The following is a 125,060-nucleotide window of genomic DNA, read 5'->3' on the forward strand; positions in this document are numbered from 1 at the left end:
TCCAGCTTTTAGTGGTGGCCTTCTTTTATTGTGTCTTTAAAGTAGAGATTTACAATGAGGAGCTCAATTTGAGTTTCCTGAAATAGATAATGTTTGGTAGGGTGGTTCTTGGATCCCCCAAGCCACTGGAGTGAACAAACTCTTTTCCTTACCAAGTCTTGACCTCTCTGGTCTTTAATGGGAGGAGCCCAATGTGGTACTCAATTCCTGACAGATCCTCTCAGGGATTGCTTGAACCCCACAAGCTTTTTGTCTACTTGATGCTACCTAAGGTCAGCTCGGCTCTTTGTTTTCTGCTTCTTGCTTCACTGTCTTTTCTTTGCTCTCGCCCTCTCTGTCTTCATTCTCCTTTCTTCCCTTTTATTTTTTTCTCTCTGTCTGTTCATGGCTTAAAGCCAATTTGTCTTTGACTATTCACTTCCTCTTCCATCCCTTTGGTTCGCCTACTACTGTTCAATTGGAGTTCCCTACCTCTGTGTCATGGACAATGTGTCACAGGGAGGTGGCCAGTTGTCCTCTCTCAAAATGTTCCAACTCTTCCTTAATGGTTCGGTTTTTCAGTTACATTGTGGAATGACTCATCTGTCGACTCAACTGTCAAATCGAACCTCAAACTTTTATATGTCGCAGCTCCATTCCCCTGTTAAATCTGATTCCTCCATCAGGCGCTATCTCCGCCGTCAGATCTGGAGCCCCCAAATCCTACAGTGTTTGTTCATTTTGCGCGGTTGACTTGATCAACTGTTAGCACGTGATGAGAGGTGGTTTTTTCTCTCATCCACCGAACACGCATCGTGCACAGAATGGAATCACTCGTTTTCTGCCAAATCTGCTTATGCCCCAATGTGCCTCCCATATATTGCCAGTTTCAGAGCGCGGGACCTGCCTTTCGCCTTACCGCTTTCCCCACGGTTTCCTGGCTTCCCATGCAATCGAGCACTTCAAGGCTTTTCCTTCTCGAGGGGTTTTGCACAGCAATGCGCGATTAGTGCTTAGCGCTAATCGCGCATCAGAAATGGCCTCTATTTCCCAATTCGAGCTTCCTAACTACCCGTTTTGCCTCCTGCACGGTCTCCATGGGCCTCGGTTAGCACGCTTTGACCAAGGTCCTCGTCATTCCTTGTTGGCTGCAAATTGACACTGTCCAGAGGTCTTCCTGGTCGCTCTTTGCATAAATTTTGAAGTCTTTCATGTTTTGATACAATCATGGCACTTTGATAGTCTTCATGGATCCAATTCTGATCACTAATCAATTTTCCTCTACTAGAGTCCTCAAATTGACTCAATTGTTGTGGATTACCCTCTTTGCGATCCATTTACAACTTCACTTTGTTTTGGGTTTGTCTGAGTTTCGTTTTGGGTGTTTATGCATAAAGTAGAGTATGCTGTCATGGTCCTTTAAGATAGTTCGATATCACATTAGCTTTTTGTTTTCTAGTTTTTATAGATACTAATACTATATAGATTGCCATCCTTGGAATTAGTTTACTAGATAATACCTATTTTTAACAGAAACACTCTGGCACATTTCCAATAAATTTTGATTTTAAACTTCTCATGGAAAAAAGTCTTTTGCACTACCACTAGTCTAATTTCCCTAGTGTTAGACCACAAAATTGCAGTAATTCTCTTGATATGTAATTTTAAAAAATAACAATAGAACAACTTAGATTACAAAAAAAATTAGCAGCCAATAGAAATCAAGTCCCAACACCCACCCAAGCCCCTAAATTCAATTTTGAAGGTGCTTCCAAAAACAATCTTTGTCCTGTGGGGTAAGGAGAATTCAGAGGTTATCAAAAAAATGTTATAAGAATAACATATAAATTCATAAAACAATCCAATAAGTCTTAGTAGTTTACATCACTAAAGTGCTAAAACATGGATTTAAGAAATTCATTTATGAATGAAACTCAAAAGTAGTATATGATAAGCTCAACGGCAAATCTCATCATCACTAATGGGAGATGCCCAATCAATCAACTTGGACTAGGAAAGCTACAAAAGGTTTAGAATATTTTAGGTTTTAACGTGTGAGAAGGATAGCAAATCAGGTGGCAGATTGGCTCGTGAGTTGCAAACAAAGCAATCATGACAATGGAAGTTCATTAGACTTGTTATAAGTCAATACCCTCCTCTCTAGAATCTCATCATCAATAATGGAAGATGCCCAATCAATCACCTTGGAATAGGAAAGCTACAAAAGGTTTAGAATGTTGTAGGTTTGAACGTGTTAGAAGGACAACAAATCAGGTGGCAGATTGGCTCGTGAGTTAAAAACAAAGAAATCATGACAATGGAAGTTCATTAGACTTGTTATAAGTCAATACCCTCTTCTCTAGAGACTTGTCCAAAAAGTTAAAGTAATATAGCGTGATCATGTTCCAATGAATACATATTTCAGCACACAACACCTCCTCAGGTCAACACCATTGCTTCAATAAAAAGTTAACATGTTTACCTTCCAACATAGTAAGGAGTCAAGATTTCTAGAGTTCATATATGTCTTGTTTAAAACTTCTATTGTGAACAAGACTGTAACATTGTCATAAATTTATAGGTATTGTAATGTATCACCATTTCTACTAAGCAGTACCGATGTCATACATAAAGTTGGACCATAAATAGTGGTGAGCTTGAGGTGACATACACAGAATAATACCACGTACATATAACTGTGATGGAACCGAGAAAGATCACTGCTCATGATTCTATTTTTTTTTTTTTTACTTTTATGATAGCTTCATATCTTATAAACTTCCAAGAGGACCACTTCTTCTTGAGAGATGACTTCAGTAGAATTCCTATTTTTCTACTTGATGCCTGGTATAGAAGATTTTAGGGAGACCAATTCTCCTCAAACCGAGAGAGGATTATCTTTCAAATGCTTCCATTGCTTGTGACCAAATATTTATTGAGGTCTATTTCTGGGATCACAATGAACCTATTGTAAATCAACATCTCTACATGTTGACTCACCTGATATAAGCAATTTGAATTGTGAATATGTGTGTGTGTGTGTGTGTGTGTGTGATTAGGTCGCTGTAGGAAGTGCAAGATTCATACTATCAGCATATATTCTTATCACTGCATTAGTCTCCATATATCTTACTACCCTCATCTAGGAAAGCCATTGACATTAGAATTTATGAGGTTAAAATAGATTATTGCCCAAAATTTAAGTCACTATTATGAGTTTTGTTGAGTGTTACTGTCCATATGACATATACATGGCTAATACCTTATTCATTGTGTCATGGCTAATATAGGATGACCAAGAGTTTCCATTAACAGAGTCTAGAGTGTAGGTTTGGAGGATACATACAAGACTTATATAAGACATACCTTAGAAAAATATGAGCCTTAAAGAATCACATCTGTGTTTGAATAAACTTCTTGAGAAGGTGCATATAGAGGTGATATGTAGTCATTATGAGCTACTGCCACACCATTATAGATCCATTTTGATGAGCCATATACCATATAAGAATGAATATGCTGAAGATATCATGGACATAGGTATAATGAGGCATAGCTAATACATTGATGCCAAATATAGTGATGCATGTAGCTTTCTTTTGAGGAAATAAACTATTGCCTGAAGTGAACCCATAATTTCGAAGTTTAAGTGTGAATGCCAATTCCTCTCTCAGGTCCATTACCACAATTCAATAATGACATTTTAATGTTCACCTTCAATCAAATTCTTATATACTTTTCCCTCAAAACCACACATTCAGGGAGCTATCCATTCACTTGTGTGGAAACAAAAGCAATTTAACTTCAGGCTTTGCTAGATTGTCTCTAGATTTTTAGGTTCGTCTAATAAGTGGTCAACATCATACCAAAGGACTGATCACAAATACACTATACCCTTGAGTAGGTCTAGAATAAATGTGGCCCTTTCAATCATATACGAGCAAAACAGTGGATTGCACCAACATAAATACACCATTAGAAGGTTCTATTACATCTAATGTGTCATTATATAGGGCTACTAATTTTTTGTTACAAATCTAGGCTTATTTTCAACAACATCTATCTTTAGTTTAGTTGTGATCTATCTTTAGTATCAAATAACTTATATAGTTCTTTGTAAACAAAATTTCAAAGGAGCTTGGAACATATCAAATGGACAAAAGAAATTGGATGAAATTGAAAAATAGGTATTGTTTGTGTATTTGATTATTCATTGTGATATGCGAAAAATGTATCAGTGGTAACTTGTGCTCAATAAAATTTATATGACTTGAAACTGGTTATGTCTAGAACACTAAAATAATATAGAGATGGGGTTGAGGAATTCTTAAAGTTTGTCAAGGAGCATTCAAGGAATAAGATGTCCACAAAATGTCCATGTAATAAATGTGGCATAGTGAAAGTACAAACATTTGATAAAGTACGAGAGCACTTGATTTGTGGTGGTATAATAGAACAATATAACATTTGGTATTTGCATGGAGAGAGCATTCCCAGTCAGGTATCTTTAAAACAAATTGAATTGATCTAGTTTCAACCTTATATGTTTTACAATAAAGATATCACTTATTTTTATATGTGCAAACTCCATTTTTTTTCTTTGTCTCCTTTAGGTTCCATCTATTATTGATAAGGAAAGGCAACATTCTGAAAATGAGCCACATGAAGTGCTCGAGCATATTTCATCTCAAGTGGTAAGCCATTTAATATTAGTTAAGGGCCCTATTTGACTAGGTTGACCAAATGCTATTGATTTTAATTTTCATAAAACAGCATAAAATTATTAACATAAATTTTAATTTTCTTATTAATAGGGCTATGAAAATGTTGTGGAACATGATCATGATAATCAGGTTGATGAGCATGAAACATTGTTTAAGAACGATAGTGAACCTCTAAATGATGATGATGATGTAACCATTATCGGTGATCAAATTCTTGAAATGGTGAATGATGTCAACAATTTCTTAATCAAAAAATCAATGAGAGTTGTGATAATGAGGGGTTGGCATCAACAAATGTACTAAATGAACTTAATGAATATAAGAAGCTTATTGAAGATGCCAAGGGGCCATTGTACCCAGGTTATGTTGACTTCACAAAACTATTAGCCACTGTAGAATTCTACAATCTAAAAGTGAAGAGTGGATGGTCCGATACAATTTTTGACCAAATGTTAAAATTGCAAAAAGATTTGCTTGCTAAAGATAACACACTTCCATATTTTTCATATGCTACAAAAAAGTTGATAAAATCATTGGGATTAAACTATGATATGATACATGCATGTCCAAATGATTGCATTTTATATCGAGGAAGTCATGAAAGTAAATATCAATGCCCAACATGTGGAAAATCTTGATGGAAGGTGGATGCTCAATCTCAAAAGGTGTGGAAAGGTGTTCCAGCCAAGGTGTTAAGATATTTTCCCATAGTACCAAGCCTAAAAAGAATGTATAGGTATGATCCTAAACACTTTAATTTTATTCAAGTTTTCCCCTTCTTGTATTATCTTTACCATTTGTCATAGTGTTATTATATGATAATATATTATATAAATGAAAAAATTATTTTTCATTATAGCTCTGCAGGCATGTCACAAAAATGAGGTGGCATCATGAGATTGCAAGCAATGATGGTCAAATGTGCCACCCCGTTGATAGCCCATCATGGAAAACTATTGATGAAAAATGGCCTAGTTTTTCTATCGAACCTCACAATGTATGACTTGCAATGGTAGTAGATGGATTTAATCCTTTTGGAGACTTGAGCAACACATACAGTGTTTGGCTTGTAGTGTTAGTTACATACAACCTTCCACCATGGTTGTGCACAAAAAGGAATTTTTGTATGCTAACATTGTTAATACATGGTCCCAAGCAACCAAGTAATGACATTGATGTGTATTTGGAACCCTTAGTAGATGAGCTAAAGGAATTATGGGACCAAGGGGTATGGACATATGATTCTTATAGTAAGACATGCTTTAACATGAAGGAAATCCTTATGTGGGTGATCCATGATTTTCCTGCTTATGGGAATATGGCTAGTTGCACAACAAAAGGCTATAATGCATCTCCCATATGTGGGAGGAACACAAAATCAAAGTACCTCAGTTGTAGCAAGAAATGTGTGTACATGGGACATAGGATATTTCTTCCCCAACATCATAAGTTTCGCTCACAAAAGACATCGTTTAATGGGAAGGAGGAGCATCGTTATGCGCCTCCAATTGTAAAAGTATCAAATATTTTGAAGTAAACAAAAGGAAAGGAAGCAAATTTGGGGGAGATTGAATCAAATAAAAGGAAAAGAAACAATAAAACAGGTGAAAAGACTAATTTTGTGGTGTGGAAGAAACAATCAATTCTATGCAATCTACCACATATTGGGAGGTACGTAGACCCATCAACCATGCCTAATTATTGGACACAACCTGCTTAGTTGACCTCATTGTGATTAGATGTCTTTGTTGAATTTATTGTTTATATATTTGTCCATATTAAATATTGCTATGATATTCTTGATGTGTTGGAATGCAGAAAATCCTAATACGCCACAATTTATATGTAATGAATGTGGAGAAGAATGTGTGTGAAAGCATTTTTGGAACTCTTTTGGATATAAAAGGGAAGTCCAAAGATGGAAAAAAATCACATGATGACTTGCAAAAAATGGGTTTGAGGAAATCACTATGGCCAGAAGTTAAAGGACAAAAAATATTCCTTCCACCTGCACCACATACTCTTTCAAAGAAAGTGAAACAAACCCTATGTCATGTTCTTTTCATGTTAAAGGTGCTAGATGGTTACATCTCTAATCCAAAAAATCATATATCTATGGAATATCTTAAGTTCCATGGTATGAAAGCACATGATTTCCATGTTCTAATGCAACAACTCATCCTAGTGGCTTGGCATCATGAGTTGCCAATTGTTGTCCGAAAGACGCTTTGTAAGATTTGTTACTTTTATAGGCAAATCTCTGCAAAATCAGCTTCAATAGAGTCTTGACAAGTTGGAAAATGATATTGTGGAGACATTGTGATTTCTTGAAAAGTATTTTACTCCTTGATTCTTCGATATAATGTTGCATTTGAATGTACATTTGGTATGTGAGCTTCGATATTATGGCCCGATTGCATATAGATGGATGTACCCCTTTGAGAGGTACGTGAAACTTTCCTTTTTATCAAGCACAACAAGAAGATGATTTTTTTTGAAATCTTTTCACATTACTTAATTCTCTTTTGTTCATTTTGTAGGAACATGAAATTATATAAGAGTTATGTTAAGAACAAAAATAGGCCTAAAGGATGCATTGCTGAAAGTTATACTGTGGAGGAATCAATAAATTTTTTTGGAGGATACTTGAAAGGTATGGAAGCTATTGGATCCACAAATGGTTGAGATGAAGGGTGGGATGAGGAAGTTGAAGAAATTATCCTTGATGGAAAGCCATTATCTGCTCCAATTCCTTCATAACTAGATGAAATTAGTTGGGAACAAGCCCATAGGTGGGTTCTATTTCACACGAACAAAGTTGATCCATGGATAGAGTAAGTAACATATTTGGCCTGTAATTTTTTGTTTGTTTGTTTATGGTTTAACAAAACATAGATCCATGGATAGATTAACATATTTGACCTTTAAAAATATTTTATTCATTTTTTATCAAAACACATTAACCACCATATCTATCATCCATAATTTTTGAATTATGATGCAAAAAATGGAGATTTCTAAGTCAATTTCCTAAACGAAAAAAGTTGAAGCTATATTGCAGAAACTCCATACATGTAATTTTAATAGTTGGTTAAAACAATAGGATATTATCTATATTATAAGTGTACTTAAAAATCAGTATATGAGAATATTGTCATGTAGGAAATTAAATATTTTTTCAAAGGTTGAATGTATGAATTCTAACTACATTTAAAAATCTAAAACTATACAGGTGGAAGGAGATGGAAAGGTGTCTCATACACTTAAATGACTAGCGTGTGGCCCCAAGAAATTCATGAATAAGTACAAGGGATTCCTAATCAATAGTTATAGATTCCATACAAAAATAATGGAGAATGGGAGAACCACCCAAAATAGTGGCATGTGTATGGAAGATCAAATAATGATGAGGTCAAGTTCCAAAGGTGCAAACCCTGTACTTCAAAACACAACATTTTATGGAGTGCTAGAAGAAATAATTACGTTGGACTATTTTTGTATGGAGTCCACATTGTTCAAATGTAATTGGATTGATGTATACAATAAGAGAGGGATCAAAACTGATGATTTGGATTTTACAATGGTGAATATGAGAAATGTTGAAGTCATAATCATTGGCAAGATGATTCATTTATTCTAGCATTGCAAGCTAAACAAGTATTCTATGTACAAGATCCAGTTGAGACTGATTGGTATGTAGTGTTAACGTTTCCTCCAAAAGGATTGAGAAATAATACATCATATGAACCCGAGTATGAAAAGTTGTCATAGGTTGTAGAGTATCAAGAAAAAATGTGTAAGTGAAGAACATATTGATGATTTCGATGTCAACGTTGACATGAACGTGGATTATGTCCGTTCAAATTGTGAAGGAATATGGTTGAATATTAAGAAATAGAAGATATCAATTTTTCTATTCTATTTCGAGAACTTCAAAATTGATATTTGGTTATGAAGAGAGATTCCTTTGTTTCTTATCTATAAAATGTTTTAGACCCATTTAGTAGATCTATTTTTAGTACCTGCTTATAATAGATACTATTGTTATTGAATTTAGGCTTCTATGATCCATATCAATTCTTTGAAGATTCTTCGGCGAAAATCACATAGAGAAACTTTTGTCGACACATTTTGAACCTACCAGTGTGGTTCATTGTCAGGACAAGTTGAATGAATAGATCTCGCTTTGCACATTAAATAAAAAATGCAGAATATCCCATGACCCAATTTTCCAGACAAGTTAACGGCTAAAATGATAACAACTAGATTTGATCAGGAAGTGGCTAGTTTGACTATCATAAGGGGTAAAAACTCTATATATTTAATGTAAGTGGACCATTATAAATATATATTAGAGTTAATATATTATCATAAATTAAATTATTTTCAAAAATGTTAAAAATAGAGAGATCTATAAATAGTTAATTAAATTTTAATATAAGTTAAAGGGACATATATAGATATATACTAAAATAAATTAACTTAAAATTGTTAGAATAAGTAAAACACAAAAAATACATTAATTTAAAATTGTTAGATATCCAAGTTCTTATATAAATATTAGTTAGTTATAAAAATAGAGAAATAGTTAATTATATTTTAATTAAAATATAAGTTAAAGGAATTAAAATAAAATTAATTTTATATTCATAGTCAAAGAGTTTTTAGAATTATAAGTGTTAGAAAATTATTAGAAATTAATTAATAATCTATTTAAATAGTATATTAGTTTTTAAATAATTATAAAATAGATTAATTTAAATTAATTTCATAAATTAATTATAAAATAAATTATGTTTAAATTAATCATCAAAGAGGTTTTTTAATGTTAGAAAAATATTTTAATAATTTTTTTTTATAAATTAAAATACAATTAATTTTATATCCATAGTCAAATAATTTTATTTATTTATTTATTTATTTTTATTTTTTTATTTTTTAGAAATATAAATATCAAGCGTTAAAAATATTACAATATTAGAAATTAATTAATAGTCAATTTAAATAGTATATTAATTAATTATAAAATAGATTAATTTTAATTTAATTATATTAATTAATTATAAAATAAATTAAGTTTAAATTAATCATCAAAGAGTTTTTAAATGAATAAAATACTAGAGAATTCAAGTGTTAGAAAAATATTACCATATTAAAAATTAATTAAAAGCTTATAGAAGGGAGGGGGAGAAAAGGAAGAGAACTACTAGGAGGAGAGGTCTAGGACCTAACAACTACTGATCTTCCAGCCATCCCCTCTATTGATATTGTTTGACCTTTTTTCAATCTCAAGGGCTTCCCTAAACTTCCGATGATGGAATTGCGACACTATAGTAATCACACTAGCTTCCTCAATGCAGACATGATGATTGGTTTTCTCCACATGCTCTGCTAAAGCGGAAGACTTGGTTCTCATATGCTTAAGGTCAGCTGCGTGCTCACTAATCCTTTGATTAATGGAGTGACTAGTCTCACCAATATAGGGGGTCCCACATGAACAGGGAATAATATAAACCCCTTTCATGTCTTTGGGGTCAATAGGATCCTTCACGGATCTGAGGGACTTATGAATGGTGTCAAATTGACCACATAAAAAATTGATATGTGCGAAGTTTCTGTAACTTTTATATTTTTATATTTTTTAAGATTGAAATGAGAATTTAATATATTATTATTGGACCAAAGCCCTAAAATTTACTCATTTAAAAGAACCCAAAAAATACAAATTTCTTGGCCTTATTTTGTGATTGTTGGTTGTAAGACAAACAATGCAACTGTGGGTTGTAAAACAGACTATGGAGATAGAGGAGTGAAATTACTGGGAGAGAAAAAAGGATCATAAAGAATCTGAGCATATTACTATTAGACGAGGATGTAACAAGTGCATTGGACAGACAATTGGAGGATTCCTTATCTTAAGCACAGTTAAGCTAATCATTCTGCATTTTCCTCCATGCAGGTTGGCAAAAACAAGGATGAACATTTACAAAAATGTAAGTGTCATTCTGTTGTGGTCACCAACACCCCCCCTCTTTGTTTGATATTAGTAATAACATCAAGCAAAGGGGGACCCTTAACCAAAAAATCCAAAAAATATTTTTGTTTGAAAAATCTTTTGTATTAACTCCCTAAGAGCTATATCGCGCCGCAAAGGAAAAAGAGGCGCTCTCCCAAAGCGCATAAATACACTGAAAGGGAGCGACGCGAGAACTCATCGCACCGCGTGCATTAAAAGCGCTCAAAAGGGGAAAACCTAAAGAACCGCTGACGACCGATATGCGACGTCGCACGTCGCAATGTCGCATAAGCAGCACAAAGTGAAAAAGCGAAAACCTTGCAATCTTGCGATATGCGATTTGCGACCATGCAAAGTTACGACCTGCGATCTACTGTTTGTGACGAATGAGACCATCAATTTCTGCGATACCATTTACATCACAATCTTCGATGCTGCGATGCAAATCGCAGAAGCCATTCGTCGCAGACATTCCTCGGCATGATCTATGAGCCCAAAATTAGGCGCGCACCTTATGGGAAATTAATGATTGTACGCCTGTGTATCCAAAGATGATTAGGTTGCATTTTTCGAAGAGTCAAGTCATAATGGGCGACATGATTATGCATTCATTATGAACTTAATTGCTTTCATGTCAATCTTTTCTTCTGTCTCTTTTCATTTACGTGAACTATAAGTCAGCAACTAACATAAATCTATATGCAGGAAACATCTAAGGAAAAGCGCCAGAGCTAGAAGAACAGAGAGGAGATGACTTCGCAGATGGATACCGCATACAGCAGGGATGCGGATTCTAGAGTATCACTCAACAAATGCTGATGGAAATAGGCTATCTAGGACTCAGAGTCAAAGACGCACAAAAGCAAAGCGTTTATGAAAGATCCTGAGTCCCAAATTGGGTAAAGCAAAAAGAAAAACGCTTAAGGGGAAAGACGTCTCAGAAAAGCCTGGAACAAAGAATGGAAACAAGTTTCAATTGAGAAAATCGTTCAGGCAACAAATTCCCCAGCTCATTGAGTCATTCGCACGGCCGGAAACCGAAATAGCAACAACACAATCAGTTCGAAAGAAATCTGAGTTGTACTAAGTATACACGCCGTGAAGACACTCCTCCAGAAGAACACTTTCAAAAATATCTTCTAGTTCATTAGAAAGAGGTGCCAGCTCTTGTTATTTCTAATTTTCAAGCTTGAACAAAAGGAAAGGACAAGCAGCCGACTCTTTCACGACAAACAACGCATCGCTTACAGCACTAACGAGCAGATACAGAAATGGTTAGAAATTAGATTCAGTTTTTAGAAATAAATTTGTTTTAGTAAAAGGGTAGTCATTTGAAGCTGTTCCCTAAATTTGTGTAATTTAAATTAGCCGGTTAGTAGTATTTAACCCTTCTCGTTGCATTGGAGAAGTGTCCGGAAATTTGTCAAAAAACTTGTCCTGAGAACATGCACTTTTGCACCCTCGGAGGGGGTTTTTGATGAATGGACGGATCGAGATTTATTTATGTTTGCATTTTAATACCTGCTACTGATGTTGCACTTCTGTACTCTTAGTAGGCATTAGAAGTAAGTAGAAATAGATCGTTATTGCTTAAGGTCTGTGAGTATAAAATCAGTCATAAATGGTACTTTTATCTCTTGACGAATTTCTGCTCACATTCTTAGAGTAATATACAACTGATGTTGTTTATATGTTAATGTATGAATGAGTAGACTACCATTTGGCACTTTTGTACGGTGGAGTCATTGATTTGTGCTTAATACATGAATAACTGATTATGCGATATGCTGTTCACAACCGTTTTGCTTAACTTTTTATGCAGAATGGTTCATCTTAATTGATTTATATTCTCATAATAGCCGAATAATCTTCATTACCAGTTATTGTGTGAAATATTTCTATATCGCATAATGGAAAAAGTTCTATCCCGGGTTAGCGTAGATTAGATGTGTTGTTCTTGATAGATTAAAGTAGCATAAAATTTAGTCTCAGAGTTTAGAATTAAATTAGCTTAGAAATAATTCCAGATTTTCATTATCATATTCTACACACACACACACATCACCAAAATCTACACACACACACCCCTTAGATCGGGAAGCTGGTCCCGTTATCCCCAGTCGGACCCGCTATACCAAACGGGCACGAAGCCGCCAACCAGGTTCCCGACCGGGTGGGTATCCCCCTTGTTGTTGACCCGATTTCAGGGCCCTCAACATATTTGGTGCTAGAAGGAGGGCCCGAACTATGAATGGCACCTAAAGCAATATCTAAATACCATTCTGAGAGTAATACACCCTCATCAACTCCCTCGACTTCTCCAACACGGTTAAACTCGGAATTTGAAGTCGCTCGAGTATCTACCACTGCTACATATTCGAATATATCAGACCAATCTATCATTGAACCCCCTGAAATTCAAACTTTGATTCATAAACTCCAGGGATTCTCTATTTTTAACCAGAGGTCTGATAAATCCAAAAGCAGCGTGACTTCGCAGTAAAATCGTGCTCATCCCCTTACCAGATTAAAGAGTGAAAAATTTGGCATACAACCAAGTGAACTCCCTCTCCCTACCAGGAAAAGAGCAAGGAAAACGCCACCAGAGTCTGACAGTAAGACTCCTTCATCCACTTCGTCCATATCAACTCCCTCACCACGAAGTCAACCACCCACTCTTTCATTCCAACTCACTCACCCATCTTATACAAACCTTCCTCTTCAAACATCAAAGATCTTAATATCTTCATCTTCTCAGCATCAGGGATCATCTTCTGCACTTCCATTAACTAGCAGCTCAACGATGGCCCAGTCTCCATGGAACAATCCTGGGGCGGTTTTAATGCCTCCACCCCTGAGCCCTATACCGGCCCATCCTGAGAAATGGTTGCCTAAATTCAATCCAGAAGCAGGCATGCTAGCCGAGGAACATATCAATAATTTCATGCTTTCTGTTAATCTCAACGGAGTCACTAACGAAGACGCTGTTGTCCGGCTTTTCCCTTATACAATGCAAGGAACAGCCGGGTCATGGTACTTTTCGTTACCTTCCCGATCCATCACAAGCTGGGACATTTTTCAAAGTCAGTTCCTCACCAAGTTTGGTGATGACAGATCCATGGTGACATTGATCAATGACCTATCTAATCTTAAGGCTGAGGCTAGAGAACCCATTAAATATTTTAACTTACGGTTCAATAAGATCCTCAACAAAATCCCCGCTGCTTCACAACCCAGCGAGGAAGTAAGATGTGAATGGTACATCACGGCTTTACCTCCAAACTTGGCTATCTTCGTAGATAGGGAAAACAAGACCACCTTAGTCGACAACTTGACAGAAGCGTTAGCAGTGGAAAAACGCGTGGTAGCCCTGGAAAAGAGATCTGCTATAGAAGAACGCAAATCTAAGAAGATCTCTTTCAAAGAAGGCACCAAGAAGAAGCAAACGAAAGACCCTTTCGACTTGGAAGGATTAAAAAAAGTGTTGAAAGCCATGTCCAATGAGATGATTGATATTAAGAAACAAGTAGCAGAGACTTCTTCGAAAAAGCCCTTTAGGACTTTTAAAAGAAATCCTCCCATGGAGGTAAAACCACCTAGTGTTGTCTCAAACGTTGAATCTGAAGAAGACGAAGAAGAAGAGAATACCATTGAAGGGCAGACCGACGAGGAAGAGGTCGTAGAACTACAAGGAATGTGGGACTTCATCCTCCCACAAGAAGAGGATCAAGAAGCATTTCCTGTTAGCACGAGAAGCAAAAATCAACTTGATCCTCCCCTAACTACCCCAAAACAAAAGGGTGCAAACCCTGCAACAAAAGAAAAGGTCGCAACAAAAAAGACAACTGCTAAAGCGACTCAGCTTAGCCCAGTCCAATCTGATCAAACGCCTCCATCAAGAACACTAATAGTGTCGGATGAAATGGAATATAACATCATTGATGACATGAAGAAGACTAGAGCTAATATCACTCTGTATGAATTGAGTAAATTGAAACACCAGCAGAAAATAATGATGAAAGAATTACATGTTGTGCCTACTACATCTTTACCTACAGCTGTAGCTTCCCACAATCTGGGAAGACCTCCAACCAACACGATCAATAAAATTTATCCAAATGACATCGCCTTGATTGGAGGAAGATCGAGATCCCATACTCCTCCTTTTCTTCTCACATATGAAATCTTCAATAAAAACGTGCACAATTGCTTGGTCGATTCTGGTGCTTCAACGAATATTTTACCCAGGTCAATATGTGCCAAATTGAATGTGCAACCTCAAAAATCCGCGGTACGTATAGTTCAACTTGATCGATCGCAAGTCGAAGTGATTGGTGAACTCAATCAGGTGACCATAAGATTGTCATCTAACCCAAAAGTGTGTCAGGTTATCGACATTCTAGTAGCTGATATCCCTGAGTTCTATGGTTTGATTCTTAGCAGGGATTGGTCGGAGAAACTCCACGGATATTTTTCAACCGATTGGTCGCACATGTGGTTACCATACAATGGTAAACCAAATCAGATAAAGGTTGAACGAGAGTTGCACCAAAAATACATAGTGACAGAACTGGAAGGAGAAAATGAAGCCATAACATACAATAGCAGCATTGTAGGCAATTACGCAATAGATTCTTTCCTAGGTAATTTCAATGCTCATATTTCACCATACTTAGAGAATTCAGTTTTATCCCAAGTTGAAAATTTCTCCCAAACTGATCACTCAAAATGTTTTAGTTTTTTAGATAATTCTGTAAATACATCTTTATTTTGGAAATTATATTTTGACGGATCTAAATCCAATGAGGGAGCAGGAGCAGGATGTGTTCTGATTAACCCAGACGGGAACAAGATTATGCTCACATGCAGACTTGAGTTCAATTGCACGAACAACACAGCGGAGTACGAAGCCTTGGTTCAAGGCCTATACAAAGCAATCGAATTAAACGTTAAGTATCTTCAAGTCTTTGGAGATTCGGAGATCGTCGTAAAACAGGTACGTAACACCATACATTGCCTGTCAAGTCATTTAAAGCATTATCAATCATTAGTTCAAGATCTCACTGCACATTTCGTAGCATTCAACATCTCGTCAATTCCAAGAATTCAAAACGCGAGCGCAGACCTGTTAGCCAACGTAGCCTCTAGACTTATCCCTTCTGAAGATTTTAGTCCTGATAGGTTTTCAATAGAATTAATCTTTAGACCATCCATCCCTGACAATATCACCAATTGGAGAGTGTTCAACGACGATCCTGACATCGTAATTTTCCTTACTTCTGAAGGATCCTACTCAAATCAGATAATCGACGAAGACCATCATGATCACCAAATACAACAAAATGGCTCTGACAATGTTATACCAAAATCAGTGGTCAAGTTAGAAGATTTATATGATTTGAAAAGTCGGTTTAAAAGGTCCGCCAATGCTAAACTTTGCAGTTCTACCCTGAACTATGAATTAGTAAACCTAGGGACCGATCAGAAGCCACAAAACGTTAACCTAGGTCACAGCCTAGCCGCTGAAGAGAAATCAGCATATATCCGTCTTCTGAGACAATACAAAAACGTTTTTGCCTGGAATTACGATGAGCTAAAGACATACAACACTTCTATCATCCAACATGTTATCCCTATGATTGACAATGAAAAACCTGTCCAGCAGAAGCTCAGAAAAATACACCCTAACCTAGAAAATCAGATAAAAATTGAGCTTAATAAGTTGTTGAGAGCCAGAATAATCTTCCCTGTAAGGCATTCCAAATGGGTATCCAATATGGTGCCCGTTAGGAAGAAAAACGGAGACATTAGAATCTGTATCGATTTCCGAAATCTCAACAAAGCCTGTCAGAAAGATAACTTTCCCCTCCCACCTATGGAGCAAATATTACAGGCAGTAGCAGGCTCAGAATTAATGTCATTCCTGGATGGATTTTCAGGATACAATCAAGTACTGGTGCATCCCGATGATCAGTTAAAGACTACGTTCCGAACCAAATGGGGCACTTATGCATATCGGAAGATGCCATTTGGTCTGATCAATGTCGAAGCTACCTTTCAGAGAGCCATGGACATCGCGTTTAAAGGGTTGGTCAATAAATCAGTAGTGATTTACCTGGATGATATAACAGTGTACACCAAAAAACGAAACAACCATCTCAAAGATTTGAAGCAAATCTTTCAAAGATGCTTGATGTATGGGATTTCGCTCAACCCAAAGAAATCTTTCTTTGCATTAAGCGAAGGGAAATTGCTCGGATTCATAGTGTCGAAATCTGGTATTCACATAGAACCCGACAGAATCAAGGAAATTTCCGAAATATCCATACCCCATAACAAGAAAGCCATGCAATCCTTCCTTGGACAGATCAATTTTGTCAAAAGATTTGTCCCGGATTTTTCACGTATTATTTCTCCCTTACAACATATGATAAAAAAGAATTCAAATTTCAAATGGGGTCTAGATGAGCACGAAGCATTCAACTTAATCAAACAAGCTATCATCAATGCTCCATCTTTTGCCACCCCAAATTTTTTGGAATCTTTTATCTTGTACACTTTTGCCTCAGAGAAATCCTATGACGCGATTTTGACCCAAGAAAATCAAGAGAAAGCGGAAGCTCCAATCACATTCTTTAGCTCGAAGTTACAAGGTGCTGAAATTAGTTACTCAGACGTAGAGAAACAAGCATATGCTATTTTCAAAGTGATCAAATATTTCAGACCTTTCTTGCTTAAAGCCCACACTAAAGTCGTAGTACAGTTTCCGGCGGTAAGAAACCTTTTGGTGCAGAAAGACGTGGGCGAAAAGAGAGCTAATTGGATTACTGCTTTACAAGAATATGATCTTGAGATCAAACCAGCAAACATCGTAAGAGGTCAAGGCTTCTGCAAGATGTTAGCCGGAGCATCGCAAATCCCGGAGAACTCATCTGAAGAGGTACAAGCGTATGAGGTAAGCCTAAACGATGCAGAATCATCATATGCTGACACCATTTATTTTCTTAAGAACGGGTATGCTCCATCACGTCTGGATCATACCAAGAAAAGAGCTCTGAGATTAAAAGCTAAACAATACCAGCTCATAAATGATGTCTTGTTTAAAAGGAATTATGATTCTGTGCTTCTTAGGTGTCTTGAGAAAACTGAAGCTGAAAAGGTTTTGCAGGAACTCCACGATGGACCAGCGGGTGGACACTATGCCGGAGATGCGACTGCACATAAAATCTTGCGTGCAGGATATTATTGGCCCACGCTGTTCAAAGACTCATACAATCACGTAAGGAAATGCCAAGTCTGCCAGACTGCTGCAGGAAAACAAAGGAAACCGTCCATGCCGCTACAACCAGTCATCATCGACCAACCATTCAGTCAATGGGGCTTGGACATAATAGGTGAGATCGTTCCTCACTCTTCTAAGCAGCATAAGTATATCCTTACGGCAACTGATTATTTTACCAAATGGGTAGAAGCAGTTCGTCTCAAGATAGTTCATTCTGAAAATATTATTGAATTCATAGATCAATTTATCATCACTAGGTTTGGATTGCCAACAGCATTAATGTTTGATAACGCTTCATATTTCTCTGGAAATACTATGACTGAGTTTGCGCTTAAAAGAGGGTTCAAACTGAAATATTCTGCAAACTACTATCTGCAAGGTAATGGATTGGCTGAGTCAACAAACAAGAACCTAATCAGAATTATCAAAAGAACAGTCGACCAAAACCAAAAGAATTGGCACAAAGCACTGGTAAATGCTTTATGGGCTAATAGAATCACAAAGAAAGCTTCAATCGGCACTTCTCCCTTTAATTTAGTTTATGGGAGAGAAGTGGTTCTTCCGACTCACCTAGTCATTCCCTCTTTGTCTTTAGTGCAATATATCGACAAGGTATCTACTTCCTCTTTACAATTAAGACAAATGGAAATAATCAAACTAGAAGAACAAAGAGAACAAGCTAGGAAAACCCATGCTCATCACCAAGCGCTAATAAAATCTTCTTTTGACTCAAGCATCCTAACCAGAAAAAACTTTCAGATGGGTGATTTAGTTTTGAAATGGGATAAGGCTCATGAAGAAAAGGGCAAACATACAAAATTTCAAAAGCTGTGGCTTGGCCCTTTTCAGATTGTAGAAGTCGTAGGCCTGTCTACATTCGTGTTGCAGGATCTAGCAGGAAGGAGAGATTATTTACCTGTCAATGGACTGATTCTTAAATTATACTTTTCATAGAAGAGAATTCTTCTAAATTTTGTAGGATAGATTTAGTTTTTAGTTTTTATTTTGTTTTGTTTTTCTCTTTTTATGAATAAAACCCGTTGTAAATGATCATTTAAAAAGGATTCATGAAAGAGCACGCCAATTCTCTATCAGATTTTGATTTCGCTTGTACAAATAGCAAATTTTTTTGAAAATCTGAATTTTATTATTGACAAATAGAGTTAACTTCACTTTGATTACGATACTCATTTCGACCTCTAAAAAACATTGACAAAAGCAACCTTTGGTAAAAGAATTGTTTTGTATCAGCACCATGAAAGGTATCATCAATAATAAAATAAGCATTCTCTGCAAAACTGTTGTTTTCAAAAACTCTATTATTGTCATCCAGAGCTTTCCTAAGGAAAAACAATGACTTCCTCCCTGCTAAAAGGAAATTACAACATTCAGAGAAACAATCCAAGGAAAACACTATATCTCAAAGAATAAGAGGTCTCATCATGAGCCGGCTTATCATGATCATAGATATTATAACTTGCTGACTTTGCCAATACTGTCTATCAAAACAGGGCAACGACTTAATATTGTTGCAATCAAAAGACAAGAGGTCTCATGACGAGCCAGCTTGTTCAGCAAAAGTGTAAATCAAGTGAATGACTGTGTCATAATTTGGCCACCAAACCAAGACATTGTTCTTTAGAGAATTTAAAAAGGAAAAGTGTGTCAAAAAGGATTTTTCTCTGGAATGTTGCGAGTAACCTCAAACAGGAAAAAGGATCATTGTTGGATAACATGGTAACCCTATCGAGGCTATGGACGCTTACAGGCAGCAGAGGCTCTACCTACGACAAATGAGCATACTTTTAAGCCAGTACGTAGAGAAGACCTTATTTTATCTTTAATCAAGACCAAGTAAAGTCTGATGCGAGTGCAAGAAAAAACCTGAGGAAGCAAGCAATTGGGATATAAAAAGGGTTGAGACAAAATATCATTGACAAGGTGAGGGGTAATCTACTCTATCTGTCCATAACAAAATTTAGACATATAAAAATTTTTTGCTGTCTCGGAAGTGAACGGTCAATAGAAATGCAGAGATAACTGGTTCTTCACAGTGAATCGCCATTGTTGTGGTCACCAACACCCCCCCTCTTTGTTTGATATTAGTAATAACATCAAGCAAAGGGGGACCCTTAACCAAAAAATCGAAAAAATATTTTTGTTTGAAAAATCTTTTGTATTAACTCCCTAAGAGTTATATCGCGTCGCAAAGGAAAAAGAGGCACTCTCCCAAAGCGCATAAATACACTGAAAGGGAGCGACGCGAGAACTCATCGCATCGCGTGCATTAAAAGTGCTCAAAAGGGGAAAACCTAAAGAACCGCCGACGGCCGATATGTGACGTCGCACGTCGCAATGTTGCATAAGCAGCACAAAGTGACAAAGCGAAAACCTTGCGATCTTGCGATATGCGATTTGCGACCATGCAAAGCTGCGACCTGCGATCTATGGTTTGCAACGAATGAGACCATCAATTGCTGCGATACCATTTACATCACAATCTTCGATACTGCGATGCAAATTGCAAAAGCCATTCGTCGCAGGCATTCCTCGGCATGATCTGTGAGCCCAAAATTAGGCGCGCACCTTACGGGAAATTAATGATTGTACGCCTGTGTATCCAAAGATGATTAGGTTGCGTTTTTCGAAGAGTCAAGTCATAATGGGTGACATGATTATGCATTCGTTATGAACTTAATTGCTTTCATGTCAATCTTTTCTTCTGTCTCTTTTCATTTACGTGAACTATAAGTCAGCAACTGACATAAATCTATATGCAGGAAACATCTAAGGAAAAGCGCCAGAGCTAGAAGAACAGAGAGGAGATGACTTCGCAGATGGATACCGCATACAGCAGGGCCGCGGATTCCAGAGTATCACTCAACAAATGCTGATGGAAATAGGCTATCTAGGACTTAGAATCAAAGACGCACAAAAGCAAAGCGTTTATGAAAGATCCTGAGTCCCAAATTGGGTAAAGAAAAAAGAAAAACGCTTAAGGGGAAAGACGTCTCAGAAAAGCCTGGAACAAAGAATGGAAACAAGTTTCAATTGAGAAAATCGTTCAGGCAACAAAGTCCCTAGCTCATTGAGTCATTCGCACGGCCAGAAACCGAAATAGCAACAGCATAATCAGTTCGAAAGAAATCTGAGTTGTACTAAGTATACACGCCGTGAAGACACTCCTCCAGAAGAATGCTTTCAAAAATATCTTCTAGTTCATTAGAAAGAGGTGCCAGCTCTTGTTATTTCTAATTTTCAAGCTTGAACAAAAGGAAAGGACAAGCAGTCGACTCTTTCATGGCAAACAACGCATCGCTTACAGCACTAAGGAGTAGATACAGAAATGGCTAGAAATTAGATTCAGTTTTTAGAAATAAATTTGTTTTAGTAAAAGGGCGGTCATTTCAAGCCGTTCCCTAAATTTGTGTAATTAAAATTAGCTGGTTAGTAGTATTTAACCCTTCTCGTTGCATTGGAGAAGGGTCCGGAAATTTGTCAAAAAACTTGTCCTCAGAACATGCACTTTTGCACCCTCGGAGGGGGTTTTTGATGAATGGACAGATCGAGATTTATTTATGTTTGCATTTTAATACCTGCTACTGATGTTGCACTTCTGTACTCTTAGTAGGCATTAGAAGTAAGTAGAAATAGATCGTTATTGCTTAAGGTCTGTGAGTATAAAATCAGTCATAAATGGTACTTTTATCTCTTGACGAATTTCTGCTCACATTCTTAGAGTAATATACAGCTGATGTTGTTTATATGTTAATGTATGAATGAGTAGACTACCATTTGGCACTTTTGTATGGTGGAGTCATTGATTTGTGCTTAATACATGAATAACTGATTATGCGATATGCTGTTCACAACCGTTTTGCTTAACTTTTTATGCAGAATGGTTCATCTTAATTGATTTATATTCTCATAATAGCTGAATAATCTTCATTACCAGTTATTGTGTGAAATCTTTCTAGATCGCATAATGGAAAAAGTTCTATCCCGGGTTAGCGTAGATTAGATGTGTTGTTCTTGATAGATTAAAGTAGCATAAAATTCAGTCTCAGAGTTTAGAATTAAATTAGCTTAGAAATAATTCCAGATTTTCATTATCATATTCTACACACACACACATCACCAAAGTCTACACACACACACCCCTTAGATCGGGAAGCTGGTCCCGTTATCCCCAGTCGGACCCGCTACACCAAACGGGCATGGAGCTGCCAACCAGGTTCCCGACCGGGTGGGTATCCCCCTTGTTGTTGACCCGATTTCAGGGCCCTCAACACATTCTCATTCCTCAATTTCTCTACCAACAGTGTTGTAGGATAATATCTTCCTTCAATCTTAATATTTCTTATTTTATTTCTTAAAAGGTTCTATCTTTAAGGGACTGCATAATCTAATAATTCTATGTTTTCTTGCTAGTCCTTGAGATAACACTTACTGGTATTTCACCTCCATTCTTGGTGTTTACTAGAGATTTAAAATATTACATTGCCATTCTGATATACTAGTGATTTACATTTGTAGTTATGATCTTCTTGTGCTTCTTTACGTATTGTCCATCCATGTAGCGATTTTTTTGCTCCCACTGATAAATTGCTTCTTCCAACAGTGAAATATATATATATATATATATATATATATTTATATATTTATATATATATCATTGTAAACTTGCCAGTCGAGTATAATTGTTTATTACCTTGGAAACTATGTAGGTGGTTGGTAAGGACGGTGGATTTCTTTCAAAAGGTAAATTAGAAAGTGGTGCAAGCTGGACAGTGGAATTAGGTCTTCAAACTATGGGGTGCCCTATCATAGTGGAGAATATGAGTCAGCCCCGAGAATTTCTTATAGAGGTTAGTTAATTTCTTAGATTAACAAGGTTTTTATATTGCATTCAATAACTCATTTTTGTTATTTTGAGACATGGTTTAATGTTTTCATGTTATCTTCTGTTGGTTTTCACCAATATTGTAGATGCTTTGTGAGGAGCGAGGGCTCTTCCTTGAAATAGCTGACATCATTTGAGGCTTGGGGCTTATGATTTTAAAGGGATTCATTGAAGCTCACAGTGACAAGATCTCGGCTTGCTTTGTTGTTTAGGTAATGCCATGATTGCAAACAAGATAATTAACTCTTAGACCTCTAATTCCATGTAAAGGTTCCTCTTTTATTTTTGTTTGCTTGCTTTCATATCATATAATTCTCCATGCTTTCAAAAAGCCTAGATAGCCAAAACCAAGAGAAACCCTAGCTCCACCAAAGATACTCCAACAATCAATCTTTCTAAATATCTTTTTGAAATATCTTTGGTGGAGGTAAGATTCTATTGGTTTTCTCTATCTAGGGTTTTGGAGAACTTAGAGCATTATATGATGACTTGTGACTGTGTTCATGGATTTTAGTTCTTACATAGACATATGAAGTTCTCAACTGTCCAAAATTATGTTATTTCAGATTTGACTTCCAGCGTATCACTGCCATAATTTGTGTTATTTCAAAGATTTGACTTCCAGTTTTTCATAAATACAATGTCCTCAAAACGATAGCTGAACAGTTCCATATTCATAGTTTAGATCATATTCCAAGAATACATATACATTTGTTGTACGGATCAACAATTGTCTCAGGAACAAAAATCACATCACAAGCGGAAATTGAACTTGGTTGGGGAGGATATTAATTTATCCTCTGAAGTTCCTGAGTTCTTTTTGCTGTCAAATCAAATCAGAACTAGATAAAAACTGGATAAAAAAACTGGTTGACCAAAAAATACATAAATTATTCAAATTTAGGAAAAAAACATATATATTAATGTGCATCCATATGAATCACAACCATTATACAAAAAAAAAATCCATTAAACTTGAGTTTTCCTGGAAACAAATTTGTAGGTTTCCCAACATGAAATTCCTAAAGAATATGTTGTCTTGAAGCCAAGCGTGCACCATATCATAGTTAAAATCTAAAGTCTTTGGCACCCTTGAACCTGCCACTAGTCTGAGAATCCTATACCATACTAAGAGCATATTTGTGCTAGGAGAGTTCAACATGCATTGCCAACCACATTTTTTCTTAAGGGTGAAAGTGGTTATGTGCCACATAACTTTAATTGAAGGACAAACATCTATATCATAAAACAAAGGCAAGCTTGAAATGCTTGTTCTATAGCTAGAATTATTGTTATGACAATGTTCACAACTTTTAAGTACTTCCTTGGACTTCAAAAGGATGTAAAGGTGATTTAGTGGGTGAGAATGTTCAATGATGGGTATTATTGTGAGATAATTTTTGCCCAGCATGCTCCTACTAAATTGAAAATGTGTTTTCTCTGTTTATTGTTTGGGCCAAATATTATAGCAGCAGCACTAGTGCATTAACTATGCTAAAAGGTGACCAAAAAATACATAAAGTATTCAAATTTAGGAAGAAAACATATATATTAATGTGCATCCATATGAATCGCAACCATTATACAAAAAAAATTCCATTTAACTTAGGTTTTCTTGGAGATAGATTTGGAGGTTTCCCAACATGGAATTCCTAAAGAATATGTTGTCTTGAAGCCAAGTGTGCACCATATCATAGTTAAAATATAAATTCTTTGGCACTCTTAAACCTGACACTAGTCTGAGAATCCTATACCATACTAAGAGCATATTTGTGCTAAGAGAGTTCAACATGCATTTACAACCACAATTTTTCTTAAGGAGTGGTTCTGTGCCACAAAACTCTGTTTGAAGGAAAAATATCCATATCATAAAACAGAGGCAAGCTTGAAATGCTTGTTCTATAGCTAGAAGTATTGTTATGACATTGTTGACAAATTTTAAGTACTTTGTTGAAGGACTTCAAAAGGATGTAAAAGTGATTTAGTGGGTCATAATGTTCAATGATGGGTATTATTATGAGATTATTTGCCCAACATGCTCCTACTAAGTTGAAAATGGGTTTTTTTCTATTTATTGTTTGGCCCAAATATTGTAACAGCAGCACTAGTGCATTAACTATGCTAAAAGGTCACTTTCTTGTTAATTTGACAATGAATATCTCTTTTACAAAGAAATATTTCTTAGCTCTGTTTACGTTAGTGGTTTGATAAGAAAATTTCTATAGTCTCTTCATTTAATTTCTTAAAGTTTTTACATTTATGCTTTTTGACAAAAAAAGGGCTAACATTTTACCCTCGCTAAGTAAGGATTGTTTAAATAACCCTCTAGATTGGTTCCTTTATGTTCCATCTAAGCTTGGAAAAGTTTCAAGAATTTACATTGAACAATGTAAGAATCTAGTCTTCTCCAAAAACAATCAAGCCAACTCTTTCATTTTGCAAATTACTTACTAGTTCTAGATATACTCTTTGAAATTTCTATGTTTAAGGTGTTGGATTTAGGTAAGTGATGCAAAATGCACACCTACAATTCTATTATTCACCTATTAGACCCGTGCAAATTATAGGCATACTTGGAAGGGTTGGACATGACTGTTCCAACCATACTCTTATTGGTTTGCAATGCATATATTCAGAACACATACCTACAATACTATTGTTCACCTATTCAGCTAGTGCATATTGTGGGCAAACTGCTAAATGTTGGACTTTGCTATCTCAAGTTCACACACCAGCGCTAAAGATGCAACATATTGTGTGCATCCTTAGATATGTTTGAGATTGCAAGCTAATTGTTTAAATAAATGCATGTATAAAACTTCTATGTTAGCCTAATAACCATCAATATTTTTCTAGCATTTTGGGATGAATTCACAATAGTATGCTAAAAAGTGTCATTTTAATGTCTGGAAATTAGGATATATAAATGTTAGATATATACTCTACATCTTTGGGTTATCTCCTTTTCAAATTTGAGCTTTTTTAGGCTACATGTTAATTGTTTGAACTTTGAACTTTGAAGAAATTCCTGAATGGACTTTGTAAATACTCAAATGAATGGACTTCATAAGGGAGTGGTACCATAAATTGTTTTATTTCAAATATTTGACTTCCATATTTCACAAAATACAATGTCCTCAATAAATACTTATATGTATAGATACTTATGTCTAGGATTATATATGTGTTGGAGCGGTTCCTTTATGTTTTACTATAATCCTAATGCTGACAAGCTTTAGCTAAATTTTTTCATCAATTGTTCATAAAATATGCAAAAGATTTGATTGTCAAAATGTGGCAAAAACTACATTTCTCGTGATCTATTTTTTTATTGTTCATGACAAGGTAATCATGTTGTAGGAATTAGGTATCCTATAGTCTGTTTCAATTTGTGGATATTTTTTTCCTCCCATTTTTTTACAGGGACGTAGATTTAATTTTCATGTGATGGCCTTTTCATGTATCTTATCTAGCCCCAGATGTTGGTAATGGAGCAGATCTTGAGTAGTCATGGACACAGACTGTCAGAGGTTATTGTTACAATACCACTTCCACCTGGTATCAGAAATTTTTTAATGGTAAGTGACATAAGGAAGAGCTATTTAACGATAGGTTTGAAATGGAAACCTCATGTCTTACTTCTAAGTCATTTATTTGCATTTCTTAGTTGTAATTCATCTGTTTTTGAGCATACCAAATCAATTATTTCACTAATCCAATATGCATGGCTTTTATTTCTCACCCGATGTTAGTTACTTTACATGGTTGATATAACATTCTATTCTAGGCGACTTTTATTTTAAGTCAAAGATTTTATTGATTAAAAGGATGTTCATATTTTGATTGGTTTACTTGGAGCTTGATTTAAAAAAGTTTTGTAAATTCCACGTGGATGTTACTTTTTCAGGGTGAGCTCTTTGCACCAGTAAGGTTAGATGAGTCCTAGAACATAAGTATACAACAAGCACATCTTTGGCCTTTGTTATGTATCGATTATTGTTTATATCATTGATGGATGGTTATTGATGATGTAAAACAGAGGATGGGAAGGTCGTGCCAACTCACTTGAAAAAACAAAATAAAATGGAGTGTTATAATTGTGTTTTAAAGGGTGGGCCATAAATCAGTACTTAAAAGGTAGAACTTGAGAATGGCAAGCCATTTGATCTGGATCTAGAGACACAACAAACTGTGGAAAAAAATTATGGTATTGATGAGTCTTCCTGGCAAATAAACTCTAACTATTAGACCATTGCCCAAATTTCAGTTATCTGCAATGGAAATAGTGACTCTAGCTTTATTTTTATGAATAATGACTTTGGCCATTGTCCTATTCATTTCGTATGAATGATTTTGATTTTCAAACTCCAACTAATTTGTTGTTAAATGAATTAAAGCTTTGATGACAAACTTATAGTTTTCAAAGCTTTTTTCTAAATCTATTTTCTTAAGAAAATTTATCTTTTTTACTTTAGGTACTATAGATTGCTATTGTGTGACATATGCTAGGATATAATTCCCTGGATAAATAAACAGAAGTGTTGTACAACATAGTCCTTTTTAAATCTAAAGAAACAATATTTCCAAATACAAAGTTTATTAATTAAGAACATCTTTTATATTTCTTTGCTAAGTTATGATTATATTTCAGTAGGGGATTTTGTGTATGTTGATATTGTGTTGTCTTTTTGGTTAACAATGGTTAAAAAAAAAAGTGTTCTTGAGCAGCAGGCACACCTTATTCTACTATCGACAGGAAACTCCATGGTTTTCAAGCATGGCAACAAAAACGCAGATGTCAGTGGGATATCCAAAGTCTGTGTTGGATGAATTTAATACTAGTGATGATTTTGATTCCTTGTCAGATAAATAATGTCATGAGTCAAATTCAAATAAATAGAAGCAGCTCAAGAATGAAGGTGAAGCTATTTCTTTCTTTCCAAGTCAATTTCTTTTATTTATTGGCTGCTGTCATGTTTTTAGTGCAAACTTGTGAAATTCCAAATTGCATGTTGTTTTGTGTAAAGGGGAAACATATATATATATATATATATATATATATATATATATATATATATATATATATATATATATATATATATATATATATATATATATAATTTTTATCATATGTCGTTGATGGTTTTCGGAGATCTGTATTACATTTGCAAAGAAGTTTAGATATCATTTAGATATCTAAACACCAAACAACAACATGGAGATTTTTCTTTCACTCAACCTATAACATATTGCATCTATATTCATCAATGTTCTTCTTCCATATGCTATCAACTTATGACATTTCCTTTGCAATATTTGTTGCATTTGCTAGGTATAGGTCATTTATAGATTATAAATGTCTTCAAAGTTTCACTTATAATTCAGTATTCAACTAAACATATTGATTCTCTTATACATAATTATTTTTCCCTCCACCCACTTTTCATAACTTCCGTAACCATTAGGTAGGGACTTGCAGCTTCAATGTTGCTTTGCTTGTTTAGTAAAATATTGTCGAGACTTTAAGTTATTGAAAGTTGTAGAATTTACAATTTAAGAAGTTTCAAGGTATAATTTTTAAAAGTATAATTCTTTAAAGGGTGCTAGCTTAATGGAAGAGCACCTACTTTACAAGAAGGAGGTTGGTGGTTCGATTCCATCATGCCCTGCCATCCATATGGAATCGCGATGATAAATTTTCGGTGACGGAGGCTATTTTGACCATCACCAATGAGCTTTGGTGACATATTTCAACCCGCACCAAAATATGAAATGGTGTCGGTCAATGAACACCACCATATATATGCATCAATAGTGATGACCCTCAAAGGTGCGTAACCATAAATCGTTGTTGTTGATATGAAATGGTGACGGTTGTTGTCCGTCATTATAGTCATTATTCGTGATGGACCTTGAATGTCACCACAACACCTATACTTTTGGCAATGCGGCTTTTGGTGACGATCAATAAACGTCATCATATATATGAGCCAATAGTGACAGTCATGAAAGATCCATCACAATAAATTGTTGTTGTTAATATGAAATGGTGACGATCATTATTTGTCATTATAATCAATATTCGTGACGAACCTTGAATGTCACCATAACACCTATAATTTTGGCAATGCCACCTTTGGTGACGCTTAGTTTTTGGTGACGGAGGCTATGGTCCATCACCATTGCTCATATGAAATGATGATGGTCGCTATCGGTAATTATAAATCATTATTGGTGACGAACTTTGAATGTCACTACAACACCTATACTTTTGGCAATGCTACCTTTTGTGACGTTCAATTTTTGGTGACAGAGGCTATGCTCTATCACCATTTCTCATATGAAATGGTGATGGTTGCTCTCCGTCATTATAAATCATTGTTGGTGACAGACTTTGAATGTCACTACAACACCTTTACTTTTGGCGATGCCACCTTTGGTGACGTTCAATTTTTGGTGACGAAGGCTCTTTTGGTTGTCACCAATGAGCTTACGGTGACATTTTTTCCCCTCACCAATGTCCTTTTTTCTTATAGTTCCAAATAGATTTAAGGTCAAGAATGCGAAGTTGGAGGTCCCCCAATTCAAATTTCAAAAAGTTCTAGAACCTTCTTAGCAATTATGGCCTGGAGAAATTGTGAGACATGGGTCTCAAAGTGCCACCTATAAATCCAAGATAGTAACTATTGTGTAAACAACGAGAGATGCTTTTGTTTTTGGGTACGTTATGAACAAAAACCTCCTCCCATTTTCAGAAATACTTTCCCATTTGTTTAGGATCCAAGCTTGAAGTTGGTGACATAGAAATGCAACAAATCCTGGTAGAAGCACAACAAATATTTGACTTGAAATTTTGATGATTTGAATGAGGGATAAATATAGGAATGTATCATTAGATAGAGTTCATTAAATTACATTTTATTTCAGGGAGAAAACATGGAGGTCCTCTCCACCCTCATATGAGAGTGTGAGTATGATGAAAGGAAAAACTAAACTATCATATAACCATTTTAGTAAGGTGAGTGAATGCTTCAGGAAGTGAGGAGGGGAGGTCAAGCTGGTCAAGGATTGATTCTTCTAATTTTCACAAGTATAAGGGTGTTGATGCTTTCTTATTTGGTGTAACATTTGAAGTGTGGAGGGGGGGAGGGGGTGAATAATTGAGGAGAACCTTACCTTATAACTAAGGTAATTCCATTACTTATTCATAATACTTATAAATCATTGGACTAACAACCCATTTATCTCAAGGTATGTTTGTGACTTATATGATCTCTATATATGTAATCATGATTTTATGTAATATCCTCTATAAGGACTCTAAAATTTTCATAGCCATTTACCACAAATCTAGGATCAACACCCATTGACCTTAAGGAGCTTAGTTAAATCTGACCTCACCAAATCATCTTATTCTCATGTGCATGTAGAGGTAAAGTATGTCTCTCAAATGCAACAAGAAACAATGAAGCCTTATTTTCCATTCCATAGGCACGACGAATGATAACTAACCTTTCAAGAAAGAGAGGGCTTACTTTATTGCTTGTCGTTTATGCTTGGTTTTGATTCATTTTCGCAATAAAGCTACTTGTTACTCTTTTGGTCTGTTTGTTATTTTCTTTTTTGCATTATTGTGTTAGAGTGATAATGAACAATTCAAGTGTTAATGACAAAAGGAAAGCATAAATTTAATGATTTATCACTTTTATTCATGATATTATGATACTCTAATTATTCAATGCACATTATTACAAGATAATGGCCATCATCTAGAAAGAAAGAAAAGCGCATGCCAATTCAAGAAGTTGAAATGACAGATCCTACACGATTCCTCCCACTTGACATGGTCAATCAAGAGAATAGAGGTGTGTCTTATGCCTTTGGTCCTCCAAATTTCTCTCAAAATAAACAAAAATTTTGCATATTCCTGTAATGGGTTGTGATGACTATGAGGTTCCTTAAACTCAGTGCCCTTTAAACCTCAAATGGTGGAATAGAAGGTGTTGCAATAGGAGGTAAACTCCATTCCCCTACACCTTCGTCAAGACCTCTAGATACACTTACAATCTATACCTCTCCTTCAACTCAACATGAAATTTTGTTTTTTTCCACTTCCCTTACATACCCTCCCCTCAAGGGCACCCTCATAGTACGAGCTTGTGGTTGAAATATTATGACAACAAATTGGTCACACCATATATATATAGGGTTTCAAGGGAGGGGTATTGGAAAATAAGCATCTTATCCCCTATAGCCTTAAAGACCTTGTCAACACTTAAACGAAATGACATATTGGTAACTAGACCTAAAGATAGATCTCAACGTTCAAGGCCAAACCCAAATAGAAAGAATCACACCATGGATTAAGCACTGACATTGAGTTTTGGTAAAATAAAGGACCCACTTTCAAGATCGTGACCTCATTTTTAGCATTCTCAAATGGAATGTTTAAAACCCACATTAGAAAGGGGAGATTTTCACCTTATCATTTGCAACCTTTTCCAAGACGAATATATCTAATGGCTTAGATTGGATATGTTAGATCTTGGATTTCTAGAGTTCCCAATCAATGTTTTTGAGGCCAACTCCCTAGCTCCAACTAAAATTTAGTCCTATTGAAGAGGAAACTTGAAAAATCCTGCTAATAAGAGACATTTTTCCTTCCTTTTGATTGATTTACAACAAACTTCAATGCCTCTCCTTTTTTCTATTCCACTTCCATCCTCCAATGAAAAAATCATTAACCATATACCATAAATTTTTTATATAGGTAAATATTGCAGCCATTTTCCTCAACTTATGAGTACCTTTACACCTAAACCCATGCAAGTGGACCTATCTCCATGGTGCAACCCATTACACTCTAATATGGTTGTAATTGTCTCCTCAAAAACCTTGCAAGTCTTGCCTCCCTATCGAATTAATGAAGGTCGTTACAGAATATCGAATTAATTAAGTTAGTTGCAAGGATGAGAGCGGGTAAAAAATTATTGTTATTTTTATTTGGGGATGGCGTGAATGGTACATGGTTGAATTATGGAGCCTTAATTTGAAATTGTTCATTAACTTTTGATTTTGTAGGTGTCAGTCAAATATTATTTTTATTTTTATTTGGGGATGGCATGAAAGTTACAGGGTTGAATTCTAGCACCTTCAATTGAAATCGGCCATTAACTTGCGATTCTGCATGTCAAATATTATTGTTATTTTTCTTTTGGGATGGCATGAAAGTTACATGGTTGAATTCTGATGCCTTCAATTGAAATCAATAATTAACTTGCGATTCTACATCTGCACAATGTCTCACTATGAGGTAGATTTTTTCTTCATTTTTTCCCTTTCCTTCAAGTTTTCTGTTGGGTATGGTCGTTGAAGGGTAGGTTGCAATATATTATAAGTTTTTGTTGATATTTATTTTATTTACAGAGGTTAAATCTCTAAGGAGGTTCAAAGGTCGAGTCTTTGCGCTTCCTTTCCTTATTTTTCATTTCACAAGGAAGAGATTGAACAAACCCCAGAGAACATGATACTGTTGGCAATCCTTGCTTTTGTTTCTTGAGTAGATGAAGTTTGGCCTTTACGATATTTCAATTTCTACATGCAGTTTGCATCTGTGCATTTGTTGCTAGATTATTTCCATTTAACCCCGTAGAAAACATGGGTAGTTGCACTTTTCTATGAGATCTTAAATCTCAAGACCTCTCATTCAACCTAATCTAATCATGATGTGTTTGTAATTTTATAGCAACAAATCCATAGTAGAAAAAAATTATTTGAGCATATGGAGAAACATTGGTCAAGTCAAGGGATTTGAGGGTGATTAGGGGTATTCAACAAGTCAAATAAGCCTATGTGTTACACATAGGTTTAAGCAGGTTTTGAATTTACGATCACTTTTGACGAAATAGACATTTGATTGCATTTCTATAGCGCAAACAAAAATCGTAGCTACATGGAGACTCAAATAGAAGTTTGTTGATTTCATGGGGAACTATTCTGGAGCATCCTTTCAACAAAAAAAACAACAAAGGCCTCCACCTTAGCAACAGTCTAGGACTTCTAGTCTACAAACCTCTCTTTCCCTTGTATCATCTAAAGCCTATCGATCAGCAAACCTACAAGGGCCTATTTCCTATCCTGACAAAATGCGTGAGTCTCCCTCAGAGAGTGAGCTCACTGGAAACATGGGCAACTGAGAAGACATGGCCTATTGAAATCCTATATGCAGAAGAAATCATTGTGGTTCACACAGAGCCAAAGGAATGGGATTTATTCAGAGATCAGAATGTGGACATTCAACTAGATGAGTGGCTATCTCACTCTGCTTTCCTGTCCTATGCTGATTTGTAAGGTGGAAAATTAGGCTTCCATGGGAAGTGCGACAAAGTTGTTAGTGCATATGATGTGTTTGTCAAAATGTATTAGTGAGACGTGGTGCCCTGGATTGTGGCGAGTGTAGTAGGGCAGGAAGAATATCAACAAAGTGTTTGTCGAATGCTGTGAACGAGATGTTCTCATGGGGTATGGAAATACTATGGCTTATCGGGCCATAAGAGAAAAAATATGGCCAACTGAGTAGACATGATTGAATGACAAGAGCGGATAGCAATACATATAGTACTCAATTCATATCTAATCTTGCTTCGAGATGTAGCAAGGAGAGGGCTTGATGTAATGGCAAAGAGAATGTGTGAACAACCAAAGGAATTTCTGGAAGATTTGAAATCAGGGCTTTGGGTGATCCTTGAAGGCACAGAAGGTCTTCAACATAAGGACTAATTTACCCTTTTGGAAACTCTTGTATAGGAATCACGTAATTAATGACATATAACTACCACTCAGATTGGTTTGACATAGGTCATAAGCTTTCCTTCGACTATTGCTCTTAGATTGAGACTGGGCCCAGAGAAGGATCTCCATATTGATCTCGAATTGCTGCTAGCCCAAATGAAATCTAGTTTGACTGTCCCGATGAGTGATTTCATCACATGAAACTCGCGAATGAGGCATTTTTATCAGATTTTTTCAACCATTATCTCAAAATATCTCAAAGCTTTCATGTCCATCATTGGAAGTCAGGCATAGTTGGGTTGGACTGACTATTTTGGTGCTCGATTCGATGCTCAGCTTAGCTACTTGTCTTATAGATTGGTTTTATAAATACTTCTCATTCTCAGAATCAAAACTTTAGACTCCCCCACCCCCCTTTACTTCCACTTTCAAATTGCTTGCTGGACAACTTGCTTATATCTAGCATCCATGTGGGGATGTTTCAAAAATTATAGTAAATATATGTAACACCATCAGGTGTTTGAGACTTATGGACTCCCACCCACCTGGGTTAATGTCTAGGGCACACAAAGTTAAGATAGAAGTATTAATTACTATAAAAACAAGGATTCAAGCCTTTTTGCATCTAGATATCAGTGTCACTCAAACGGTCCTCATTAAGATCTTTCCCACAAACGATGTAGAACTATAGCATGCTAGAGTCAACTTCCTACGAATGATTGTAGCTGTGAAATTTGTAGCACGAAGAGTAGATTACGTAGCCTTTGCATGTGTGTTATTCTTAGTAAATTTTACTTTGAAGTGAATACTTGCTAATGGGTGGGTTGTGATACTTGTTCTCACTTGACACACACAAATTCTACAATCTATGTCAAAAAAATAATCATGGGTACTAGTCTTAAGGGTGGGAAAATGTCATCTAAAATTATTTTCAAGTGTAGGACCTTTAAGAGGATATCAGAACTATTAGGGTGGGTGAAGGATGTGTTTCAACATTGTGCTCTGATTGGGACAGGGAAGCTCTCATGAAGGAATTTGATTGTGTTCAGAGGATACTTCATGAAAGTGAGGACTCCAGGGGAACAAAACTATTTTGTAAGTCTAAGGAATTAATATTGGAAAGTCTGAAGACTAGAGCTGTTGATGAGGCTACAATTTACAAAGTGACGCAACATATATTTGAAGGTTTAGTTTTTCCTAACACATGGCAATTTTTTTGTTATATAAATTCTTTTGATGCACATTATTCAATTAGTAATATTACTTTTCCATCTAAATTATATATTTTCTTTCCTTGGATTTTGGTTGTGTCATGCTTATAAATGCATGTAACAAGTCTTAGGCATCTTGGACCAACCACAGGAGTTACAAAAATATTGTTTAGAACTGTCAATTGAATCTGCTACTTGTTTGTGTGGTTATAAGATAAGGTGGGTTAAACCTTGTAGTAAAACACCACCTTTTGAACTTAAATGCTAAATAAAACATTTATTTTAAAAGAAATTTCGCTTCACAATGATATTTATATTTTTTTAAGCTTGTACTTTTACAAGCATGGGGTTAATTTCTTTTGTCACTTCCTTCCTTCCGAATATCCATTCATGCCTTTTGTAGGTTTGTAATAGATGCTAAGGATTTTATGCAGTAGGCTCTTGGATACAGTGTGTGGAGACTACAACATGATGATCCCCAATTACTACTATCCTTCCTTAAAATTCTCCCTTTTCCGTTGTGAAAACTTTTGCTCTATTTTAAACTCTTGGGATTTCATTTATGCAAAGAAAGAAAATTGAACTGTGACTGTCTTCCCATTCCACTTAAAATGATATTTCCCATTACACTATTTTGGTTTTCCAAATAGTGGTGGAGAATATTACAAATACACTGACAAACATAAAATTTCTCCATTAGAAAATAAATGTTTGGCACCAAACCTTTCCAACATAAAAATAAAGTAGTAGAAATCTTTCTTTTCATGTATTTCAATTGAAAGCATACCAGGTAATGAAGATTGGAATTGATAAGATGGTAGGTGTACATTCTCAAAAAATCCATCAATTCGATGGTGCTTTCCATGACCTTTCATAGAATATAAAATAATTTTTTCTTCTTTACACCATTCCCTGAGAATTCTAAATTTAAGAGAAAGAATTTTCTCTCTGAAGTTTAAAAAATGCTTCCATTCGACAATATTTTCCTCCATTTGATTTCTATATCTTTCATGTACCACAACCTTTTGTTTTCATAGTGACATCTGTGAAGCTTCAGAAGAAAATAACGAAGTGCCACCAACGTAATTTGTAGACAAAGGCATTGAGTTAAACATTATTGAAATTCCCACTTTAGAACTCAATTGAAAAGTTTCCCTAAAGTTATTTTTTATAATAGAATGTGAATTTGAATCTTCGGCTATTACTCATTGGATTTCCATAGCCACATCTTATAAATTTTTAGCCATGTTGTTAACACCATAATCCTCTATTTCAGTAATTTGTCTTCCAATAGTCTAGATGCAGTTTTGTTATCTTCTATTCCTTTTCTCTGGCATTGAAATGACAACTTTATAAAGCATTGATTTCTAACCCCTGCTTCAGTTGAATTTGATGCCAATGAAGGTATCCTTATTTATATAACCTAAATAAGATGGTTTAATACTTCTAATTAAATCCTTCATAATTATTTTTTCATCTGTTTCTTTGAATGCCTCCTGTGAGAAATATATAGAAATATCAACACAACTAGAATGACGATTCTTTGTTTGAATTTTAGAATTGAAACATCCAAGTTCCTTCTCCACCCTATTAAACTCACACTCAACTCTCTCGATTTTTTGTAATACTCCATTTTTAAATTCAAACTACCACTCAGATGGATATTATATCTTAAAAGTGTCACTAGTCTTTGAATTTACTAGTGAAAAATGATTACTATCCAAATATTGAGCATTCAAATGAGCTTCTTCATTAGGAATCCGAGAAACACAAACTAGAAAAGTACCCTCTTCCAGTAAACTAATTTTTCCATGTTTAGAAGTGCTTAGAATATTATATCACAACTTCTCACAATCATCCAACTTAAAAATTCCACCTCTGAAGGAATATTCATGTTCATTTGCACTTTGTAAAACAATTCTAAAATCATATATGTGAAGAATAAATTAACATTTCACATTTTGGTTTTCTAGCTAAGAATCATGCCACATCCTTAATCATCATATTAAATGTAATATATTGATAAACAAGAAATAGGACAAATAGCATATATTAATTGGAATAATTGTAGCCAAGGTGAAACACATTTTATGGACTTTAAATGGAATCCAAAATATGAGTAAAGAAGAGAAACTCATTTGTAAAGGGCTAACAAATAAGAAAACTGCACTCCTAGGAAATAAGTGGTGATATTGGCATAGCCCCAAGGGTAGGTTCAAGTGCTATTGCAGTTAGACGTGGGTCCTTCCAGAGTTTGGAGGTTAGGGGTTCAACTCTCAATTACCCAAGGGTTAAGCACCATAATAAGTGCCAATGGTTTACCCCATTACATTCCATTGTAAACTTTATGGAGATAGACTAATTATTAAGATGATGGAGAAAGAGACCCAACTTATCCCAACCATGAGGCCAGATGGCACAGGTGTCACCCACAAATCTCTTCCAAATATCTGGTTTGTATTGAGCCGAGCAGAAAGCTTTGGATTCAAAGTTCGCCATGAACAGATTAGCTTCAACAGGGGAAAGAGGGGAGCCCGTGGAAACACCACAGGTTTTTTCATAGAGTTCCTCTCATCACCCTTGAATCCCTTGACTCGACCAAAGTTTCTCTAGATGCTCAAAACATATATTTTCCACTATGGATTTGTTGCATTAAAATTACAAACGCATCATGGTTAGGTTAGGTTGAACCCTAACATAATGAGAGTTCTTGAGATATAAGATCTCATAGGAAACTGAAACTACCCATTTGGTCTATAGGATTTGTTAGAGTCGGTCTGGTCAGCCCTCTGTCGGAGATCAAAACTCTTTGTGCATTTCAATTTTAGGTGTCTTGCTCCATTCACTCAGGTGCATTTCGCTAGGGGCATGCCATGATCTGACGGAGAAAGTTATGCTAATCATTTTCCCTCATGTCTGGCTCCTAGTGGCTCAGGTCTTTTGTCAACAATCACCAAAGTCCATGACAGTCAAGGTCTGGTCCTTTATAGGACATGTTGGACACAGATTGTCATTGATGTCAATATGGCAATATTCAAGAGGAGGAGACAGAGCCATCAGAGGAGCAAACAGAGCCAAGAGGAGCAAGAGGAGCCACATAGGAGAAGACCAAGCCATGTTGGGAATTTTTCTGACCGTACCCAGCTTTGACTTCGATCCAACGGTGAAAAATATTCATATTAATCCAACGATCATCGCTCGCCCAAATAGAACGAATGTTACGTCCCGATAGAAAGTAGTTTTGTGAAAAGTACAGTTGACGCATGGCAAAATTTTATTGCATCGGGTGAGATTTACGGAATACCACTTTCACAGCAAAAGCGGTCCGATGAGCTTGGTGGTTTTCTTCAGATGTTTTTGTAAAAATAAAATAAAAAAAATGTGTAGGTGAAATTAATATTTCAACAAGCCAGAGGAGCCACACTGGAGCAAGACGAGCTACAAGAGGAGCCATCAAAGGAGCAAATGTAGGAAACAAAGCCATATATGCCTATCGGGAGCCTATCGGGAGCATACACAGCTATCGGGAGCCTATCGAGAGCATACACATCCATCGGGAGCAGAACTCACATAGATATATCCAGTTATGTTATTGGGCCTGTAAAACCCACGTGTACATAAGCTTTAACAGTATCGGCGGATTTGAAACCTTATTCACGGAATTGTTGAAGCTATATCGGGTCCGGCACACAATGTCGCATCGGAACTTCGAGAGCGGCGATACATTGTCAAGTGGGTCATTGCGATTGCCGATAGCGATATCGCATCGGACCTCCGCCAAGGGCAGTCCCTGATTGCGATAAGCATACGGACCCGACGGGCATATAAAACATGGTCCAATGCAATATCACATCCGCAAGTGGATCGGCCCATCGGCCATCGGCCATTGGCGATTGGCGATTGCGATTACAAGGTAGACCCAATACAGGTTTAAATGCAGGTGAATTAAAATTTGAAATCTGCCTTTAGCACTTTTTCGCTTGCTTTTTCATATATTTCCTATGTAACTCAAAAATGTTGTGCACTGGGTTCTGAGGCAAAAATATTGTAAGGAACAATCCCGATAGTGCGGGAGACCGAATCATGGCGATTATGATTGGGATAAGATGTGGCTGTCTGTTAAATGAAGCGGCTCCAGTGTATGCCTGCGCTCATGAGTAAAACAGGAGTGTTGTTACAATTTTGATATATGTATCCTGTGAATATTGGAACGGTTGGATAGACAGAGGGAACTGAAGTCCGGGAAGTCGAAGAAGCAATCAAGAGAGGAGGTAACTGACAGGGTAAGCAAGCGTTGAGGAAGCTGAAGAGCCTGTGAAGAAAGGAAGCCAAAGAGCCAATGAGAAAGAGGAAATGAATGGACAAAGGCATGGAATGTATAAAAGCAGCAGAAACAGAGAACTGATGTGGTTATTGGTGTATGGTATAACCTAATCATGAGATAGTGGAAGCAGTAGAGGCAAAGGGGGTAGCAGAAGCAGCAGAAGCTGAAAAGAGTGCAGCAACATAGTAGTGTATACAAAAGTTGGGTTGGAGCCCAAGAGGTTGGAGCCTCAAAATTGAACAGGATTGAAGTCCTTGGGAGTTGGTGCTCCTAAGTCCAAGATCGGTGTCTTGGCAAAACAGAGTTGGTGCTCTGGAGGTTGGAGCCTCACTGAAGTCCAAGTTGGAGCTTGGCAACTACTCACAGTCAGAGATACTTATATTGTATTTATTTCATTGCACTGTCTTGCGTTTTAATAAAAACATTTATTCCAGCTGTTGATTTCTGTGTTCAGTATATACATATACATATCTATATATGCTTTTGGCAATCACTGGAACGAAAAATAATAAATACTGATTCACCCCCCCACCTCAGTATTCCTAACAATTGGTATCAGAGTAGGCTTCTTCATACTAGTCTAACAACTTGAAGAAGGATCCACAGCCATGATGAGAAATCATGAAGCATCAGGAAAACCTCCTTTATTCGATGGCACTAACTTTGGTTTCTGGAAGAAAAGAATGAATTACTACTTAATGTCCCTTGGACCTGAAGTCTGGCATTTTTGTCAAACTGAATACCAAGCGACTTCCACTCTTCCAACAGACCAAGATGAGAGGAAAGCCTACATCGCAAATGCAAAGGCCATGAACTCTATCACTAGTGGAATCATTGATTTTGAGTTTACAAATATCATGCACTGTACCTCCGCCAAAGAAATGTGGGAGAAGCTAGTTGGCTTGTACGATGGTGACTCAAAAGTCAAAAAGGAAAAGCTTCAAACTCATAGAAGAAAATTTGAAAGTTTGAAGATGGAAGATGAAGAAGATATTGTAGCATACCTCCTTCAGGTAGCTGAAGTAGTAAATTTCCTAAAAGGATTGGACAAAAAGGTGGAAGAAAGTACCATTGTTCAAAAGGTATTAAGGTCTCTTCCAGACAGATTTGACTCCAAAATAAGTGCTATAGAAGAAGAAAAGGATCTAGATACCCTCAAAATGGATGAACTCCATGGAATTCTCACTGCCTATGAAATGAGGAAAGGTGGCCCTAGCTCCAAAGAAGCAGCATTCAAGGCCTCAAAGTCAAAGGAAGGGAAAGAAAGGAATGACTATAGTGATGAGTCAGATGTGGAATATGAATTCGCTCAATATGTACAAAAGCTGAAGAGAGGATCTAAGTTTAAAGGCAAGTATCCTCTTATCTATTTTAAATGTGGTAAAATAGGTCATTATGCAGCAAAGTGTCCTTATAAACATGACAGTGATGATGAAGGAAATTCCAAAACAATGGCACATAAAAAGAAAGGGTTCAATAAGAAAAACTTCTTCTCCAAGAAAGATGAGTCTGATGAGGATGAGTTTATGGTCATCAAAAAGAAATCAGGTGAGGAAAATGATCATGATGAAAGCCAAGAAGCATTATTCATGGCACTCATAGATGATGATGACTCGGGGCTAGAAGGAAATATAGATAAACTGTTAATAAGCGCCATTGAAGAAAACGAGAAACTACAAAACAAAATCATTTCTCTCAAAGTGGAAAACGAGGAAATAAGAGGGAGAGAATATCTCTTGGAAGCAAAGCTTAAAGAAAAAGAAGAGACTTGTGAAGAACGCGAGGCCAAAATAGTATCTTTGAGAAAGGAGTTGGAGCAAACTAAAAAGGGTTGTAAAAGCTCTCAAATACTTGAGACTATTCTGAAAAACCAAAAACCTCAACATGATAAGTCTGGAATAGGTTTCAAAGGAGAATCCTCAATCACTAAGAAAAATGCGAAAAGCTATGCTGATGCACTTTCCTGCAATCCAAAAGATGAAAAAGTATGTTATCAAAAGTGCATCCCAGATTCCAAGAATGAAGAAAGAATTACTCCAAAGAAGAATGTGGAGTCGAATCATGGACACTACAGAAAATACAAACCTATGCTCCACCAAGGGCCCATCAAAAATCCAAAGGACAAGGGAGGAGTAATTCCCAGGAAAGAAATCGAGTTAAATTGTGGTTGCTTCAAAACCATCTTTCTTGGACACTGTTTTCACTGTAAAAACTTCGGTCACCAAGCTAGACACTGTATGGCTCGCAGAAGTGAAAAGACAACACAAAAGGACCGAGTAATCAACTCATATGCCCCCAAAAGGTAGGGACAAATCAAAACCTTAATTCATTTGATCCCTTGACCAAATTTGATCTGACTTGCTCTTTTTGCTACAATAATGGACACTATGAACAAGACTGCCCACTCAAAGGAAGAAAGACGAGTAGCAAGAAATCTGGCATGGACAAATGCGGCCTGGCTCTGTTTGCCCAAAATAATGGAAACAAGTGGTTTGTGGATAGTGGGTGCTCTAGACACATGACAAGAGATAGAAGGAAGTTTATCTCACTGAGCAAAAAGGAAGGGAATGTGTCCTTTCGAAGTGGAACTGGAAAAATTGCAGGAAGAGGAACAGTTACTCTGATCAATGGAAAAGGAAAAGATCAAGATTCTCTGCTAGTTGATGGACTCAAACACAACCTTCTGAGTGTCAACCAAATCTGTGATCAAGGACATAAGGTTGTTTTCAGCACCAAAGACTGTGAAATAAGGAACTCTACCTCAGGGAAACTTGTGGAAAAAGGGGTGAGAACACCAGACAACATTTACATTCTGAACAAGATTCAAGAAAATAAATGCTACTTGAGTCAGACAGATGAGAGTTGGCTGTGGCACAAGCGACTTGGACATACAAGCTTCGAAAATTTGATCAATATTAGCAAGATCAAAGCTGTACAAGACATCCCAAGGCTGTTCAAACCAAATCAAGTAGTGTGTGGTCCATGTCAACATGGAAAGCAGACCAGAACCAACCATAAGACAAAGGAACACTGCACATCGAAGCCCTTGGAGATCATCCATGTTGATGTGTGTGGGCCAACCAGAAGTCAAGCACTCCAAGGAGAAAGGTACTTTGTGTTATTTGTTGATGATTATACCAGAATGATGTGGATATATTTCATAAAGTATAAATCTGAAACTTTTGAGTGTTTTAAGAATCTAAAAGCCCTTGTAGAAAATGAAAAAGATTCAAAAATTAAGTTCCTCAGAACAGACAGAGGAGGAGAATTTACATCAAATAAGTTTAGTAAGTTCTGTAATATTCATGGAATTAAAAGGGAATTCTCGGTTGCCAGAACACCTCAACAAAATGGGGTAGTTGAAAGACAAAACCAAACAGTCCAGGAGATGGCAAGAACCATGCTATTAGCAGCAGACTTACATCCTAGATTCTGGAGAGAAGCAGTAGGGTTAACTGTCTACACACTGAATCGAACTCAATTAAGACCAAACTGTGATAAAACTCCTTATGAGCTATGGAAAGGAAGACCTGCTTCGGTGAAGTACTTCAAGATCTTTGGAAGCAAGTGCTTCATAAAAATAAATGATGGCTCACCCGGAAAGTTTGATTCTCGGGTTGATGAAGGGATATTTCTTGGATACTCTACACGGAGCAAGGCCTACAAGTGCTACAATTATCGACTGAAGAAAATTGTGGAAAGCATTGATGTAAAGGTTGATGAAGATCTTCCAGAAAAGGAAATTGAAGAACATGAAGATGACTTTCTCATTGAAGAAGAAGAACCTAAAGAAGAAGAAATAGATGAGAAAGAAGGAGAAGAGGAAGAGGAAGGAGAACCACCTAATACCCCATCAAAGATGAAGTATGTCCAGAAACATCATCTAGAAGAGCAGATCATTGGCGATAGAGATGAAGGTGTGCAGACCCAAAGAAGGATATCAATCACAACCAAGAGAAAAGTCATTGCCCTCCTATCTATGATAGAACCAGAAACATTTGCAGAAGCAAGTAAGGATCCTCATTGGGTAAAAGCCATGGAAGAAGAAATTTCCCAAATTGAGAAGAAAAAGACATGGGAGCTGGTACCTCGTCCAAAGGACAAAAACATAATAGGAACCAAATGGGTGTTCAAAAATAAAATGAATGAGGAAGGACATGTTATCAGAAACAAGGCAAGACTTGTCTGCAAAGGCTATTCGCAAATTGAAGGAATTGACTTTGAAGAGACATTTGCACTAGTGGCCCGTATGGAAGCTATCAGGTGTTCTTGGCATTTTCTTGCTCAAAAGGATTCAAAATCTATCAAATGGACGTGAAATCAGCATTCCTAAATGGAGAACTCAAAGAGGAAGTCTGCATGGAGTAGCCAGAAGGTTTTGATCTGACAGCAGGAAAGGACCTAGTGTGTAAGTTGAAAAAGGCTTTGTATGGATTCAAAAAAGCTCCTAGAGCTTGGTATGCAAGACTGGATAACTATCTCCAACAACAAGGCTTCAAAAAGGGAGTGGTTGGAAGTAAGCTATACATAAAGATAGATCAAGGTAAGCTACTAGTTGCTCTTGTTTAGGTCGACGATCTGATTTTTGCTAGTAATAATGATGAAATGAGCCATGAATTTTCTCAAAGCATGGCAAAAGAGTTTGAGATGTCAATGGTAGGAGAGTTGTCCCACTTCCTTGGACTTCAAGTATCTCAAACCAGAGTAGGGTTGTGAATATCTCAAGCCAAATATCTAAAAGACATGCTCAAAAAATATGGAATGGAGGACTATGCACCCGTGAGTACACCTATGACCACAAACTGCAAATTGAGCAAAGATGATGACTCCCCTCTAGTAGATGCAACTCATTACAGGTCAATGATTGGAGCCCTTCTATACTTAACAGCTACACGACCAGACATAATGCAAATAGTAGGAATGGTGGGAAGATTTCAATCTGCTCCCAAACAATCTCATTTATTAGTTGTAAAAAGAATTCTTAGATATTTGAAGGGAACTTCTGATTTTGGTCTTCGGTACCCAAAGGAATCAACACTGATGGTAACTGCATACACCAATGTTGATTTGGCTAGAAGTATAGATGATCGAAAAAGTACTAGTGGAAATGCAATATTCCTACGAAGGAGACTGTTTAGTATCCTGGCTCAGCAAAAAACAGTCATCCATATCATTATCCATAGCCGAAGCTGAGTATATTGCTGCAGCAGACTGTTGTTCTCAGATACTATGGATGAAGGAAGCTCTAAAAGATCTCGACATATGTACATATCAACCGATCACTGTCTATTATGACAACACAAGCGCTATCAGTCTCAGCAAAAATCTAGTGATGACTCAAGAACCAAACACATACCAATCAAGTATCATTTCTTCCGTGAGCAAGTAGCTGAACGAAACATCATCCTAGAATATATTAGTACTAAGGAGCAGATAGCTGATATTTTCACAGAACCTCTTCCTCAAGAAGCATTCGAACATCTGCGTCAAAAGATGGGGGTTATTTCTTTATCATCACTCAAGTTCATTCATAAAGATGCAGCAGGACAGGGGGAGCAGTTTGACAGGGGTAGTTCATATGCATTCCTTTGCCATTGATGTCAAAGGGGGAGAGAGCAGAAGAATATTGCCATCAATAACAAAGGGGGAGATTGTTGGACACAGATTGTCATTGATGTCAATATGGCAATATTCAAGAGGAGGAGACAGAGCCATCAGAGGAGCAGATGGAGCCAAGAGGAGCAAGAGGAGCCACATAGGAGCAGACCAAGCCATGTTGGGAATTTTTCTGACCGTACCCAGCTTTGACTTCGATCCGACGGTGAACAGTCTTCATATTAATCCAACGATCATCGCTCGCCCAAACAGAACGAATGTTACATCCCGATAGAAAGTGGTTTTGTGAAAAGTACAGTTGACGCGTGGCAAAATTTTATTGCATTGGGTGAGATTTACGGAATACCACTTTCACAGCAAAAGTGGTCCGATGAGCTTGGTGGTTTTCTTTAGCTATTTTTGTAAAAAAAAAAAAAAAATGCGTAGGTGAAATTAATATTTCAACAAGCTAGAGGAGGCACACTGGAGCAAGAGGAGCTACAAGAGGAGCCATCGGAGGAGCAAATGCAGCAAACAGATCTATATATGCCTATCGGGAGCATACACAGCTATAGGGAGCCTATCGGGAGCAGAACTCAGATAGATATATCCAGTTATGTTATCGGGCCTATAAAACCCACATGTACATAAGCTTTAACACTATCGGCAGATTTGAAACCTTACTCACAGAAGTGTTGAAGCTATATCGGGTCCGGCACACAATGTCGCATTGAAACTTCGAGAGCAATGATACATTGTCAAGTGGGTCATTGCGATTGCTGATAGCGATATCGCATCGGACCTCTGCCAAGGGCAGTCCCCGATTGCGATAAGCATGCGGACCTGACGTGCATATAAAACATGGTCCAATGCAATATCGCATCTCCAAGTGGATCGGGCCATCGGCCATCAGCCATTGGCGACTGCAGATTGCGATTACAAGGTGGACCCGATACAGGTTTAAATGCGGGTGAATTAAAATTTGAAGTCCGCCTTTAGCGCTTTTTCGCCTGTTTTTTCATATATTTCCTATGTAACTCAAAAATGTCGTGCGCTAGGTTCTGAGGCAAAAATACTGTAAGGAACAATCTCGATAGTGCGGGAGACCGAATCATGGAGATTATGATTGGGATAAGAGGTGGTTGTCTGTTAAATGAAGCGGCTCCAGTGTATGCCTGCGATCATTAGCAAAATAGGTGTGTTGTTACAATTTTAATATATGTATCCTGTGAATATTGGAACGGTTGGATAGACAGAGGGAACTGAAGTCTGGGAAGCCGAAGAAGCAAGCAAGAGAGGAGGTAACTGATAGGGTAAGCAAGCATTGAGGAAGCCGAAGCGCATGTGGAGAAAGGAAGCCAAAGAGCCAACGAGAAAGAGGAAATGAATGGACAGAGGCATGGAATGTATAAAAGAAGCAAAAACAGAGAACTGATGTGGTTATTGGTGTATGGTATAACCTGAGTATGAGATAGTGGAAGCAGTAGAGGAAAAGGGGGCAACAGAAGCAACGGAAGTTGAAAAGGGTGCAGCAGCACACCAGTGTATACAAAAGTTGGGTTGGAGCCCAAGAGGTTGGAGCCTCAGAATTGAACAGGATTGAAGTCCTTGGGAGTTGGTGCTCCTAAGTCCAAGATTGGCACCTTGGCAAAACAGAGTTGGTGCTCTGGAGGTTGGAGCCTCACTGAAGTCCATGTTGGAGCTTGGAAACTACTCACAGTCAGATATACTTATATTGTATTTATTTCATTGCACTATCTTGCGTTTTAATAAAAAAAAATATTCCAGCTGTAGATTTCTGTGTTCGCTATATACATATACATATCTATATATGCTTTTGGCAATCACCGGAACGAAAAATAATAAATACTGATTCACCCCGCCCCCTAGTATTCCTTACAGGACAGAGTCATTTTCTATGTTTGGGTCTAGGAATTCATCAATTTGGTCTTTGAAAACATGTCCAGAACAAGCCATGCAGGCCAGAGGGAGGCCCTTATACAGCTATGGTTCAGAGAGCTTCATCGTCATGTGGATAGACTTCGACTCGGCTTCAAAACTCTGTTTTGAAGAAAAGTCAAAGAAGGTCATTTATGATAAGATTTTATAAAAAATCATCAGTTGACTGTTCAGATGCAGTTATTATTTACATGGCCAAATGCTCTGTCATACAGTCCCTACAAATATGTGCCGAAAATTTCATCTTTTGAGCCAAAATGTCAAAGGGAAAGTGAAAATCAGTGTGTTCTGAAGTCAATGAAAAAGTGCAAAACACAACATTAGAAAAAATGGGATTTCAAGGAGGCAAAAATTAAACCCATCTCCTCCAAGGCTATAAATACATGTTTTGACCCAAATCAAAGGCATTGTGCTACTGCAAGACTTGGAGAAGGCATTGCAAAGGTGTGAGTGTGAGGTTGGAGAGTTTGAGTGAGCGGAAGCAGGTTTTAGAGGGCGCGGCGTATATACCCAGGGGCACGGTGCACTCACCGGGCGTGACGCAAACGCAGCCAGCCCGCTGTTGAAGGATTACATATGTGCGACGCATACAAAGTGTGTGGTGCATTGGGAATCGCGCGCATTGCACACAGTCCAGCGGCCGAGAAATAGTGCCAAACCACTTCAAACTTTGGTGAAGGCTATCAAATTGAGAGGTAAGCCTTATGACATTACCTGCTCATCAAATTTTGTCAGGGATATGGTGTTTGCGAAGAGGTTTGAATGTCACCCAAAAATGCATAAGGTCAACCATGATAAAATCACCAAGAAAACGATGGCTGGGGTTGTAAATTTGTGTTGTTATTGCCAAGGCTTCACTCCACTCACCTATTCCCCTCACCTATCATTTTTCCCATCCTCCTTTATCATTTTTCCTCACACTATATCAATAAAACAAGAAAAATTATAGAACCCCTCAGAATTCATATATCACCAAGAAAACGATGGTTGGGGTTGTAAATTTGTGTTGTTATTGCCAAGGCTTCACTCCACTCACCTATTCCCCTCACCTATCATTTTTCCCATCCTCCCTTATCATTTTTCCCCAGTCATTGATGACCAGTACCTCTTTATTTTTTTCAAGCTTGAGGTGGATTACATATGCTTGTTCTATAATTTGCCCTTCGGGCAAACCCATCGCTATGTTTTAACGAGCCTAGCGATAGTGAAACTCGTTCTCGTCTAAAGACAAGTTTGTCGCTATTAATCTTTTTAATGAGTTTAAAGACAAAGATAACTCGGTCCTTTTCAATTTTAGAGAGTCTGAAAAGGAACGTAAAGGTAACTCCAAAATTCCTTTTTCGTCATCTAGTCCCTTAAGTCCGAAAAAGTATAAAACAATACAAAAGGTATGAATTTTCGATAGTTTTAACGAGCCGAATAAAACAAGCGCTCGATCGTTTTGTGTAATAATCCCTCAGGTCCAAAAAGATTAAAATCTAGAGGAGGGCTAGCACTTCCTGTAATAGTCGCTCAGTCTTGTTTGACCAAGAAGGAATAGAGTTATAGACATTTTTGTGCCTTACAGCTCTAAGCATGAAATGTCCATAAACCAAGGGCTCCTAAGTCCCTAGAAGTGTTGTTCCAACCCCTAAAGGAACAAGGTCAACAAATTACAGCTTCTCCCAGAAGTTTTCCACCAGAAACTGCTCAGAATAAGTCAAATCAGGATCATTTCAGCTGCTCCACTAGCCAAGTGCGTTGCATAGCACCTAAATCCACTAGCTAGGTGCATTGCAACGCACCTAAATGCACTACCAGGGTGCGTTGAGCAGGAAATGACAAGTGGCAGTATCATTCCACGCGGTGGAGAGACAATGGAAGCTTCCAGAATCTTCTCTAATGACACTTGCCTCACTGAATTCGACCAAGGATGAGTAAGAGGCTTTTAGTCTCCAAGTGGAAGCAAGAATAGACAGAGAGAAGCCACTAATAAAATCAGGAGCTGACTCATCCTCCTTGCATACATCTATATATGGATCCCTCATCCCAGAGATCCAGAGGCTATAATTTTGCACATTGTAAGGAATTGCTGTTGGTTTGAGATACATATCAGAGAATTGGGTGATCTATGCTTTGTTGGGGGTGAAGAAGGGACTTATTTGCTGGGAGGTTGATGCTGGGTCAGGAATCATCAGTTGTAACTCCTCCTGGATCTTCGTGTATATCAATAAAACTATTTGAGTTTCTTCTCCATGCTTGTGTTTCATTGATGCTTGTTACATTTGTATGGTTAACTTAAATCTGATCCTAAGTTATTTATGAGTATAAACCATGTCTTTGTATAGTTTCCTTCTACTTTGATCTTACAGGTACTTGGTGAAGCTAGGCAAGTAAGGGAGCAGGTAGCTGGAAGCTGTCAAAGAGGAGAGAGATTGGATCAAATGACTAGTGCAAGACACAGGTTGGTTCATCCTATTCCTCTTTGTTTATAGTTCATAAAGAAGAAAACAAAAGTAGTTTTCTCTGTTTGTTTCTAAGGTAGCTGTCATACCTTAGTGGGATAGAGCAGTTCTAAATAGACACTTTTCCCGATAACAAAATGGCAACTCCACTGGGGATCGTGTCTAATTAGTTTTTTTGTGTTTCTCTTATTGTTTATTTCATAAACTTATAAGTAGCAATCGAACTGCATTTGCCATTAACAAATGCAAAGTAGACATCTGCTGCTTCAATCCATTCAATGGATCTATTTATGATTTGAATAGCTGATTCATATACCAACTGATTGCCCTTGTGATAGCTCTTAGACCCCCTTTAGATCTACCTCTGATTGTGCATTACTAATTGCTTTTAGTCGGCCAAAAAACCAAAGATTAAACTGCAAACCGTGACCCAGAACCCAGATAGAATTCTCGTTTCTGCCCCAGCGCAGGCTCTGTGAAGAGGTTCTGCATTTCAACGGACTTCTCGATAGGGCTACCTGCACTGCAATGCAGTTTCTCTGTGTAACAGGTGCACTGATCAGCCTAGCCCTGTGCAGCTGAGGTTCTTTGCTTCATTCTTTCAGTTTTGTCTCTGATTTTTGCAGCCTGTGATCAGTATATGACTGTTTCAAACCCCTTTTCCTTACTGATATTCTGCCTCAATTGTACAAAAGAACTGTAGATGTTTTTATGTGTTTGTTGAGTCGTTTACAGTTTTCCGTTGCAAAAGTATAATAGTCGTACTGTCGTCCTTTGATTTAGATCTGTCACAAGTGTCGATTTTGATCATAGGAGAGAGTTTACTTGCTGTTGATAGTCGATTATGCTTTTACTTTTTCCTTTGGTTTGAATTTGTGACTTTCTAGTGTCGAAACGAGTATTTATTTCAAAATCATAAAGTGTCGTAATCGTCTCTACCTTTTGATTTCGAAAAGAAGCTTGTTTGTGTTTGTCACTTGAAAGAAAATTCAGATTTGTACGTCAACTTTCTTTTTAGGCATCAATATTAAGAAAGTGAAAAACAAATACATGCATGTGCATTTGCATATTGACAGTCTGTTTGGCTTGATTTAGGAAAGTGCATTTACAGTGTGCTCTTTGCTCTTTGCGAAAAGATTGTGTCTTTCTTTTCCCCTAGTAGCTAGGATTTTCATTGCTGAAAAGAGATAAAAGTTTGTTTATCATCTTTAGATTGCATTTTAGGAATTACATCTACATCTCGTGGTGATCCCAAAAGGAAAACTTCATAAGAATTATCAACTTAAAATAAATTCAATGAACCTAACAATGCTTTGGAACTTAACGCACAACATTTAGAGGTCTAGGCTAGAGACGTATTCCGGCGTCGTAAAGCCTGGTAACTGTTGTCCTCATTGATGGTTGGGTGATTCCTCCACTTTGAGACGATAAGTGCCAGAACGGACTTGTGCTCCCATGTACCATCGAGTATATATTAGGAGACCCCTATAGGCTTAAAACCTTTATCCATAGGAAGCCATGCCGGCCGCCCTACTGATCGCAATGCACCGAACACAACATTCGGGAAGATTGACTGCCATACCATAAAAAGTATTCTGCAGTTTTGCGATTGGTTTGCTACTCCCTCTACCTAGACCTCCAGAGCAGTCCCTTTCGTTCCTTTTCAGACTCCTTAACAGAAAAGGTCCATCTGAGCACTTGTCACTTCAGGCTCATTAAAAATCGAAGGAGACTAGAGTCATCTTTTGTTTTTTCTCGACTCTTAAAAACTGAAAAAACAAGTTGTGTCAAAGCGTGTTAAAATTTATTTTAAACGGAATATTCATACCCCTTTCCTACGTTGATCTTGGGTTGAGAAAATGGAGCCTACCAACCAAGGAATTCCCCTTGGTGGAAATCCTAGTCCCTTCTCCTCTTGGGGAGATGTTAGAGCGCCCCATATGGCCACATTGTCACTTCTAGGACTGACAATTGGTTTGCTTGTATGGCTCTTCTCAACCTCTGTCGTTCAGAACACCACCATTCCTGAACAATCGAATCAGCAATTAGACAAGTCCAGAGTTGCCCACCAGCCTTCTACTTCCTCTAATTCTTCCTCTCCTCCTTCCTCTTCGCTTAATGGAGCTGGTAAAGATAAAAGCCAAGTTCCTAAGGAGAAGAAGGAAAAGAAGAAGGAAAAGAAGAAGAAAGAGAAGAAGAAGAAGGAGCCAAAGGCGAATGGGGGAAAACGAGTGTCGTCTAACGAAAATCCACACACTGCACCGACCAGGCCTAAATCGCCATGTGTCATTTGCAAAGGAGACCACTTTCACAGAGATTGTCCTTGCATCCCCCGGATACTAAGGGATTGGTCTCCTCGTTTGCACAACCCGGTGTCGTCAACCTCTGATGATCATGTTGAAAGCACACCGTCAACTAGTGAAAGTGAAGCCCCAGGAGAAAAAGGGAAAGCTAGATTTCCCTGTAAACTGTGCGAAGGCAATCATGCCGTCCACCGTTGTCCCTTCTTAGACGAAGCTAAAAGAGTTTTGGATGACCGTCCGGTTTCACCGTTACGACTTCCTCCTGGATATAAAAAACTCTTGCCAAGTCCGTCACTAGTTGAGAATCCAGCTGGCCCGCTCAGGTGGTCGGCTGAAGCGCCTACCATTGAAGATAAACCAACTGAATCCATACCAGACGAAAGTCAAAAGGTCGAGGCGGCAGTTGACCCGGTCTTGCCTTCAGAGGTTTCATCTTCAAATGATACAGTCACTGAAGAGAACCGTCCAAATTCTCTTCATAAACACAGACTCCGACGAACATGGGGGCAATTTACCCGTTCCTTTACCACAGGAAGGAAGTTCGTCAGAGCCGTACCGGACCGTCTATTCGGTCCCACCTCCAAGCAACCTAGTTGTCTCCTTCAACTGGAATCAACTAGGCAAACCCCGTTTACTAGCAAGTGTCCCATTCTGAATTATCGTTCAAATATATAGAATGGTCATGGCTGGTACCATCATAGATGAGGGGGCTTCTATGAGTATCCTTTCCTCTACTGCTTGGAAAGCGCTTGGTTCGCCATCGCTTTTGCCTGAGATGAGAAATATGACAGGCTTTGATAAAGGAACCAGTCGACCTTTAGGGATCCTTCCCGATGTGGCCATAACATTGAGAAGGAAGACAGTTCGCATGAATGTAATGGTAGTTCAAGGACCCTTGGATTATAACCTAGTCCTTGGACGAGACTATATTTATTTCATGGGAGCGATTGTCTCCTCACTCTTTAGAGTAATGTGTTTTCCGCATGAAGGAAGAGTGGTCAAGCTCGTGGACCAGCTTTCATTTCCCGGATCACGCATAGAAAATAGTCATATACCGTCCCTAAATGGTCTTTTCACGCAAGAAATGTCTCAATCCCCAGTCCGTCCTCCCGATGAGCGTGAGTAATTCGGAGGGATATGACTGAAACCCAGGGGGCATGCATCCTGGTCTACTTCGGCAGGAAAACTTCAGGTATAGAGTAGGTTTCTGCAGGAGAATATGCCTAGTTTGTACCCCCGTCCATGATTGGAAGAGGGAGTTATTCTAGTATAGGATTCTCTTGTCAAAGTTATGTAAGTAGGCGAGCACCGCCACTCACCTTTGTTTATCTCGGTAGACATCGCCGAAGAAATGTTTTGTTTGCGCCACGAATAGAACAATATTTGGGTAGCCTGTAAGAGGTAGTACCCGTCCTGATAAAACGCATGTTTTGTCAGCTCGAATAGAGGGTGACCTTGAAAATCTGTTTTATACCTGGGGGCATGCAAGCCTTTTGGAGTACAAGCGATGGGCGACTATTTATTTTTTAAAATTTTTAGGACCTCTAACCCTTTAAACTCGTAGGATTAGTCGTCACCTAACTTTCATAAAGAAAGGATGTGGGGCAAAACTCTAAAAATTGCCATTTTTATATGAGACATTCTTATCATATGACTGGATTAATCAAGCAATGTTACCGCAAGGTTCAAGCTCGTTAAAAAATAAACCCACACCGAGCAAATGTTTCCACCCGCGTTTAAGCTCGTTAAAAAATGAACTATCACCTGGTAAATAACCACCGTGAATGTCGCATTTCAGCCATTAAAGCCTTGGTCGTGTTTGCACCGTCACCTCCACTTTTTCATTGGCCGATCATTCACCTCCACTTGATTGTTTACCCATTTTGAGGAATAGCTGCGAAGAGTGATTTCACTAGCCATCCTTGTGACACTGCCGTGATTGGAAAATTCCAAACCTTACCTGGAATCAGCTGCTACCCGTTTTATCACTCGTTCCTCAAAAGATGAGTCTTATTTAAGCTGTTTTCAAGTGACTCGTAAAATATGAAAAGATTGTCGAGCCATTGGCCTCTCCAGCTCGTTAAAGGGACAGGAAGTGCTATTCCTCCTCTAGATTTTAATCTTTTTGGACCTGAGGGATTATTACACAAAAAGATCGAGCGCTTGTTTTGTTCAGCTCGTTAAAACTATCGAAAATTCATCCCTTTTGTATTGTTTTATACTTTTTCGAACTTAAGGGATTAGATGACGAAAAAGGAGTTTTGGAGTTACCTTTACGTTCCTTTTCAGACTCTCTAAAATTGAAAAGAACCGAGTTATCTTTGTCGTTAAACTCGTTAAAAAGATTAATAGCGACAAACTTGTCTTTAGACGAGAACGAGTTTCACTATCGCTAGGCTCGTTAAAACATAGCGATGGGTTTGCCCGAAGGGCAAATTATAGAACAAGCATATGTTATCCTCCTCAAGCTTGACAAAAATAAAGAGGTACTGGTCAGCAATGACTGGGGAAAAATTGGGAAGAAAAACTCAAAGAATCTTGATTGGTAGCAAGTCGCTCTTGAACATGACACTTCCACTCCGTGTCCGAGTCGGGTTGGGTTGTTTCATTCACCGGTCACATCGCCATGGTCACACCATACCATCCACATTTGGGGCTAATGCTACCAATCCATCACATAAGTGTCGCCGACATGTTCAAGAGAATTCATCCAGAAAGGCCACCTGTGTCCCGCCCACTACCATACATTATACTCCATTCTTTCATGACCGCCACCCTAAACCATATATCATCAGATCGTTTTCACCTCCATCAAAATCATTTGCTCCGTTCTGTGTCATTGCTGTGGGATTCATTAAGGCCCTCCTATGACGGATCACTTCTTGTCGACATCAGCTCATTATCCAAGAAGTTGATCTAGGAACACCCCATTCAGTACTTTGAAGCTTGCATGCCTCAATGGCAAGTTTCTCACTTCCGGCGACAGTTTTACATCAATGACCTTCGACCGAAAGATTTTGCGTGGTGTTCGACACCAAGTCCTTTATTCACACCACGTGAATTGTACTGTAGTGCCTTGAGGGTCATTATCATTATCGGTGATTCCTCTCGCGCTTGTTAACAGTTTACATCATTGACTGGTAATCAAGCGATGTCTTTCCATGTTCGACTTCAAAACATTTCTCACATGGATCGACTTGTACTTCGAGTGAAGATCAGACGATATTGAAGACCCTGGATCTAGTTTCATCCATCCGGGTTGCGATATATATTCAGGAAAATAAAGACATTGAAATGTACAACATTACAGCACAGATAATCATCCTACCAAAAGGATGATGGCTCTATCAGAATCATCAGTCTACCATCAGACGATTGTCTATCTTATGTACATGAAAATGAATTTATAAAGCTGAGCATGGGAATGCCTGCCTCAGCTAGATCATGAAAATAGTATGAAGATAATGTATTGTATTGTATCTTATTACAGGTCTCCTCCCAGCATTGAAAGAACTTCGGATCCTCCTAATAAAGCATTTCACCCGATAAACAGCCTCATACTTTAGGGGGCAACTGTTATAGACATTTTTGTGCCTTACAGCTCTAAGCATGAAATGTCCATAAACCAAGGGTTCCTAAGTCCCTAAAAGTGTTGTTCCAACCCCTAAAGGAACTAGGTCAACAAATTACAGCTTCTCCCAGAAGTTTTCCACCAGAAACTGCTCAGAATAAGTCAAATCAGGATCATTTCAGCTGCTCCACTAGCCAAGTGTGTTGCATAGCACCTAAATCCACTAGCTAGGTACGTTGCAACGCACCTAAATGCACTACTAGGGTGCGTTGAGCGGGAAATGACAAGTGGTAGTATCATTCCACGAGGTGGAGAGACAATGGAAGCTTCCAGAATCTTCTCTAATGACACTTGCCTCACTGAATTCGACCAAGGATGAGTAAGAGGCTTTCAGTCTCCAAGTGGAAGCAAGAACTGACAGAGAGAAGCCACTAATCAAATCATGAGCTGACTCATCCTCCTTGCATACATCTATATGTGGATCCCTCATCCCAGAGATCCAGAGGCTGGAATTTTGCACATTGTAAGGAATTGTTGTTGGTTTGATATACATATCAGAGAATTGGGTGATCTATGCTTTGTTGCGGGTGAAGAAGGGACTTCTTTGCTGGGAGGTTGATTCTGGGTCAGGAATCATCGGTTGTAACTCCTCCTGGATCTTCTTGTATATCAATAAAACTATTTGAGTTTCTTCTCCATGCTTGTGTTTTATTGATGCTTGTTACATTTGTATGGTTAACTTAAATTTGATCCTAAGTTATTTATGAGTATAAACCATGTCTTTGTATAGTTTCCTTCTACTGTGATATTACAGGTACTTGGTGAAGCTGGGCAAGTAAGGGAGCAGGTAGCTGGAAGCTGTCAAAGAGGAGAGAGATTGGATCAAAGGACTAGCGCAAGACACATGTTGGTTCATCCTATTCCTCTTTGTTTATAGTTCATAAAGAAGAAAACAAAATTAGTTTTCTCTATTTGTTTCTAAGGTAGCTGTCACACCTTAGTGGGATAGAGAAGTTCTAAATAGACACTTTTCCCGATAGCACTAAACCCCTACCCTAAGTCACTACCAAACCCTCTCCCTCTTCCTCCACTATTTGGTTAACTCAAAGTCACCACAAGACCAGCCATTGTGCAAGCCAAGCTATGGAGAGGGGTGCATGGTCAAAGAGTCCAAGAGTCAAAAGATTAGGAGAAAATTTGGGTGATTTCACAGCGTGCAGCGCACACACCAAATAATGCGGTGCACTCATTGGGCATGGCACACACAGGGCTCGTCCACTGTGTTAATCTGCCACTGGCACGACGCATACCCGACGCGCGGCGCATTGGGCAGTGCGTGCGGCACACGGAGATATAAAGCCCAGAAACTATTCAATATGCCTAAAAAATTTTGGATGCTCACCAATTTTGAAAGGTAGGCCACCTACCTCCATTCTTGCATCGAACATGAAAGGAATAGCATGGCTATAGGGGTGTAAATCAAATGAATTTTTTTTAAAAGAAAACAAAAGAGAAACAAAGAAATCATGATCGGGTTTATGCTACAGTGAGAGTGCTACCAATATGTTTCAAACCCTACACCATCAACACTATACCTAAACTACTCCATTTCTCCCTTTAGCCCCCTTCCCATTTCATCATTCCCCTCCTAATACTCCCTATTTTATTGTCCCCTTGGTGGTAGATTTTCAGAGAAACTACTATCTTCATTGGAATTCAAGGCCATCATAAAACTCAGGGTACAAACAATAGTAATGGAATCCGAAGTTTCATCAGAATATGAGGAGGAGACCCACAGTGACACAACTTCGGGAGAAAGGGCCCAAAGGAGACATCACCGGAGTGGCATACATCTTAGAGATGAGCTAAACACCCTCACTGAGTTGCAGGCATGCCCTCTTGCTATGTCTTGTTTCCGGCACTTAGCATGTTTCGAATTTTGTCAGAGGGTGGCAAATGTCAGAGTTCATCATGAGTTGGCCCATCTTTTTGCACTTCACTTACATGGGGGAGAGTCTATCTTGGCTGGGGTCACTTTCACATTGACACCCAAAACCATATCAGTGGCAACAGGCATACCAAACATTGGAGAGCAGTGACACAAGAAGAAGAAGGTAGAAAGGCATCATTATGAGCCTTACATCAAAGACAGATGTTTGAGCCACCTCACAAGAGTTTTTCCATTAATATTTTTGAAAGATGAGTATGCCCCGCTCATGAAATTGATCATGAAGTACTTCAGTTGCGAGGGGAGGTTTTCTCGCCTCTATGCCTATCACATCAGGTTGCTCATGCACTTCACCAGGGTGCGGATGATGAAACTTCCATTTTTCATCTACGGGAACATAGAGAGGATGAGAAATTTCATGCAGTACAAGACCCCTCGACAGCAGCTCAACAATGTTTATCACTTTTCCCTTATCCAGATTTTGGTGGACCATCAGTTGGGATTGCAGGGTATTTCTTGGGAGGACTTCATCTCCCATGACTTCTTCAGCGCTCCACAGGTGGTTTCAGAGGCAGAGCATGAGGTAGGGTGCCCATCTCATCAGTATGAGCGACATGAGACTGCCACTATGCCAGTATACATCACCTATCAGAAAGGTAGTAGACCATTATTTGCAGCAGCAAAGTGAGTGTTATCTCCACCCGGGGTGGAAGCGTCCTCGCTTCCGACATCAACATCACAGGAGCAGGGTAAGAGCAAGGAGCCAGTGCAGGAGGAAGGGCTATCAGGTGAGCAAGAGACCAAGTTTGTTCTCCTCCAGGATGATGAGACAGATGCAGAACCAACAAATGAGGAGCTTACAGAGATCATCCAGGAGCAGCAGTCAGTGATTGACTCCTTGTCCCTTGACTTGGAGAGGGCCAAATGGAACATGAACTATCTGGAGTGGAGAAACAAATAGCTTGAGGACCAACAGATGATCATGGAGCTGCAAACCATCCGTGAACATCGCCAAGCTACTCAAAGAAGAAGGGTTGCGCTCACATCTTTGGAGCAAGCAATAAATGAGGATTGGGAGGCCAACCTTGAGAGGGTAAACATGAATTTGGAGAGGCTGCTGGATAAAGCCAACCAGGACCTTGCTCTATTGAGATGTATGGCTTTCCGTTACAGGGTGCGAAACATGAGTGCACAGGCCCGGATAAGGAACTTGAAGGCAAAATTGAGGAAAGCAACAAGAAGGGAAAAACGGGGAAAAGAGAAAGATTCACTTCAAATCTTGGCTGAGGCTTCCTTGGCCCATCATAGCACCCCATAGAGTTCCTCCAACCCAAATTTCAAAAAATTTTGGGAAATGTTGGTCACTTAGTAATTTTTTGGGTAAAAAACAGGGATTTTCTCCCTCTATGCCGCCCCACTGGCACGACGCTAAAATTCTAGGGCTCCAATTGAGAAATGGCTTGTAGATTTGGATTCAACATGGAAAATTACAACTACTGGTGTCTAGGCAGTAGATTTGGGCAATATCTGGGTCTCTTAAAGGTCAAAAAAACCCAAAAATGGCCTCTCTACCACTTTTTTGACACACAAAAAGAAGTCTTGGGAGAATGGAGATTTGGAGGGGAAAATGAGCACCAAATTTGAAAATTCCAATTGTGTTATGAAGTAGACAGGACATGATTTCTAGCAAGACAACTTGGGCACATTTTGGACACCTGCAACTGCCCCAAAACAGGTCCCAAAGTAGCGCGATGCACAGAAAAAATGGCGCGGGGCACAGAGGAAAAAATTGCCAATTTGCTTCCATTTCGCGAAATTTCGGTTCGCGACTTCTCCAAGTGGGCCCGCTCATCTACACTTCAGTTTTTTGGTACCCAAGGTGGCATTTAAAGAGTTTTTTCTCCAGATTGTCTTCTATCCAAGTGGCGAAAGAAGGCAAACGGTCACCCCAATCCAAATGTCATGTTGCAGTGTTGCACCTTTAGCTGATGGTTGGCTCTCCATCTCCATTTTGTAATGATTCGAGTAACTCCCCAACCCTTGGGAATTCTACCTCTTCCTCACACATTCTATATATTGTATGCAAGTTATTTGCAAAGGTTTGGTTGGCTTTCAACTTCTGGGAGACTGTGGGAAAGAAACTTTGTTTCTTCATTGTGTATTTTTTGACAGAGAATTAATGAAAGGTAGCGGCTCTGTTTCATGAGATTCTTGTGGTTGTGAGTGTAGAAAATGTGTCTCTTATGTTTTCATATGTATTCAGTTATGTTTCATAATTCAATTCATGTTCATTTCCAGTGAAATTTTCTGAGTGAGATTAGGTAGAAATCAATTTTATTACTCTGCCTGTGGGAAAATTTCATGTTCAGTGTTATTCTTCTGTTGAAAAGGGTTCATGTCACTATGCCCTTTTCTTGGTATGAAAGTTTGCCACCTGCTTCTATTTATTGTTTAAAGGATTTTCATGCAATATTCTTCGAAAGGGATAAAGAATCATATCCATCCTTGGATTTAGTTCATGACTGTTGCAAATACGCCGATGGTTTTATTGAAAGCCTTGAAAAATACTATGAGGATGATAATTTTATGGATGATGAGATCATGGAAGCCCTGTACGAGAATCCATTTCAGCAGCTTGAAGATGATCATGAAAATTTGCAGCAGAATCAAGATCTTTGTACGGTGGAAAATGAAGGAGTTTTGCATCTTGACAGCCAACATGAATTACATGAAATAGATCATCAGGTTGAAGAGTTCCATAGGGCTGAAAGTGATAAAAAAAAAGTGTCGGTTCAAATCTGTCCATAGAAGAAGACAGCATGCAAGGAAGTCCAGTTCTAATTCCAGAATGTGATAATGTCAAGTCACCCGTTTCAGATTCAGATTCATATTGTGATGACAAAGAAAACCTTGTACTAAGTCCCATGAAAGAGAACTCTGCTGTTAAAATCATCTGGGATGAAGAAGGTAGGGTTATGGCTCCAAATGTTCTCATGTCATCAGAACACAGTCTTCATGAAGAAATAATCTAGTTAGCTCAGATCTTTACTCAAGTAAGTGAAAACGTTCCTCTAGATGAATTTGTTGTAGATGATATAAAGGATTGTGTTGGGTTTCAAGAATCATCTGAAGTTTCTTTGCTCTTGATTGATTAATGTAATGAGGAACATGATAATCTGGTTGTCATATCATATGAAGATGACCTACAGTATATTCAGACCACAGAAAATCAGATCATTCAAGATTCCCTTTCAGATTCTTCTCCATATGTCTCATGTTTTGAAATGTTTTTCCAAGAGGAGATCTGCTCATCTATTTGTTCAGAATTTTTTGAGGATCAGGGAAAGACTTTTACTAAAGAAAGATTAGAATCAAAGGAGAAAGAAACCTTGCTCTTTCAGCAGGAGGAAAGTCTTCATGTTTTTCATGATCCATTGGCAAATCTATTGCAGTCAGCAGTGAAGGTGATTATGGTAGTATTCAGGGATGAAGGAGATCATGGTCAATTAAGTTTTTGGAGGCCTAGTTACTAGTATTTGTTGTTGACTAGAAGATCTGATCCAGAGAATCAATCAAGTAGGCATCTACTTGATTGGTTACATTGGAAGACACATTACACATGATTGTACATATTACATTAGTACGCAGGTGGCTGATATCATGATTTGAAACCCTCGAATCTTGATGGATTGCTACCATTGAATAAGTTTTGTTAGTTCTTGTTTTAGTTAAGTCAGTCATGAGTCATTTCCTTTTGCATTGAGTTGGTTTTTCAGTCATGTTGGTTTCATAATTAAGTCGGTTTAAGTCAAGTTTTAGTCAATAAATGAGTCGAAGTCTTGTGTTGTTTGTCGAAATAATGACTCCATAGCTCAATGGACGAAGGCACTGTCTAGCTCCTCCAGAGATCTATTGTTCTTGGCACCTCCAAGGAGCTACCATCCCCCCATTGGAGCCAATGTTAGATTCGGTCTGGTCAGCCCTCCGTCAGAGATCAAAACTCTTTGTGCATTTCAATTTTAGGTGTCCCGCTCCATTCACTCAGCTGCATTTCACTAGGGGCATGCCATGATCTGATGGAGAAATTTATGCTAATCATTTTTCCTCATGTCTGGCTCCTACTGGCTTAGGTCTTTTGTCAACAATCACCAAAGTCCATGACAGTCAAGGTCTGGTCCTTTACAGGATAGAGTCATTTTCTATGTTTGGGTCTAGGAATTCATCAATTTGGTCTTTGAAAACATGTCCAAAACAAGCCATGCAGGGCAGAGGGAGGCCCTTATACAGCTATGGTTCAGAGGGCTCCATCGTCACGTGGATAGACTTCGACTCTTCTTCAAAACTCTGTTTCGAAGAAAAGTCAAACAAGGTCATTTATGATAAAATTTTCCAAAAAATCACCAGTTGATTTTTCAGATGCAGTTATGATTTACATGGCCAAATGCTCTGTCATATAGTCCCTACAAAGATGTGCCGAACATTTCATCTTTTGAGACAAAATGTCAAAGGGAAAGTGAAAATCAGTGTGTTCTAAAGTCAATGAAAAAGTGCAAAACACAACATTAGAAAAATGGGTTTTCAAGGAGGCAAAAATTAAACCCATCTCCTCCAAGGCTATAAATACATGTTTTGACCCAAATCAAAGGCATTGTGCTACTTCAAGACTTGGAAAAGGCATTGCAACAGTGTGAGTGTGAGGTTGGAGAGTTTGAGTGAGCGGAAGCAGGTTTTAGAGGGCGCGGCACATATACCTAGGGGCGCGGCACACTCACTGGGCACAACACACACACAGCCAACCCACCGCTGAAGGATTACACAAGCGTGGTGCATACAAAGCACGTGGCACGTTGGGAATTGCGCATGGCACACATAGTCTAGCGGCCAAGAAATAGTGCCAAACCACTTCAAACTTTGGTGAAGGCTATCAAATTGAGAGGTAAGCCTTATGACATTACCTTCTCATCAAATTTTGTCAAGGATATGGTGTTTGTGAAGAGGTTTGAATGTCACCCAAAAATGCATAAGGTCAACCATGAGAAAATCACCAAGAAAACGATGGCTGGGGTTGTAAATTTGTGTTGTTATTGCCAAGGCTTCACTCCACTCACCTATTCCCCTCACCTATCATTTTTCCCATCCTCCCTTATCATTTTTCCTAAACCCCTACCCTAAGTCACTACCAAACCCTCTCCCTATTCCTCCACTATTTGGTTAACTCAAAGTCACCACAAGACCAGCTCATTGTGCAAGCCAAGCTGTGGGAGAGGGGTGCATGGTCAAAGAGTCGAAGAGTCAAAAGATTAGGAGAAAATTTGGGTGATTTCATAGCGCGCAGCGCACACACCAAAGAGCGCAATGCACTCATTGGGCGCGGCGCACACAGGGCCCGTCCACTGTGTAAATCCACCACTGGCACGGCGCATACCCGGCGCACTGCGCACTGGGTAGTGCGCCCAACACACAGAGATATAAAGTCCAGAAACTATTCAATCTACCTAAAAAATTTTGGATGCTAACCAATTTTGAAAGGTAGGCCACCTACCTCCATTCTTGCATCAAACATGAAAGGAATAGCATGGCTATAGGGGTATAAATCAAATGATTTTTTTTTTAAAGCAAACAAAAGAGAAACAAAGAAATCATGATCCTAGGGTTTATGGTACAGTGAGAGTGCTGCCAATCTGTTTCAAACCATACCCCATCAACACTATACCTAAAATACTCCCAAATCCCTGATAAATTTCTCCCTTTAGCCCCTATTCCTATTTCATCATTTCCCTCCTAATACTCCTTGTTTTATTGTCCCCTTGGTGGTAGATTTTCAGAGGAACTACCAGCTTCATTGGAATTCAAGGGCAACATAAAACTCAGGGTATAAACAACCGGAATGGCATCCGAAGTTTCATCAGAATATGAGGAGGAGACCTAGAGTGACATAGCTTCGGGAGAAAGGGCCCAAAGGATACATCACCGGAGTGGCAGACATCTTAGAGATGAGCCCAACACCCTCACCGAGTTGCAGGCATGCCCTCTTGCTATGTCTTGTTTCTAGCACTTAGCATGTTTCAAATTTTGTCAGAGGATGGCAAATGTTAGAGTTCATCATGAGTTGGCTCGTCTTTTTGCACTTCACCTACATGGGGGACAATTTATCTTGGCTAGGGTCACTTTCACATTGACACCCGAAACCATATCAATGGCAACAGGCATACCAAACATTGGAGAGTAGTGACATAAGAAGAAGAAGGTAGAAGGGCATCATTATGAGCCTTACATCAAAGGCAGTTGTTTGAGCCACCTCACGAGAGTTTTTCCATTCAGATTTTTGAAAGATGAGTATGCCCCACTCATGAAATTGATCATGAAGTACTTCAGTTGTGAGGGGAGGTTTTCTTGCCTCTATGACTATCACATCAGGTTGCTCATGCACTTCACCAGGGTGTGGATGATGAACCTTCCATTTTTCATCTATGGGAACATAGAGAGGATGAGAAATTTCATGCAGCACAAGACCCCTCGACTTTGCGCTTATCCGGATTTTGGTGGACCATCAGTTGGGATTGTAGTGTATTACTTGGGAGAAATTCATCTCTTGTGACTTCTTCAGTGCTCCACAGGTGGTTTCAGAGGCAGAGCATGAGGTATGGGGTCCATCTCATCAGTATGAGCGACATGAGACTGCCACTATGCCAGTATACATCACCTATCAGAAAGGCAGTAGACCATTATTTGCAGTAGCAAAGCGAGTGTTATCTCCACCCGGGGTGGAAGGCCTCCTCGATTCGGACATTAGCATCACAGGAGCAGGGTAAGGGCAAGGAGCCAGTGCAGGAGGAAGGCCCATCAGGTAAGTGAGAGACCGAGTTTGTTCTCCTCCCGGATGATGAGACAAATGTAGAAACAACAAATGAGGAGCTTACAGAGATCATCCAGGAGCAACAATCAGTGATTGACTCCCTGTCCCTTGACTTGGAGAGGGCCAAATGGAACATGAACTACCTGGAGTGGAGAAATAAACATCTTGAGGACCAAAAAATGATCATGGAGCTGCAAAACATCCATGAGCATCTCCATGCTGCTCAAAGAAGAAGGGTTGAGCTCACATCTTTGGAGCAAGCAATCAATGAGGATCGGGAGGCCAACCTTGAGAGGGTAAACATGCATTTGGAGAGGCTATTGGATAAATTTGACCAAGTCCTTTCTCTATTGAGACATATGGCTTTCTGTTACAGGTTGCGAAACATGAGTGCACAGGCCCGGATAAGGAACTTGAAGGCAAAATTGAGGAAAGCAACAAGAAGGGAAAAACAGGAAAAAGAGCAAGATTGGCTTCGTATCTTGGCTGAGGCTTCCTTGGCCCATCATAGCACCCCATAGAGTTCCTCCAGCCCAATTTTCAAAAAATTTGGGGAAATTTGGTCACTTGGTAATTTTTTGGGTAAAAAACAGGGATTTTCTCCCTGTGCGCCATGCCACTGGCGCGATGCTAAAATTCTAGGGCTCCAATTGAGAAATGGCTTGCAGATTTAGATTCAGTATGGAAAATTACAAATACTAGTGTCCGGGCAAGATATTTGGGCAAGATATGGATCTCCTAAAGGTCAAAAAACACCCAAAAATGGCCTCTCTGCCACTTTTTTGACACATAAAAAGCAGTCTTGGGAGAATGGATATTTGGAGGGGAAAATGAGCACCAAATTTGAAAATTCTAGTTGTGTTATGAAGTAGACAGGACAGGATTTCTAGCAAGCCCACTTGGGCACATTTTTGACACATGCAAGTTCCCCAAAACAAGTCCCAAAGTAGCGCGACGGACATAAAAAATGGCCCAGCGCACAGAGGAAAAAATTGCCAATTTGCTTCCGTTTTGCGAAATTTCGGTTTGTCACTTCTCCAAGTGGGCCTGCTCATCTAAAATTTGGTTTTTTGGCACCCAAGGTTGTTGTGGGGAAAAATGCCTATGTAGGACAATCCTATCCACCTAAGGTGTGACAGTGCCTTAGCAACAAACAGAGACAGCTATTCTAGTATTTCTTCCTTTATGAATTAAGAATGAAGAGAGATGGATGGACTAACCGGTGTCTTTCGTTTGTCCCTCGATCCAGTTTCTCTTCTCTTGGAGAGTTCCCAGCTACTTGCCTTCTCGCTCGCCCAGCTTCAAGAGGTTTCTGCAAGATCACAAGAAGAGAACGCTACACAAGACATGGATTCATATTCATAACTAGTTCAGGATTAGAAATAAACTAAACATACTAATGCAAACATACATCAAAGATACATCAGTATATAGGAGAAATCAAGATAGCTTTATTGATGAATAACAAGGTTCAGGAAGAGATACAACCCAGAGGGCTCCAATCCAGCATCTCCTTCCCAGCAAATGGAATTCCTATCTTCACCCCCTTTGAAGCATTAAGCACCCAATGATTCCAATCTCAAACCAACATCAATTCTTTGCAATAACAAAATTCCAGCCTCTAGATCTCATGGAGGAGAGATCCATATATAGATGTTTGGAGAGAGGATGAGTCAGCTTGAGATCTGACTAGTGTCCTCTCCCTCTGTTAGTTCTTGATTCCACTTGGAGGTTCTTGCTTCCACTTGGAGATTAGGAACCTCTTACTCATCACCAGTCGAATTCATTAAGGCAAGTGTCATTGAGGAAGATTCTGGAAGCTTCCTGGGTCTTGACACCTCTTGGAATGAACTTGCCATTTGGCAATTCTCGCTCAACGCAGGTAGCCAGTGTTGGCTTTGGCATTCAGTGCAGGTAGCCAGTGTTGGCTTTGACATTCAGCGCAAACAGCTAGTGGAGCCACTGAATTGATCCTGAATTGACTTGTTTTTGAGCAGTTTCTGGTGGAGAACTTCTGTGAATTGCTGTGGTTTGTTAGCATTGTTCCTCTAGGGGTAGGAGCAACATGTTTAGGGATTTGGATCCCTTAGATTATGGAAATTTCATGCTCAATGCTGTAAGGCACAAAAATGTCTATAACAGTTGCCCCCTGTCGTGGAGGAAAAAGTCGTTTGTGCGGACACAACTGACCTCCCTAGGAGTCTAAACTCTCTAGCGACAAACAAGACAAAATGGAGCGATCTTTCTCTAAATACACCTTTTAAAACATGAAAACTACAAATTTTTAGGCTTACCTTATTCCAAAACGCTATTGTTGTAGTCCGTCCTTGCCGATCCGGATGAGCTCCTCCTTCACATCAATTCCTGCAACCACAAACAATCAAACAATTACCAAGCACTTGCATCTCATATACTAAAACATATATTCAACATGCAGACCAAGGAACACATGAAATAACTCATTAACACAAGCTATTGAGAAAAATGAACCAGTTTGTATTAATAATGAAACAAAGAAACTCTTACAACCTGGCCTTGGTGTTGTGCAAGTTCCTCCCAGGGTCCATCAAGGGTTTTCCTCTACTTTGACAAAGCTCACCCACTTCCAAGTAGAATCAAGCAAAGACAATCTCTCCTCACAAGGTTCTAAATGGGAGTCCTAATTCCTGCAGCATTTACCCTTAGAAATCTATAGCTTTCAACCCCCTCTCCCTCTGGCTCAATGCCTTTATTTATAGTGCTGTAAAGAGGTTATTTAGGTCCACCATCAATGGGATAATCCCCCTCTTTGGGTGGGATAGCTCCCTTATTGATGGGATAAGTTCCTCCTTAATAGGGATACATGAACCAACTGGAGGCGCATCCATTTCATCAAACCGACCTCTAGAAAGTTCTAGAAGTAACCACAAGTAACTTTTTTAAGATGAAACTTGCACATTTTGCCTTTTACAGAAGGACGCACCTGTCCCTTAACATACAGAGCGTCCAAGGACGCAGCCTTTGTGAACATTGTGAGCGTCCCCGCAGGTAAGGCTTGAGAGAACTTGCGTCCCCAGAGATAAACACATTTTTTACAAGACTTTCTCTCTTCTTTGAGTTTGAGATGGATAGCAGAGGCATAAGACTTGCCTAAGAGGGTAGCATGACTGTTGATTGAGCCATACTAACTGTAAATAGTCATGGTGACATTTTTTAGTGTAACAGATTGCCCCCTAAAGTGCGAAGCCTGGAATAGATTAGGGTTTTGTAATTCTAGGAAGGGTGAAGCGCTTTATCATTTCAAGGATTGTCTTGTGGATGACCTGGTTGGAACCTGCAATTTTCAACACAAAATACATGTAGAAGATTATATCATCACTGAGGTAGGCATTCCAATACTCAGATTCAAAACTTTAACTAATGGACTAACTACTCTGATACAGGAATGATCTTGCAGTACATCATTTTTATAGACTTTTGTAGACACAGTATGGACGCAGCCATCTGTTTATGATTAGTCTACATAGATAATGAATACAAAACTCCTCACAGCCTGGATGGTAGAAACTAGATCCAGGGTCTTCACTTCTACTTCCCGAATTGGTACGATTCTAGCCATGTGATTAAATGATTTGATGTCGAACATGTTAGAAACCACTTGATTACCAGTCGATGATGTAAACTGTTAACAAGCGTGAGAGAGACCACCAGTAATGTCAATGGTTCTCAAAGTACCAAGCACAACCCGTGAAATGTGAATAGATGTTTTGATGTCGAACACTTCACGGAATCCTTTGATCGAAAGTCAATGATGTAAACTGACGTCAAAGGCGAGAAACCTGCCATTGATGCATGCAGACTTCAAGGTACTGTCGATTCCTAAGTCATCTTTCTAGATAATGTGTCGATGTCGATAGAAAGCGACCCGTTGCAGGCAAGCCCGCAACACGAAATCATTGTTCAAGTTGAAGAAATGTTGCTGTAAGGACTGACTCAGGGATGGTCAAATGGATGACAAGTATTTTGCAGATGAAAGTTTTGCTTGCAGACCTCTTGAACACATAACGACACGACAGATGGCTTGGTGACGAATAACTCAAAGTTAATCCCCGGAACCCGGTTAAAGACTTTCAAAGTGGTTTTATCAACTGTGAGGTAAAAGATTTCCCAACCCAGGTGAATGAAAAGTGTCGTGTTCAAGAGTGGTAATAAAGTTTCTTTTGAGACAAAAGGTAACAAACAGGTTCATTCTTCTCTCTTTTCCCCCACCATTTCTGGCAAGTACCTCTTTATTTTTAACAAGCTTGAGGAGGATAACATATGCTTGATTATAAGCTCATCCTTCGGACGAGTCCAACCTAGTTTAAATTCGAACCCTAGGAAGGAGTGGTTCGTTCCTGTTTGTAATTGAACAGGTCCTCTACTGTAAAAGTTTAACGAGCCCAGTATAGGAGAAACTCGGCGTTTTTCAATTTTAGAGAGTCTGAAAAAGCAAAAGGAGACTCCACGTTGAACTTTTTCGTATATTTGTGTCCCTCAAGCCCGAAAAAGTATAAAATAATACCTGGGGGAACCGCTTGATCTTGCGACCAAGGAGTACTTTCATAATAGTGTCGTTGACCTGAAAAGTAAAAAGCGATCAAGGACACGTCGTTTTATTTCCTTATCGAGTTTGAAACAACAAAAACCCGGCAATCTTTTCCTGATTTTGCGGTCAGAAAAGAGCTAAAAGGGGACCGTCTTTTAATTCCGTTTTAACGAGTGTAAAAGAAACGCTCGGCGATCTTTTCATGTTTTAGGAGTCAGAAAAGGGCTTAAAAGATGACTCTAAGGTTTCACTTTTTCGTAAGTTTTAACGAGTTCGAAAAAGGGATAAAAATGTACTCATGGTTTTCACTTTTTCGTAAGTTTTAACGAGTTCGAAAAAATGATAAAAATGTACTCATATGGCCGACTTTCAATTTAATTTACGAGTAGGAAAAGACGGAAAGATCTCGGCATTTTCATTTGTTTTACGAGAATGAAAGATAGCAAAATAATCTCGGTATTTTCATGAGTTTAACGAGTCTTGAAAATAACTGAAATTGACTCGAGATAGGTTTCATTTTTACAAAAGCTTGAAACAGAGAAAAACTATGCTTCAGAGTAGTTTCATTTTTACACAAGCTTGAAACAGAGATAAAACTGTGCTTGATGCCCCCTAAGCATAACTGCTAGAGTGCATGCCCCCCTAGCTTCATTTCATTCAACCATTTGGATGAAATGAAGGTTTAGTGACGAGATCATTTAAAAGACTTTGACCTAAAACTGTAAGAAAATTATGCAAAACACCGAAACAACTAACCTAAATATACAACTTAACATTTACGAGATCTAGTCAATCTCTCGACTCAAGTAGAGGAGGATTTGTTTCATTTTTTAACGAGCTTGACACAGAAAAAGAACTATGCTCGGATTCGGTTTCATGTTTACACAAGCTTGAAACGAAAAACTATGCTTGTTACAAGTTCACATGCCCCCGGCATAATGATGCAAATCAAGGTACATGCCCCCCAAGCTTCATTGCATTCAATGAGGTGGATGGAATGAAGCTTTACTTTCAAAATCTTGGAAAGACTCATGGGAGTTGTTTCATTTTTTAGTGAGCTTGACACAAGACAAGGAACTATGCTCATAACTACTTTCTACAATCTACCTAACAAAAAACTATACTCTATAAAACCTTGATTCATTTTTTAACGAGCTCGACACAAGACAAGGAACTGTGCTCTAAAAACCTTGATTCATTTTTTAATGAGCTTGACACAAGACAAGGAACTATGCTCTAAAATCCTTGTTTCATTTTTTAACGATCTTGACACAAGACAAAGAACTATGCTCATGACTACTCTCTACAATCTACCTACTTAACCTACCCTTGTTTCATTTTTTAACGAGCTTGACACAAGACAAGGAACTATGCTCAAAAAGTTCGCGTGCCCCCAGCATAATGATGCAAAATGAGGTACATGCCCCCCAGGCTTCATTGCATTCAACCGGCTGGATGAAATGAAGGTTTACTTTCAATATTTAACTTGAAAAGGGAGTTGTTTCATTTTTAAAGAGGTTGACACAAGAAAAGAACTATCCTCATACCTGATTCATTTTTTAACGAGGTTGACTCAGTAACAGGAACTATCCTCAAACCTGATTCATTTTTTAATGAGGTTGACTTAGTAACAAGAACTATCCTCAAACCTGATTCATTTTTTAATGAGGCTGACTTAGTAACAGGAACTGTCCTCAAAACCCTACTTTCTACAATCTACCTACATATCCTAAAATCTAGCTGATTCATTTTTTAATGAGGTTGACTCAGTAAAAGAACTGTCCTCATGCTAGCCTATTTCATTTTTTAACGAGGTTGATACAGGAAAAAACTATCCTCGTACTCACTGATTCATTTTTTAACGAGGTCGACACAGTAAAAGGAACTTTCCTCGCAACTCCTTGTTTCATTTTTTAATGAGCTTGACACAAGACAAGGAACTATGCTCATGACTTCCAGTTTCATTTTTTAATGAGGTTGAGACTAGAAAACAACTATCCTCACCATCCAGTTTCATTTTTTAACGAGGTTGAGAGAGGAACAAACTATCCTCGTACACACTGATTCATTTTTTTTAACGAGGTTGACACAGTAAAAGGAACTTTCCTCGGACACACTGATTCATTTTTTAACGAGGTTGACACAGTAAAAGGAACTTTCCTCGGACACACTGATTCATTTTTTAACGAGGTCGACACAGTAAAAGGAACTTTCCTCGAACACACTGATTCATTTTTTAACGAGGTCGACACAGTAAAAGGAACTTTCCTCGAACACACTGATTCATTTTTTAACGAGGTCGACACAGTAAAAGGAACTTTCCTCGATTCACTGATTCATTTTTTAACGAGGTTGACACAGTAAAAGGAACTTTCCTCTCTAATCATACTTTCCTATATAACCTATCCTCGTACTCATTGATCATGGCTTCCAACTGGAAGAAAGACATGTCAATGGACACACCTTGATCATGGCTTCCAAGAGGTCTTCATCAGAAGGAAGAATAGTTCTCTGGAAAGAACACATGTCAAGGGACTCGAAAGGGATAAGAACATCGTGTTCAAGTAATCCCATAGAGTTTTCCATGTCAATTACCGGAGCTAAATCAAAGGAAGATGAGCAAACAGTGAGAGGCTCACTTACATCGGTAACTGAAATCATGGGACCGGTTGCCACATAATTAACCCGTGGCAGGGTAGATACCACTTTAGAATCAGGAACATTTAGGGGTGTCATATTATTGGTAGTTGAAAAAAGACTAGGGAACGAAAGCTGGTCTACAGTCACAATACTGCCATTGTGAGGGAAAGACATCACGCGAAAGAGTGTCGATACGACAGCTTTCATTGCATAAACATAGTCTCGCCCAAGGAGTAAATTGAAATCCAAGGGACCTCGAACTACCATAAGATCAACACAAACAGTTTTACCTTCCAAGGTAATAGAAAACTTAGGAAGGATCCCTAAAGGTTCACTAATGGTTCTGTTAAAAGCTTTCAGATTCTGTGTAATAGGCGCAAGTTGAGGGGAACCCAAAGCTTTCCAAACAGTTGAGGATAAAATACTAATAGAAGCACCTTCATCTACCTGAGTACGATGTATGTCCCTACCACCAGCCTTGACAATGATTTGTAAAGGGATGGAGGAAGGAAGACGAGGTTCTGTCAGTCTATTCCAATCAAAGGAAAAGACCTCAGTACTTGGAGGGGGTTCTGTAGAAACAGGTGAAATGCCCCCCGGCATAGAAGAATCCGATGTAACAAGAAGAACATCAGCGGTATGAAATTTACTCTTGAAAAGGAGAGTGTGATCGACCGAATGTGAAATTGAATCGACCACTTGATCAACTAATGGATCATCAACCTGAGTGACATGAGTTTCACTCTCCAATGGGAGAGTGTGATCGACTGTACTTGAATTTAGATCAATCACTCCGTCAGTTGACGGTAGCTTGGGAGAAAGTTTACGGTAACCAGTTGGAAATTCTTGCTGTGGAACAGTAAGGTTTTCCAACAATGTTGAGGCTTCATCCATGTGAGGGCAAATGTGAGTTTGATGACTCCCTTTGCATAACTTACAAGGAAACCTAACTTTACCCTTTTTCCCAGGAACCTGACTATCACTGGTTGATGGATCAATGGAAAGTTGATGAGATTTTTCTGACCATACTTCCAAGACCTTTGGAATGCCAGGACAATTGACAAGGAAGTGGTCACCCTTACAAAGCCTGCAAGGGTATTTGGGTTTACGATGCACGTTGGAGGTTTCCTCAACACCACTAACATTTACAGCCATGGTTGGTTGGTTGACTTCTTTCTTATCTTGCTTCTTCTTCTTCTTTTTCTTCTTCCCTTTCTTCTTCTTCTTAGCCTCCTGGTTACTAGCATCAAGACTTTTACCAGGCGAAGAGGAAGAAATGGAGGAAGAAAAATTAGGCGAAGAAGGTAAAGGGTCAATAGAAGGTTGGTGATGTTGAGATGGTGAACTCTGTTGAGGTGAAGCATCCGGTTGAGGTGGAACAATTGGAGTACTTTGGGCCAACGAAGTTGAAAATAACCATATTGGTAAACCTATTGTAAATCCAGGTAATGACAAAGTAGCCATGTAAGGTGGACCAACATTTCCAAAGTAAGGAAAAGTACTAGGATTCTCATTAGGAGGGGTTCCTAGGTTGATAAATTCCGGAACATTTGCCATTATATTCAACTTCAGTGAATTTTATTAAAAATTTAAAACTAAAATTAACAATTCACAATTCACACCTAACAATTAAAATTCACAATTCACACCTATGGTCTCTAAAAGTAAAAACAAACAAATTAACACGCGCTATCAAATCTAGGAGTCAAACCACACACAAACAGTAAGCTCTCTGGACCGAAAACACTAGTTGGTGATGAAGCCCAACCTCGCAGAATTCAGTACAGAAATGGCGGGTGGAACAGTTACCCCGGCAACCTGCTTAATGAATAGACTGGACCAAGTTCCTCCACTTTAACCATCTCGAGTGAAGTGAACCCCCCAGAAAATCCAAGTGAGTATAGCCGACGTCTGCTCCAGGTACAGTGGGACCTTCCCTCCACCGTCACCTCGGTAGAATCCTAAAGATAATGGCCACTAAGGTTACCAACCGCAACAAATGCACCTGGGGGAACAGTCTAAACTCCGACAGCACGCAAGGGCAGAGTAGCAAGCTCAATCCCCTTGCCGGCTCCTTAACAATAACCCAAGGTTTACCGACAAGTGACCCCTGGCTCCTCGACAATGGTTAATCCGAGGTTTACCGTTTGTAATACGTGCGTGTCTGGCGTCGTTCCCAACGAGGGAGGATTGATCCCCTCACTGGTTCGGACACGAGCTCGTGCTTCTCCTTTAAGAGGAGCTTTCCCAGAGTACAAGTGAGACAATTGGATTTATCCTACCACAAGATGAGCTACTTGTTTGGTTTTGCTGTCTTGGAGAGTTAATTACTCACCTACTCCAAGACACTAGCCTAAGCTATGTTGGTGCTTCAGAGCCCTAGAAATGTAAAAATTACTAGATGAATTTTAATTAAGCGCTGTGTTATTAAGGCTGTTATTACTCAAATGGGTAAATGGAGATGAAACCAATGGTGTTATGACCCGACTCAACTGAATGCAATCGAATATGATAATGCAATCTTTTCAATTCGATGAATCCTACCTAAAGTAAGGAGAGAGTTTCCATTCACTTCCAACAATGCAAAAATTGATCAATAAGAGAAAATATAACAACTTCTCTAATGCCATTTTTTTATTTTTATTTTTGTGTAAATTCAAATCAAAGAAAGCTGATCTAAATCTACGATTGATTTTTCAGAATGTAAACTATGCAATGGTAATCGAAGCACAATTCACTTGAAAAGTATGCAAATGTAATCTATGCACATTTTTCATTCATATTCTGAAAGTGAGAATTCTAATTATGCAAATGTGATCTATGCAAGAGAATCCTCAAACACAAGATGATTCTAATGTGATCTAAGAACCAATCAAGTGCAAGTCGAGAAAATTGGGTGAGAGTTCCAAAGATCAAAACATAAAAACACTCAAAGGCGATTAACACTCATACACAATTTAGTTTGCAAAAACAGAAGCAAAAAGATGCAAAATTGTGAAAAGACTGAGACAAACCTCCAAGTAATGACCAAAGGAAATGAAATCAAGAATTTCTCAAAAAAGAGACTCAAAACACCCAATTGATGAAAGCTTAGAGCAGGAATGCTAATGAAACAAGCTTAGGTGAAGATTTTTGGCAAGGGACTAATGGATCTGGGCAGAAAAAACTAAGAAAAAACAAAATCTAAGAGCAAAAAGTGTAAAAAATGGAATTTTCTCAAATTTTGGCAGGGGACGCAGGCAACCCGTTAGCACAGGTGCGGGCCCGCTCTGTGCACACAGCAAAAGTGCGTCCAGGGACGCACTGTGCAGCACTCAGAGGGTGCGTCCTACTGAAAAACTCAAGAAAAACCAAAATAAAACTAATCCTAAGCTAACCCACCCAGAGACAGAATCACAGAGCCAAAACCAGAAAAATAAACCAATTTTCTCAAAGCAAAGTTCACACAAAGGAAAAGACTTTTCACATCAATGGTTTCCCCAGTGGAGTCGCCAATTTGTCGTGGCGGAAAAAGTCGTTTGTGCGGACACAACTGACCTCCCTAGGAGTCTAAACTCTCTAGCGACAAACAAGACAAAATGGAGCGATCTTTCTCTAAATACACCTTTTAAAACATGAAAACCACAAATGTTTAGGCTTACCTTATTCCAAAACGCTATTGTTGTAGTCCGTCCTTGCCAATCCGGATGAGCTCCTCCTTCACATCAATTCCTGCAACCACAAACAATCAAACAATTACCAAGCACTTGCATCTCATATACTAAAACATATATTCAACATGCAGACCAAGGAACACATGAAATAACTCATTAATACAAGCTATTGAGAAAAATGAACCAGTTTGTATTAATAACGAAACAAAGAAACTCTTACAACCTGGCCTTGGTGTTGTGCAAGTTCCTCCCAGGGTCCATCAAGGGTTTTCCTCTACTTTGACAAAGCTCACCCACTTCCAAGTAGAATCAAGCAAAGACAATCTCTCCTCACAAGGTTCTAAATGGGAGTCCTAATTCCTGCAGCATTTACCCTTAGAAATCTATAGCTTTCAACCCCCTCTCCCTCTGGCTCAATGCCTTTATTTATAGTGCTGTAAAGAGGTTATTTAGGTCCACCATCAATGGGATAATCCCCCTCTTTGGGTGGGATAGCTCCCTTATTGATGGGATAAGTTCCTCCTTAATAGGGATACATGAACCAACTGGAGGCGCATCCATTTCATCAAACCGACCTCTAGAAAGTTTTAGAAGTAACCACAAGTAACTTTTTAAAGATGAAACTTGCGCATTTTGCCTTTTACAGAAGGATGCACCTGTCCCTTAACATACAGAGCGTCCAAGGACGCAGGCTTTGTGAACATTGTGAGCGTCCCCGCAGGTAAGGCTTGAGAGAACCTGCGTCCCCAGAGATAAACACATTTTTTACAAGACTTTCTCTCTTCTTTGAGTTTGAGATGGATAGCAGAGGCATAAGACTTGCCTAAGAGGGTAGCATGACTGTTGATTGAGCCATACTAACTGTAAATAGTCATGGTGACATTTTTTAGTGTAACACCCCCTAAAGTATGAGGCCGTTTATCGGGTGAAATGCTTTATCAGGGGGATCTGAAGTTCATCCAATTCTGGGAGGAGACCTGTAATACAATACAATACATTATTTTTCATACTGCTTTCATGATCTAGCTGAGGCGGGCATTCCCATGCTCAGCTTTATAAATTCATTTTTCTGTACATAGAACAGACAATCGTCTGATGGTAGACTGATAATTTTGATGAAATTATCATCCTTTGAGTAGGATGATTATCTGCTGCAATGATGTACATGTCAATGTCTTTATCTTTCCTGAATATATATCGCAGCTCGGATGGATGAAACTAGATCCGGGGTCTTCAAACTCGTTCGATCTTCACTCTAAGTACAAGTCGATCCATGTGAGAAATGTTCTGAAGTCGAACATGGAAAGACATCGCTTGATTACCGGTCAATGAGGTAAACCGTTAACAAGCGCGAGAGGAATCACCGATAATGATAATGACCCTCAAGGTACTGTAGTACAATTCACGTGGTGTGAATAAAGGACTTGGCGTCGAACACCACGCAAAAATCTTTCGGTCGAAGGTCATTGATGTATACCTGTCGCCGGAAGTGAGAAACTTGCCATTGAGGCATGCAAGCTTCAAAGTACTGAAGGGGGTGTTCCTAGATCAACTTCTTGGATAATGAGCTGATGTTGACAAGAAGCGATCCGTCAAAGGAGGGCCTTAATGAATCCCACATCAATGACACGGAACGAAGCTAATGATTTTGATGGAGGTGAAAACGATCTGTGGCATATGATTCAGGGTGGCGGTCATGAAAGGATGAAGGATAATGTATGGCAGTGGATGGGACATGTTTGACTTTTCTGAACGACTTCTCTTGAACATATGGTGACACTGATGCGATGGATCGGTAGCATTACCCCAAATATGGATGGTATGGCGAGACCATGGATGTGACCGGTGAATGAAACAACCCAACCTGATTGTGGTATGGAGGAAAAGTGTCATGTTCAAGAGCGACTTGCTACCATCAAAGTTTTCTTGAGTTTCTCCCAATTTTTCCCCAGTCATTGCTGACCAGTACCTCTTTATTTTTGTCAAGCTTGAGGAGGATAACATGTGCTTGTTCTATAACCTGCCCTTCGGGCAAGCCCATCGCTATGTTTTAACGAGCCTAGCGATAGTGAAACTCGTTCTCATCTAAAGACAAGTTTGTCGCTATTTAATGATTTTAACGAGTCTAACGACAAGGATAACTCGGTCCTTTTCATTTTTAGAGAGTCTGAAAAGGTACATAAAGTTAACTCAAAAAGTCCCTTTTCGTCATCTAATCCCTTAAGTCCGAAAAAGTATAAAACAATATAGAAGGGATGAGTTTTCGATAGTTTTAACGAGCCGAACAAAACAAGCGCTCGATCTTTTTGTGCAATAATCCCTCAGGTCCAAAAAGATTAAAATCTAGAGGAGGGATAGCACTTCCTATCCCTTTAATGAGCTGGAAGGCCAAGGACTCGGCAATCTTTTCATATTTTACGAGTCAAATGAAAAGAGCTTAAAGAAGACTCGTCTTTTGAGGAACGAGTGATGAAATGGGTTAGCAGCTGATTCCAGGTACAGGTTGGAATTTTCCAATCACGGCAGTGTCACAAGGATGGCTAGTGAAATCACTCTTCGCAGCTGTTCCTCAAAATGGGTAAACAAACATATGGAGGTGAACGATCGGCCAATGGAAAAGTTGAGGTGACGGTGCAAACACGACCAAGGCTTTAATGGCTGATAAGGTTACATTCACGGTGGTTATTTACCGGGTAGTGGTTCATTTTTTATTTTAAAATGAGCTTAAACGCTGGTGGAAACACTTGCTCATTGCTTATGTTTATTTTTTAACGAGCATGAAGTCCGCGTTAAAACTGCTCGGATCTTGCGTTTATTTTTTAATGAGCATGAACTGTGTGCTAAAACTTCTCGATGATAAGTTTGCATGCCCCCAGCATAATAACGCAAATCGAGATGCATGCATATTGGTTACTATTTAAGCATAGTAATGCTTGAGGTACAACCCATTACGGGGTTGCGCCAGTGGAATTCCATCATAATCCATTAAATCGTAGGCTCCTTTTTCTAACACTCGTTTAACAATATAGGGGCCCATCCATAAAGAATTAAATTTACCTGCTCCCAATTTATCGGACTCTTGGTCATAAAGCAAGACCAAGTCACCTTCTGAGAAGACACGAGATTTGACATTTTTGTCGAACTGCGCCTTGACTCATTTCTTATGGGCTTCGTTAGCCAAAGCGGCGTCATGACGGGTTTCATCTAATTGGATTAGTTCCAAGAAACGGGCCTCTTCTTCCGAAGTTCCGGGGAGGAGATCAATTGCGAGTTTAAGAGACAAGATTTCACACTGGATTGGCAAGACTGCTTCCAGGCCATACACCAGTTGGAAAGGTATGAACCCGGTTGCATTCCTTACCGATGTTCGGTAAGCCCACAAGGCTGAGTACAGGATTAGGTGCCACCTTCTTTTGTGAACTCTGATCATCCTTTGCAACATACGCTTCAGGACCTTGTTGATTGCTTCAACTTGTCCGTTGGCTTGTGGATAATACGGGGTAGATCTGTCGTGAGATAGCCCTAGCTTGGCAGCTAATTATACCATCATGTGATTTCGAAAATGCGATCCATGATCTGTAACTATAGCCTGTGGTACGCCGAACCTAGCGACTACATGATTGAAAAAGAAAAGGGCAGTTGTTTCACCAGTGTTATCTAATGTAGGCATCGCCTCGGCCCATTTGGTAAAATAGTCAACGGCGACTATAATATACCCATGCCCCCCAGTCGAGGTGGGGTTACATGTCATGAAATCGATGCCCCATTTGGCGAAATTCCCAACAGCAACTGTTGGCTGTAAAGGTGCGGGTGGTCTTCTGGTTTTGCTATCAAAAATTTGACAAGCATGGCAACTTCTGACTACGGTTATGCAATCTTTGAACATGGTTGGCCAGAAGTATCCTGTTCGTAAGATTTTCTGTGCTGTAGCATATCCAGATTGATGCCCTCCACACGCGCCTGAATGACACTCATTCAGGGCTTTTTCGGCCTCTTCATGGGTGAGGCACCTCCTCAGAATTGTATCGATACCACGACGGTAAAGCGTATCACCGACGATCATGTAGTCTTTTGCTTGGTATCGTATACGTTTCTGTTCTGAGTGAGAGGTGTCAGGCCTGAAATTTTGGGCTTGGAGATAAATGATTATATCTCCATACCACTCATTGCTTGTAGATATCAGAAACAAACTTTCGTCCACGATTGATTCTTCGGATGTTTCATCGTTGGACGATGATGGGAGATCGCACAATAATTCTGCGAAGACTAAAGCTTTCTTTGATTTGGATTTTACAAATTCCAGATCAAACTCTTGAAGGATCGCTATCCATTTTGAATATTTGCCCCCCAGCAACTGTCGCGACAATATATAAGTCATGGGGTTGCAATCTGATAGAATGGTAGATTTCCGAAAGAGGACATAATGTCGAAATCTTTGTATCGCTTGAACAGCAGCAAGTGATAGCTTTTCAACGTAAGAATATTTTCTTTCTGTATCATTTAAGTTTTTACTTAAATAATATATTGGATGTTCAATTCCATCGACTTCTTGAACTAAAACCATCGCAATGGTCGTATCCGCTGCAGCCAGATACAGGTTAAAATCTCTTTGATAGTCCGGGGCATACATTAATGATGCTTTTACTAGAGAATCTTTCAGAGCATCAAAGGAAGCTTGCGCCACCTGATCCCAGACAAAAGGTACATCCTTTTTCAAAAGACGAGTATAACCTTTAGCAAGTTCTGCGTAATTTGGAATGAACCTCCTCAGAAATTTTGCTTTCCCTTGGAGTTTCTGAATCTGAAGCAAATTTGAAGGTGGAGGCAAATTAATGATTGCCTGAACCTTGCAAGGGTCGAGATGAATCCCATCCTTAGAGACCACAAAGCCAAGTAAACAACCAAAACTGACGCAAAATACACATTTGTGTGGATTGAGTCTTATCTTGTAGTATCGGCAGCATAGAAATATCGCTCTTAAATGCTGCGGATGATCAGTCCGCTTTCGCGAATGAGCCGGAAGGTCGTCGAGATATGGTTGAACGAAGTTCTTGATGTCATGGAAGGCATAATTCATTGCCCTCTGAAACGTCACCCCTGCGTTCTTTAAACCAAAGGTTAATTTCGATAAGCGAATGTGCCCCATGGACAAATGAATGCAGTCTTTGACTGGTCCTGTGGGCGGATATTTATTCGATTATACCCGGAGAATCCATCCATGAATGAAAATATTTCACATCCGACGCATTCATCAATTATCTGGTCGATGAAGGGTGTAGGGTAGTTGTCTTTCGGAGAAGCTTGGTTTACATCCCTATAGCCGACACACACTCTAATTGTCCCTTGTTTCTTCATAACAGGGACAATATTCGATACCCAATTGGTTAGAGGAACCGGGTAGATGAAACCAGCATGGAGGAGCTTTTCAACTTCTGCTTTAATGGCAGCGGCTTTCTTGGGGTGCACCTGCCGAAGCCGTTGTCTTACTGGTTTGACATCAGGATACATCTTAATTTCATGTTCAATGATACTCGAGTCAATGCCTGACATTTCATCATATGACCAAGCAAAGACATCTTTGAATTCGTGAAAAAGAGCGTTATATATTTCCAGTTCTAAAGGAGAACACCCTTTGCCGACATAAATATTCTCTACAACATTTGTTTTAGTCGAGATATTTATGGCTATAGTCTCTTCAATATTGGATAAGTTTCGCTCGGAATCCACCGTATTTACAGAATTTGATAGCAATTCAAAAACTGAAGGGTGATAAAGGTCATGCTGAGTATCTTCTTCATATTCTGGAAGAAGGGAACGATGGTGGCAATCATTCCATGGTGCCCCCTCAATCAACATTGATTGTAAAATTCCTTCATCAGTCCCATGCACTTTCGACCAAGGATCTAATGGGGTACCATATTCTCTAGACCTATCTACCCAAACGCTTGATGAGCGTTGACTTGGGTTCGCCTCCCATGCCCGAAACATTGATTGCTACAATATTTCTATTGGGCTTGGGGGAAAAACCATTGTATGATCCATGTTGATATCGTCTTCTGAGATCTTCGTGGAAGATATCATGTTACAGGCTCTTACCAGCGCCACTTCTCCTATATAGATTGGAGGTGGAAGTGCGAAAGTTCCCATTAATGTGGGGTCTTTCAGTAGGCCTACTCCGATATCTTGAAGCGAATGATGCTTCCATGGATCATGGGAATGCTTCCTGTAACTTGTGAACCATTAGGGAGGAAGTCTTGTTGGTCGACGATCGTAATCCCTCCTTGAAAAGGGAATGCGATCTTCCTAAAATAAGTCGACACTACAGCTGCCATGGCATATATCCACGGTCTTCCCAGTAGGATGTTGTAGTCAAGATTCCCATCGATGACTTCAACATCTATTTCTACTGTTTTTCCCCCCAGTTCAACCTTCAAGTTATTTAGGATACCGCACGGGGTATAGGTCCTTCCGTCGAATGCTTTCAATGTCGTCGAAGATCGCGACAAGGTCGGAGACCCTAAAGTTTTCCAGCAACTCATCGACATAATACATGTAGATGCCCCCTCATCAATGATTGTTCTGTGAACAGTTTTGTTGAGGGCTTTCACTTGGATAAGGAAAGCTAGTTGAGCTGGTAACTGAGGATCGTATCCTTTATGGTCGAAGGATACAAGATTGGAATCCTTAGGATCAACCCCACCAATAGCCGATAACAAAGCCTGCCTTTGGGACGGGCAATTTTGTAGTACTTCAAGAGTCGACATAGCGGATGGCGATTGGGCCAAATCTTCCACTATGTTATAATGCTGCGCCGCTCTGGCGCGAGGATTAAATGTCAACTTGTGTACTACTCCCTTTGGCGGTTTTATTGTTAATTCAGGAATGATGGGTGGTACAACTTCTGTCGAAGTTGTTGTCGAACTGCTTGGTTGATCTTTACCTTTGTCGTTCGACAGCTGCGGATTCCCGTAATATTTGTTCCTTGTCGAAATCAAAGCATCATTTTGTTGCTTGGAGACCGACAACATAAGCACTTGCGACGAGGAAGCATTTCCACTATCAACCAGATTTTGACCTGGATTGGGAAACGGATCAGTTAACACAGCTGAGGTTTATGAACTTTTGAAGAAACTTTTAAGCTCAGCTTTATATGGACAATCGGCTGTCCAATGATCCTCGTCACATATCATGCATGGACTTTTTGGTTTCCCTTTCCTAGGAGGGTTTGAAGAAGCTTTTTCAGGGGATGACTCACCCTGTTTCTTCTTCTTCCCTTTGTTTTGCTTCTTCTTGCTTCCTGGTTGATTGGTTTCTTTGCCTTTATCTGTTGATACGGCATTTACTTCCGAAGCAAGAATTTATTCTTTTGCATTTTGATCTGAAGTCTTACGGGCTTTCTTAGACGAAGCCTTTGTCGATTTCGCGTTTGCCGTGCCAATCACACCATCGCCGGCATGAGAGTCACTATTTGATTTAGGAGGAGGAGGAATTGAGAATTCCGGTCTAGGGGCATCAGGTATTTTGTCGTAGAGCGTACCAGACTGAGTGTAGACTAAGTCTAGATATTGTGCACGAGCAATAACTTGCTCCTCCATTACGACTCCCCCCTTGGCCACATCTTCTGTTATGGCAGGATGTAACGACTTGATAAACCATTCAGCTAATAGCTGATCGGGAACATACGTTTTTACCATCCTACGACGACGTCGCCACTCATGTATATGATCAGATATGTGAGTGGCCGTTATCTGCTTGAAGTTGGTTAAGATTTCCGTTCCCATTTCATACCTTATCGATAATTGAAAATGGGTTAAGAAAGTCGTGGCTAGGGAACTGAAATTGTCGAACGAGGCTCTAGGTAATTCAATATACCATTTTGCCACTGGACCCGTTAACTTCCTCTGGAAAAGGCGAAGCCTTATCGAATCATTGTTTAAGGTGTTTGATGAACACCATAGATGAAAGGTCATCACGTGATTCGATGGATCTTCACCTGGATTTCCATTAAATTTAGGAATGTCCGAAGGAAGTTTGTGAGGAATCGCTGGCCACCAAGGGGCATAAGCAATTCGATCGTTTGTTAACCGGTGTAAATCGGGTAACTCTAAAGTTGCCACGAATGGTAACTGTTGATTCAGGTTAGGTGAAGCATACCCAGGGTACGATGGAATTGCCTGAGTAGTTGGCCTTTGCATACCAGCATAATGCAACTGATGTTGGTATGACTGATACGGTTGGTGGACTTGACCACTGTAAAGTGGTTGATTTTGACCGTTCTGAATATACGGTTGTCCACTGTTCGCAAAGATCTGCTGCTCAGAACCTTGGTACACTTGCTGGAATTGTGGTTGTTGGTATTGCACCAGCCACGGTTGTGAAGCCATGTTCTATTGTGCTATACTAACCATTGGACCAAGGTGTGGGGTAATTGTACCCGTTTGGACCTGTGTCGCCCCACCAGTAGGCGATTGTGGTTGAGTCACAGAGTCAAGGGGTTGTTGCATTATAACTTGAGAAATCTGAGGTTGACATACAACAGGCAACATTTGAACTTGCGACACTGTCACAATAGCCGGTGTGGTCGGGATGTTCGACATAGGTACACACTGTTGCATGGAATATACAACCCTTGGTTGTTGAGGTAGCATAGGTACCCAGCCACTTGTTGTAACTCCAGTATAACCTGAATACTGTTGTGAACTCCCGTATGGATACCCTCCCGGAGGGGGTAATGAAAGGGCATACTGCCCCCCATACGGTAGCAATCCGGAACTCAAGGGGATTGTTTGTCCTTGGGGACTGGATTGCCCAAATTGACCTCCAAATGGATCAATCTGGCGAGCTTCAACATAAGAGTTGCCGGATATTATTCCGGATGAACAAACTGGAACAGACCACACTGTCGAAATAGTCCCTGGGTGGACTCCTTCTGGCGGTTGTGAGCTAGTTGGGATAGATGGTATGCCGACAAACATTGTCGGAGTGACGGCAGGGGGTTCTGCTGTCACCGTGTCGTTCGACACAGTCCTAGATGTTGACGATTGTTCAGACATTTTGAGTCTATCCAATAGATTGCCTAGCGATTCTACAGGAACTTCCACTGGTGATAGACTAAATTCTGATGTAGAAGGAAATAGAGTGACCCCTACTCCAAAATGTGTTGGAGTAATTGCTTGCGGATCCTCTACAATTTCCTCTATCGCAATCAAACCAGGTGGAAGGGGAAGACCGTCAGGTCCGTAAAATATTTCTGGTGCCGAAGAAGGGGTTGATTCGACAGCGACAGTTGTTTGAGGAGCAAGACTCTCTGAACCGGTTACAGATGGAACTGGTTCAGTAACGCAAGTATTTTCTCCCAGACTAGGATCAATGTTACTGTCCCTCTGTGGCTGTTGAACTTCTTCTATAGAGGCAGGGTTTCCATAAATGTTTGGAGTAACCGGAATCTCAGATGTCATTGGAACACTTGTTCTAACTTTGATAGGAGATTTCGAACCAGTTAAACGAGTTCGCTTTGTCCGTACTGTTTTCGATTTCGGAGACAAAGACGGTTGATTCGTAAGCCTCCACGAACGACAGGGTTTCAATTGACTTTCTCCCACAATTGCGGATTACTCGATCAACCAAAATACAAAAGGGGAAAATGTGTTTCCGAATTAAATGAATTTTTTAGATGCTTTTAGACACAACTTGCTTTTTCACTTTTAAAGAGTCGAGAAAAAGCTAAAGATGACTCTAGTCTCCTTCGATGTTTTAACGAGCCCGAAGTGACAAATGCTCAGATGGACTTTTTCCGTTATAGAGTCTGAAAAAGGCCAAAAGGAACTGCTCTGGAGTTCTAGGCGGAGGGTGTGCCAAACTTTTCGCAAAACCACAGAATACTTTTTAGGGTACGGGCGGTCGATCTTCCTGAATGCTGTGTTCAGTGCATTGCGATCAGTAGGGCGGCCGACACGGCTTCCTAAGGATAAAGGTTTTATGCCTATAGGGGTCTCCCAATATATACGCGATGGTACGTGGGAGAACAATCCGTACTGGCGCTATCGTCCCTCAGGAGGAATCACCCACCATCCACGAGATCGACAGTCACCAGGCTTTACGACGCCGGAACACATCTCTAGCCTAGACCTCTATGTTGTGCGTAATGTTGCAAAGCGTTGTTAAGTTCATTCAATTTATTTTAGGTTGATCTTTTTAGAAGTTTTCCTTTCAAGGTTCACCACGAGATGTATGCTACAATTCCTAAATGCAGTCTAAAGATGATAAGCAAGCTTTATATCTTTTCAACTTTGAAAATCCTAGCTACTAAGGGAAAAGAAAGACACCATCTTTTCTCAAAGAGCAATCAGCACACTCTAATGCACTTTTCCTAAATCAGACATGCAAACTACCAAGATGCAAATGCACAATGCAGGTGTTTGTTTTCCGCTTTCTTAGTATTGATGCCTACAAAGAAAGCTTCTTGTACAACTTTGAATTTGCTTTTAAATGACAAGTACAAACAAGTTTACTTTTTCGAAATCAGAGAGGGTAGAAGAGATTACAACACTTAACGATTTTTGAAATGAATACTTGCTTCGACACTTAAAAGAGAAACTCAAACCAAATGCAAAAGTAAATGTATAATCAACAGCAAACAGCCAATGAACTCTCTCCTAAGATCACAATCAACAGATCTGAATCAAGGGCTACAGGATGATTATTTCACTCATGCAAAGGAAAACTGCAAATGATGCCACAAACACATAAAAACACTCACAGTCTTTTTGTACAAAAGGAGGTGGAATCTAAGCAGAGAAAAGGAGTTATCATATTGGTACCTATGCTGGTTACAGGCTGCAAAAATCAGAGATCAAAACAAGGCAAAACAGAGCAGAGAACCCCATCTGCACAAGGCCAAATTGGTTCAGCGCAACCTCAACACAGGGGTTTTGACATTCAGCGCAGGTAGCCTTCACGGGACCTGCGTTGAAATGCAGAATCCCTTCACAGGGTCTGTGCTGAAGGAGAAACTCTCGTTTCTCACTGGGTTCTGGGTCACAGATTGCTATTTAATCTACTGTTTTAGGCCAAATAAAAGCAACAAGCAAGGTACAATCAAAGGGATGCTTTGAGGGAGTACTAAGATCTATCACAAAGGATCATCAAATCATTTGTGAGTCCATTGTTCAGATCATAGACAAGTCCAGTGATTGGATCAAAGCAGCAACTGTCTACTTTGCATCTGGGAATAGCAGATGCAGTTCGATCGTTGCTGTCAAGTCTATGAAACAAACAATGATAGAAACACAAATAAAATGACTAAACAGATCTCCCCAGCTGAGTCGCCAATTTGTTGTGGGGAAAAATGCCTATGCAGGATGATCCTATCCACCTAAGGTGTGACAGTGCCTTAGCAACAAACAGAGACAACTATTCTAGTATTTCTTCCTTTATGAATTAAGAATGAAGAGAGATGGATGGACTAACCGGCGTCTTTTGTTTGTCCCTCGATCCAGTTTCTCTTCTCTTGGAGAGTTCCCAGCTACTTGCCTTCTCGCTCGCCCAGCTTCAAGAGGTTTCTGCAAGATCACAAGAAGAGAACGCTACACAAGACATGGATTCATATTCATAACTAGTTCAGGATTAGAAATAAACTAAACATACTAATGCAAACATACATCAAAGATACATCAGTATATAGGAGAAATCAAGATAGCTTTATTGATGAGTAACAAGGTTCAGGAAGAGATACAACCCAGAGGGCTCCAATCCAGCATCTCCTTCCTAGCAAATGGAATTCCTATCTTCACCCCCTTTGAAGCATTAAGCACCCAATGATTCCAATCTCAAACCAACAGCAATTCTTTGCAATAACAAAATTCCAGCCTCTAGATCTCATGGAGGATAGATCCATATATAGATGTTTGGAGAGAGGATGAGTCAGCTTGAGATCTGACTAGTGTCCTCTCCCTCTGTCAGTTCTTGGTTCCACTTGGAGGTTCTTGCTTCCACTTGGAGATTAGGAACCTCTTACTGATCACCAGTCGAATTCATTGAGGCAAGTGTCATTGAGGAAGATTCTGGAAGCTTCCTGGGTCTTGACACCTCTTGGAATGAACTTGCCATTTGGCAATTCTCGCTCAACGCAGGTAGCCAGTGTTGGCTTTGACATTCAGCGCAGGTAGCCAGTGTTGGCTTTGACATTCAGCGCAAACAGCTAGTGGAGCCACTGAATTGATCCTGAATTGACTTGTTTTTGAGCAGTTTCTGGTGGAGAACTTCTGTGAATTGCTGTGGTTTGTTAGCCTTGTTCCTCTAGGGGTAGGAACAACATGTTTAGGGCTTTGGATCCCTTAGATTATGGACATTTCATTTTCAATGCTGTAAGGCACAAAAATGTCTATAACAAAGGTGGCATTTAAAGAGCTTTTTCTCCAGATTGGCTTCTATCCAAGTGGCGAAATAAGGTAAATGATCAGCCCAAGCCAAATTTCATGTTTGCAGCACTGCACCTATAGCTGATGGTTGGCTCTCCATCTCCATTTTGTAATTATTCGAGTAACTCCCCAACCCTTGGGTGTTATACCTCTTCCTCACACATTCGATATATTGTATTCAAGTTATTTGCAAAGGGTTGATTGGCTTGTAACTTCTGGGAGATTGTGGGAAAGAAACTTTGTTTCTTCATTGTGTATTTTTTGATAGAGAATTAATGAAAGGCAGTGGCTTTGTTTCATGAGATTCTTGTGGTTGTGAGTGTAGAAAATGTGTCTCTTATGTTTTCATATGTATTTCATTATGTTTCATAATTCAATTCATGTTCATTTCCAGTGAAATTTTCTGAGTGAGATTAGGTAGAATTCAATTTTATTGCTCTGCCTGTGGGAAAATTTCATGTTCAGTGTTATTCTTCTGTTGAAAATGATTCATGTCACTATGCCCTTTTCACTTTCTTCAGCAATCTATTCATACCGTGGTATCTAAAACTAAATTGTTACATTTTCCACCTACCTTGCCTCACGGAATAATCTGTGCCTTTGTATTAAATTCTCTGTTCTTTGCTGACCGTTGGTCCCATACCATCCCAGAAGCTCATTCATTCATGAAAATTGTTTCCCGAATCCCTATTCACTTACTAGCCTAAGGTAAATATTTCATCATAAGTCATCTTAGACCATTTTCGATTATCTATTCACTGAGCGTGACTCGGAGAGAGCCCTCTCCTGCTCTAGTAGGGCTAGCTACCAGACTGAGTGTGGTTTGTGGTTACCCTAATTTTTGCCTTCCTTCAGCCTAAGGTAGATTTAGGTGCTAACAGGATTAAATGGAAATAATTTAGCAAAAAAGACACAGATGCAAACTACATGTATAAATTGAAATATCGTAAAGGAAAAACTTCATCTACAAAGGAAACAGAAGCAAGGAATGCCAACAGTATCGTGTTCTCTGGGGTTGTTCAATCTCTGCCTTAGGGAATGAAAAATAAGGAAAGGAATCTCAAAGACTCGACCTTTGAACCACCTTAGAGATTTAACCTCTGTAAATAAAATAAATATCAACACAAACTTAGAATAAATTGCAACCTACCCTTGAACAACCCCACCCAACAGAAAACCTGAAGCAAAGGGAAAAAATGAAGCAAAACTCTACCTCATAGTGAGATGTTGTGCACATGCAGAATCTCAAGTTAATGGTTGATTTCAATTGAAGGCACCAGAATTCAACCCTGTGACTTTCTTTCCATCCCCAAATAAAAATAACAATAATATTTGACATGCAGAATCACAAGTTAATGGTCGATTTCAGTTGAAGGTGCCATAATTCAACCCTGTAACTTGCATGCCATCCACAAATAAAAATAACAATAATATTTGACTGACACCTATAGAATCACAAGTTAATGACCAATTTCAAATGAAGGCTCCATAATTCAACCATGTTCCTTTCACACCATCCCGAAATAAAAATAAAAATAATTTTTGACCCGCTCTCATCCTTGCACTAACTTAATTAATTTGTTATTCTTTTGCTTCTCCCTCTTTAAAGGCGAGAGTTGAAGTTGTGTAACTACCTTCATTAATTTGATAGGGAGGCAAGACTTGAAAGGTGTCCCTTGAGGAGAAAATTAAAACCATCTTAGAATGTAATGGTTTTTACCATGGAGATAGGTCCACTTGCATGGGTTGAGGTGTAAAGGTACTCATAAGTTGAGGAAAATGGTTGCAATTTTTACCTATATCAAGTTTTTATGATATATGATTAATGATTTTTTTGTTGGAGTATGGAAGAGGAATATAAAAAAGGAGAGGCACTAAGGTTTGCTGTAAATCAATCAAAAGGAAGGAAAAATGTCTCTTATTAACAAGATTTTTCAAGTTGCCTCTTCAATAGGACTAAATTTTAGTTGGATCTAGGGATTTGGCCTCAAAATAATTCATTGGGTACTCTAGAAATCCAAGAACTGACATATCCAAGCTAGGCCATTAGATAGATTTGTCTTGGAAAAAGGTTTCATACGCTAAGGTGAAAATCTCCCCCTTTGAATGTGGGTTTTAAACCTTCCATTTGAGAATTCTAAAAAAGAGGTCATGATCTTGAAAGGGGGTCCTTGATTTTACCAAAACTCAATGTCAATGCTTAATCCATGGTGTGATTCCTTCTATTTGCGTTTGGCCTTGAACGTTGAGATCTATCTTTGGGTCTAGTTATCAGTCTGTCATTTCAATGAAGTGTTGACAAAGTCTTAAGGGATATAGGGGATAATATGGTTATTTTCCAATATGCCTCCCTTGAAACCCTATAAAGAGATGGTGTGCCCAATTTGTTGTCATAATATTTCAACCACAATCTCTTCCTATCAGGATTCCCTTGAGGGGTGGGTATGTAGAGGAAGTGGAAAAAAACAAATTTTCATGTTGAGTCGAAGGAGGGGTATAGATTACAAGTGTATCTAGAGGTCTTGACAAAGGTGAAGGGGAATAGAGTTTACATCCTATTGCAACGCCTTCTATTCCACCATTTGAGGTTTTAAGGGCACTGAGTTTAAGGAACCTCATATTCATCACAACCCATTGCACAAATATTCAATTTTTTTGTTTATTATGAGAGAAATTTGGTGGACCAAATGGATAAGGCACACCTCTATTCTCTTGACTGACCATGTCAAGAGGGAGGAATCGTGTAGGATATGTCATTTCAACTTTTTGAATTGGCATGCACTTTTCTTTCTTTCTAGATGATGGCCATTATCTCATACTATGTGAATTGGATAATTAGAGTATCATAATATTATCAATAAAAGAGATAAACCATGCAATTTATGCTACCCTTTTGTCATTAACAATTGACTTGTTGATTAGCACACTAACACAATAGTGCAAAAAATAAAAGAAGAAAATGACCGAAAGAGTAACAAGTAGCTTTATTGTGAAAATGAATCAAAACCAAGCATAAAAGGCATGCAATGAAGTAATCCCTCTCTTTCTTCAAAGGTTAGTTATCATTCCTCGTGCCTTTGGAATGGCAAATAAGTCTTCATTATTTCTTGTTGCATTTGAGAGAGATACTTTACCTCTACATGCACATGAGAATAAGATGAGTTGGTGAGGTTAGATTTAACTAAGCTCCTTAAGGTCAATGGGTGTTGATCCTAGATTTGTGATACATGGCTATGGAAATTTTAGATTTGTTATCGAGGATAGGACATAAAATCATGATTACATATATAAAGATCATATAAGTCACTAACATACCTTGAGGTAAATGGGTTGTTAGTCCAAGTATTTATAAGTATTATGAATAAGTAATGGTATTACCTTAGTTAGAAGGTAAGGTTCTCCTTAATTCTTCACCCCCCCTCTCCCGCCCCCCCCCCCCCCCCCCCCCCCCCCCCCCCAACACTTCAAATGTTAGACCAAATAAGAAAGCATCGACACCCTTGTACTTGTGAAAATGAGAAGAATCAATACTTGACTAGATTGACCTCCCCTCCTCACTTACTAAAGCATTCACTCACCTTACTAAAATGGTTATATGATACTTTAGTTTTGCCTTTCATCATACTCACAATCTCATGAGGGTGGAGACGACCTCAATGTTTTCTCCCTGGCATAAAATGTAATTTAATGAACTCTATCTAATGATATGCTCCTATATTGATCCTATATGGGACTTGTGTGCTCCATTAAATATTAGAGGAGGAGCTAATAAATAGAGAGATTGTGTTTATGATGCCACGGGTTGTTATTCATGTTCATTTATATGCTAGAATTAGGTGTTAAATCTCTCTTGATTCATCCAATTATAATGTTGTGAGGTAGAATGTATTTCTTAGTTGTATTGATACATGGGGTGCAAACTTACATGGTCTTGGCTCAAACATTTCTTCAAGCAATTTGTTGGTCTCTATATCTCTTAGGAACATACACAACATGCAGATCAATAATTATATTCGATTTGCAAGGAAAAATTGGAAATGGATCAAATATTCTAGACTCGGATCTACTACGACTCATGTTTGTGACAGCAGTTGAAGAATTGTGTTCCCAAAAGGTTATGGAACTTTATCAAGCATACAGAGACTAACTAAATATCAAAATTTGATCCACATTGTAAACATGATTCCTTTCTTTCATGCATAGACATTGAGAAAATTAAAATATCAATTAGCTTAGAACCCTAAAATAGTAAATATTTTACTTAAAAGCCTTAAAAATAGGATCATTTAAAAAAATCTCATGATTATTAGTTACCTCAAATTTTATTGAAGAAACATAATCTCATAATTATCCTTATGACTAGCTAGACATTTTTCAAATAACCAAACAAAAACATCAGTGTGTCTGGTTACCCAATAAAAACTTCCACTCTTTTGTGCACTAGCATTATCATTTAGATTTATTTATTTTGTATTTTTTCTTTCCTAGTTCCGTGGTTTAATATATCTTAAAAGTTACAGAGATCTAGTCATTTTTATAGGCCATTGAGTTGGGATGACTAAAATTAGTAGATATCACCCTCAAAACATTCAAAAGCCTCAATAGGTCAACTATGGTTCCACTAAAGCTGAGCTAAATCTAGTATGTTATAGTCCTTAGGTAACCAACCTCAGACATATTGTTGGATAATTTATGTTGTTTGACGTTTATTGAGTTTGAGTTTTTCAGACCAGGCAGTAACTCCTCAACCAAAAATTGATTTGTATGTTTATTACTTCAGGTTGGCCTTATGATATACATGAGGGAGAGACTGTTCACTTCATCTCTCGATGACTGTTCACATTACTTATTTATCTATTTACATTATGTTCACCTAATCCTGATGATTAGGAGTCAACACCCCCCCCCTTAATCTGAAGGGAGGTTGGTGAGTCCAAGCATCATTCTGAATTGTTCAAGCTTTTCTCTTCCAAGCGCTTTGGTGAAGGTGTCTGCAATTTTCTTATTAGTGGAACAATGATGGAGATGGATTGTTTTGGCCTCAAGATGATGTTGAATAAAATGATATTTAGTATTGATGTGCTTCATTTGATCATGGAACTTTGAGTTCTTAGCCAACTTTATTGCAGAGGTATTGTCAATCATGAGTGGAGTTGATTGTACTTGTTTTGCTTGCAAATCTTCAAGAATTTTCTTGAGCCACACAATTTATTTTGTTGCTTCAGTTGCTGCCATGTATTCTGCTTCTGTTGTGGAATCTGCTGGAACTTATTGCTTGTGTCATCTCAAGGAGACAGCTCCTGATCCAAGACTCATAGTATATCCTGAAGTAGATACCCCAGTTTCTTTGTCTCCATCGAAGTCTGAATCAGAGTATCCAATCAAGCTGAAGTCGTCCGCCTGTGTATACTTGATTCTAAAGTCTTGAGTTCCCTTCAAGTACCTTAGAACTCTTTTTGTAGCAGACCAATGTCCCTCACAAGTTTTTTGCATAAACCTGGAGAGGATTCCAACAGCAAAATAAATGTCTAGTCTGGTAGTAGTTACGTAGTTGAGACTTCCTACAAGCTGTCTATACTTTGTTGCATCCTCAAATTCTTTTTCTTCAATAGATGTGAGCTTTAAGTTTTGTTCCATTGGAGTAGTAACAGGATTGCATTTTTTCATGTCAAACCTGTTCAACAGATCTCCAATTTATTTATTTTGAGAAATAAATATGGACTTCGGATGTTGGGTTACTTCAATGCCAAGATAGTAATGAACATAGCCCAAATTTGTCATTTCAAAACTTTTCCCCAATTCCTTCTTTATGGATAAAATGTAGCTTTCATTGTTCCCTGACATCAAAAGATCATCTACATATACCACAAGATATACAACTATTTTGCAAACTTTCTTGACAAATAAAGTTGCATCATCAATATCATAATGTTTGAAATTGAGTTTCAGAAGATGCTCAGTTAGTTTTTCATACGAAGCTCACAGTGCTTGTTTGAGGCCATACAAGGACTTCAGCAGTTTGTATACTTTATTTTCATGTCCTTTCATAGCAAATCCTTCAAGCTGGGACATAAAAACATTCTATTTTAGATCTCCATTCAAGAAAGCAGTTTTTACATCCATTTGATGGACTTTCCAACCATTTTGAGCTGCTAGGGCAAAGAGTTTCTAGATGGTAGCCCATTTTGCTATGGGGGCAAAAGTCCCCTCATAATTGACCCCTTCCTTGTGTGCAAAACCTTCTGCCACAAGCCTAGCTTTGTGCCTGTCAAGTGAGCCATCAACTTTATACTTGTGCTTGTAGACCCACTTGTAACCAATTGGTTTGGTTCCTAATGGAGGGTCAACCAACTTCAAAGCTCGATTCTTTATGAGGGCATCATACTCCTTTTGCATAGCTTCTTTCCATTCATCAATAGAAGCAGCTTCTTTTACGGAAGTTTGTTCAAAATTTGTAGACAAGTTCAATTCATAATCATAAGAAACATCCATATCAATAGGTGAATTAGAGTCATCCACATCACCTCCATTTTGCTGGTTTGAATTTCTAGTTCCTATCTTTCCAACCTCATCAAGATGAACACTTTCAAGTGTCTTTGTTAGCCACTTTGGGGGACCTTTCTCAGATGGTCTAGGGTTCTCCGTTGATTAAGTTGGGAATGAATCAAGATTAAGTCTCCCAATTATATCAATCACATCACTTAAAGCATCATCTGTTGTTCGAGTTTCATGCGGGGGAGAGTGTTCCTCAGAAGAAGATTCCACATGTTGATCTAGTATAGGAATCCCCCCTTCAAGATGTGGAATCTAATTATCAAATTCTTCAAACGATTTTGCTTTTGCGAATCTATACAAGCGATCAAGTTTCCGCTCAACAACATTGTCATTTTTGGATGATTCGAGAAAAATTACATCTCTAGATACAACAAACTTTTTATTTACTTCATCATAGAGATGATATGCTTTGGAGGTGTTTAAATACTCCAAGAAGATACATTTACAATTTCTTGCACCAAGTTTGTTTCTATGTACCTTTGGTATCAAGGCATAATAGGTGGAACCAAAGACCCTAAGGTGCTTTACCGAAGGAACATGTCCATACCACATTTCATATGGAGTCCTGTTTCTAATAGCATTAGATGGACATCTATTCTTTATATATGCATCACATAGAACAACATTAGCCCAAAACATTATCTTTACATTTTTGAAGAAGAGCATGGATTGTAGCATATTTAAGATTGTCCTATTCATTCTTTTAGCTATACCATTCTGTTGGGGATTATAAAGTACAGTTATTTGATGTTTGATCCCATGTTGGTGAATATAGTTTTCAAATTCATTTGATGTGTATTCTTTTCCATTATCAGTGTGAATAGACCCAATATGAGATTGTGCATCATTTTCAATCCATTTATGAAAATTCTTGAATGTTTGAAAAGCATAAGATTTTTTCTTCAATAATAAACCCAACACATTCTGGTGTAGTCATCAATAAATGTCATCATATATTTATTTCCATTTGCAGAAGGAACATCCATTGGACCACATAAATATGAATGAATGAGTTCAGGTTTTCTATGTGCTCTTGAATGTGAGTCATGAAAAGACTGTTCGCTATGCTTTCCTAGAATAGCATCACATTGCTTAAATTTCCTAGGAATTGTAGGCAAACCAACAACACCATTTTTCTTCAACAAGCGGAGGCTGTCATAGTTCAAATGTCCAAATCTAGCATGCCATAATAAAATTGATGGAAGTGTACCTTCTTCATGATGACAATTGTATGAGAAATGTTGTGCATGAGCAGAGGTTCCTTATAGCTTGAGAAGCCTTTCTTCTTCTATTCCCCTCATGACAAGTGATTGGTTAGATGCTTTTCTCACCTCAAGCTTGCCATCAAACATATGAATGGATTGAACTTGTTGGCAAATGTGAACCAAGGACAGTAAGTTTCTCTTCAGCTGTGGGAGATATAGAACATGGTGCAGAGAAAAGTCTGGAAGACCAGGAAATTTAAGCCTAATTGTGCCAAGCCTGATGGCTTGATTTTTTATTGGTCTACAAATTATATTGCTCCATCAACATTGTCAGTAAATTCTTCAAAAAAATATTTTCTATGAGTCATGTGGTAGGTTTCTCCTGAATCAAGCAACCAATCATTTTTCAAAGAAGAAAGTGAAGCATTAAATAAATCTTCACTTCAATATTACATTGTGCCACAACATAGTGAGAAGATTCAGGTGCTTTACCTTTGTCTGTATCATCAGTTTTACCTTTCTGTTGGTTTCTTTTCTGCTCAATTTTGTCCCATGGTAGCTTGCATGTAGAGGTGTCATGTGATCCATTTCTTTTGCAGTGAATGCAGTGCAAATCTTCCTTTTCTCCTGGAGAATGTCTGCCCCCTGCCTCTGAAATATCTTCCTCTTCCTCTTCGACCACCTCTTCCTCTTGAAGAATATTGAGCAGGATGCTTTTCTTTATGAGCAAGGCACACAGCCTCTTCAGAAGATTCAGGGGTTGTCTTCTTTCCAAAAGCTTTCTCTCTTTCAACAAACTTTTTCACAAGAGAGTCAAAGGTGATATCTTTGAGATTTCCGTTTGCTTGCAATGACTCAAGATGATTGGAGTAAGTAGGATAAAGTGCCTTGAGAAAAGTGATAAGAGGAATATCCAATTCAACCTTAGAGGATTTGTTATCATGCATTATAGACTTTACTTTAGATGCAAGAGCAAGAGGATCATTATTTTGTAGTTCAAGAGTGAATAGTTTAATCCTGAGTTCAACAACTTCAAGTGCAGAATGTGAGTCATAGAGTTCTTTCAGCTTTTGTAAGGCTTCAAAGGCAATTGAAAATGATGAAATATGGCAAATCACCTCTTCATTTACAAATTTTGAAATTAATGCATAAGCTTTGTTGTTCTTTTTTTCTCAAATGATGAGCTCTTTGTCTAAGGTAGGTTGGTTCATTGTCTCCGTCTCTGACACACACTCCTTTCCAAAACTATTGAAAATGAGGGTGTGTTTTATCATCTGGGACAATTCAGGATAGTTCTCCTTGCCAGTGATAACTATTCCCACCATGGATATGATTGAATGCATTCTGTAAAAAATTACTTCTGCTGATAGAAAAATACTTCTGCCAATATATAGTAAAATTGTACTTATGGTGGTAATTTTTAAAAATTACAATTCAAAAGGGCATTCTCTCCATATAGGGCTTTGTATTATCTTTTTCTTTAATGAAAATATAAAAGATAGATCAGCTATGCTTTCTCAAAAAATTTCAAATCTCTTCCTCATCAATTTTTGTGCAACGTTCTTGAATTGTTTTACATGGAAAGGCAACAGAGCTATCTGAATTTGGTCTTCACCAATCTAATCTCAATGTATGTCTCAAATACTTATGAAATACCATGTAGTCAGCATACCAAAAAAGGGCTCAATATAATTCCATGTGTTAAACAACGTTCAAGAGTACATTCAATGGGTGGCTTTTAACACCTTTTACATGCCAAAAAGTCTTCAACGTATATACCAAAAACTTCAAAGTATATGCCAACGTTATATGTGAAAAAATTCAACGTATATACCAGCATCATTCACACAACAAACTCAGGTGCCTTTTCCATGTCAGGCTAGCATTAAAAAAATACCAGGAGCAGCGTATATGTGACATATATGAAACAACGTATATATGGAGGGAGCAGCGTATATATAATATATATGAAACAGCTACCGGGAGCAACATATATATGAAACAACATTTATATGGAGGGATTAGCGTATATATAATATATATGAAACAACTACCAGGAGCAGTGTATATATGAAACAACATTTATATGGAGGGGGCAGCATATATAATATATATGAAATAGCTACCAGGAGCAGCATATATATGAAACAACGTTTATGCCAGCGTTTACCAAGAATTTCATACAAGGATTGAACCTGGAGTGCTATTATACTAGGATGGAGAGAGCAACAGCGTATGGAGGGAGGCTGGCTAGCATGGAGAGAGCATGTCTGGGTTTTGTAGGAGCAACGATTGCTCCAACAAAACTTCTTCAAGGATACCAGATAGCGTTATATGCAACAACGTTATGTATAGAATATTCAACAGCATTTATGGAGAGAGCAGAATGATATACTAGCTTATGGATGGATCACCCCATTACAAAGCTTTACAAACAGACCAACATTCACGTCAGATTCACCATTACAAATCTTTGCCAACGAACCAGCGTTCAAAATTAATTATGGAAGACAAGTGCACAGGGGCAGTGGACAGAGAGAAGTAGGCAGAAGGCAGTTACACCTATTTTGGGAGCTGGCTCTGATACCATGTCAGACTAGGCATTAACTCCTCAACCAAAAATTGATTCGTATGTTTATTCCTTCAGGTTGGCCTTATTATATACATGAGGGGGAGATTGTTCACTTCATCTCCCGATGACTGTTCACATTATTTATTTATTTATTTACATTATGTTCACCCAATCCTGATGATTAGGTGTCAACAGAGTTTTATAATGAAACTACTATAACCTTACTAGCATGGGTGAGTTGATTATCTTAATAACAATGTTATGGTTTGGTCTAGTCCTTGAAAGGAACTTATAGTTGATGGTAAAAATTTCACATTCCTTTCATTTTTTTATTTTCACATATAACAAATGTCTTTATGTTATAGCCTCTAGCTAGATATAAACAGTAACTACCACTCAGAAGTTGGATGCCATCATTTTGGAGCTTGAGCTTACTCAACTTACCTTTGTTTGAGTTGAAAATGTGATTAGATCTCATTAGATCGTCTATTGTAGAGCATGAATCCAATTTACCTTTGTTTTAGTTAAAAATGTGATTATATCTTTCTATATCATCTTTTGTAGAGAATGAATCCAATTCCTCAAAGTCCATTTTCTTGAGGTATAACAAAGCTACTTTAGTTCATTAAACTTACTTTTCAATTAATCCAATTTCTCAGAGTCCATTTTCTTGAGGTATAACAAAGCTACTTTAATTCATTAAACTTACTTTTCATAATTTGTTTGTCGGTTGTGATTCTGCAGGCCACATATACATTGGAAAAGGGGCATATTTAATGAAGTGTGGAAGGAGAGGGATGCTTCAATTCTATCCTTTCAAACTTTCTAAGGTACGTAATAAACTTTTAAAAACATTCTCCATATAATGTTGTGCTTTCAATTTTTATTTTGATAATGGATTTTTTATGTGATCTCCCCTCTCTCACACACAACCAGAGTCTAGACATACATGGTATTTTTGGATATGTGGACAATGGATAGATTTAGGCTAGCCATTTATCTAGAAATATACACTATAGGAGATCAAGTATTTACAGTTGAATATTTCCTTGCCACTAAATTAGAGTTGTAGAGTTGGACTCCTATTTGTTAGGAATATACCTCACTTTTATATCAATTTATTGCTAACTTTGTATAGACCTTCCATGGTAGGGAAAAGAGTGATCACTACCATTTCTTAATCTTTCTTCAGACCAAGTAAATATTCCAAATGTGTATAAATTAGTGGCTCCTTGGAGAATCCAAAGAGTGGCACTATTGTAGCAATAAGAAATTAGTTTATTCTGAGTTCTTCATTAGTGCATTGATAGTATATTGTTTATTCCATGCAATACCTCAATAGTGTATGATCAAATTACAGTTAAGCTTGTCATAATATTTTGACTTACCCTCTTTTAGAGGGAAACTAGAGCATGTGTCAAGCTTGCATGTCACAATTGTATCATGCAGAGTTTACCTGGAACGAGTTTTTTGGATCTAAGCAGCAAGATACCTTTTGGAATTCAAGAGGCAGCAACACTGCAAAGTGGGTAGGAGGTTTCACAGTTAACCTGCCTTTCTCATTATGGTTTAAGTTGGTTTGTTGGCAAGATGTTGGATACCCCAAATTCCTTTTTATGACTGAGTGCAAGATTGAATCCTTCGACATATTCCTCGCTCAATTTTCATTAAGTGATGGGTTTTCTCAGAAGTGCTTCACAACTATAAACTTTACCAGAGTTGCTCTTGAGTCTTTGGAGGTGGTTAGCTTTTCAAATCACACACGTACAAGAAGACGAGAAATAATATGCCCGACTAATTTGAAGTTAACTCCCTGCGAATAGGGTGTTCCCATTCATAAACCTACCGACTCGCTCTACTTCTTTCTAGTGAAAAACTTTGGGACTTTCCATGAATCGAGAGACAATTCCAACCCCATAACTATAAATTTCTTATTTAAATCTATACCCACTAGATTGGAATCTGCACAAAGAGAACTCCATTCTTGTTTCGAAAGAACCTGCAATTGACTTGTACTGTGATATTTAATATTTTATGTATTTATTCGCAACCTTGGTCTATGACATAAATATGCAACAGGCTACCTTTTATTTTCTATACTAACACTCCTAAAAAATATAAAGTATGCCCAAATATATCATTTCAAATGATCTATGTAGCTCACCTTTTGGGTTTTCAATTATCAAAGTTGTTACCTATATTGATGAGATCTTCTACAACCGATACCACCGTGACAATATATGTTAAAGTTTTATCCATGTTTCTCTGAAGGTGCTTCTCCTTCAGTATAGCAACAATACATTGCAGTTTCCATTTAGGGGAGAAGTGTTCTCAGTAGTAACCTTGGCCCGTGTGCAGATAAGTTGAATGCACATTAGACTCTATCTGTTGTTTTGAAGCTGTTTCGCCTTCAACAATACTTCATCTTAGTATATCCTTTCGGTCTGCACCTTCAGTAGATTCATGCAACCTTGGGATACATGATGTCGATTATAGTTTTCCTATGAGGGTGTAGTAGCGATGAAAGAAGTGCATCCATTTTAGGCATATTGTGGTTGTTGTACGCAAGCATTCCTGTTTATTGTTTCCCAAACTTAGATAGAGTCATATTTAGTATGCTTTTATAGTTTGACTTGGATGCTCACAATTCTTAATTTAGGTTTTTTTCTTAGTTTTGTTTTATGCATAGATTTATCTTTAATAAAAGTTCACAGTAGAGAATGATTCTATATTTTGAGCAAGGGATACACTTCTAGGTAGTAGGTACTCTATTCTAGGAAGCTTTTTCCATGCAGGTTAGGTGATTTATTCGATAATCCCACGAGTGGCGCTATTGTAGCGATAATAAATTCATTTATTTTGAGCTCTTGATTAGTGCATTGATAGTATATTGTTTATTACATGAAATACCTCAATAGTGTATGATCAAATTACAATTAAGCTTGTCATAATATTTGACTTACCCTATTTTAGAGGGAAACTAGATCATATGTCAAGCTTGCACATCACAATTGTATCATGCAGAGTTTACATGGCACGAGTTTTGTGGTCTAAGCAGTCAGATACCTGTTGCAATTCAAGAGGAAACAATACTACAAAGTGGGAAATAGGTTTCACAGTTAACTTTCCTTTCACATTATGGTTGGAGTCAATTTGTTGGCAAGATGTTGGATACCCCAACTTCCTTTTTATGATTGAGTGCAAGATTGAATCATTTGACATATTCCTCACTCAATTTTCATTAAGCAATGGGTTTTCTCAGAAGTGCTTCACATCTATAAAATTTACCATAGTTGTTATTGAGTCTTTGGATGTGGTTATATTTTCAAAGCACACACGTACAAGAAGACGAGAAATAATATGCCTAACTAATTTCAAGTTACCTTCCTACGAATAGGATGTTTGCTTCCATAAACCTGAGGACTCACTCTGCTTCTTTCTAGGGAAAAAATTTGGGACTTTTCATGAATTGTGAGACAATTCCAACCCCGTAACGATTATTTTGTTATTTTATGTTATACCCACTAGATTAGAACCCGCACAAGGATAATTCTATTCCCATTTCACAAGAACCTGCAATCAACTTATACCATGCTATTTAATATTTTATGTATTTCTTTGCATCCTTGGCTTGTGACATAAAGACACAACAGGCTACCTTGCATGTTCCATACTAACACTCCTAAACAATAATAAAGTATGCCCAAATCTGTCATTTCAAATGATCTATGAAACTCACCTTTTGGTTTTTCAATTATCAAAGTTGTTACCTATATTGATGAGATAATCTACAACCGAGGCCACAATGACAATATCTATTAGAGTTTTATCTGTGTTGTACTAAAGGTGTTTTCTCTTCAACAACACTACAATACATTGCAGTTTCCATTCAGCGGAGAAGTGTACCCAGTATCAGCCTTGGTCTGTGTGAAAATGGGTTGAATTCACAATAGACTTTATCTTTTGTTTTGAGCATGTTTCTCCTCCAATAGTACTTTATCTCAATAGATCCTTTCATTCTACACCTTCAGCAGATGCATACAGCCATGGGGTACATGCTACAGATTCGCTTTTTGCTGTGAGGGTATAGAAACGATGAAAGAAGCGCATCGACTTTAGGCATCTTATGGATGTTGTATGCAAGCATGCTTGCCTAGTGTTTCCCAAACTTATATAGAGCCATATTTAGTATACTTTTATAGTTTTACTTAGATGCTAACTTTTCTTAATTTAGCTGTTTTTATTAGTACTATTTTATGCACATATTTATCTTTAAGAAAAGTGCACAGTAGAGAAGGGTTCTATATTTTGAGGAGGGGATACTCTTCTAGGTAGGAGGTACTATATTCTAGGGAGCTCCTATCATGCATGTTAGGTGTTTTATCCTAGATAGAGTTCCAAGTCCCTGCCTCCTTGATAAAGTCCCTGCCAAAGAAGACACTGGTGGATAGAGTTCCAAGTCCCTAAATTTTCCAAAAACCCAACTGAGCCTAGCTATCTAGCCTAAAATCCTTTACATTCTAGTCATCTCTTGGCTGTGATTTCATAGAGAGAGCCATGTCTAGCTAGGTAGGGATACCTACCAAACTAAAAGCTTGGTTTGTGGTTACCTCCATCGATCTCCTCATCATCATTGGACATTGTGGAGGATAACAAAGGGCATGAAAACTAGGGAGTGCCAAGGTGTTCTAGTGAATGTAAGGTTCCCAAGTCATGGAAAAATATAATGCTAGTTGTGAGGTCATGAATGCCAAGGTTTGTTAGGGAATGCTAGGGCATGTTAACATGTGCCAGATAGTATGAAGACATGTCAAACAAGCTAAGATGTGCCAAGTGCTAAGGCATGCAAAGATGTACAAGGGTTCCAAGTCCCTACCTCCTCTTCTTCCATATGCTATCCACTTATGACATTTCCTTCACAATATTTGGTGCATTTGCTAGTTATAGGTCATTTATAGGTTATAAATGTCTTTAGAGTTTCGCTTCTAATTGATTATTCAACTGAAAAAATTGATTCTCTTATACATAACTATTTTTCCATCCACCTACTTTTCATAACTTCAATAACCATTATGTAGGGACCTACAGCTTGAATGTTGCTTTGATTATTTAGTAAAATATTACTGAGACTTTAATTTATTGAAATTTGTAGACTTTACAATTTATGAAGTTTCAAGGTATAATTTTTAAAAGTATATTCTTTAAAGGGTGCTAGCTCAATGGAAGAGAACTTGCTTTAAAGGCGAATTATCCATCCTATTTGTGCAATTTCCTTAGTCAGTAGAGCAGGCAAGGTTAGCAGCCTCTGCACGATTTTTGAGGCGAGTCAGTCCCTAGTTGACTACCAAGTCCAACTCTATAGGTGAGCATCATGAAAGCTGATTGGATCACTTGCGATCAGCGCAACTTATAAAGACTTGCTTGGTGCTTGTGCATTGTTCTAGGTGGCAGTCGATTGATTCGATGGCGAGGTGATGGTCCAACTGTCAGAGGGGAGTCCGGTCATTAGAACTTTGGAAAAATGACTAAGTGTGTGAATGATCAAAAGATGCATAGGTGATCGTGCAAACACACACTCACATGACTCGACGACGAGATGACTCAAACCATTCAAACACACATGTTTAACATGACTGACCGACGGTGCAGGAAACAAGCGTGATACTCGTGAATGATCATTGATCGACCGTGATGATGCTTGTACGAAAGTGAATGTGACTCTAAGTGTGAGTGCGACAAATTCTTTCATAGCGGACACAACAAGCACACATGAAGTGAAGAATTTCAGCATAACCAGAACATGGTCGCAAGCATGACTTAGACACCAACAAGAAAAAACTTGAATGAAATGAACAAGCATGGAAGATGCAAAGACTCACATGGGCTCATGGAGTGAACCTGAGGGTGTGTAGTCATCAAGTGAAACTCTCAATGGAGGCTTTGAAATTTTGTGTAGGCCAAAATTTTGGAGGGTGGTTGTAGTTGCTACAAAATATCTATAAGTGTCTACTATTCCATAATTGGAAATACCAAAGAAATATCAACTCTAAAAGCATTTCATTTTTGAATAACTTCCATAGAGATAACAATAACATCATGCAAAATATGATAACATGCATCCACACAAACAAATCATGCTAGAATAATGCAAAAGATTATGAGAGATACTCCAGAAATAGTTTTGATCCGCCATGTTATAGTTGGTGTAATGTTAGGCATGGAATCCCCCCAAGGCATGTTTTGGGGGCTTAAAGCCCAAGTTTTAACTGAATCTTTTGGTAAAAGCTCTATGAATTACGAGTGCGGGGCGCCAAAGTATGATAAAGTCATAGGGTTGTCCAACCTAGTTTTTGTAATGTAATGTTGGCTAGATAGACCTACCCATGGTCCGTGGACCATGGGATTGTATAAATAGAGCCATGCTCTATGTGTAAAAGATAACTAATAGAGAAGAACAAATATAAGGGAAGTATGAGAAGTCTAAGTGATTAAGTCGAAGTGAAAAGTGTGTTTGTGGGTCATAGACTAGGAGAAGGCTCTATAGCTTAGTGCACAGAGGCCTAGTAGTCCGTAGCTTAGTGCATGGAACCCTGTAGCTGAGTGCGCATGGCTGGTCGAGTCTGTAACCATTGGGAAAATCAATAAAGAGAAGTTTTTCTATAATTCTGTGTATATTTTCCTGGTTTAATGCATGATTTGATATAATCTAAAAGTATGTTGTTTATTTACTGTGCAATCATGTATGAATGTTTCGTATTGCTAATTATAACATTCAAGTAGGCAAAGATAGTTAATTAACACTGGAATATAAGTAAGATATCGGGAAATAGCGTAGAGTGCGGCACAACCCTTGGTTAGGTCTGCGTGAGGGAAGTGTATCAGGGCACAAGGAATGAACATACGCGAAGCGACCTGTTCACAGGAACAAACAGAAAACTAGTCATACCTCTTAGACATCTCAAGGGTGCGGAAACCTAGCTCCAGCACCCTCCCATACTACTTCGGGTGAGAGCTCAGTCCACGGTCTATGGAATGTTGCCAAAAGGGTCAGTAGTGCAGGGATTTATTTGTTTAATTAACTCTGAACCTAGGTCAAGCCAAAACAAGCCAACAAATGGTTCTGTTGCCGGGACTGGGATATGCATACGGATTTATGATGTCATATCACTGGAATCTGACAAAGAAAGGAATTAAAGATTGGTTGAACACAAAGATTCACGAGTTCGCGGTGTAGAAAAATAGGAATCCGTGATTATCAAAGGAAGACTAGTTATATTGCTACTTGTATATGGAGATCCCTAAAATTTTATTTTCATCCTTCCCCACTAAATTGTATGAGTGGATCACAAAGCTAGCAGATAGCCAAGGAAGGTGTAAACTTGACAAACCTATTGTGTGGACTGCAGAATTGGTGCGCGGACTAGAAGCATTGGAAGATAAGATTGCATGCGCTGTTGATCACTGGCTCAATCAAATCATAGGAGGATTCATCACTGATTAGTGGTAGATACTTCAGTCAGCTATAGCGAGGTAGAACGACGTTTCCTCAAGGGACTGTGAGGTAATTACGTTAAATATTTGAACACTTGGATTAAAATGCTACTATGTGAAAAGTGGGTTATGTGAATAAATTGATGTTTACGGTTACGCGAAGTGGGAGAATCTATAGAAACAAAGGTAGCACAAAAATAGTGACTAGCCCCTTGATTTCACCTCCGCGAGGGAGTGAAGAAGAGCTCGCGAAGGTCTCGCTAAGAAGTGTGATCAATCTGATAAGGTAGAGAATTCCGCGCATACCACCCTCGCCCACACCACCACTAGTTTCACCATCCTCACCCCTGTCTTCACCCATACCACCTCTGCCACCACCACAAAGTAGTGTGGAAAGCATGATAAAGCTACCAGTGTTTAGGGGAGTAGGGAATGAAGATCCGAAAATAAAAGTTGTATGGGAAGTACAGGGTGTCACAGAATGTTGGTCGGATAAATCATTCTTGCGGACATGACCGATCTCCATAGTATCACAAGATAATCTAGCAACAAACAGACAAAGAAATCTATTTTTCTCTATACATATGCAATTTACAAATAAAAACTATAAAGGTGTTATGATCCTACCTTATATCCAACGCTTGTTCATTGTAGTCATCCCTCGATCGTCTGAAATAGTTATCCTTTAAAGACCTCCAAACACAAACAAGCAAAAATCAAATAGCACCTGCATAGAAAATATAGTAAATCATGTCTATTATGGTGATCAAGGAATCCATAAAACAAACCATTAATGAATAGCTTATTGAGAAAAAAACTTATTTGTATTAACTTTGAAGTAGAAGAACCTTACAACCTTTTCAGCCTTGATGTTGAACAAGCTCTTCCTGGGGTCTGAAATAGGAATTCCCTTTACTTTGAAAAGCCTTGCACTCTTCCAAATGAGATCTTAGAGGTATGTAATGTCTCCTCACGAAAATTCAACTAAGAAGACTAAGTTCTAGCAGCATTTCACCTCAAAAATATTCGGCTTTCAACCTCCCCGGTAACCAGCCCAATGCTTCATTTTATAGTGCAGAGGAGGAGGTTATAGGTCCACCTATGAAGGGATAGTGTCCTCCTTCAAAGAGATAAGCTCCTCACATCGAGGGGTTATCTCCTTAAGGTATGGGATGCATGAACCTTAAGAGAGCGAACCTGCCACCTCAAGATTCCTTCTAGAAGCTTCTAGAAATGACTGAAAGTGAGTTTTTAGAATAAACACGTGCCTTTTTAAGTTTTATAGGGGTCCACACCCATAACAGAGATACAGAGTAGTCAAGTGCATAGGGAACATGACCATTAGGTGCGGGACCGCAGGTAAGACTAAGAGAAAGTGCAGAACCAGAGTTTTAGAGACTTTTAGGGCTTTTCTCTTACTTTCAAGGCTTGATATGAGGAAATGAGGCTTTAGACTTGCAAAGGAGGAAAGTATGAGTGGTAATGGACTCACATAGATTGCATAATGTCAAGGTGACAATTTTTAGTGCAACAAATTGCCCCCTAAAGTGTGAAGTCTGTAATAGATGAAGATAAAATTTGTCATCTATGAAGAGTGAAGTACTTTATCATTTCAAGGATCATCCTGTGGAAACCCCAGTCAGACCCTGTAAAAACATTCAATGCAAAATGTATATATGTGAACATATCATCGCTGAGGTAGGCATTCCATACTCAGATCAAAACTGACTAGAAAACTAACTAAATTGTTATGATACGGAAATGATTTTGTAGTACATCAAGAGTATAGACATGTGTAGACACAGTATGGATGCAACCATCTGTTTATGAATAGTCCATTGCATAATGAATAACAAAAGTCCTCGCAACCTAGATGGTAGGAACTAGATCTGGGGTCTTGATTTCCGCTTCTCAAACTAGTATGATTCTATCCATGTGAATGAATGTGTCGAAGTCGAACATGGTAGAAACCAATTTATTACCAGTCAATGATGTGAACTATTAATAAGTGTGAGGGAAACCACCAGTAATTTGAATGGCACTCAAAGTACCCAGTATAATCCATGAAATATGATAAATGAGCTGAGGTCGAACATGTCACGGAATCATTTGATCTAGGGTAAATGATTCCACCTATCGTCGAAGGTGAGAAAACTGCCATTAGGGCATGCATATTTCAAGGTACTGATGATTTCTAGATAATGAGCTGAATTCGATAGAAAGTGATCCATCGTAGGCAAGCCACAACACAAAATCATAGATCAAGTTTTGAAGAAATATATTTGCAAGGACTGACTTAGGGATGGTCAAAATGGATGACAAATATTTTGCAAATGAATGGTTTGTTTGAACTAACCTCTTGAACATAATGACACTACAGATGGTTTGGTGACAATTGACCCAAAGCTAATACCCAGAAACTGGCTGAAGACTTTCAATGTGGTTTGATTAACTGTTAGGCAAAGGATTTTCCCAACCCAGGTGAACAAAAGTGTCATGTTCAAGAGTGATTAACGGATTTTCTAAAACACAAAATGTAACAAACATGTTCATTTTTCTCTCTTTTCCCCCACCATTTCTGGCAAGTAACTCGTTATTGTTGACAAGCTTGAGGAGGATAACATTTTCTTGTTTATAATCTCATCCTTCGGATGAGTCCAACTTAGTTTAAAATTTGAACCCTAAGAAGGAGTGGTTCGTTCCTATTTAAAATTAAAGGTCCTTTACTGTTAAATTTTAACAAGTCCAGTATAGGAAAAACTCGGTGTTTTTCAATTTTAGGGAGTCAGAGGAAAAACTGAAGAAAACTTCATGGGGGTAATTTTTCATAAAATAATCCCTCAAGTCTGAAAAAGGATAAAATAATACAGGAGGGATGACATTTCCAATACTTTAACAGGCTGGAAAGGACAAGTGCTCGACAATCGTTTCATATTTAATGAGTCTGAAAAGGGTGTAAAGAGGACTCTAGTCTTGTCATAGTGACAAGTCCAATGTCGTAAGGGTTTAACGAGTCCAACATAGGTAAAACTTAGAGTCTTTTCCATGTTTAGAGAGTTTGAAAATGTCACGGAAAAGAAAACTCCAAAGGGGTCCTTTTTCTTAAATTTGTGTCCCTCAAGCCTGAAAAAGTATAAAACAATACTTGAGAGAACTGCTTGACCATTACAATCAAGGAGTACTTTTCATAATTAGTGGGTCCAATCCGAAAAAGTAAAAAAGTGATCGAAGACACATCATTTCATAACCAGTATTGAAATCGAAATGACAAAAGTCTGGTGATATTTTCATGTTTATAGGGTGACAAAAGTGCTGAAAGTGGATTGCCTTTTTAATTCCGTTTATTGAGTTAAAAAGGGAAAAACTCGGCAATCTTTTCATATTTTACGAGTCAGAAAAGAGCTTAAAGAGGACTCATCCTAGAGGAACAAGTGGTATAAAGGGTAGCAACTGGCTCCAGCAATGGTGGAACTGCTCAAAACATGTAAAGGTTAAGAGGCTAGCTAACAAAACCACGCATCGCTGTGATCCCTCAGGAAAGGAAAAACAAGCAAGTGAAAGCATATGATCAGCAAAAGATATGGTGGCAATGGAATGAAACAATCAAGGCTCATCTAATAGAATTTAGTGGATAAAAACTGCAATCACGAAATGTAAATCAGGTATGGGTTCATTTTTACACAAGCTTGAACCACATAGAACTTTGCTTGGATTCGGTTTCATGTTTACACAAGCTTGAAACGAAAAACTATGCTTGTTATAAGTTCACATGCCCCAGCATAAGGACGCAAATCGAGGTACATGCCCCCCAAGCTTCATTTCATTCAGCGAGGTGGATGGAATGAAGGTTCACTTTCGAGGGAGTTGTTTCACTTTTTAATGTGGTTGACACAGTAAAAGAACTATCCTCATAACCTTTGTTTCATTTTTTAAATGAGCTTGACACAAGACAAGGAACTATGCTCATGACTCCTTGTTTCATTTTTTAACGAGCTTGACACAAGAAAAAGAACTATGCTCCAAACTCCTTGTTTAATTTTTTAATGAGCTTGACACAAGACAAGGAACTATGCTCCAGACATCCTGTTTCATTTGTTAACGAGGTTGACACGGGAACAAACTATCCTCGAAACATCCGATTTCATTTTTTAACGAGGTTGACATGGGAACAAACTATCCTCGAAACATCTGATTTCATTCTTTAACGAGGTTTACACGGGAACAAACTATCCTCGAAATTGGTCAGGAATCAAAAAATGATTGTAAATCCTGATATGCAATTTCAAAGGGACTCATAGGCATCGCGCCATCAAATGAATCCACCTCAGAACCAGAAGGTACGATCCAAGGATCATCAAAATCAATAGTGTTTGATGAAATCATATGAATAGTTGCAATAGAAGGCAATACGTTAGGAGGAGGGAAGGAAAAATTTCCCAGTAAACTAGAATCTTTAATCAAACCTACACCAACATCCTTATAAGGGATAGTCATTTTACCGATGTGCTAAACACTATTTGTAGAGGCTGGGTTGGATGAGAAATAAGTCAATTGGTCTATTGTAACGATCTTTCTGTTATGAGGAAACTTTATAAGCTGAAAAACTAATGAAACAATAGCAGTCATAGCATAAGACCAACTGCGACCCAAGAGAAGGTTATAATCTAGAGGGGCATCAACCACTTCCACATCTAGATTTACGGTTTTGCCTTCGACCCCTATAGGTAAATCATGTAAAATACCAAAAGGATGGAACCCTCGGCCATCAAAAGCCTTTAGAATCATTAGATATTGATTAAGTGTGGGAGAACCAAGCGATCTCCAACACTGGATCAACGTAATACACGTAGAAGCCCCTTCATCAATCTCAGTTCGAAAGCAAGGTCTGTTTTTTACTAACACTGGAATCTGGAAATTCATTTGATGAGGTATGTGGGGTGTACTATTCTCTAAACCATAGATTATTAGGTTTGAATCCTAAATATCAATAGCTCCTATAGTAGACAATAGTAATTTACACTGTGCTAGGCATGATTGCAACACATCCGAAGCCAACATTGCTGAAGGGGCAATGGCTAGGTCTTCAACAATGTTATAATTCTGAGTAGCTCTCACATGTGGATTGAATGCTGATTTCTGAAATATACCTTTAGCAAGTAGTTTGATTACTAAGTCAGAGTTGGGTTCCTCGACTTGTAGTGGATTGGAACCAGGAGGAGGCATCGTTGATGTATTTGAATTAGAAGAATCTGCTTCTTTACCATGAAAAAGATTCTTACTACCATAATCTTGCTATTGCATTGCAATCCTGACATGTGACATCATCATAATGGGTTCTTCTGAGGTATTTGAGGAAGAAGCAACCACCTTACTATCTTGAGTAAGAAAAGGATCCTTCAAGACAGCAGGAGTTTGAAAACCTTTAACGACTTTTGAAAACTCTACTCGATATGGGCATTCTTTGGTAAAATGGTCCTCGTTGCAAATGAAACAAGGATAGCGAGGTTTTTTTTTTCATCAGTAGATTCATTTTTATTCGTTTTATCTTTTGAATTTTGATTGTTTTTATTCTTGCCCTTCTCTTTACTACCAGATTTGGTCGTAGATGAATCTACGACATGGATGTCGGCAGAAACTTCAGCAGAAGAATCTCCTTTCAGGGAATCAGGTAAAGTTATTGTAGGAGAATAATTCTTTGAAGATTTCTTCTTGCTTTTAATACTAACTGAACCAATCAAACCATCAGCAGCATGAGACCCTGAAGGAGCTATAGTTTTTGGAAGATCAGGGATTTTTTCTTGTAAAGTACTTGACTGCGTATAAATGAGGTGAAGGTACTAAGCCTGAGTAATAACTTGATCTTCAGTGACAACTCCTACCTTAGCTACATCGTCAGTGATTTTAGGTAACAATGATTTAACGAACCATTTTGCTAAAATTTGATCCAGAATGAAAACTTTCACTAGATGCCTTCTACGTCACCATTAATGAATATGATCAGAAATATATGTGGACGTGGATTGTTTTAGTGAATTTAACAGTTCCGTGCCATTGTAGTATCTGATAGGCAACTGAAAATGAGTTAAGAAAGAAGTGCCTAACTGACGAAATTCTAAAAAGAGCCTCGTGGTAACTCAATGTACCATTTGGAAGCAAGACCAATCAGAGTTCATTGAAAAAGACGTAATTGAATTGAATCATCAATGATTGAATTATAGGCACAACGGAGGTGATAAGTCATGATGTGAGTTGACGGATCCTCCCTTGACTTACCCTCGAATTTTGGGATATCACTGGGCAACTTATTAGGCATTGGTGGCCAATACGAAAGATAGTGAATCAGATCGTTTGTAAGGCGGGACAAATCAGGTAAATCCAAAGTTGCAATAAATGGTAACTGACGGTTAGGGTCGCAAAAACCTTGAGTAACAAGACTAGCTCCAAGAGCAGGATATCCAAGACAACCTGGAATTAGATTTGCATTAGGAATGTTATAACCTCCTGGAAAACCAGGATTAACTGGAGCAAACTGAGGTTATTGAGGCTGATGATAAGTATAGCCAGGATACGGTTGATTTTGATAAATTAGGTTTTGTACAGTAGGACCGAATTGATACTGTCCCTAATACGGTTGATAAGTGAATTGCGGTTGACTTGTGGCAATTGTACTTGGACTAGCTTGTCCTGCAGGCATCTGGACCAAAGTCTAAATTGTAGGTCCTGACTGTGGCACAGAGACTTGAGTAGTTTGTACTGATGTAGGGAAAGTAGAAACCGGAGCTACAGATACTCTAGAAAGAGGTGTGGTAGGTTGAACAGAAGTTGCAGCAGTTGCAGCAGCAGTTTGAGGTGGAATCTGAGGTGAGATAGGCCCAGGCTGCTGAACTGTACCAGGTGCAGAGGTTTGAATGGTAGACTAGATGGGTTGCTAGGTTGAACCAGAAACCAAAGGTTGTCCAACTTGATAAGGTAACTGCACATTAGGTTGCAAAGTCTATTGAGTTTGAGACGGATCCCACACCATTTTCATTCCAAGACTCATAAAAGGTTGTGCATATGGAGGACCATCACATGGTTGAATGTAGGGCTGATAATTAGGCAGTACATTTCCAGCCTCTTGTAAAAATGATTGACCAAAAGGCAATTGGAAACCTTGAGTTGGGTACTGACCTTGAGGTTGATAACCCCAAGGCACGTACTAAATCTGGGGTTGATAAGCATCATGAGGAGTATACTGAGTCTGGGGTTGACCTTGGGGTATGTACTGTCTTGAAGGTTGAAAACCTTGAGGTAGCCCTCCAGGCGGAAACTAAATACCTTGGGGTTGCCCCCCAGGTGGTAACTGACTACCTTGCCCCCTAGGCGGTAATTGACTACCTTGCCCCCCAGGCAGTAACTGACTACCTTGAGGTTGAGGATTTGGAATACTACCAGACATCATAATAATTTGCTCTACATTTAATGTTTTAGTTCCATTATTACCAGGTGATAACTGATGTTCAGTCGGTCAAGGAGTTGCTCCTAAAAAAGTACCTGAAAGTGACTGGTACCCCAAAGGAACAATAGGACCGCCATATAAAAATGTTTCCAGTGATTGGGAAAACATAGATGTTTGTCTTGACATGATTGACCAAAGATAATATAACCTATGGGTGTAGGACGAAAATAATCACATGCAAACAAAGAAAATTTCAATAAAAGCACCTAAAGTCTCTAAAGAAAAAACAACTAAATCACACACCTAAAAAATATAAGAGTTCAAACCACACACAAACATAACTTCCAGTACTAAAAACACTAGTTGGTGATGAAATCCAACATCATAGAATTTTAATACAAAAGGGCGGTTGGAATAGTTACCCCGACAACCTGTTTAATGAAACAGACTGGCATAAGTTTCTTCCCAAAACCATATTTAATGAAGAGAACCCCCCAGAGAGTCCAAGTGAGTCTAGTCGATGTTTGCTCCAAGTACAGTGAGACCCGTCCTTCACTGTCACCTTAGGAAATAATCTTAAGTTTATGGACACTAAGGTTACCAGCAACAACAAATACAACTGGGGGAATAGTCTACGATCTGATCTATGCGCAAGGGCAGAGTAACAAAGCTCAATCCCCTTGAAGGATCCTCGACATGATCAATCTGAGGTTTACCAACAAGTGACCCTAGGCTCCTCGACAATGGTTAATCCGTGGTTTACCGTTTTTAATACGTGCAAATCTTTTATCTTTCCCAATGAAATAGACTTGATTGTCTCAAAGGTTAGGACATGATCTTGTGATTGACTCCTTTAAGAGAAGCTTCCCAAAATGTATCAATTACAATTCGATTTATTTCCTACTGCAAGATGTATCTACTTGTTTTTTTAACTATCTTGGAGAGTCAATTGCTCCCTACTCTAAGATACTAGCCTAAGCTATATTGGTGATAAGAGCCCTAGAAATAAAAAGATTACTAGATCAATTTTAATTAAGCGTTGCTTTTATGGGTTTTTCTTTAATTCAATAGCTATGGAAATGAAACTTGGATGGTGTGAAGACTTGACTCCAAAAACACTAAAAAATGCACCTAAAATGATAAGCAATTCGTTTTTCTTTCACTGAAATTCTAGCTAAAAGAAAGAGTTTGAGAATGCAATTATTTAAGAAACAATTCTTTCTTTTAAACATGAAAATAAAAAGAAAATCTTTTTGTCTTTTTTAATAAGAACTCAAAATGAGACTACTAATTAATGCTCACAATAAATCCCTTTCCTTTTCCAAAACTCGAAACTACAAAAAAACAATTTGCTTCAAAAGAGATCTACAAGTTTTAGAAAAACACTCAAAACTACAAAACTAATTTTGAGACCTAAAAACTTTTAAAAATCTAATTAAATAAAAGGTTCGATTGTTTTTGAGGACGTTTTGCTTAGTTGTTTAGTAAACTAAGGATTCATTTTTTCAGAATAACAAATCAATCAAAAAACATCCAGATATGTTTTCTTTTGTAAAAATGAAATTCAAAACTTATAAGAAAGTTTGTTCAAAGATTTGCAAGGAGAAAAGTAAATCTATTTCTCACAAAGGATAGATTTTACAACCAATTCAGACTCATCAAGAAGACAAAAAGACACCAGGGTGATCTAAGGTTTCTCAAGCTTTTGATCTTTGAGTCACTACAGAGACAAAGTGAAAACCACTCCAAGCATGCATAACTTCTAGAAAATCATCCAAAACAAAAAATACTATCGGAACTTACTCAAAAGATATTTCTGACAGAAAAAATACTGATCTAGGTAGACACTAAAAATCCTAAATAAAACCTAAACTTAACTGGAAGAAAATATTTTATGTTTTTCAAAAACATTTACAGGGTCTGCAGCCTCCGGAAGAAACAGGTGTGGTTCCGCTCTGTTTACTAAATGAAAAGTGTGGAGATGCCCGCACTGTCTGTAAAGAGAAAGTGCGGTCCCCTGAAAAATTTGAAAAAAAAAAAACAAAAAATACTCTAGATTCTAAAAACTATCCAAGCCAGTATATCAATCAAAAATCGCAAACGAAAATAAGTTTCTCAAGTCAACACAAAGGAAAACCAAAACTCAAATTCATTCCCCAGTGGAGTTTCCAATTTGTTGGTCAGATAAATCGTTCTTGCAGACAAGACCGATCTCCCTAGTATCACAAGATAATCTAGCAACAAATAGACAAAGAAATCTATCTTTCTCTAGACATATGCAATTTACAAATAAAAACTATAGAGTTGTTACGATCCTACCTTAGATCCAATGCTTTTTCATTGTATTCATTCCTTGATCGTTCGAAAATGTTATCCTTTAAAGACCCACAAACACAAACAAGCAAACATCAAATAGCACCTGCATAGAAAATATAGTAAATCATGTCTATTACGGTGATCAAGGAATCCATAAAACAAACCATTAATGAACAACTTATTGAGAAAAAAAAACTTATTTGTATTAACTTTGAAGTAGAAGAACCTTACAACCTTTTCAGCCTTGATGTTGAACAAGCTCTTCCTGGGGTTCAAAACAGGAATTCCCTTTACTTTAAAAAGCGTTGCACTCTTCCAAACGAGATCTTAGAGGTACGTAATATCTCCTCATAAAAACTCAAATAAGAAGACTAAGTTCTAGCAGCATTTCACCTCAAAAATATTCAGCTTTCAACCTCCCCAGTAACTAGCCCAATGCTTCATTTTATAGCGTAGAGGAGGAGGTTACAAGTCCACATATGAAGGGATAGAGTCCTCCTTCAAAGGGATAAGCTCCTCACATCAAGGGGTTAGCTCCTTAAGGTATGGGATGCATGAACCTTAAGAGAGCGAACCTGCCACCTTAAGATTCCTTCCAGAAGCTTCTAGAAGTGACTGAAAGTGAGTTTTTAGAATAAACTCGCTCCTTTTTAACTTTTACAGGGGTCTGCACCCATAACACAGATACAGAGCAGTGAGGTGCGCAAGGAACATGACCATTAGGTGCGGGACCGCAGGTAAGACTAAGAGAAAGTGCGAAACCAGAGCTTTAGAGACTTTTAGGGCTTTTCTCTTACTTTCAAGGCTTGATATGAGGAACTAAGGCTTTAGACTTGCAAAGGAGGAAAGTATGAGTGGTAATGGACTCACACAGATTGCAGAATGTCAAGGTGACAATTTTTAGTGCAATAGACGATAATATAAAGAAGGCAATGTTGGTTAGCACTCTGCAGGATCGCGCGTTGACCTGGTACATTAAGCATTCCAATGACAATCCAAATGCAGGGATCATGGATATCCAAGTTTCACTAAACAAAGAATTTAGTAGGCCAAATTCCGAGGCACAAGCGATCCTTGGATTGAAGGAGATCACAATGCTACCAGGCGAGACCCTGTGGGAATTGGATCAAATACTAAAGTGCACAATCCACGAAGCGAACATGACATTAAAAAATGGGAAATACCACAAATGGTCTATGGCATTGTTAGCGGCGCATCTATGGAATGCACTGTCACAACAAAGGCTAACCACTTAGGCTAAGGCGTTGGAGGTTGTGATGAGATTGCGCGAGACTCCAATACAAGACCCTAACCTGGGAGTTCAGTAGATTCACATGCAGTTGAAAAATTTGTGCCTAGAGATGCAGAGTTTGAAACAAGACAGGATAACTCGCCTAGAAATGCATGATGAGGTATCATGCGAAAATGCAAGGGCTAGAGGCACGACAAGGATCACCGCCTAGTGTTTGTGAATTACCTTGTGGGAGGAGGGCCAATGCAACTAAGACCCAAGGCACAAGAAGGACCAAGCACGGTGCCTGCACTATGGTGCACAATTTTTCAGATAGGAGGATAGCATGCTATAGATAACTGCCATCTATTACAGAAGTATACGCAGAATACACATCAGTTGTTCGGTAATTTCTGTAGGTTAGTGGGACATGATGAGCACACTTGTAAAATTGATGAGATGATGATGGATCGAACTTCTACCTACAGAGTTCAGGCCGAAAGATGGCCCCTCGATCAAAACGCAGGAATGGCGCACACCGGATTTCAGGGGCGCAGACGAGGCCAAGGTGGAGGGGGGCTGGAAGAGGTCATGAACAACTGATATGTTACAATTGCGGAGGGCCAGGGCATTTTTCCTGTGATTGTATGAATTCAACGCAACCATCATGCTTGTATTGTACGTTGTTTGACCATGAGATGGAGGATTGTCCCACACTGATAGCGAGGTTGTGCGATAAGGGAGCACTCCAACCTCCCATGACTCAGAACTTGTAAATGATGACGTCTGAGCCGTGCGAGGAAGACCCTAATGTAAGTATGATGCTCCAAAGTGGTATTATGACATGGGATGACAAAGGCAAGAAACCTGAAGAAAATACCTAGGTTCACAAGGCTCCAATGAAGGAACCATAATTTGATTTGGAGCACACTAAGGAGACCTTCATGGAAGCCGAAAGGAGCTTCGATGATGCCTCCACTTCAAGAAGTAAAGATAGACTGGAGCCAGAAATGGACCCATCGATGCTCACTACATTCTTGGAGACATGCATGAAGTTGTTGTGTGACAGCAAGGCTGTAAAGGGGCTGCAAGACTGTAAAGGGGTTGCAAGAACTCATAACTAGATGTGCTGGGACCGCGCTAGGAAAGCTGCACGTAGTTTGAAAGCTCGAGAAGCACATGATGCGAACATGAAGGGAAATGAGATTGGTTTCACAGATCGAGGAATCTAAGATGGACCAAGTGATTTTGGATCTAGGGTCAAACGTGAATGTCCTGCCAAAGCAGACATGGGAGTGCATGGGCAGGCCTGCATTGCAATGGTATCCTATCCAACTTTGAATCGTGAACCAACAAAATATCCTACCTATGGGGACATTGCATGGAATCACGATAGATATTGAAGGAGAAAGCACGCCAGCAGATTTTGAAGTGATAGAGATTGTTGATGACAACAATCTGTACCCCACGCTATTGGGAATAGATTGGGCCACTGACATGAATGGAGTGTTAAATCTGAAGAAGTGTAAGATGGTCTTTGAGAAAAGTCACTACGCATAGTGGTACCTTAGGACCTTGAAGAAGGATCGCACTACACGAAGCCGGTGCGCGATTAGGATAGTGATGATGACTTGGAATGCATCTACAAGATAATTGCACGGGATCAGGACTGGGTAAATCCAACTGCGGATTGCTAAATATCATGGGAGCACGGAAGGTCTTGCACATCAGATTTTGACAAGGAGATAGAACGATGGCAGAATCAGTTACACGAGGTAACCACGCTCAACTGTAACATGATGATGATATCATTGTGCTACGTAGCAACCGAGGTAAGAGATCTGCCTACGTATGATGGGTTAAGTGAGGTGGATGACTTCCTGAACAAATTTGAAAGAGAAGTACCAGAACAATAATGCTTGGATGCTCTGAAATGGGTACTACATGTTACACCTACAAGATGGTGGCGTATGCACCAAAGAAGTTTTGAGGACTGGCGTGAATGTAGAAGGATGATGCACATGAGGTTTGGGAAGCCTCTAATGTGATTAACAAACAAAATTTTTGAATGAACTAACCCACACACCCACCTGTCGAGGTGGATACAGGCATATGGTGCAAAACCTACACAAATGCACATCATCCTCGCGATAGGAGACACGATCAGTAAGTAGGTGCAGGTAAGGAAATGGCGTGAATGACCCCTCCAGTTGGGACCATGAAGTATGGAAAGACCAAGTGCACAGAAGAATATCCATGCAAAATCTTCTAACAAAGTATGTGAAGCATTGAACAAGGTCCACAATGTGAAGTAGACTGACTGGGACCTGCACATACCAATGGTTCTTTGGGCTTATAAGACCTCGTGCAAAAACCTGACCGTGTCAGCACCGCCAAGGCTGGAGGATGAATAAACCGCAGTGAGCCCTTTAGTACTTGGAGAGATTAGACCATGCATGATAACACCAGTAGATATGACAATTCACAGAATCTTGGAAGCAGAAATTTGATAGGGAAATTTTAGACTCCAATAATTTGAAGATGAAAGGGTACGATTAAGGAAGAAAAGTGCTCTGGTCGACGTGGAAGTCAAGAAGATGGAGGACGAGATAAAGGAAGAGTTTCTCATTAAGAAGACTAGGGTGATAAGGCAGGATGTGTATGATTGCAATGATAGGTTTAAGGCCTATCACTATAGATTGATCAGTCTGATACCTTGGCTTGGACCACACATTGCTAAGCGTATTGACCAGGGTAGGGTGTTGCAGATGGTAAAGTGCGTGATGCCGACCTTAACAATAAAAGGTGGGTATTTTCTAGGAAACATGATGGATAATAGGATGAAACTTCACACGGGCGGTGCGACTACCTGACTAACCAAAGGAAGAACAATATTAGCGCTCCAGGAAGTTGAAAGGAAGTGCGGGACTATAAACTATTATGCCTGAGAGCTGCACGATGTTGGAGCTACACATAGAAGCAACAAGTCACAAGGTCCATGACCATGCACGAGGGGTTGTGCTGCCACGCGAGTTGGCCAAAAAGTGACCATTGAAGTCACTATTCATGATGGGATGCTCGACTTGAGACCAAATTGAGTGGGTGGCAAACATTTAAGATGCGATTTATGGGCAATATTTGGGAAAATCTGCCATCAAGGGAGCATTAATGAACCTGATTTGGGGGGGGGGGGGGGAATGGTCGAATTCAAATTCAAAAAGCACTACAAATTACAAAGGGCTACCCAGCAAGCAACACTTGGTCACTTGCGAATTGAGCTATTAAGCAGATCCCTGATTGTTGTGTTCCGAGCATTGATTGAGCCCCTAAGTTTGCCAATGCTAGATTTCTGGATGGACACAATGCCAATAACTGAGGACGTTATGGAGATAACAGAACTGACCACTAAAGAAGTCGAGCAGGCTCTGACTACGGGGGATGTTCCAGAAGGTTCCGTGATTGAGGTAGAGATCCTGAAAGCACTGTGCATGCCAAGACCCAAGAAGGACAAACAAGCGATGTTTCCAATACGTGTGTCCCCGCAGAACTTGTTGTGCACCAAGTTGTCAATGGAGGAGAAGGGGAAAGCTGTCACCATAGAGACCGATGAAGAAGAGGAAGACCTGAAGGACCTAATCATCACAGAAGATGAGGAGGAAGGCATGGAGGAGGAAATTGAGCCTGCGCATCTCCCGACAAAGCTACCCTCCTATGTCCCCCTACAGAAAGGAAAGGATAGAGTGCCCAAGGACCTTGACAAGACCAAGAGCTTGCTCCAGATCCCGCTCCTCCCAGATAGTATTAATTTTGAGGGCACGCACCTGGGATGGGTGCCAAGCTTAAAATTCGAAGATTAGGACCTCGCTCACCATGAAAAGTTCCCTCAGCTTAAGATCTCGCACCTCATGAAGCCCAAGAAAAACACCACGGTCGGGGTTATAGAATTAGTGCTGTGAAAGTGGTTGCATGGAGTGGAAAAGGTTGGGCTACTGAACCTGCTATGGGTGTCACAGTTCCACCATGCCCTAATAAGCATTTTTTTCATCAGAAAATTGCTCTGCCTAGTGCATGATCGGTGTTTGTGGCTGGAGGAGCCCATCCCCATCACGATAGACTTGATTCACCACATTTCATAGGTTCCATGTAAAGAAGAGGACCCTGCGAACATCTCGGAGGGGAAGAGCAGTGACTTTGCCAACGCAGAGGCCATGAAGAAAAAATACAAGCTGGTGAAGAAGAAAAGGGGCTACACCATCTCCAACATCAATGACAAAGCAGTGAAAGTGGCAACCCAAATGCTGGTCGGTAAGGTTATGCGCAAGTGTTGCGCAGAGGAGGTACCCACATTGGTGGTAGCATTGGCTGAGCAGTGTGCGGAGGGGTTATAGTTTAACTGGTCTGAGTTCCTCTGCAAGGGGTTTTTAGAGAATTTTTGTGAAGCTCAAGAACAGGGCAAAACGTTCCACTATGCATGGCTTCTGCTATCCATAATGCTCATCGCAAGGGAATTACCAAAGGATAGTCAATTCCCCACGATTGATAAAGATCTACCAGAGGCTGCGAAGTATGCTTCACTTTGGGCCACAAAGGATGCCACTAGGATTCGCGATACTAAAATATTTTTGGTGTTCATGGAGATAAACCTCAAAATGGGGATCAACAACAAGTCGCATTTGTCACCCACTATCTACAACAGCCATCAGAGTTTTGTGGAATTTAAAGTGCACATCCATAGCATTTACATTAGAGCGTGTAGGAACCTGACCAAACAATGGAGGCAGCTACCCTTTGTAGCCACAGACGATGTCATATTTAACATCCCGAAGGCATGGTTGTCAGAGTGGCACACTCCAGACCTTGCGGAGATAGAGAAGTTGGTGGCACAAAGGAAGAAAGACGAGGCCAAACTGCACATTGCACAATTGGTAGAAAAGAGAAGGAAGGAGGTAGTGGCAGCAGAAGTGTGGGCGGCGCAGGACACTACAAAGATGGCAACTGAGCAGAAAAAGGTTGCAACAACAACAACGGTAGCACATGAGGTGGTTGCAAAGGTGAGAGAGGGCCAAATGTTTCCTTTGCATGGGCAGGAAGTAGAGGAATAAGAGGGGGCATGGACCCACAAACCACATCCACACAGTTGAAGTGCCAGCACCGAGCTGAGCGGACAGGGTCGCGCAAGAAGGTCAAGCCATCGAAGTCGTCTATTGAACCGATCACCCGAACCGAGGGTGATCTGTACGACTGGTGAGACAGTGCGTGATGTCACCTCTAAGGACCTCTGGAATTTCATGCAGGAGAACAAGATTGTGTTGGGGGCCCTCATATCATAGTTTCAGGAATTACAGGTGTGCCCTCCTCAGGTTGGTACCCTTTCAACCAGCCTCACAGTCAGAACAATGACAGAAGAACAAATGTTGCGTGTGCAAATGACGAATACCATAGCGCTGCCAGAAGGGGCACTAGTGACAACAAATGAGGCTGACAAGACTACATTTAGCACATTGAATGGTCTCTATATCAATATGGCTACACTCCTGCAAGAGACCTTATATGTTTTACAGGATGGGATAACTACAGAGCTACGAACTAGGGAGAGTCGTGCACTGCAAGTCCTCAGCGAGAAGAAAATCTATATGGAACAATTGAGATTGCAGCATGATGAAGTGGTGTCGTAGAATCAACAACTAGTACAGGTAATAGACGAAGCTTACTAAAGCATTCCGGAGCTGGCCATCCCAGCAGACATACCAGCAAAGGTGCGCATCCATAGGTTAGCAGTAGGGGTACATAAGGCGTAAGAGGAAATGACAAAAGTTTAGCTGGAAATGGACCTTCAAATCATCAAGCTGTGGTTAAAGGTGCAACCATCCACCCCTCTAGAAGTTATAGGACAGTGCGCTAGTGTTATCATAGCAGAACTGGACAAAATTGCCAGTGCAATGTGAGAGTCCACCAGCATGTTGGAAGAATCTTTTGAGGTCCTCACAAATCTGCAGGAGGACCCCAACATCCAATGCTTAGAGACAGAGGCGTGAGAACTCCAACAATATTATGACAATTTCAAAGGAACTGCATAGACGGTGGCCCTCACTTAGAGGCTCACGTGGATGCAACAGGCTAAAGTGCTGAAAGAGTAGGTGGAAATGGCATGGCACAAGGAAGCAGTCCTGAAGGCACACGTTGAGCCTTGGATTGATGAGGACTTCACCATCACAATAGAAATTGAAGGCAAGCTCTCACACATGCAGGGGATTCACGTTCTGATGCAAGAAGCACTTCCGACACAGAGGTCTCAAAACAATGTATGCACTAGAACCAACAAGAAGTAGCTCACTGCATTGCTGACCTTGCCACAATTCGAGAACAGTTGGAGGGACTTCACGCAAAGATCTTCGCGCTGACAGAGTGACTCGAGGGCGAGTCACGATGTTTGTGTTAGGGTCCTGTTAGGCATGGAATCCCCCCAAGGCATGTTTTGGGGCTTAAAGCCCAAGTTTTGACCGAATCTTTTTGTAAAAGCTCCGCGAATTGCGGGCGTGGGGCGCGAAAGTATAATAGAGTCACAGGGTTGTCCACCCTAGTTTTTGTAATGTAATGTTGGCTGGATAGACCTACCCATGGTCTGCGGACCATGGGATTGTATAAATAGAGTGAGGCTCTAAGGTGCGCATCCATAGGTTAGCAGTAGGGGTACATAAGGCGTAAGAGGAAATGACAAAAGTTTAGCTGGAAATGGACCTTCAAATCATCAAGCTGTGGTTAAAGGTGCAACCATCCAGCAGACATACCAGCAAAGGTGCGCATCCATAGGTTAGCAGTAGGGGTACATAAGGTGCAACCATCCAGCAGACATACCAGCAAAGGTGCGCATCCATAGGTTAGCAGTAGGGGTACATAAGGCGTGAGAGGAAATGACAAAAGTTTAGCTGGAAATGGACCTTCAAATCATCAAGCTGTGGTTAAAGGTGCAACCATCCACCCCTCTAGAAGTTATAGGACAGTGCGCTAGTGTTATCATAGCAGAACTGGACAAAATTGCCAGTGCAATGTGAGAGTCCACCAGCATGTTGGAAGAATCTTTTGAGGTCCTCACAAATCTGCAGGAGGACCCCAACATCCAATGCTTAGAGACAGAGGCGTGAGAACTCCAACAATATTATGACAATTTCAAAGGAACTGCATAGACGGTGGCCCTCACTTAGAGGCTCACGTGGATGCAACAGGCTAAAGTGCTGAAAGAGTAGGTGGAAATGGCATGGCACAAGGAAGCAGTCCTGAAGGCACACGTTGAGCCTTGGATTGATGAGGACTTCACCATCACAATAGAAATTGAAGGCAAGCTCTCACACATGCAGGGGATTCACGTTCTGATGCAAGAAGCACTTCCGACACAGAGGTCTCAAAACAATGTATGCACTAGAACCAACAAGTAGTAGCTCACTGCATTGCTGACCTTGCCACAATTCGAGAACAGTTGGAGGGACTTCACGCAAAGATCTTCGCGCTGACTGAGTGACTCGAGGGCGAGTCACGATGTTTGTCTTAGGCTCCTGTTAGGCATGGAATCCCCCCAAGGCATGTTTTGGGGGCTTAAAGCCCAAGTTTTGACCGAATCTTTTTGTAAAAGCTCCGCGAATTGCGGTCGTGGGGCGCGAAAGTATAATAGAGTCACAGGGTTGTCCACCCTAGTTTTTGTAATGTAATGTTGGCTGGATAGACCTACCCATGGTCTGCGGACCATGGGATTGTATAAATAGAGTGAGGCTCTAAGTGTAAAAGACAACTAATAGAGAAGAAGTAATAGAAGGGAGGTATGAGAAGTCTAAGTGATTGAGTCAAATTGAAAAGTGTGTTTGTGGGTCGTAGAGTAGGAGAAGGCTTTGTAGTTGAGTGCGCAGAGGCCTAGTAGTCCACAGTTGAGTGCGCAGGGCTGGTCGAGTCTGTAACCGTTGGGAAAATCAATAAAGAGAAGTTTTGCTATAATTTTGTGTATATTTTCTCGGTTTAATGCATGATTGGATATAATTTGTAGGTATACTGTTTATTTACTGTGTGATCATGTATGAATGTTTTGTATTGCTAATTATAACATTAAAGTAGGTGAAGATAATTAATTAACACTGGAAGATAAGTAAGATCTTGGGCAATAGCACAGATCGCAACACAGTCCCTTGTTAGGACTGTGTGAGTGTAGTGAATCAGGCCGCGAGGAATGGAAGTGCGCGAAGCGACCTGCATGCAGGAATAAACAGAGAACCATTCATACCTCTCTGACATCTCAAGGGTGCGGAAACCTGGTTCCACCACCCTCCCATACTACTTCGGGTGATACCTCAATCCGCGCTCTGTAGACTATTGCCAAAAGGGCCAGTAGTACAGGGATTTTTTTGGCTAATTAACTCCAAACCTGGGTCAGGCCCCAACAAGCCAACATGTAGCTTGGTAATAATCAAGTAGAAATCAAGTGGAGGATTTCTAAGGTTAAAGCTATTGATTTTTGGTATGAACTATGTAAAAATATATAATATGACACATTTTTCTTGAAGATTTCACTTCTTTAATGATGAGTGAAATGTTAACTCGAAACAATTTAGATTAAAACATCTTCATAGTCCCAACTGAAAACTCTGATAAAAATAGTGATAGTTATATTAGTAATAGTGTTGGTTACAATAATTAATATTCACAAAGAGTTATAAAGTTACAACCCCTTGCTAATATATAAAAGAGAGCATATATACCTTGGATCTCATTGTTAGTGACCCTCCATCAATTGACCTATAATGGATTAATTAAATAAAACTTTCAACTTCTACTTGCTTTCCCATTGTATGGCACTTGCGAGTCCTAATGAAATGAGTGGTTGTGGACCTTGAAGATACACCATATTACAAAAATATGGTTTTTAGAAGCTCAAGTTCTTTCAATTTGTTTTATTTGTGTAGATTTAATGTCATTTAATTTTAAGATGTAATCGAGTACATGGTGTGCATGTTATCCATGTTGACTAAAATATATGCCTAGTAAAGAAAGACTAGACAAATTCAGACTTGCTTGTTTTGCTAAA

At 39.0% G+C, this 125,060-nt stretch overlaps 1 pseudogene; it reads left to right on the top strand.

Annotated features, from left to right (window-relative positions):
• The first annotated feature begins 32,887 nt into the window (after positions 1-32,887).
• Positions 32,888-121,668, top strand: LOC149251882 (OBERON-like protein; annotated as a pseudogene).
• The last annotated feature ends 3,392 nt before the right edge of the window (positions 121,669-125,060 follow it).

The sequence above is a fragment of the Pinus tabuliformis genome, chromosome 7 (genome assembly GCF_031772625.1).
Source record: "Pinus tabuliformis cultivar Carrire ecotype Pingquan chromosome 7, CPIR1, whole genome shotgun sequence".
In the NCBI taxonomy this organism is placed as follows: domain Eukaryota; kingdom Viridiplantae; phylum Streptophyta; class Pinopsida; order Pinales; family Pinaceae; genus Pinus; species Pinus tabuliformis.